At 36.5% G+C, this 144,179-nt stretch overlaps 11 protein-coding genes, 3 long non-coding RNA genes and 2 other non-coding genes across 25 annotated transcripts; 5 read left to right on the top strand and 11 right to left on the bottom strand.

The window, feature by feature from the left end:
• The first annotated feature begins 32,433 nt into the window (after positions 1–32,433).
• Positions 32,434–35,293, top strand: LOC110915867. Its single transcript, XM_022160609.2, has 5 exons — positions 32,434–32,607; positions 32,685–32,745; positions 33,528–33,893; positions 34,537–34,877; positions 34,962–35,293. Exons 1-5 carry the CDS (start codon positions 32,533–32,535, stop codon positions 35,178–35,180), a joined length of 1,062 nt encoding a protein of 353 aa, XP_022016301.1. The 5' UTR covers positions 32,434–32,532; the 3' UTR covers positions 35,181–35,293.
• A 2,822-nt stretch (positions 35,294–38,115) lies between these two features.
• On the bottom strand, positions 38,116–44,467 carry LOC110918662. 8 transcript variants are annotated; one of them, XR_004883779.1, is made up of 11 exons: positions 43,964–44,467; positions 43,565–43,825; positions 43,269–43,357; positions 42,456–42,565; positions 42,084–42,160; positions 41,948–41,992; positions 41,081–41,271; positions 40,853–40,974; positions 40,359–40,465; positions 38,209–39,632; positions 38,116–38,130 (listed from the first exon to the last, which is right to left on the bottom strand). It is a non-coding gene; the product is annotated as an uncharacterized LOC110918662 (transcript). The 8 variants fall into 8 exon arrangements; XR_002581487.2 differs by having other exon boundaries at positions 43,269–43,346; positions 43,964–44,462; XR_002581486.2 differs by having other exon boundaries at positions 38,209–39,377; positions 39,535–39,632; positions 42,456–43,346; positions 43,964–44,462.
• Positions 44,468–45,146: 679 nt separating this feature from the next.
• Positions 45,147–47,028, top strand: LOC110916634. The gene is made up of 5 exons (XM_022161341.2): positions 45,147–45,506; positions 46,169–46,246; positions 46,348–46,447; positions 46,538–46,671; positions 46,750–47,028. Exons 1-5 carry the CDS (start codon positions 45,201–45,203, stop codon positions 46,963–46,965), a joined length of 834 nt encoding a protein of 277 aa, XP_022017033.1. The 5' UTR covers positions 45,147–45,200; the 3' UTR covers positions 46,966–47,028.
• Positions 47,029–47,352: 324 nt separating this feature from the next.
• LOC110916038 (exocyst complex component SEC3A) lies at positions 47,353–54,552 on the bottom strand. 2 transcript variants are annotated; one of them, XM_022160788.2, is made up of 25 exons: positions 54,263–54,552; positions 53,672–53,742; positions 53,460–53,540; positions 53,285–53,352; positions 53,097–53,199; positions 52,818–52,963; positions 52,501–52,618; positions 52,268–52,372; positions 51,922–52,023; positions 51,716–51,847; positions 51,494–51,622; positions 51,337–51,417; positions 51,177–51,251; positions 50,883–51,044; positions 50,570–50,720; positions 50,064–50,122; positions 49,794–49,964; positions 49,631–49,710; positions 49,432–49,513; positions 48,847–48,944; positions 48,638–48,746; positions 48,392–48,526; positions 48,219–48,308; positions 47,665–47,810; positions 47,353–47,494 (listed from the first exon to the last, which is right to left on the bottom strand). In XM_022160788.2, exons 1-24 carry the CDS (start codon positions 54,438–54,440, stop codon positions 47,700–47,702), a joined length of 2,637 nt encoding a protein of 878 aa, XP_022016480.1. In that variant the 5' UTR covers positions 54,441–54,552; the 3' UTR covers positions 47,353–47,494; positions 47,665–47,699. The 2 variants fall into 2 exon arrangements, with proteins under 2 accessions (XP_022016480.1, XP_022016481.1); XM_022160789.2 differs by lacking the exons at positions 47,353–47,494; positions 47,665–47,810; positions 48,219–48,308; positions 48,392–48,526 and having other exon boundaries at positions 48,656–48,756.
• A 4,309-nt stretch (positions 54,553–58,861) lies between these two features.
• LOC110919256 lies at positions 58,862–59,839 on the bottom strand. Its single transcript, XM_022163529.1, has one exon. It carries the CDS (start codon positions 59,837–59,839, stop codon positions 58,862–58,864), a length of 978 nt encoding a protein of 325 aa, XP_022019221.1.
• Positions 59,840–69,133: 9,294 nt separating this feature from the next.
• LOC110919254 lies at positions 69,134–70,487 on the bottom strand. The gene is made up of 2 exons (XM_022163528.2): positions 70,463–70,487; positions 69,134–70,374 (listed from the first exon to the last, which is right to left on the bottom strand). Exons 1-2 carry the CDS (start codon positions 70,485–70,487, stop codon positions 69,134–69,136), a joined length of 1,266 nt encoding a protein of 421 aa, XP_022019220.2.
• Positions 70,488–70,539: 52 nt separating this feature from the next.
• LOC110919253 lies at positions 70,540–72,197 on the bottom strand. Its single transcript, XM_035985403.1, has 3 exons — positions 71,934–72,197; positions 71,784–71,892; positions 70,540–71,678 (listed from the first exon to the last, which is right to left on the bottom strand). Exons 1-3 carry the CDS (start codon positions 72,195–72,197, stop codon positions 70,540–70,542), a joined length of 1,512 nt encoding a protein of 503 aa, XP_035841296.1.
• A 3-nt stretch (positions 72,198–72,200) lies between these two features.
• Positions 72,201–74,920, bottom strand: LOC110919252. Its single transcript, XM_022163526.1, has 8 exons — positions 74,851–74,920; positions 74,622–74,714; positions 74,326–74,529; positions 74,060–74,212; positions 73,696–73,923; positions 73,367–73,615; positions 72,849–73,287; positions 72,201–72,741 (listed from the first exon to the last, which is right to left on the bottom strand). Exons 1-8 carry the CDS (start codon positions 74,918–74,920, stop codon positions 72,201–72,203), a joined length of 1,977 nt encoding a protein of 658 aa, XP_022019218.1.
• A 1,407-nt stretch (positions 74,921–76,327) lies between these two features.
• On the top strand, positions 76,328–77,167 carry LOC118488116. The gene is made up of 3 exons (XR_004883780.1): positions 76,328–76,441; positions 76,749–76,827; positions 76,998–77,167. It is a non-coding gene; the product is annotated as an uncharacterized LOC118488116 (long non-coding RNA).
• Positions 77,168–77,276: 109 nt separating this feature from the next.
• LOC118488117 lies at positions 77,277–79,100 on the top strand. The gene is made up of 3 exons (XR_004883781.1): positions 77,277–77,345; positions 77,778–78,218; positions 78,675–79,100. It is a non-coding gene; the product is annotated as an uncharacterized LOC118488117 (long non-coding RNA).
• A 3,379-nt stretch (positions 79,101–82,479) lies between these two features.
• LOC110919251 lies at positions 82,480–84,968 on the bottom strand. The gene is made up of 12 exons (XM_022163525.2): positions 84,912–84,968; positions 84,620–84,817; positions 84,552–84,576; positions 84,343–84,442; positions 84,109–84,236; positions 83,924–84,008; positions 83,684–83,816; positions 83,384–83,601; positions 83,160–83,280; positions 82,884–83,075; positions 82,723–82,791; positions 82,480–82,650 (listed from the first exon to the last, which is right to left on the bottom strand). Exons 1-12 carry the CDS (start codon positions 84,966–84,968, stop codon positions 82,480–82,482), a joined length of 1,497 nt encoding a protein of 498 aa, XP_022019217.2.
• A 1,063-nt stretch (positions 84,969–86,031) lies between these two features.
• LOC110916692 lies at positions 86,032–90,115 on the bottom strand. Of its 2 annotated transcripts, XM_022161381.2 has the most exons (8): positions 89,959–90,115; positions 88,128–88,314; positions 87,683–87,711; positions 87,496–87,550; positions 87,079–87,372; positions 86,708–86,983; positions 86,537–86,632; positions 86,032–86,415 (listed from the first exon to the last, which is right to left on the bottom strand). In XM_022161381.2, exons 1-8 carry the CDS (start codon positions 90,090–90,092, stop codon positions 86,233–86,235), a joined length of 1,254 nt encoding a protein of 417 aa, XP_022017073.1. In that variant the 5' UTR covers positions 90,093–90,115; the 3' UTR covers positions 86,032–86,232. The 2 variants fall into 2 exon arrangements, with proteins under 2 accessions (XP_022017073.1, XP_022017075.1); XM_022161383.2 differs by lacking the exons at positions 88,128–88,314; positions 89,959–90,115 and adding an exon at positions 89,372–89,824.
• Positions 90,116–92,198: 2,083 nt separating this feature from the next.
• LOC110919250 lies at positions 92,199–95,572 on the bottom strand. The gene is made up of 5 exons (XM_022163524.2): positions 95,149–95,572; positions 93,905–94,287; positions 93,679–93,834; positions 93,324–93,600; positions 92,199–92,658 (listed from the first exon to the last, which is right to left on the bottom strand). The coding sequence occupies exons 1-5, from the start codon at positions 95,564–95,566 to the stop codon at positions 92,429–92,431; spliced, it is 1,464 nt and encodes a 487-aa protein (XP_022019216.1). The 5' UTR covers positions 95,567–95,572; the 3' UTR covers positions 92,199–92,428.
• Positions 95,573–118,664: 23,092 nt separating this feature from the next.
• On the top strand, positions 118,665–119,941 carry LOC110917967 (elongation of fatty acids protein 3-like). Its single transcript, XM_022162387.2, has one exon. The coding sequence runs from the start codon at positions 118,717–118,719 to the stop codon at positions 119,590–119,592; it is 876 nt and encodes a 291-aa protein (XP_022018079.1). The 5' UTR covers positions 118,665–118,716; the 3' UTR covers positions 119,593–119,941.
• A 6,707-nt stretch (positions 119,942–126,648) lies between these two features.
• LOC110916019 lies at positions 126,649–127,821 on the bottom strand. Its single transcript, XR_002579420.2, has 2 exons — positions 127,706–127,821; positions 126,649–127,465 (listed from the first exon to the last, which is right to left on the bottom strand). It is a non-coding gene; the product is annotated as an uncharacterized LOC110916019 (long non-coding RNA).
• Positions 127,383–127,473, bottom strand: LOC118488742. Its single transcript, XR_004885277.1, has one exon. It is a non-coding gene; the product is annotated as a small nucleolar RNA R16 (small nucleolar RNA).
• Positions 127,822–144,179: the final 16,358 nt, after the last annotated feature.

Here is a 144,179-nt window from a genome sequence, read left to right on the forward strand (position 1 = left end):
GCTTTTAGTGTGTGAACTCACCTTGGGTTGCTCGGCAGATTAGGTTACTTGTCAAACACGCTGGTCACCACGTCCTAACATGGTCACCAGTATAGGTCAGGTTTGGTGTACAAGTAATCACGTATATCTTACAAGATTCTAACACAATACATGCAGTTTAACATATAAGTTATTGGGCCGGCCCTAAAGATTCACACAGTTGACAATTAGTCCAGCAAAGCACATAGTCCAAATAATCAGGTGGCCCAAACAAATTCAAGTTATGGCCCAATAACTAAGTGAGCAGCCCAGTCGAGACAAGGGGGTCTCGACTCGAGAACTTGCGGTCTCGAGTCGCAACCAAGAGGTCTCGAGTTGTACTGGCTGGTTTCGAGTGGTGCAGGCTTGACTCGCAACCTCAGAGGTTCCGAGTCTTGTCTCGAGTTGTCACGAGGAGGTCTCGAGTCGCAACCGTTGCGGTCTCGAGTTGTCACGCTGTGGTCTCGAGTCGCAACTGTTGCGGTCTCGAGTTGTAGCTTCAAGGTTTCGAGTCGCAATGCTGGTCTCGACTTGTTCATGTGCTGATTCTGATATATCAGGCCAATTTGTACTATGCATCAGGCCCATTTTAGGAAATAACCAATGAGGGTTAACTAACAAGTTTCCTAAACTAACAATTAGTTAATATGGATCAAACCTTGCCCTTTTTAAATCTTCAACTCATATTCAACATGTTCATCTTTAGGGTTTTCATATTCATTCAAAGCAAACATAAACCAAATAGTCAACATAATTTACACACAATCATCGGTTCACCATCATGTATATACATTTGTTATAACAATCTTGCATACCATCTTTAAACAACATTTTCATACAAGAATATGTTTTGCATAACAATCACTCATTCATCTCCAAATTACCTATCATACAATCTAGACATTTAACTAGTCATCAAAGTCATCTATACACATTTAACTATAGAGAACATGTATTCATTCATCAAACATACCTATGTCATGCATTATCATCTATAATGGAGGGGGTACTAACCGGTTGTGAAAAGGGCACCGAATCAAGGAAGAAACCGAGAAAGTAAAGTGTCCGAATGATGATGATGAGCTTGACCGAGTTTCTTGACCGAGATTTCTTGTTGATGCCGGTTAGATCCGAGCTTGAACCGAGAATTGGGAGAGAAGGTGGTGTTGTTGGGGGTTTTTAGTGAGAGAGAAAAGGAGTGTGTGTTTGTGTAAAAATGAAGGAAGTGGGGAAGGTTTGGGGGTTTTATACTTGGTTTCGAGTAGGCTAAGGGGGTTTCGGCCCAACCGGTTACGGCCCACTCGAGACCGAGTGGCCCACTCGAGGCCGAGTGGTCTCGAGTCATGGTCTCGACTCACTAGCACAAACACATAAATATATATATATATATATATATATATACATACATACATACAACACGTAGCATGTAAGAAGGTCACATTTTCATTTAGTAATATATATACAAAATGATATTACAAAATGTTTGTTCGGGAAAACCTAGAGTGTCACAAGAAGTTTGTCCAATTGTTTCTTCAGTTCTTGCATTTCTGCTGGTGCCAAACGGTAAGGTGCCTTGGCAATTGGTGCTGTCCCTGGTAGCAGGTGAATTCTGAATTCAACCACTCTATCCGGCGGTAGTCCTGGTAATTCTTCTGGGAAAACATCTGAGAATTGAGATACTACAGGAATATCTTTCAATTCTTTTCCTTTAGTGTTAATGATTATGGAAATCATATACACTAGTGATCATTTCCTTGCATAACTTGATGTTTTCATCACGGAGATGAATTTCGTGGATCTAGATGGCTTATCTCCTGTAATTGTGATCTTTTTACCCTTTGGTGAATTTACTTGTATTGACTTTTGATCACATAGAATATTGGCTTTATTGGCTACTAACCAATCCATTCCTAATACAATCTCAAATCCAGCCAGATTCATTGGGTAAAGATTAGCAATAAAATTATGGTTTAAAATTCCTATTCTTGCTCCCTGCAAGATTTCAGTAATCTTAATGGATTCTCCATTTGTCGTTTCTACCAGGCATTCTTGTTGAAGTTTAGTTAATGGTTGATTGAGAAGTTTGCAAAATGAAGTATTAATGAAACTTTAGTTCGCACCAGAGTCAAATAATACTTTAGCAAAAACATCATTAACTAAAAACGTATTGGCAATCACGTCCGGAATCATCTTGGATTCTTCTGCAGTCAGAAAAAATGCTCTAGCATTCTTAGTAGTCTTGTTGTTCATGGCTGGAGCTAGTTTCGGACAGTTCGGTTTGATAAGCCCTTTTTGTCCACAATTGAAGCATATTCCATTACTGGGGTTTTCCTACAATCTTCTTCCTTGTGCCCCGGTATTTTGCAGAAGTTGCAGTATGTGGAACATTTCCCTGAATGCTTCTTCTTGCAGGACTTACAGTAAGGTGCAGAAGTAGAACCTAGGTTTTTCCCACGGTTGGAATTACCGTAGCGAAATTCTTGGGTAAGCTTTTGAACTAGGTTCTTCCTCTGGTTTTCTTCTTGCGTACGTACTAATTCATCAGTCAAGGTATTTGCTAGTTCTACAGCTTCTTCTATGGTTTGTGATCTAGCTGCCTTGACTACATGTCTAATCTCACTGATTAATCCCCAGATGTAACGGGAGATTAATACTGGTTCTGGTGAAGCTAGGGTTGGCACTATTCTAGAATATTCAAAGAATACGGTAGTGTAACCCTTACAGTCAACTCCAATCATTCTAAGGTTTAAGAACTTATTAGCTATTTGTTCCTTTTCATTGGGAGGACAGAATTTCCTTTCAATCATATTCTTAAACTCAGTCCATTCCATATTACAGACTCTGTCACTCCCCCAAGACTGGAGAATAGTGTTCCACCATTCTAAAGCTTCATTCCTAAAAAGATTGGAAGCAAACATGATTTTATCTTCCTCTGCACACTTTGCTTATTTTTAAGACTGCCTCAATCTTTTCTATCCAACGTAGAGGTGCAATGGCTCCTTCATTGCCAGAGAATTCTATAGGTTTGCAAGACCAGAATTCTTTGTAAGAACAACCATATGACATGGTTCTTCTTCTTTTTGGAATACGCAATTGAATTAATGGTCCATTGTTTACACTGTGAACGAGTTCAGTAGGTGGTCGTTTACTCACACTGTTAGTTTTATTATTTTCCACTTCCTTAACCGTTTTGATAATATATGGCATAGCGTCTATAATCCCTTGTGCCACTATATGTTTGATTGCACTGTTATCTAATTGATTCCCGTTATTATTGTTATTTGGGTTTTCCTGATTCACTTCGTTGTCCATCTGGATTATAAACATTTACCAAGTACTAATATCACAGAACAAGATTTAATGCGAACAATCACACACACAAACACGTTGATCAAAATCGTCGTGCATTGCGACATTTACTCTATTTCATATATATATATATATATATATATATATATATATGTTACAAGCTGCAATTGGAATTTAAAATACACTACTAGTTATGCATGAGTAAGTATTTAGGTTATATATATATATATATTTCAAACCACACACATATATATTATTATTATTAGGGGTTCATCCAATCCTACATATTTCGCTCGTCGTATTTCCAAACGAGCTTCTCCCCTATTTGTCTTATTCTTTCTCCTTCATCTACCAACTCCTCACCAAATGTGCGGAGTTTCTGCACGTTTTCGGTACTCATGGGTGGTTGTGGTGGTGCGGGTATTGGGTCAGGGTACTGTGGTACGGGTTCTCCATATGGGTATGTGTCACAGCCCCTGACCCCACCCCGGGAGCGGGAGTCGCGAGACTCAGAGCAGATGGTATCGGTTTTTATTAATTTGGTAACAGAAATTTTCATCAGAACTGTAGTTAGGAAATATTGTTACCAGAGTTAAACACCAAATTGTTTAAAATATATAAATGGGATAAAACCCAAGTTTTTCTGATTTATAATTAACAAGTGGGATAAAACCCGATTCTCATTTGTAATATGTTTATAGGGATAAACCCTAAATATTAAAAACAATTCTCCTTTTTATTTTTATAGCCACTTTTCTAAGCCTTCAATGCTCTCCAGATGGCTTTTATGGGCTTCACACTAAGTTACCTAAAACACGTGTTTAAAACATTTTATCAGCAAGAAATACTGGTGAGTGAATCCCAGTTTAATCAAAACAAGTTTTATCATTTTACAGCATCGAGGGCAATCCAGCAATTACATTTGTTTACATCTACTTTAATTACCACCCACGGTACTGTCAATCCTGACTGGTGGTAATGTTACTACTCACAGTGTAGTAACAAATTTTGTATACAAAACCCCAACATACCGACGATAATTGTAGAATTACAAATACTCAATCACTGTTAATTATAGTGTAAAAACAATTGAGGTTTTGTAAAAACAGTATACAAAAAAGGTTTCACAAAAAGAGGATTACTCACATTGCTAATTTAGGTATTTCCTTGTGACTTCCTGGTTATAATCTATTAAATTAAACAATGCACATGCGTTAGTATAATAACCCAATTTATATTAGCTATACCCTCCCCGAGACAGAACTCCAATGACTGAGTGCAAGAAACAATAGATAAGATAATTCAAGTAAAAGTAAAATTATCAAAAGAGTTATGTAGATAATAGATGAAAACTTTTCAAGTGGGAGATAAGGTTTTGTTAAAAGTTCCTCTATGTAAAGGGGTAGTCAAATTCATTAAAAAGGGAAGTCAAGTTCCAAGTATGTTGGACCATTTATTAGAAAAATAGGACCCGTAGCTTATCAGCTACCACTGCCAGAGGAAATGACATGAATGATGTATGTATGAAATCTTTAAAAAGTGCTTAACAGACGAATCATTAGTGATATTTCTCTAAGGACATAGAAGAAAATGAGAACTTAAATGTTTCAATTAGTTTCCGGAATTGATGTTAACTGGACGTGATACAATTAAGTTACACAAAATCAATAGAGACATATGAATCGAATGTAAACGACTTTTAGGTATAATAGGATTTAATGCCAGAAGAGAACTTACTTTGATCGTAAATTAAGAAGAGCTCTGAATCAATAATCTTAATTGAAAATAGAAGTATGAAAAATGATTTGTCAATAATCAAACCAGAAATTAGTGACGTTTATTAAATGGCAGGGATACACTGGATAATACAATAGAACTTAGCGTATCATTGTCTTAATACATAATTGTATCAAGACGACTTGTATGATGAGTCAAGCGAATGACGTATGAATTGACACGATTAGGGTTTACTATTAGCACATGCTATAGATTTATACAGACACCGCAAGGTGTGAGAAGAATTCAATGATTATGGCGACCGAACGAATTCACCGTCCTTGAAATTAACTGAAAGTTTCAATGAAGTGAATCTGGATATTCAAATGGAGGAATAATTGAATATCGTAGGTTTTGATCAAGAAACGTTGGAGGTACATTGGAATAGGAATCTAGGTACCTTTACCTTGACACATAATTGTATTAAGACTGGGTTGGGATAATGAATCAATAAATAGATAAATTCGTACCTCAGGTGTGAAAATGAAATTAGTCCAAGTTTCAAAGAAATCGCCACCGCAAGGTGTCGGGTTTTAACAAGTGATTCATTGAAGTTGAAGACTTTAAACAAGTCTACTATGATTCAAACAAATGAAGAGTTAGTTGAGATTACCTCGAATATGATGATCTCAATTCATCATAGGGGATCTTGTATATTGTGAACAACTTCAAAAATTGAGCTTGGGGTGGACATATTCCAACAATGGATATATGTAGTTGGCAAGAAACGGTTATGATGGAAATCTGGTAAGAATCCTTGAAAAGAAAAGGAGTTCTTCCAGGAAAATTGACTTGATATCAAGAGTCAACGTTTTTGCAATAATAGGGATTGTCAAAATGAGTATAACGAAATATTTATTCGAACTTATAAATAAGAGATCTTTCGAAGTAACATCACATGCATAACAAGCGATGCACGTGCAACATATGAATTTATAAAGAGGTAAGACAAATGAGTGTTGGCTTTATGAAAGAAAAATAAGGACCTTTTATTCATAAACTTTGATTAGAATCAAAAGTCAACTAATACTTTAGCACAAAATGTATGGGTATTTATGTTAGAATTCGCTATTTCTTCCTGCGTCATAGATATTTTTTGTGTCTTTCTCAGCTTCATCTGGGTTTCTAGCCTTGTTGCCGGGTGCCTCCGATAGTTTTGGGCAGTAGGGACGGATGTAACCTGGTTCTCCGCATTTGTAACATACATTAGTTTTCCTTCTACATTTTTCCTCGGTATGTCCAATCTTCTTGCAGAAGTTACAGTGGAGTGTCTTCTTAGAATGGCGTTTTCTTGCGTGCTTCTTATTATAGTTGTTGCAAGTAGGCTGCGCGATTGCTGGTTCCATTCCTTTGTCCTTATATGATTTGTCGGTGTGGAATTCCTTATACGAGTAGCTGTAGCTTGTGGTTTTCTTTCATTGGGAAGATGGAGTTTTGATACGAATATCATGGTCTCCATTGATACTAGGGTTAGGTTTGAAGTGATGGGTATGCTTACAGCGTATAGTAGGACTTCCGTTTATAGGTACAGAAATTTTAATAGCTTCAATGATCGAAGGTATGGCATTTGATATTCCTTGAGCTATTATATTTTCTGTAGTGCTTTTATCCAAAGAATTTTCATTACTAGCCTGAATTTCCTGAGTACATGCTATTTCCTTTGACATCTGAATTACAAACATGTTCAGATATAATTACCATAGAACTTAAACAATTACACAGGCATATGTTGTTGCTCGTATTACGTTTAGCACAAATATAGTCACACCTATCAGTTGATATATATATATATATATACATACTATATTTTAACATTTTCTTACACCATATATTCTATCAGAATATAAGGAAAGTGTATATATTATGTTATATGTTGTTTCTTCCTTTGTTGTAATAACTTTTTCTTCTATATTGCTTAAATTCAACTATATTTTCAGAGCTCATGGCTGGATAGGAATTCAGATTATAAAGGTAAGGGTTATGAGATTCTCCGTTATCGACCCACTATTGTTCTTCAAGAAGTGATGCTAGTACAGATATTCTTAAGGTATCTTTTGGATTAAAGGTGGGTATCAAAATAGATCTTGAGTAAACATGTAGGTTTGTTGCTTCTGTTATCTAAAAGTTTGTTTTTCTACAGAATACATTTGATTATTATATTGTATATATTATCAAGAAATTTGTGTCTTGCATATATGTATAAAGTTTTAAAATTTCCGGTAATATATACATATAATACCAGTATATAACTAATTGTATTAATTATTCTGTTTATTTGCATAACTTTGTTTATTCCTTTATATTAATAAAATAATTTCTATTTAGTGAACATAATATTTTGGAATAAAAAGGGTAATTCATCAAAAGAAATAAATTTAATAAAAATATAAATTTTCTGGATTCTTTTAGAATAATTTAGTCTTTAATTGACGAGTTGACTTATTTTGGGTTATAACACATTTCGGACTTGATTCTTAATTTGCCAAAAGAATCATAATAGACAATACAAAGTCTAGCGTTACTAAATTTGATCCTTAATGAAGTATTATTCTCATATCAGAATATATATACATATGATTCAAATTTATCAAATGGTAAAAATTGTTTTCTCTTGAGATATATGTACATATATTTTAAACCATATAGTTATACCGTACTAAATGTTTTTGTACATATTTTTATTTTATGGATGAAATATCATTTATAATATTGATACAAGTTATATCAAATATACATACATCTGACTTACATATAATTTAAGAAATAAGTTTAGGCTATTTCCTGTTGATATATAGGTACTATGTATTAAAATCATTTAATTACACAATACCAATTTGTTGTACATATTCCTATTTCATAGATACAGTTTTATAAAACATAAAATATTTTATATTTTCCATGGTGTATGTACATGTGCTTATGTGGATATAATATAACATAATCATATGGAATAATATTTTCATATAGTTATCATGAAAATCATGTTTTTAATTATTGTATCTAAACAATAAACTTGTTTTAAGTATGCTAAAATATTATATTTTAACAAAATAAAAACAATTATATGTTTTATCAAAACTTTGACAAATACATATCCTTAAGTTGAGTAAAACTTTGGGTTATATCATAAATCATAAAATATACTACTTGAATCGAATAATATTTTATATTATGACATTTTAGTGACATCATGCCTAAGGGTGTTATTTTATACCTTTGATTAAGATATTAATATCAATATCATAATATTATTATAACTGATATTGAATTATATTCACATAAATATGTGGGTATGATATATATATATATATATATATATATATATCACAAAAATTAATATCAATATATTATGAAGATTTCCTCTTTTTATATTTATAGTATAACATACGGTAAGATACAAATAGGGCTTACACATCCTAACATAAAATCATTTAGGTATAATACATATTATCTTAATATTTAAATTATGACATTTTTGAAGTATCATACCTGAATTGTGTTACCTTATATTAATATTAAGGTATAAATGTTAACATCGTAATATTATTATAATGCTGTAAAATTCATATTGAATTATTTTCATACAAGTATATGATATGTATAGTATATCATAAAATTTTAATAAGACATAATATTATTAATACCTTAATTAATATATAAGTAATATTAAGCATATCATAACTGTAAGATACAGATATGGGTGGCACATATTGGGGATTTAAAATTCGTTAAATAAATAAAAATCATAATAAATACATTAAGATTTTATGTTCACAGGATAACGCATTAGATATTGATTTCCTAACATAAAGGTTTAAGGTTTAGGTATTGGAAGAACACCTAAAGGGCTTAAATCAGTGGCATAGCTCTGATACCACCTTCTGTCACAGCCCCCGACCCCACCCCGGGAGCGGGAGCCGCGAGACTAAGAGCAGATGGTATCGGTGTTTATTAATTTGGCAGCGGAAATTTTCATCAGGACCGTAGTTAGGAAATATTGTTATCAGAGTTAAACACCAAAATGTTTAAAATAGATAAATGGGATAAAACCTAAGTTTTTCTGATTTATAATTAACAAGTGGGACAAAACCCGATTCTCATTTGTAATATGTTTATAGGGATAAACCCTAATTATTGAAAACAATTCTCCTTTTTATTTAGGTAACTTTTATAGCCACTTTTCTAAGCCTTCAATGCTCTCCAGGCTCCAGTTGGCTTTTATGGGATTCACACTAAGTTACCTGAAACACGTGTTTAAAACATTTTATCAGCAAGAAATACTGGCGAGTGAATCCCAGTTTAATCGAAACAAGTTTTATCATTTTACAGCATTGAGGGCAATCCAGCAATTACATTTGTTTACATCTACTTTAATTACCACCAACGGTACTGTCAATCCTGACTGGTGGTAAAGTTACTACTCACAGTGTAGTAACAAATTTTGTATACAAAACCCCAACATACCGACGATAATTGTAGAATTACAAATACTCAATCACTGTTAAGTATAATGTAAAAACAATTGAGGTTTTGTAAAAACAGTTTACAAAAAAGGTTTCACAAAAAGAGGATTACTCACATTGCTAATTTAGGTATTTCCTTGTGACTTCCTAGTTATAATCTATTAAATTAAACAATGCATACGCGTTAGTATAATAACCCAAATTATATTAGCTATACCCTCCCCGAGACAAAACTCCAACGACTGAGTCAAGTAGAACCTTGACATGCGTTACGGAGCACTAGATCAATCGGGAAGCGTAACTAATACGTAACCGGGGGTTATAATACTTACAACGAGTAGGGCTGGCATATCGTGTATACCTGTACTCGATAAGACACGACACGATAAAGCATGATACACGAAATCCCATACACGAACACGACACGATAACTTATCGTGTCCTTTTTTTCAAACACGAACACGAACACGACACGATATACACGAAAATTACCTGTTAATACCTGTTAACACGACTGTTCGACTGTTATACACAAAAATTACCTGTTAGTACCTGTTAACACGAACAAAAACACAATAACGACATGCTATCTGAGAGTTAAAGAGGGAGTTTACGGTTTTATTTTTTTTTTTCAATTGAATGAGGAATGAAAATAGAAAGGAATTAAGGAACCCACACGCACATGGTTGATGAGTTTTATTTAATTTAATTTCTTATCGTGTACTAACAGGTATTAACAGGTAAACAGGTATTTTACCTGTTTATACACGAAAATTAACAGGTAATCTCGTGTCTACCTGTTTGGTACAAGATGCCTGTTAAGGTCATACACGATACCTGTTAACTTCGTGTAGGTTCGTGTCGTGTATTCGTGTAAAATTGCCAGCCCTAACAACGAGGCAGAGCTTCGCTAATTAGGGGGGGGGGGGGTATTTAGCTATAGTTTCTACTTACAGAGATTGAGAGAAAATAAAGAAAAGTGAACTATTGAAATGGCTGCTTTCTGTCCCTTTTATAGCTGATCCGGGAGTCTGTCGCGCCCCGCGACAGCCATCATTAATTCCCTCGCGGGCCACGAGGGACTGTTTGGCGGTGTGAGGGTTGCTGAGTCATCGGTGTAGTCTCGACACGTGTCAACACGTGTCACTCATTGTGTGTCCGGCAAGGCAAGGGCCTCGCGCCCCGCGAGAACCAGGCTTGTAACGCCCTGCGTCCCTAAACTTTAGGCTTTTGACAAATTTAGTCCCTGGACTTTGTCTATTTAAAGTTTTAGTCCCTAATCTATGTAATAATGATACTTTTAATACTTTGAGTCTTAATTACTATGATACTTGATCCTTGATACTTGAACCTTGATTCTTGATACTAAATACTATGAGACTTGACACTTAAATCTAGATACTTGATACTTGGGAAACTAGACTCTTGACTCTTGATACTTACTTGGTGCATGACCCTTGAGACTCGTGCAACTTGATTCTTGGTTGAACGAGAGACTGGAGTCTTGTCACTGGCAGAATCTATGAAACTTTGAAACTTTTGGAGTTTATGATGTAATATAGTTATGAGATACTTTTACCAAATAATACGCAACGCTAAATCTAACTCGCAAAACGAATCAAAGACATGAGCGTGGAAGGGATGGGATTGACCAAGTGGCAATCCGATCGGATGACCATCCGATCGGATAGCCATCCGATCGGATGACCACCCGATCAGATGGCCACTCGATCGACCGACCATCCGATCCGTGCACACCGCCTTACTTACCCTCTTCCACACTATAAAAAGGCATGTCTCATCAGTCCTTCACTGATGTGACAACCTCACTCGACCCAGACGCACGCACACCGCATTTCTTCGATTTCTTGGCGATTTCGATACGTTTTTCACTAGATTCTTGTACTTTCTTGATCTACACTTCATTATCTACGTGATTCTCCTTTGGAATCACACTTTTCACCGTGAAATCTCTTAGATCTGAGTTCTTGAGGATGATGTCATCATGGTGGTTGGTACAAACTACCATATGATGTCATTCCTGGTAAGATCTAGCTCAAATCTGAGGAATTCCATGTGTTTTTCACCAAAACCAAGCTAGATCTAGGAGTTTTCATAATAAAACTTAAGTTATCTTCATCTTTTCTTCAATCTTTCACTTAAAACGGTGGAATCCGGGTACAAGTGGACTGTAGACTGGAGGGATAGTCTGAAGTTGGTTTGGAAACGGGTTGTTGCCGGAAAAGATGGTCGGAATACGGATTCCGACATAGACTCGTTATGAACAGACGATTGGTCGGATAGGGGTGATTCCTATCCGATCCGAACGGCTGAATATTGATGAGTTTACCATTGTCACAATACGTATCGTGCCGTCATCGTTAAACCAGAAACTTAGAAACTTTACAAAACTATAAACAAGACAAGGACTAGCTATCTGATCGAACAGCCACCCGATCAGGTGACCCTTGTCCCATAACCTTAGAAAATTTTTCAGAAACTTGAAACCTTGGAACCTTTGATCGAGTGGTCTTAACTATTAAGCAACCTTGGAATCTTCGATAGCCATCCGATCAAGGCAACCAAGACACCTAACAACAACTACACTTGAATTGAGTGGCAATCCGATCGGATAGCCATCCGATCAGACAGCCATCCGTTCCCTCACACATTGTTACCCCTATCGACTGGCAACCCGATCGGATAGCCATCCGATCGGACAGCCATCCGATCCAGTGACTAATCCGACACTTCGCGTAATCTCATTATTCTGCCCGACTCTTATCTGTTGTAATCCAATCAGGCTAATTCTAAGAGAGCTCCCTTTGATCCAATAACGGTCTTAACCATTAAGCAATCACTTTGAGTATACTCGATCCCTTTTTACCTTAAACTTTGGGATGTAACATGTATTCTATAAAACTTGATTCTTTTGAATCTAAACTCTATCCTATGTGATGTGCACAAAATGCAACATATAAATTAAATCAATTGTGGCATAAAACTAACCTTTTTTTAGTACTAATGTTAGAAAAAGTGTGCTTTTGTCTTCCTTTTATATTTTCAGGATTAAATGAGCTTAAATAAACAAAAGAAGCAAAAAGGCAGCTAAATCTAACATAAATACAAGAAAAGGAGCAAACGTGGCATGCCCGACATCCCGACAGCATCTTCCCAAGCAAAACAAGAAGACAGAAGACTGAACACGCACCGTGCTCAGTGAGCAGGGGGCGTGCCCAAGTGTCAGCAGAAAAGACAAAGTGGTAGACGCTTCCATCGCCCACCACGGGGCCGTGCTCAGCGGACACAGGGCCGTGGTCAACTATAAGATTCGCGGAATCCAGGCAAATCTTGATAGTACAGATATGTTTCTGCACACGGGGTCGTGCTCAGCGGACACGGAGGCGTGGTCAACTAATGCAGACAAACTGCATTTAATGAAGAAAGAGAGGAGGATGGACACGGGGCCGTGCCCAGTGGACACGGGGCCGTGCCCGAGTTTCTGTTCAGCCTATAAATAGGAGTGCTTGGAGCTCTTGCAACTCATCCCTTGGCACACCACCTCTCTCACACTTCACTCACCACCCACCACCATCACAACACCATCATCCACCACCATCATCCACTGTCCATCATAGAGTGTGTGAGTCGTCTCGGGATCCAAGATTGATCGTAAGAGTTCTTGACAATCAAAGGCCATGTTTGCCTAAGTCTCTTACATCACTTGGTGAAGACAAGTGTTTAGTGTAATAGTTTTTATTTTTAATCTTTTGCACTTTTTAATTGGTTTTGTATTAATGACTTTAATTACTAGTTTCTTATGTTGAAGGTGATTCTTCCTTATCGTTTGTCCGTGGTGTCTTGGCATTATTTTACTGTCTATATAAAATAAAAGATTTCCACCATTCATATCTCCACGGTCTATATGGAGGTATGTTGGCTACCTGGTCGGGGGTTAAGGGAACGGTTTGGTAAGAGTCTTGCCATTGTTCAGTGTATAGATCCTGTAAAAGGACCTGGGTTAAATTTAGTAGGACCTCCTTCAATACCCAACGGTATTGGATGGCGGTGGTCCAAACTCTTTGATCCCCTCATAAATTAAACTACTATTAAAACTTTAACCCGACTACTTAGGACTGTATCCCTGCTGACTCAGACTACTTAGCCGAGGGTAACGTCGCCTTCAAAAGAGGGGCCTACCACATTATGAATTAATAACTTAATTAATTATCTTTCAATAATCCGAACCTTTAGGATTGTATCCTTGCTGACTCAAACTACTAGGTTGAGGGTAACGTCGCCTTCAAAAGAGAGGCCTACTACAATAACTAAGATAATCTCTTAAACAAGTGCAAAAGTGCGAAAATAATCAAAGGTTACACTACACATGAGTCGGATCCAAGTGATTCATCTTGTCTATCTGTTTTTACTTATATTTTACTTTTCAGCATTTTAGTTAGTTTTATTTTTCTAGTTTAAAAAAAAAACCTTTTTCTAACATTTTGATTTGATTAGACGTTGAGGATAAACCGATACAAAAAGCTCTTGTGTCCTTGGACGACCTCGGTATCTTACCAACACTATACTACGTCCACGATGGGTGCACTTGCCCATATGTGTGTTTAGTGTTAGTGAATATCGTGTTTTTAAATTTAAAACTTGGCTAAAAAGTGTAAAAAGGGCTTAAAATATACACCTAAAACATATACACACTGACACACATCACTATGTGTACGTGAAACTTGTGATTCTTGATTCTTGATTCTTTGTGCTATGTGACGTTTAATCCAGAAGTGTGTAGTTCCGCCTTAACAATAGTAGCGCTATAGGAGATGCACCTCCCCATTATTCTCGGGGGTATTGTTAGGAGGATTCTAGTTTACCTTGAGTCTTGGGTAAACACTAAAGCATCGGGATACTTGGGCTATCACTGGTTGGACTGTGACACTAGCACGGCTGAAACTATTTTCATTACTTACATTGTGGATATGAGTTGTTTTAACCTACTATTCTATATACTCAAACTTGTATACTCATCGGTACATTTTTGTACTGACTCTATTTTAATACATGTTGTAGGCTGATAGGATGCTGTGAATCAAGAACTTGCTAGGATGCTGCTTAGAAACACCTCTTAGTTAAATTTAGAAACTTTGAGACTATTTTGAATGATTGTATTTGATAATATGGATGTTTGACACTTTTAGACAATTTATTATGAAATCTTGATTAATATCTATCCAAACTTTTAGTGTTATGGAATCTCATGAGCAATCTGAAGCTTAGTGCTCGCACCCTGATGTTTGCAATTTGTGCAACCAGATGTACATACAATATGCATGGGATCAGCCGCTTCAATGGGATCTTTTATCCTGGTCGGAGGATTCCATTTTGAGAGAGTTGAATAAGCACTATCTCGTTGAAGGGTGTGACAGATTGGTATCAGAGCCATAACTATAGGGAATTAGGATAAGTAGGAATACACTAGTCTAGAGTTCTAGGAATCTTGACTCTTATTTGTTGTTTAAGACTTATGCATTCTACCGTACCTGCTTCCTAGCAGCACAGATTCTCTGTTAAACTTACATGCCTTTCCTAAGGCTGACACAATATACACTTGACACTTTGAAAACGATGTTAATCAATGTTTGCATTTTGCACGAGGTTTTCCCTCAAGTCAGGAGTGACATCCAAACCTTGGTGGGAAAATCTCCATATTATTCTAGTAGGTCTTGTCTACGGATAAGTACCAACGCTATTAGGGTATGATGTTGTCAAGTTAGAGGTGAAACTCAAACCTTGATAACTAGTCCCACTCTTTGATGTTTTTTTAGGTCTCGCCAAAGTCTCGAAACTTCCAATCAATTAGGAACGTGAAATGACCAAAAGGATGAATATCGTAGGCCTAACATCGATGACGTATTTGTCTAAGTAAGTCAAGACACGTTACCTTAATTCGAAAGGAGTTCGAATCACTTTGGTTAGTCACTGTTCCTCTACCCGGAACACTCTATGTTTTATGAGCCTATCTTTTATGCTATCTCGATTTTACGTTTGGTTTTAAACTTGATTCTTCGTTTATCTCGATTATTCATTTACTTTGAGGTTTTTTTATACAAATTGCACGTATGTCCGCAATCTAACACGTTAACTCTAACCTTAGGGTCGAACTAAATTTATGAAGCTTTATTCAATCTATGTGGGAATCATGATGCTATATGAATCTATCTAATGTAACATGGCATGGAATACGAGACAGAAGTGACGTGTCTGAAACATGGTGGATACGCCGCTGGTACTTCCTATATATAAGTGTTTCCGGCATGTTACCAAATTTTGTACCAAGTGCCATGCGAAACCTAGTGTTTTACAGACTGGTGATGAGGTAGTTGAAATCTAAACTATGGAAACTGCTCTTGTCAACTATGTGAAATCTATGTGTAATCTATATATGTGTTGTTTCGAGTAACAAAATATAAAACGCAGCCTAGCGCCGAAGACGAGGCGGAAGTGGCATGTCCGAAGCGTGGTAGATACGCCGCTGGTACTTCCTATATATAAGCACTTCTGGCACGCTACCGAACCTTCGTATCACGCGCTAAGTGAAGTTCATAGTTTGTAGACTCGGGTTGAAGTTGTGATGAAATCTAATGTTGTGGTTAATGAAGCATGACACCGATGACGAGGGGGACGTGGCATGATCGAAGCATGGTGGATACGCCGTTGGTACTTCCTATATATAAGTGCTTCCGTCATGTTGCCGAACTTTCGTAGCACGTGCCATGTGGGATTTTGTTGTTTTAGACTATGATGAGGTTGTTAACTCTGAACTATGCGAGTCTATTCGTTAACCCATGTGAATTAGTTGGGATAATCTATGTTGTTGAATATATTTGGTTAATCTAATGTTGTGGTTAGCAAATCATGACACCGACGACGAGGGGGAAGTGGCATGATCGAAGCGTGGTGGATACGCCGTTGGTACTTCCTATATATAAGTGCTTCCGTCATGTTGCCGAACTTTCGTAGCACGTGCCATGTGGGATTGCGTTGACGTTAACACTAATCTAAGTGAAACTATTGAATCTATTAAATCTATTGAGTCAATGGGAATCTATTGAATCTATTGAGTCTATAGGAATCTATTAAATCTATTGAGTCTATGGGAATCTATTGAATATATTGAAATCTATGTGAATCTATGATGATGAGTGTGTTTTGCGACACGTAACATAACACCGAGTACGAGGCAGAAACGATGTGTCCGAAGCGTGGTGGATACGCCCCTGGTACTTCCTATATATAAGCGCTTCTGACATGTTGCCAACCTTCGTACAACGTGCCATGCGAGGTCGTGGGTTGTGGAGTTGGATCTATTGAAATCTATCGGGTCAAACTATGTGTGCGTTGTTATGATTGGCAATTGCGACATGTAACATGACACAGAGTATGGGGCAAAAGCTATGTGCCCGAAACGTGGTGGATACGCCGCTGGTACTTCTTATATATAAGCGCTTCTGACATGTTGCCAAACTTCGTACAACATGCCATGCGAAGGTCGTAGGTTTGCGGTATCTATGTGAATCTTGTGAATCTTGCTGAGCCTTTAGTATATCGTGTGTGAATCTTTATTATGAGACTTCGTGAATTTAGACTTATGCGATCCTCTTGTTGGATCTTTAGGATGTCTTCTTGAAAGCTATCCGACACTCTCAAGAGATCCAGGGAGAAGATTCAGAAAAAGATGATGTCTTTCATGGCCGACCAGATCGCTCGAGTCGTGCCAAAGATCGTCTCTAAGATCCAAGGATCAAACACTCCTCCATCCTCTGTGGACTCAAAGGCCGAGAAGCAAAAGCCTACTAAGTTCAGCTACAAACATTTCATCTCTTGCAACCCTAAGCCTTTCACGGGAAGTGATGGGGTGACTGCTATGCTCGAATGGTTCGACAGCATTGAAGCTACCTTCATTAACAGCGAGTGCCCATATCATCTAAAGACTAGGAGTGCGACGGGAATGTTCCAAGGCAGAGCGTTGGAGTGGTGGTCGAATGAGAGAAACATCCGCTCAAATGAAGAAGCCTATGCTCTTCCATGGGCCGAGGTGCGTGAACTAATGATGCTTGAGTTTTGTCCTCCCCATGAACAGTTGAAGCTTGAAGAAGAGTTCCGGCACTTGAAGCAGATTGGTGATGATAATCTGACTTATATTACTCGTTTTAAGCAGCTTAGTGTGATCGTTCCTCGCTTTGTTTCTACTCCTAAGCGAATGATAACCAAGTACATCAATGGTCTACCTCCTGCTATGCGTGATTCTATTGAAGCGGCTCAGCTCGAAACTATTGAGGAAGTCTACCATCTTGCAGCTTGTAACACCCCAAAATCTAATATTAGACTATTTGAATGTTTAAAGGTTTTAAATAAAATTTATTAGGTTATAATAAACAAGGAAGTTTAGAATGTTAGTAAAATTGTACTAGAATTATAACATGATTAATCCCAAGGGGCTGAATGTGTAAAATTAGCAAATAAATAAGAAATTAAAAGAGTTTATGTGGGGGAAGTGTGGGGGCGACGCAGGGAACGACCAGGAAGGGAAAAACCCTTCTTCTTGCCCTAGCTCCTCAAATCACAAGCAATTGAATGAGTTTTTGGCCTTAATTCGAATGCATGTGAGCGAATTCTCAACTATCTAAGAGTTCCCTACATAGGGTAAGTCAAATTTTGTGAATTGATGCTATTTAGTGATTATGGGTTTTGATCAATCTGTGAATTCGTATGAAATTAAGCTTGTATATGCTTTAGAAATTATCATTTAGAAGATATTCTATACCTGAATTCGTTTATATTGAAAGTTTGAAGTAAAACCCATTTAACCTAGTGATGTGGTGATCTTGCAATTCTATAAATTGAGTAGTTGTGATAGATGAAAGTTTGAGTATAAAGATAATTGATGAATTACCATGTTATAGGATGATTTTATGATGTGATTTTGATTGATAAAAAGAGTTGTGAAGGCTACTAGGGAAAATATGAATAAAACACTTGTATCTTATGCTTTGTTAATGATACGCACACCAAGTGTTCGATGAAATGTCTAAAAGACAATAATAAGTGAAATTCCTGCAAGTAATGAGTAAAGAAATATAGTTCATGTGAAGGTTATGTAGGAATAATGTTGAGTATGCTTTATGCTTGGTTGAATGGATTAACAAAGGTTATATATGAGATGTGAATTTGATAAGATTGTTCATATGTATAAGTAAATATGCTAATAAGAATGCAAATGTAATGACATGAATGTGTAGGAATCATGTCAAAATGGTTGAGAGCATGGAAGGCTAACGGGCTAAGAAGACTCAAGTAAAACAAACGCAAATACGGACACGCAAGGTAAGTAAATCCCGAACTTACACTTTGGATGTAAAATGTATTGTAGTATAATGAATATTATGAATCATGTGAGAAAGTATGATACAATGGAAGTAATAAGGTAAGTTTACGGTAAATGTGTCGAAAATGGTTAAGAAATAGTTTCTATTAAGTATAAGTAAGAAAGAAGCTTACATGATGGTACTATGCATAAAGATGAAATAAGTAGTTTTACGCGTAGGTATGGGTTAGTTTGTAAGTAAGTAATTGGGAATCATAGGAGAGTATGACTATAAACTCATAAGTATGGAGAATTATTTGTATGCAAATTACATGTATAGACGTGTGTGTTTAGGATTGTAAGTAATATTGTGTAAAATGTAAGTTGTAAGTACATGTACAAATAGAAAGGGTGTGTATGCATGAATTGGAATTTAGTTATATGTACAAATGAATGAGACTTGTTATGCGTATACATGGATATGTTCGTATGAATGAAATCTAATGATGCTAACCGTTTTCCTATTTAGAATGAAATAGGGAATGCAGGTATACTAGTGATGGAAGTTGAAGGTAGGCGCCGAAATTCAATGCGGGTGGTTTGAATGGATGAATGAATGGATTAACATAAGCGAAAGCATGATATGTTGACGCCTAATTATGCATGTTTATATTTTATTTATGATGACACCGGTTACTAATAATGTGATTGTACGTGGTGTCTGCAGGTTGTACAGAACTGCGAATTCTCATCACGAAGCCTAAGCGGTCGAAGATCGAGTCAAGTCGTGGATTGTACGTGTGGGTGCGTGGTCACGTAATTTAATATAAGTATGTCAGATTGTATAAATTTATAGAAAGCATTAATGTATTTGATGTAAAAGAGTGATTTAATGTAGTTCTAAGTATGTTAGAATGAATATAATGAAAGAAAATTTTAAGTTCGTATTTTCGCTGCGTCTTTTGGTTAAAACGTGTTAGGGCGTTACACAGCTAGTCTCAATAACAACCATGTGCGTGATAAGCAGTTTGCTAACTCTACCTATTCCAAGTCTGCACATCATGTAACCCAGCAGCCAAGTGGCAGCAAGAACAAGAGGCGAAAGTCTCAAGGTTCAGGATGCAATGCTATTGTTCCTGCTGTAAACCCTGCTACTGCTACTGCTGCTCCAATCACTGTTGCACCCGAAGTCAAGAAGCAGTACACTGGGTCTCACCCCAAGTGTGCGACTTGCAACTTTCATCATCCTGCTAATTCTGCATGTCGCCTGTGCACCAACTGTAATCGCTATGGTCACACGACTCCTTATTGCCGTCAAACTAACCCGGCCTAGCAAGCTCAACAAGCCCTAGCTCAGGCAGCTTTACCAGCACCTCCAACTCCTCTGCAGAATCCAAGGCCAATCAATGTTGTTCGTGCATGCTACAAGTGTGGGGATACTACTCACCTCCGTAACCAGTGTCCTCAGCTGAACCAGGACCAGCAGCCAGCCGCTCGTGGACGAGCGTTCAATCTCAATGCTAACCAGGCTCGAAATGACAATGATGTTGTCAATAGCACGTTTCTTGTGAATAACCTTTATGCTTCGATTCTATTTGATACTGGTGCCGATAGAAGTTTTGTGTCCGTGGAATTTGAGTCTTTGATAAACTGTACACGCTCCAAGTTACCCGAGTCGTTCTCTGTTGAGGTCGCCAACGGTAAGTCGATTCTTGTTGATTCTATCTTGCGTGGTTGTTCCCTGACTCTTAACGATCACGTCTTTCCTATTGATCTAATACCCATGCAATTGGGTAGTTTTGATGTCATTATCGGTATGGATTGGTTGCGTAAGAGTTATGCCGAGATTGCTTGTCATGAGAAGTTTGTTCGTTTACCTCTTCCATCCGATGATATTTTGCACGTCTATGGAGACCGACCTTCGAAAGGACTAAGGCTGATGTCATGCACTCAAGCGAATAGATGCTTAGGTAAACGGAACTTTGCCTTCTTGGCCAACATAGTGGAACAAAAGGGCAAAGGGAAGAACATAAGCGATGTTCCAATAGTATGTGATTTCCCTGATGTCTTTCCTGAAGATCTACCTGGTCTTCCTCCTCCTAGATCCGTCGATTTTCGCATTGATCTTGTACCTAGTGCGACTCCTATCGCCAGGCTCCTTATCGTCTTGCACCTTTCAAGATGCAAGAATTATCCAGTCAACTATAGGAATTGCTCGACAAGGGATTCATTCGTCCAAGTACCTCTCCGTGGGGTGCTCCCATGCTGTTCGTCAAGAAGAAAGATGGTTCTTTTCATATGTGTATCCACTACCGTGAACTTAATAAGCTTACCATATGAATCGTTACCCTCTACCTCGTATTTGATGATTTATTTGACCAACTACAAGGCGCGTCCTGTTTCTCTAAAATTGATCTTCGTTCTGGTTATCATCAGCTTCGTGTACTCGAAGATGATGTACCCAAAACCGCATTTCGTACCCGATATGGGCACTACGAGTTCGTGGTTATGCCTTTTAGATTGACTAACGCACCCGCTGTGTTGATGGACCTTATGAATCGTGTGTGTAAACCCTATTTGGATCGTTTTGTGATAGTCTTTATTGACGATATTCTCATTTATTCTAAGTCTAAGGCTGATCATGCTCGTCATTTACGCTTGATGCTTGAACTCTTACGTGGTGAACGTTTGTATGCTAAATTTTCTAAGTGTGAGTTTTGGATCGATGAAGTACAATTTCTTGGTCATGTCGTTAGTCAGCAAGGTATCCATGTTGGCTCGTCTAAAATCGAAGCTGTGAAGAATTGGAGTACGCCTAAATCCGCATCTGAGATTCGTTTGTTTTAGGATTGGCTGGTTATTACCACCGATTCATCTCGGACTTTTCCAAGATTGTTGTACCTCTCACCTCGCTGACCCAAAAAGAGAGACCTTTTGCTTGGGGTCCCAAGCAAGAGGAATCTTTTAAGACTCTTAAGACCCTTTTATGTAACGCTCCGGTACTTACTCTACACGATGGGAATGCCGATTTCATGGTATATTGTGATGCCTCGAACCGTGGATTGGGTTGTGTGCTCATGCAGCGGGACAAGGTCATCGCTTATGCCTCTCGTCAACTTAAGGTACATGAGAAAAACTATACTACTCACGATCTGGAGCTTGTTGCAGTTGTATTTGCGTTAAAGATTTGGCGACACTACTTGTGTGGCACAAAATGTGTGATTTTCATCGACCATAAGAGCCTCCAACATATCTTCGACCAAAAGGAACTGAACATGAGACAGAGGCGTTGGGTAGAACTACTTAACGACTACGACTGCGAAATTCGCTATCATCCTTGCAAGGAGAATGTAGTGGCCGAAGCCTTTAGTCGTAAAACTCATTTTAAGGCTATTCGCATATCTAGTGATCTGCATGCTTATATTCGTGAAGCTCAGTACTCGTCAGCTAATGAAGGAAGCCTATCTGTCGAAGTTCTTGGCGCTAATGTGAATCAACTTGAAACTAAATTTGATGGTCTTCAGTACAATCTCAATCACATCTGGGTGCCAGATCGCGATAACCTCCGTGAGCTCATTATGAATGAGGCCCACAAATCTCGTTACTCTATTCATCCAGGTGCCGATAAGATTTACCAGGATCTGCGTACGACTTATTGGTGGCCTGGCATGAAGAAGGATATTGTTGTATATGTTTCTAAGTGCCTTACTTGCTTGAAGGTTAAGGCTGAACATCAGCGTCCTTCTGGACTCTTAGAACAACCTGAAATCCCAGTTTGGAAATGGGATAGCATTGCTATGGATTTTATTACCAAACTACCCCGTACACCTAATGGTCACGATAGTATCTGGGTGATTGTTAATCGTTTGACCAAATCAGCCCACTTTCTTCCCATTCGTGAGGATTATAAAGTGGAGAAACTTGCTAGAATCTATACCGATAAGATTATATCCTGTCATGGCATACCTCTTGACATAATCTCCGACCATGATGGTCGTTTCACTTCGCGTCTTTGGCAAACGTTTCAGTCCGCTATGGGTTCGCACTTGAATCTTAGCACGGCCTTTCATCCTCAGACGGATGGACAGACCGAGCGTACTATTCAAACCCTAGAGGATATGCTCTGTTCTTGTGTCATCGACTTTGGTGGTAACTGGGACGTACATATACCATTTATTGAGTTCTCGCACAACAACAGCTATCATTCCATGTCACGACCCCCGACCCCACCCTAGACGGGAGCGGGAGCCGTGAAGCAGCCAAGTGGTACCGGTGGTTTATTTTGAAAAGTATTGCAGCGGAAAATTTCATCAGGACCGTGAGTTAGGAAAAATATCAAAGTTTTGAAACACCGGATTTTATTTATTAAACAGATGGGATAAACCCATGTTTTGCAAAGGTAGCTTTAATATGGGATAAGCTCGAATACCTAAAACAGCTTTTCTTAATTTAATTAAATTGATAAAATGAGCCACTTCTGTAAGCCTTTTGGTGCCATATCCAACTCTTATTCCAATTTACTGTAATCACCTGAAACGCGTTTTAAAAATGTTTTGTCAGCAGGAAATACTGGTGAGTACATTCAATTTGTACAAAACACACATTGTTATAAATTACAGTATTAAGGGCGATTACAATGTTTATGTCAGCCAATTATCCAACGGTATTTGTCACTCGACCCGATTATGTGACTATGGTTATATCACCCATTGGCTAACCCGTTGTCCAATGGTGACGATTATCAAGTAATGTATACAAAACCCCACATACCAGCTGTAATTGAAGACTACAAAGACTTAATCCCTGTAATTATAACTTTTGAAAATAAATAGGGTTTTGGAAACAATTTGGTAAAAAGAGAATGACTCACATTATAAGCATGCAGTCTTGATTTAACAAGCTTCTTGATTCTATGCCTTCCGATAACTAAGCATTTACTTTATAGTACTGAATCTTCTGATGATTAAACATCTTGTTTGATAGTATGGTATGGATCGGAGTTTTCTGATAGTTAAACATGTAGTTTAACAGAGTGAAATAAGTATTAGTGTAAAACCATATCAAACCTAACGATGGTCATGAGATCAGAGCCTTAACGAAATGCATAAAGTATAGTCTTATTTAGACAGCACTTTGGCATTCATTAGTTGGTTCCCGAATCGATCGGAAAGAATATCGTATCGGTGATTATTGGTTAGAACACCAACGTATAAAGAGAAGAATAGAAGAAATGAGCAAAGAAAAATGAATCCTAAGCTTCATATTTATAGGTAAGGCAGATTCCTTCCTTAGCTAGGAAGTTTCCTTAAACATTAAGTTTACTTAACCATTAAGTTTCCTTAACCATTAAGTTTACTTAACCATTTAACTAAATAACTTACTTAGCTATTTAATTAATCTTGCTTAGCTTAATTAATCTTGCTTAGCTTAATTAATCTTACTTAGCTTAATTAATTAATCTTAACTGGTTAATTACATCATTTACTCAGTTGATTAATTTACTTAATTAGCTACTTAACTGCTAAGTTTTACTAAACCATTAAGTTTACTTAAACACTAAGTTTACTTAATCGCTAAGTATTCTAGTTTAGCAGCCTCCTGGTTATGAGTTCTAATTTCTAGATACAATGGAACTTGTATTAGCGTATTAACCCAAATTCAACTTTAACGATAATCACGAGATCAAAACTCACAATCAATGACAAAGTATAGCCGTATACAGGAAGCACTTAAACATCTGTTGGATCAGTTTCAATCAATCGGATATAGTATCGTGTCGTTGCTTAGAGTTATTACTCTGATAACGAGCGGAGTTTTGGGTTTTTAGGGGTTTAATTGAAAGAAACAGAGATACGAGAAGTAGGACGTCGTTTTAAACGAGCGAACTGAGCAAATTGAACTAGTCCCAAACCCCTGGCTTTATAGCCAATTTTTGTTTCCTTCTGCGTGTCGCGCCAGGTTCGGCCTTCCCTGGCGCGTGTCGCGGGGATGGTTGACCTGGCTTCGACTGCCACGTGTCCCACGTAGCCTTGACACGTGGCGCAGTGTCGTGACGCGTGTCCTTGGCCGCCCTTCTCGTCCAATCGTGCGTTTTTCCTCGATTTTCATGCCGATACTTATCACGTATGCTCGGTCTTGATTCCAATTAATTTGGTTTTTAATTGTGAATCTAATAAGACTATTTTTATGCGAGTTGGTTCGTCGGACGCCAAGATTCTTTAACCGCTAATTTTTTCCAGATTGAGTATACAAGTTTCATCCCGTGCAGTTCTGGTCTTGATTATGGTTTGTTATCGAGATTATTTTTGAGGGTTGTTACATTCCAGTATTCAGATGGCTCCCTTCGAAGCTTTGTATGGCCGCAAGTGCCGATCTTCTCTCAGCTGGCATGAGATTGGTGACAAGCAGTTTACTGGCCCTGAAATCATTCAAGAGACAATAGATAAGATTCTTCAGATCCGTGATAACTTGATCAAAGCTAGGAGCAGACAAAAGAGCTATGCTGATGTTAGGCGCAAGCCCCTGGAATTTGATGTTGGTGACCGAGTCCTTTTCAAGGTATCTCCCTGGAAGGGAGTAGTTCGTTTTGGCAAAAAGGGAAAGCTCGCTCCTCGCTATGGGGGTCTTTTCAAAATACTCGAAAGGATTGGCAAGATGGCGTACAGACTCGACCTGCCACAGGAACTAAACAACGTACATCCAGTGTTCCACATATCCAATCTACGTAAATGCCTGGCCGACGAGGAACTGCAGGTTCCCCTCGAAGATTTGCAAATAAACGAAGCTGTACATTTCGTGGAGAAACCGGTCGAAATCATGGATCAAGGTGTCAAGCGATTGAGGCGCAGCAAAATTCCCATTGTCAAGGTTCGACGGCAAGGAAAGCGTGGCGCCGAATTCACTTGGGAATTGAAAAGTGAGATGAAGGCCAAGTATCCGCAGCTCTTCGAGCAGTCTTCCTCTAAGCTTTCGAGGACGAAATCTCCTAAAGGAGGGGAGACTGTAACGCCTTGCTTTCCTAAACTTTAGGCTTTTGACAAATTTAGTCCCTGGACTTTGTTTATTTGCAGTTTTAGTCCCTAATCTATGTAATAATGATACTTTTGATACTTTGAGTCTTAATTACTATGATACTTGATTCTTGATACTTGAACCTTGATTCTTGATACTTAATACTATGAGACTTGACACTTAAATCTAGATACTTGATACTTGGGAAACTAGACTCTTGACTCTTGATACTTACTTGGTGCTTGACCCTTGAGACTCGTGCAACTTGATTCTTGGTTGAACGAGAGATTGGAGTCTTGTCACTGGCGGAATCTATGAAACTTGGAAACTTTTGGTGTTTATGATGTAATCTAGTTATGAGATACTTTTACCAAATAATACGCAACGCTTAATCTAACTCCCAAAACGAATCAAAAACGGGAGCGCGGAAGGGATGGGATTGACCAAGTGGCAATCCGATCGGATGACCACCCGATCGGATGGCCACTCGATCGACCGACCATCCGATCCGTGCACACCGCCTTACTTACCCTCTTCCACATTACTCGACCCAGACGCACGCACACCGCATTTCTTCAATTTCTCGGCGATTTCGGTACGTTTTTCACTAGATTCTTGTACTTTCTTGATCTACACTTCATTCTCTACTTGATTCTCCTTTGAAATCACACTTTTCACCGTGAAATCTCTTAGATTTGAGTTCTTGAGGATTATGTCATCATGGTGGTTGGTACAAACTACCATATAATGTCATTCCTGGTAAGATCTAGCTCAAATATGAGGAATTCCATGTGTTTTTCACCAAAACCAAGCTAGATCTAGGATTTTTCATAATAAAACTTAAGTTATCTTCATCTTTTCTTCAATCTTTCACTTAAAACGGTGGAATCCGGGTCCAAGTGGACTGTATACTGGAGGGATAGTCTGAAGTTGGTTTGGAAACGGGTTGTTGCCGGAAAAGATGGCCGGAATACGGATTCTGACATAGACTCGCTATGAACAGACGACTGGTCGGATAGGGGTGATTCCCATCCGATCGGAACGGCCGAATATTGATGAGTTTACCATTGTCACAATACGTATCGTGCCGTCATCATTAAACCAGAAACTTAGAAACTTTACAAAACTATAAACGATACAAGGACCACTCGATCGAGTGGCAATCCGATCGGATAGCCATCCGATCGAACAGCCACCCGATCAGGTGGCCCTTGTCCCATAACCTTAGAAACTTTTTCAGAAACTTGAAACCTTGGAACCTTTGATCGAATGGTCTTAACTGTTAAGCAACCTTGGAACCTTCGATAGCCATCCGATCGAACGGCCATCCGATCAAGGCAACCAAGACACCTAACAACAACTACACTTGAATCGAGTGGCAATCTGATCAGATAGCCATCCGATCGGACAACCATCCGTTCCCTCACACATTGTCACCCCTATCGACTGGCAACCCGATCGGATGGCCATCCAATCGGACAACCATCCGATCCAGTGACTAATCCGACACTTCGCGTAATCTCGTTATTCTGCCCGACTCTTATCTGTTGTAATCCAATCAGGCTAATTCTAAGAGAGCTCCCTTTGATCCAATAACGGTCTTAACCGTTAAGCAATCACTTTGAGTATACTCGATCCCTTTTTACTTTAAACTTTGGGATGTAACATGTATTCTATAAAACTTGATTCTTTTGAATCTAAACTCTATCCTATGTGTACGTGAAACTTGTGATTCTTGATTCTTGATTCTTTGTGCTATGTGACGTTTAATCCAGAAGTGTGTAGTTCCGCCTTAACAATAGTAGCGCTATAGGAGATGCACCTCCCCATTATTCTCGGGGGTATTGTTAGGAGGATTCCAGTTTACCTTGAGTCTTGGTAAACACTAAAGCATCAAGATACTTGGGCTATCACTGGTTGGACTGCGACACTAGCACGGCTGAAACTATTTTCATTACTTACATTGTGGATATGAGTTGTTTTAGCCTACTATTCTATATACTCAAACTTGTATACTCGCCGGTACATTTTTGTACTGACTCTATTTTAATACATGTCGCAGGCTGATAGGATGCTGTGAATCAAGAACTTGCTAGGATGCTGCTTAGAAACACATCTTAGTTAAATTTAGAAACTTTGAGACTATTTTGAATGATTGTATTTGATAATTTGGATGTTTGACACTTTTAAACAATTTATTATGAAATCTTGATTAATATCTATCCAAACTTTTAATGTTATTGAATCTCATGAGCAATCTAAACGCTTAGTGCTCGCACCCCGATGTTTCCGCCATCGGTTGGGGTGTGACAAGGCTAAGGGGCATCGCGCCCCACGAGCGACCTCTAAATTTTGTTTTATTTGATTTTTGTTAAATTAAAGGTATCCCGGGGCCTTTTTTTGTATACGGGGTGTATTTAGGAGCGTTTAGGGGTGTTTCTTGAGGGTTGTTATAGTATGTGTTTTCTAGTATTTTCCAAACATACTGATTGGCATCCCAATATGGATCTAGAGGGTCAAGGTTGGGGTATGGTGCTACAGGGTTTGGTATGGGTTCCTCTTGTGGGTAGAGTTCTCGATAATCCCTATGTTCATCCTCCCATGGGTCATAGGCTAGAGGATTTGGTGCTAGGACTCTAGGGATTTCGTTTGGGTCGAAGGCGGGTATGGGAACCTGGTCTCCTGGGTTAGGTTCTATTTCCATGGGTTGGGAACAGTGGTAGTGGCTATGGTGCAATGATTTCGTCTAGGTTTGGGTCGGCTGCCGTGGTAGCTAGTATGTGAAAGTTGGCCAATCGCCTATTGACTATGTCTTGGGTCTGGGCATTCATCTCCCTATTTGCTGCTACTAAAGCCCGTTGTTGCTGTAATTTCCTCATTCGCTTCCTACGCTCATGTGCTCCCCGACTGAACCATCCTCTCTTTTTGGTAGGGAATGGTTCTTCGGATTGCGCCTTAAATATGAAGATCCCCTCTTCTGTGTCAGCTGAATACCCCGAAGGAGTAGGCTGGGAGGAAGTTCCTTCATTTCTAGGAGAACTAGACAGATGTCGATAGGCGTCCGATGGACCTTGATCACTCATACTGTAAACTAACAAATTAAATAACACAAAACAATAATATACAGATATGCACGTAATCACGTAGATTATGTCCTAACATAATGGATAAAATTTTGGTGTCAGGAGAACACTTCTGTGGCTGAAATCAGTGGCTGTAGCTCTGATACCACCTTCTGCCGCAACCCCCGACCCCTGCCCCAGGAGGCGGGTGGCCGCTAGCACGCAGAGCTGATGGTATCGGAGTAAAACACCACATTTTTTATTAATTTGGCAGCGGAATTTACATCAGGACCGTAGTTAGGAAATAGTTTATCAGAGTAAAACACCATATTTTTATAATGATAAATACATGGGAAAAACCCAAGTTTCCATTACAAACATGCTTTTAGGGATAAACCCTAATTTATTGAAATAAAACTTCTTCTTTATTTAGGTAACTTTTATAGCCACTTTTCCAAGCCTTCAGTGCTCTCCAGCTGGCTTCTAATTGGCTTTCACATTTTGTTACCTGAAACGCGTTTGAAAACATTTTATCAGCAAGAAATACTGGCAAGTGAATCCCAGTTTAATCGAAACAAGTTTTATCATTTTACAGCATTGAGGGCAACCCGCAATTACATTTGTTTCCATCTACTTTAATTACCACCTACGGTACTGTCAATCCTGACTTGTGGTAATGTTACTACTCACAGTGTAGTAACAAGTTATGTATACAAAACCCCAACATACCGACGATAATTGTAAATTTACAGATACTCAATCACTGTGAATTGTAGTTTAAAACATTTGAGGTTTTGTAAAAACAGTTCACAAAGGTTTCACAAAAAGAGGATTACTCATATTGCTAATTTAGGTATTTCCTTGTGACTTCCTGGTTATATATAATCTATTAATTTAAACAATGCACACGCGTTGGTATAATAACCCAATTTACATTAGCTATACCCTCCCCGAGACAGAACTCCAACGACTGAGTCAAGCAGAGCCTTGACATGCGTTACGGAGCACTAGATCAATCGGGCAGCGTAACTAATACGTAACCGGGGGTTATGATACTTACATCGAGGCAGAGCTTCGTTATTTAGTGGGTAAAATACCTGAGAATTACTTCTATTAATTCAGAATTTGAGAGAGATTGCGAGAAAATGAACAATTTGAAATGAGAGCCGAAGCCCTCTATTTATAGATCTGATCCGCCACCCTCTCGCGCCCCGCGAGAGTTATAGTGAGGGCCTTCGCGGCCCGCGAGACCTGCTAGGGTAGGGCCTAGTTTGGCTGACTCAAGGGGTAGCTTCGACACGAGTGGGACACGTGGCTGTCTAGGAGCTTGCCTGATGGCCACCTGGTCGCGGCCCGCGACGGATGTAGTCAAGGGGTTCGCGCCCCGCGAGCGCCCCTTATTTCTTGTTTTTATTTATTGTGTTAAATTAAAGGTATTTCGGGCCTATTTTCGTATACGGGGTGTATTTTGAGGACATATAGGGGTGTTTTAAGGATTTTAGGAGAATTGTTATATGGCCCCGTAACGTGTTCATTTGTGTTCGATAGTTCACTAGTGTTTTTAGTTTTTATATTTATTTAAATACTTCAAAATTCCGACAAATTAAATATCTAATAACTGTCGCATTATATATTTTGTTCATGAACGATTGTTTGTGTTCGGTTGTTTCCATTTGTGTTCACGAACATCAGTTTGTGCTCATTTGTGTTCATCAACGTTCGTTTTTGTTCGTTGTCTAAAATTAACAAACAAACATAAATGAACACGAACAAGTTCATTTCCTTAACAAACGAACACGAACATAAAATCTCGTTTGATAAGTGTTCGTGAACAGTTCGCAAACACATATATTTCTGAACAAATGAACATAAACAAGGTCTTGTTCGTGTTCGTTCAGTTCGTTTGCAGCCCTAGATTGAACAAGCTTGAATCAAATGGCGTTTCATATTCCAAGAACCAAAATAAGACAATAAATGGTGTAGATTAGAATGATTAAATCCATGAATTTTATTGGTTATCAATGGTCAAAACTAATTAATGTGTAATTAATTCTATAAGTTATGGTGTAAATAGAAAATATAGTATGGTGTATTTAGAATAAGCCTTTATGTTAAGGGAGAGACTTGGTGTTCTAAGGGACCCAAGTTCGATTCATGCCCTCTCTATTATTTTCTGCGTCACCTGGTGATGATGAGAGACTAGTCGAATAGGTGGAGATCACTAGCTCGATCTTTGAACTGAGCAGGTTTTACCTCACCTCGCTGTCGTGCCTTCGGGCGAGTGTTCACGGGCTTCAGCTCTAGGTGAGGGTTTTCCTCGGTTCGGAGGCGAGTGTATTTCAATATGGTGAATTTCCCCAGTAGGCCATTTAGAGGATTCGTTGGATGGTAAAAAAAGAATAAGCCTTTGTGTAATTTACCTATATATTAAAAACATAATGAAATGAACAGTAATAAAAATAGAATTGAATGAATGGTCTCCGGTACCGGTACCGGTATTAAATTTACCAAACCTGATGTATTTTCGGTACCGGTTCGGCATCGGTATTCATCGGTTTTTACCCTAAAATATCGGTGCCGTACCAGTACCGATCGGTACCGTACCAGGTATATTCGGTACCGGTACCCACTTTTGGGGATTTTGGTAACGGTATATTCAGTACCGGTTAGTATCGAGCTCATCAAATCATGTAGCAACGTAGCAATGCAAATAATTGCACCGTTTAGATTACTTTTCATACACACTGTAATTAAACTGTATTTCGTTTGAATGATGTTTTATATACACAACAACTTATCTTGCTTTATTTTTTTGTCTTTTTCTGTAATGAATGAATTGTAGCATATAAGATTAACTTGGATATTTAGATTATTGATGAGCAAATCGTATCAAATCCTGTAATCAAACCGGTATAGTATCGGTACCAAATTTACTATACCAAATCATTTTCGGTACCAATTTGGTACCCACCTTTTGGCGTTTTCAAATCCTGTATTTATTGATTTTTACCTTCAAATACCATACCGTATTGTACCGAGCATTTTCGGTGCCGATACCTAATTTCGATGATTTCTGGATCGGTACTTTCGTTGCCGTTATCGGTACCGAGCTCATCCTTATTTTAACGTATTAGCACCGTAATAACTGAACTGAAAACAACCGAATTTCCAACATGTAGGACGTGTGGGTCATATTATTATATATTAGGTTATTTAAAATCGTTTTTTAGGACGGAGTGACTATCCTTTTCACGACATTTTTATTTATGTTTTGATATTTAGTATCTGTTTGACGTTACTGCCACGCGTTTTGCAGTTATTGCGTCCCCGCCTCAACGCGCGGACAGAAAATCAACTACTTAGTTTAAAATAAATATGTATAATATTTATTTTATAATTTTCTAGTCATAAAAATTGTTTATCCTTTTAACCCTATCGACACAGCTAGAACAAACAAGGGTTTTGGGGGTCAATCAAATTCACCCCATTTGATGCTAAAACCCTTCATTCCACCATAGCTATGGCCGCCTTTTCCACAAATCTTCCTTCCACCCTACCTCCGCCTCATAATCGACGCCTCTTCTCCCTTCACACTGTAATTTTCTTTTTCCAAAATTTAAATTATTCATATAATCTTTCATTTTTGACTTATGTAAACTGCTGTTTCCGTAGATATCCCCTTCATCTGCAATATGCAACAGAGCTTCCCTTCGATTTCAGAGACCGTCAAACGGTATCGATTCTCTGTTTTTATTTAATTTTTTATTTTGAATTTGTTTATATTGGAAGCAATGGCGAAGTTTGAGATTTCCGATTGGGGTCGGAAGTCAGCGGACCTAAAATTATACCTAAAAAATCATAAACCAAGGGTTGAAAATGTATATACCTAAAAAAAATTTATACGAAAACTACATACCGGACACTGCAGAGCGAAAAGTTTGGGAGTCGGGCGCCCCTCCCGGCACCCACTATTCTACGCCCATGATTGGAAGAACTTTGGTAAATGTATGAACTTGTATAAATAAAATAATGTTGATGTTAATGTCACACGGAACTTATATCAAGGTGTGGTTTTGGAAAAATGTTATTTTTGGCTCATGGTTGTAAAAATCACTAGGCGCTAGTGATTAATCGGATTGGAATTTTGTATGTAATTTTTCGGACTTATATGTATGCATATACAAACCTTTTCAAAATTTTATGTATAATTCTTATCAATTGGATTGGAATAATAGGTATAATTTTTCACATAGTTCAAAGATTTTGACCAGTTTTGACCGATTTTGACCGCCTTTGACTGGTTACCGATTTTTGGTCTGACTAGGTGAAATTTAATCTATGAACTACGACCAATTACTGATTAATCCCGATTTTTACAAACACTGATTTGGCACCAAAAGTTAGTAATTTTTGCTGTCACAGAGCAAAAGATTATGAGAAAGACTTAAACTTATTTAAATATCTGCATTCTTGAAAAATTAAAATATTAAATTATCTAATCTGAATTCTATTTAGTCTTTCCTAATAATGGGTTAAAGAGGAGGAAGACGAAGACCGAAGAGTCTATGTTTTCGTGGTCGAGCAGAGGGCGTGTCGTGTGTGCTATATTTGATGCCAACTCTAAGGGTGACTTGAGTGTCAAGGATCAAAAGGTTACTAATGTTGATGGGGTTGAACCATTTGGAGGTAAATCGGGCTCGGTTTCATTCGTTGGATTGACTCACCAGATGGTTGAAGAAGGGAAATTGGTGTCTGCTCCTTTTCAAGAAAGTCGGTCTTTGCTTTGGGTTGTTGCTCCAATAGCGTTGATCTCGTCGGTTTTGATTCCACAGTTTTTTGGGATTTTAAGTACTGACCTTATTCAGGATGTGGTTCTCACAGGTATGGGTCATGCTTTTCTAGTGCTTCTCATTTTTGCTTCTAGATTAGCAGTTTTACAACGAACCAATTGATGAAAAGAGTTTTAGTATCACCTTAATGGTGAATAGCGACAAATAGCGATAAGCCGATAAGGTACCTATATGCTACATAGCGAATAGCAATAAACATCGAGCGCTATTTTATAAATAGCGATACACTAGAAAAAAGATTATATGTATGTTATATCAAAATATCCTAATTTATACGCTATTTTACATGTATATCTAACAAAAAACTAAAATCCAGTTATTTTATAGCTATATATAATTGCTATTTATATTAAAAAAAAACCAAAAAAAAAATAAAAAAATTTAAGGTCGCTACCATCGCATCTATTGCTACAGAGGCTATAGCGAGACTAGACCTATACGCTATTCGCTATAGCGAGTGTAGCAATCGCTATTAACAACTATGCACCATATTTGTCTTACTTTGATAAAGTTACAATCTTTGTTGAGTGAACTGTAAATATTAGTTTCTAAGAACATGCGATGCTTAAGAGTTGCAGTTTCTTTTTTGGATTTGTACAAGAAAGGTGTTTTCTAACAATGAACAACTCATATTTATGTGCAAGATTCATCTCAATGGCAATGATTTTGTGCAGAGATTGTATACACGGTTTCCTCTGAAGTCATGTTTTACATAGGCTTAGCAACGTTTCTTCTCGTAACCGACCGCGTGCAAAGACCTTATTTGCAATACAGTGCAAAACGATGGAGCTTAATAACCGGCCTTCGGGGATACTTATCATCTGCCTTTTTCGTAATGGGGTTCAAAGTTTTAGCACCACTCTTAGCTGCATTTGTTATGTGGCCACTGCTAGGTGTAGCAAGCGTGGTTTCCGTCGGGCCTTACTTAACGGGCTGTTTGGTTCAGTTTATATTCGAAAAAGTTCTTGAAAAACGTCAGTCATCTTGTTGGCCTCTTGTTCCTATTCTTTTCGAGGTTTGTAGGTTCAGTTGTGCCGTATATGGATTTTGAATCGTTTCGTGATGGTGGATTTCGGTAATCTTGAATGTTACTTTGCAGGTTTATAGGTTGTATCAGTTGAGTAAAGCGATGCATTTTATGGAGAAGTTGATGTTTCAAATGAGGGGTCTGCCAAAGTCGCCGGACCTTATGGAGAAGAGCGGTGCACTGGCGGCGATGATTGTTACGTTTGAAGTTCTTGCTTTGGTTTGCATATGGTCGTTTTTGACGTTTATACAAAGGCTTTTTCCTTCTAGACCGGTTGCTGAGAATTACTGAGTGATTTTTGTAGAGGTTATTGAAACTCTAGGTGCATATTTCATGAGACTCAACTTGGAACTCTTTTTAGTTTTTGAATATTTTAAATTAATATATAGTATTTGTTTGTATTATTTGGTATTTTCATATGTTAATGTGATTTCATTATTAATTTTTTTAATATCACAGTTTAAACTGTGCATATTAACATCTTAAAGATTAATATTCTACAGTAAAAACTCATTTAGGTATACACATATAAAAAACATAATCAATGAATATTAGATGTTTATTATTATTAAACAGGTTAAACAAATTAGTTGAAAATTTAAATTTAAAGTAGAATTTATATGTGCCTCAGTTCATATTGACTACCAAAAGGATGGTTGGCTGAGACACAGCTAACAACTTTTGTCAATATTACAATTTTACAAACAATGGAAGATGTGCTTTACAGGTTTATAAAGATTAAAGAATGAATTTAAGTTTTCCTAGTATGGTTTTAGAATTTTTTTTTTAAAATATACGTTACTATGATTTTAGAAAAAAAAATTATGATAATAAATTATACCCATGAATTATAAATCAAATAACATAATAATTCATTTATAGCAATTATCAATAAAATGATTTAAAACCATTAATTAAATGAAATACTAAAGTCACATCATCTTTTTACTAATAAACTAACAACTAATACAACTATTAATATAAGTAAAAAATAATAATATAAGACAATAAAACATTAGGAATTTTCAATGGGCTTAGTATTAAAAAAACTCATGTCAAACTAGATATTAGGTCTTTTAAGTTTTTATGAGTTATGACGCGGTTATCTTGATCTTCTCATCATGCGTTCTCTAATTTTTGTTTCTATATCAGAGTTCCCGGCAAAAAAATCCTTCCATCTTATATTATTTCATCAACTTCACGTAATATAGCTTAATTCAGAGGTATCCGATACATAAAATGGATAAGAAAAGAAATTTTGCACTTCGCCAAGAAAATTTGAGGGGGGGAATCCCAAGCAATCCCTGTGATGCCCATAGATCGGCCCATGCTCGTTCTCATTCGTGTGCGCGTTGCTTATTATCCATGTGGTTTATGGGCAGCGGATATATGCATTCATTGTCTTATGTGATTAAAAAGTATCCGTTGAGATGCCCATAACCCAAACCCGAGCTTAAACTAACCTCGAAACCATCTTCAAATATCAAATTAATCTTCCAAAACTTCTATGTTTTAATTACAAGTAACTAACTTCAACATCCAAAACTTCTATGTTCTAATCACAAGTTACTAACTTCAACATATCATTTACCATAACTTTTAATATATATATATATATATATATATAGAGAAGATCATGCGAGAACCACCTCTTATTGTGAGAACAGCGAGAACCAATGTGAACACACTAAAAATGCCTAAAAATAGCTAAAAATCACACAAAAATTTTTCTTTTGAATTTTTTAATATTTTTTATAAAAAAATCGCTACTTTTCGAAACCAAAAAAAAAAATTTTTTTTTGGCTTCTAAAAGTAGCGGTTTTAACATGAAAAATATTAAAAAATTCAAAAAAAATTTTTTAAATTTTCTTTTTTTGTTTTTTTTAGGTTTTTTGGGGGTTTAATTTTTAGCATTTTAGCTTGGGGGGTGGGGGGGGGGGTGGGGGTTAGGTTTTTTTAGGTTTTTTTTAGGTTGTGTTCACATTGGTTCTCAAGGTTCTCACAATAAAGGTGGTTCTCGCATGAGCCCCTCCCTATATATATATATATATATATATATATATATATATATATATATATATATATATATATATATAGGGAGCCGCTAGAATGAAAACCACCTCGAGTTGTAAGAACCGCGAGAACTACACCCCACGGAGCGCCGTTCGCCATGATTTTTTTTTTTACAAGTAGATGTGTATATTATAAACACAGCCGTAAAAAATCATGGCGAACGGCGCTCCGTGGGGTGTAGTTTTTTACACCACAAGTTTGGTGAAAAAAAAAAAGAAAAAAGAAAAAAAATTAAAAAACACCAAACTTGTGGTGTAAAAAACTACACCCCACGGAGCGCCGTTCGCCATGATTTTTTACGGCTGTGTTTATAATACACACATCTACTTGTAAAAAAAAAATCATGGCGAACGGCGCTCCGTGGGGTGTAGTTCTCGCGGTTCTTACAACTCGGGGTGGTTCTCATTCTAGCAGCCCCCTATATATATATATATATATACTAGTCGTTTACCCGCGCGATGCGGCGGGAAACATATCAATTAGGTTGGTGAGTTTAGGGCTATGTACGCGGGGGGGGGGGGGGGGGGGGGTTTGGATCATAACTAAAATCTAAATTTTCGGTTAAGGTACTCTCAAAATCCAATATGTTACACTATAAAATAAAACTTACAACACGTATTCGTTTTCTATTAGTTTATTAATAATATCTTGATATATTGTATAGCACTTAAGTTAGTTTCCTTGTTCGTATAATATTTTATAAAAGTTTATATATGATATGTTATGTGTGAATTTAGACAAACTCTACCTAGATGGTTTACAACTCAAATAAAAATATATAAAGCAATATGCCTTTTTGTTGTTCGGGAATTTCAAAGTAAGATGTAATGTTTAAAAATATACAAGTTAATGGTTATAAAATAACTTTTCATCAACAAACAAAATTGCTGCAGTGCGTTTAGAAACCAAGAGATGCACCTGAGTTAACGCTATTTGTGATTTGTGATGGGAAAATGTCACAATTCTTCAAAGTCATTGTGACATCAAACCAGCCATGAACGGGAAAAAGTTAAAATAAATACTTAAAAATCAACCATCACATATAGACACATATAGTGCAGTTCCAGACTTTCAATTAAAATTTGTTCCCCCTACAAAGATACAATGTACTTCATGAAGTGATCTTATATGGGTGGCCACATTAAGATATACGCGTGCAGTGTTCAACCTGAAATGATACAATGAAGATGTCTTAAACCGGTAAGAGAGCTCAAGTATAGAAAACAATCCGATAAGTCTTTATTACCTTCTTTCCACGGATAACAGCTCCAGGCTCTCTTTGGAGTACCATATATTTTGCAACCGTGATAAACATACCTGTTGGAGCAAGAGTACCAGCCTAGTCGAATTCCATAATGATGCCTTTCATCTCCTCGGGTTTAAACTGAAAAAAAAAGAAGCAGAAGAAAGAAACAGTGACAAAAGTGAATTAACCTTGAGCAAACTATCATAACCTGATGAGATTCATGAATCGTTCATCCAATAAGGTCGTAGATGGATCTACTAATCATGTAACATAGATCTTGTAATCATTCAGATCATGTAACTTAACATATTTGGGTTCTTATGTTGAAGCTATCATTACACTATCAAATACAGGTAAACCGCTATTCAGCAGACAAAAATGGTGACATCAATCTCGATTTTAGATCTTGTGATTTGTAGTAGGGGTGGCAATCGTGTCGGGTTGATGGGTTGGCGGGTTGACGGGTTGAAATGTTCAACCCTAAACCGACCCATATTCGGGTTAACCCGAAGCCAACCCGTTTAACCCATATTTTTAAATGGGTGATTTAAGTTGACGATTTATGAACGAGTTGTTCGGTTTTAATCGGGTTATCGATAACATGTTTAATGATGAGTATGAGTGTGATAAACACATAATACAATGTGTCAAAATTAACATTATTATAACTAAATGCAGCCTTGGTTTCAAAATCCCCAAACGTTATTTTTTTTTGTTATCAATGGGATTTGAACCCTCGTCATATGAAAAGGCAAAGTCCCTATGAGCAAATTGCACATTTAGTTCTGCCGTTCTTGCCTCAATGCACTGGGCCTTCGTAATCTGTGTACCTCTAAATCTCTGAACTCTATAATTACATGGATTAGGATTAAAAGCCCAATAAAACCCACCCGAACCTATCACATAATAACCACCTAGTACAGGATCTGGAGCCCGATTTTAGCAAACAAAAAAAGTATATGAATACTGGTGCCTGATTAAGCTTGATAGCAGAAAGAATTAAAAGTCACTCATAAATTAGTCTGAATTTAGCAAAGCTTCTAATTGTTACTACACCATAATTAAATCTCTCGCATATAAATACAAGACTTGCGGTAAAACATGTCATCTTGAGATTCTTTGAAACCAACTTCAATAGGTTTGGATCTTCAGAAGTGAGCTCGCCAAACCTGCAACAGAAAATTAGCCTTCCAACAGATGGATTTTGTCTTCAGTAATCTCAGGGACAAGAAAACTGAAAAAACACTCAACAAAAGATGCAAGAAAAGACCATTTGGTGCAGTATAAAAGTTAAGATGATTTGTCAAAATATGAAACTGTAGTTACCTCGGCGAAGCTATTGGTCGTGGCTGTTGTGGACGGTTGCGTGGCTGCAACAGAAACAAGTTTACAACTCGTCGTTTCCAAAAAGAGTCAAATATAGTCTGATAGTCATAAAAAAGATCAAGTCACTTCAAAGTTCTATTCCATAAATCAATAAAATGAATTGAGAACATATGGTAGAGAAAATACACTTTAACTAAACCGACTGGTTTGTGTGGACAGGCCAAAATGGTTTAGTTAGCGCAAGTGAAACTTCACTAACGCCTAGGTCCAACGAGCACCTTGGTCCATCCAGGCACAAAAAAACAATCTGAACCACCAAAACCAGTTTCAAATGGCCTGGACCAGCCAAAAACCGCCTGGACAAGACTAAATCAAAGCTGAACCAGCGATTTCCTTTGCCAAATTTATTTACATCATTAGAAAATAAATAAATTTTTTAAAATTCGCTATTTTTAACCAAAACCTAAAATCCAGCTATTTTTAATCGCTATGTATATTTAAGAAAAAACTGAAATCCCGTTATTTATCGCTACATTCCGTGTAGCGACCTTCGACCTAAACACACTACGCTATTCACTATAGCAACCATAGCGACCGCTATTAACAACTATGGTAAAGATAAAAAAAATATCAATTTTTTTAGTGTTTGAAACATAAAATCTTCAAAGAGAATCTCATTACTGAAAAATAAATCATCTGTCTCATGATAACTTCAAATTTTGACCAGATGGAGGTGTTTGACTATTTCTGTACAAGTCAAATACCAGAAATATCTATCATTAATTAAAAAAAAATTAGAACTTTTCAAAATTAGAAAACATTACCTCACGGTACATATCCCTCTATTGGTGGCAAAGATTACATTTGGGGATAATGAGCTTTCCAAAGCACGGTTTAGGTACGAAAAACACTCCATATCCAGCATATGTACCTGCAAAACAAGTTAGATTAGTAAAATAACTAATTAATTATAAGAGTTAATTACTATTTTCGTCCCTGTGGTTTGTCAAAAATCACTATTTCAGTCCATTAGTTTAAAAATTGCGATTTCAGTCCCTGTGGTTTCACTTTCGTAACCATTTCAGTCCTTGTGGTTTCACTTTCGTAACCATTTCAATCCATTATTTTGTTAAGTACGGGGACTGAAATGGTTACGAGGTGGACTGAAACGGTTACGAAAGTGAAACCATAGGGACTGAAATAGCAATTTTTAAACTAATGGACTGAAATAGTGATTTTTGACAAACCACAGGGACGAAAACAGTAATTAACTCTTAATTATAATAACCCATGTTAAAAAAGATATAAAAAGGAATACCTCGTCAGTAAATAAGACACCGGTGACAAGCTCTGCCACCCTTTGAAATTCTCCATCAAAACCTCGGTTTTCTTTACTTCCGATGAGTAGACTTCTGATCCAACCATGGGACAAAATGGGACCTGCATATAATTATTTATAACAAGTATACTTTATCCCTCACATATATAATGATTGTGATTTCGGATAAACGCGAATAGGGTGTGTATGTTGTATAATATGACATACCTTAGTGCCAAGTTCTAGAGAGATACCAAGGGCAAGGGCAGTTTTACCCGTACCCGGTGGTCCAGCATGTAGAAGTGCCCTTCCAGCCATCTTTTTTTCTGGCGGATCATATCGACTACAAGACCACCAGCCTCTCTTGCAGCCACCAGTATGACAAATCCAACAGTTAAAGGTATTGCTTTTCCAGTAGCCTACACAAAATTATAGGTACCCGTATCATTATATGTCCATCATGAAGTAAAGGCTGACATTATTAGAACACCAGTTACCCACACTATCCAGACATCATTGACATGCCATACACTCATACGGGCCATATCATGTCCTACGGGTCATAAACTCTATCCAGACATCATTGACATGCAAGTTCGCCAAATTTATAGGGCTTGTATGAATTGTTTGATTGTCACATTAATTATTGATGTTTATCTTATCATAATACAAACCCTTGTGTTTATTCATACATACAGATTAAAGCATCCAGAGTTTACAACAGATGAATATTGTATAACCATTACAAATATTTTTTTTTACTTTTTAGTTATACACCACAAAAAAAAAAAAGCAGTTTCACATTCACATTCAAGAACCTCTTGTCAACAATCAACACACAGGTTCAATTTCCACACCTCAAGCTGATTAGCGAATTTTCTCAAGCTCTGCATCAATCTTCATTTTATTTGTCAAACAACAATAGTTCAACGATATAAGCTTATGTTGGCCCTTTTGTCTGTATATCTAACAGATTAACAGAATCTATGTTGTCCAGTTTGATACGCTTATCATAGTTTCAGATTTTGACTTGACCTGTTACCCAAGCCGTATAATTTCCAGTGGTAAAGAGATACTGAAAAATTTGTGACTCACCTGGTGTCCGCCCACTCGCCAACCCAACCAAATCCATGATGAGCCCTATTGAAAAAACAAGATACACAAAGAAAAGCTAAAACTGATTAGTTTGCCAGCTGAAATGGAAAGGGTAAAGCGGGTCAACTTTGCTTACTTTGCTGTGGTTACGGCTATTGGGAAAACCAACATAGCGCTTCTTTCAATTTTGGCTTTAATAGCAGGAACATCGAGCTGCAGAAACAAATAATATAAATTTCTATAACATAATCAAGGGTTTGGGTCGAAATGGTACATTTTAATATCACTTTGGGCCCATTTTCAAGACTTTTTTTTTGTAAATATACAATGCAATTTAGGAGGTTGTACGTCTTTGAATACACTTTGACCTGTTAACCATTTCGACCAATTTCACTTGTTTCCTAATTAGTTATATTTTCTAGTTTTGGCCTGTTAAAAATATAACCTAAATCGACCCGTTCGTAAGCAAATAAGGTTCAGCTAAAGACAAGGTTAACATTTAGCGTACCTCTTTATCTACATGAAATAAAGCTAGTCTGGACCGATAATATAATTCTATATCAGGAGGTAGGCTCTGGTATAATGTGCTTCTTGCAATGGAAGTCTCCAAGTTGTTAACTGAATGCTTGCATATTTCTCCAATTTAGTTGAAAAAAGTAAGCAAATAACTTATGTGTACTCTTCCTACTAAATACCTAGTATTAAATCATAAGAAAAGGGGATTTCATACCCCTGTCATGGCATATCAATGAGGCAGTAAGCCCTTGTCTTTTAGGGGATTAGGGCCATATGACCAGGCGAAAATGGTTATACAGGCATAATCACTTTGTCAGTGGTCACGTCAATGTACCCATCATACGGTCCGTGTATTTTGGTGAATTCCAACTCATATGCGTGTATAAGACATTAAGGTCCATACGATGTGCCAGTCTAACACACTATACAACCCCTCCTGATCATTTTCGCCATGTCATACAGCCTCTATGACAGTTAGGGGTGGCAAAATGAGTGGGCTGGGCATGTTTGGGTAATGGGTTAGGATGGGTATGGGTTAAGATGGGTTTGGGTTAGGATGGGTTTATTAAGAAATGGGTTAGGATAGGTTTAGGTCAAGATGGATTTGGGCATGACAGGCTAAAACTATAAATAAATAAAAAACAAAAAAAATCCAAAAAAAATCCAAAAAAAAATCAAATAATCAAAAAATTTAAAAAAAATCAAAAAACAAAAGGCCATCCTGTGACAATCAAATGTTACACCACATTAACGCGGTATTTTTTTCAAGATTTCTCACAAAGAACTTGATTATCCAGATTGTTACCATCTTCGCGCATTCTTCAGCAAGACCAGGCACAGCTGCATCATGCAAACCAGGGCTGCAGTGTGCTTTATCCATGTTCTGTAATAAGACTTTGACAACATAAGCCAAACCCGTAGGCATAACCACTTCCTAAATCAATCTTATTTCGAATACAAATCAATAAAACTGCAACTTCTTTTATTATAATTACTTTAAACAAATACAAAATGACTTCTAAACATAAATCACATGGTGTTACTATCTTGAACACTCTTATCATCCTATATGTACGTAAGAATTAACCAATAACTGCTCACCTCATTTGTAGAGTTGACAACAGCATCAACTTCCAGATTCCAGGGGTTACCTCTCCACAAAAAAATCTTGGAGTTTATTTCAACATCAACTGGAAATCTAGAAACCATACCATTCCCACTGCTCTCAGTCTCAAAATATACAGTTAACGGGTCCGGAAAGTGTAATCTTCAGTCTTCTTCGGATTCATATGAACATCTTAAATCTACATGACTCCATCGAGGAACTTGGTCCAGAGTCACAACAACATCCATGGTAGGTAGCTTTCAAAACAAATGGAAACATAATTATATTCTGATTGATTAAACTACTGGAAGTGAAATTGAAAAGATATGATTATCTTGGTAAGGTTGCATCATAAGTATATACAAAATAACATAATAGATTAAAAGGTTACTCACATCGCCATAACCTCCTCCGACAAGAGATCTGTACTATCTGTCACATGGGGTGCGGCAATTGACCCTAGTGAACCATAACAGTCGTTCATCCGCACTTCAGCTCATCACCTCAGCCTCCTTAGGTCGCTACCGGAGAAGCAACCTTAACCGCCGTCATCGGGATTAGACGTGAAACCCTAGCCGTCATCTGTTCTGCTTCGGTGACATAAACCCGGCTCTCCTTCTCCATCGCCTCTCTCTCTATTTCTCGTTCTCTCTTTGTCTCCCTCTCTTCTCTTTTCATTTGGGAATTCAAAATTTGAAAATGCAGAGAGAGGAATTTGACAATCTGGGGGAAATGTTTTGGAAGCTTTTGAAAATGAGATCTGCGAGTAAGGGATCATGATCCGTGTGAAGAGTAATGGACGGTAGGATCATGATTCATGTGAAGATGGATGGTAGGATCAGGATTTGTTTGTTTTCATAAGGGTATTATTGGAAAGTGAGGATATAATTGTGTTAGTTGTGCTTAAAAGACTTGTACAACATGTTTGAAAGGTGTTTTAAGAAAATTTAAAGGACCTTAAGAAGTCCTTCTGATATGCTTATTAATATAGTATATATATATATATATATATATATATATATATATATAATTATATATAATTATATATAAAATGTATTAATATATTCGGTCTTTATTCATGTATGAGTAAACGAGCATCACCTAACACTACACCAGATACTCGTCCTACTACCCGTATTTAGATTCTTTTACCGGTTACCATCGTAACCTTGCAACCACAAACCTTATTCATGAACCAAATTTGTAATAATTTACTCAAAATACTAGTCTTGAAATCCTTAAATGAAAAGTATTTATTTATAATATGTCACGTTTTCTAGACTGCCTCATTATTCATCCCCAAACCAAAGTTCCATTTGCTTACCAGCAAAATAATGTTCCACACTGCCACGTGTACGGCTCTGATTCCCTCTTGGTCACCAAATCTACAGTCCTATTCTCTTTTGACTTTTCAAAATTCTTGTCCAAAAAGCAAACATGAAACTCTCCCCAAATTTCAACCGTCAAAAGGTAGTGAAAATGACCAAAATGACCCCACCACCCCATGCATGTACACAACTACACAAGACATATTCCCACATAACATATTTCGATACTCATGTTTATTCTCGTATATAAACCTTCAAGTAACTTGATTATTTTTGAACAAGTATATTGACCAATCTAACCAATATGGCAGCCATTAGATTGATACGCGTGTCAAGACTAAGACCATTATCGGTTCTTGGCGCACCTACCATGCGAAATGTACCTGTAACGGTGAGGTTAAGCGTTACATGCATATCGGCTGGTTTTAGTTCGGAAAGTGGTCAAGTGAATGGAGAAGTGGAGAAGAAACCGTTGATGGCCGCCGCATTAGTTAATGGTGTGGGCCCTTTGCGAACACAAACAAGTGAAAGAATAGGCTTGGCCACTCTACGTAAGATCGTTACAAGGCCTAGACCGTGGAGTTTAATCATCCAATCGCTGGTCGAGAAGGTATCTAATTTTGCACTTTCCGTAACTACTAAATTATAGTAACTAGCATGTGCATGGTTCGGTTTTGGTTCTAACCAAACCAAAAACCAAAAATTTAGTTTTGCTTCTTGGGCTTGAAATTTTTGGGCTGAAAGAAAGGCCCACAAATAATGAACTTGGGCCTAAAAGTTCTTATTAGTTAATGATTAACTTAATTATAATATATTTGGCTCTAATATTTTTTGCTACACTATTGTTAATTTCTTTAACTAGTTAAGATTCCAAAATACAAGTTATAATCCATTATCAATAACAAACATTGAAACATAAACGTATTTTTTGGTTATTCGGTTGAGTTCAGTTTTTAGAAAATTTAAAACCAAAACCGAACCACATATTTTGGTTTTCAGAAAATTTGTAACTTAATGGTCAGTTTGTTGTATTGTTTGGTTATTTCAGTTCGGTTATGCCGTTTAATTGGTTTCAGTTCAATTTTTTTCGGTTTTCGGCTTGCCCCTAATTATAACCTAGTTTCTTTCGAAACCTGGTCCTATTTGGAAGGACATCTATTGTGTAGTAGAGATTAAAGTTTACATGATTCATTCAAGATATAACATATTTTTGTAGTTAAGCTTTGTACATTTCATTTTTTGTATAAAATTATGATGAGATGAGACTTTCAGATTATAATGGACTCTCGATTCTTTACAATGTTGGGCGTAGTAGGAACGTTGCTTGGTTCAGTATTATGCTTCCTGGAGGTATGATCATTCAATATGATTTTTGTTGCAACACTTTATAGTCATTTAGAATCCACAACATGGATCTATCGATCTTAACGCTAACTTTAATCGATTTTTAGGGTGTTTTTCTGGTTGTGGAATCATACCTCCACTATTTTCAAGCCATCTACCACCACTCGGATCATGCACACATCATGCATCTACTCATCGAAGCCTTAGGTACATCTCTTGCCCCCATTATCCGCAACAAGATCATATCAAAAGACGTAAAACTTATCCAAGTATATATGTTCTTTTGTGTATATATAGATATGTTCTTAGTAGGAACCGCAATGCTTACATTTGGGATGGCATTACATGTTATGTTCATTGGATCGAGAGCTGCGAAAGGCAATGGGTCACTTATTCCACCATCAAACTTTTTCGGGCTTTTCTATCTCAAGGTAGATCATCAAACAACATTACATACATTCATGAACTTTTCTGAGTTTTATATCAATAGTTGTTCTTGGGCATTACAGGAGATGCCATCATGGGCTGGAATGAAATCTATAGCTCAAGCAAAGTCGAAAATAGGGCATGCGTTAATGTTGTTGCTTCAAGTTGGAGTGTTGGAGAAGTTCAAGAGTATTCCTTTGGTTACTGGGCTAGATCTTGCTTGTTTTGCTGCTGCCATATTTGTGTCTTCAGCTGGTTTATTCATTCTTTCACAAATTTCTGCTGGTATGAAACCGTAAACTGTTTAGGTAACCCGATGATTCTTTGATCGTCTTATAGTGTATTACTATTAAGGTTAATCTGTTGGTTTTAGAGTATTGTCAATTTTTTTAATGTGTATTGTATATAATCACAGATGATTATCAGTATATAGTTTATAAGAGATGAAGGGTTTTTTTTATATATTTTGAGCAGATATTTATTTTTAATTGTGCGATTATAAATTGATTATACATGACAAGTACATGAAAAAAATATCAAAAAAGAAAAAATTAAAGAGTATTCTCTTTTATCTTTTATGCTTCCATTCTACACTAAAGATGAAAAATTATCCACTCCTAATTATAAGAATACTATTCTTGTCAAAAAAAAAAAAAAAAAAAGAAAAGGAAAAAAGGAAAGGCGGTAATACTAAAGTTAAGACATTATGAAAATGAAGAGAAAAAATTTAAAATGATATACAAGTTTGGACCCCATCTATATATAAGAATCATAGCAGTGCAGATTGGAATATCAAACATCATCTATGAGATCTTGAACCCGTTCAATCTGCGAACCATTAATAAGATAAATGAACTTCTGGGTAGTGATAACAACCTCTAAACAACCATTATCAAATTTAGCTATGATCAAGAAAACGAGAGAATATTGTTATCACTGAAAACATGAACATATAGTTAAACTGGCTATGAGAAGCGGATTCTAGTCGACGAACATACCTTTGACTTTCCGTATGTGGATTATGTGAATAACTCTAGATTGATGCTAAAATGTCGCGAATTTCTATAACGGATGGAATGTTTTCATTTGGGTAGACCTTTGCAGCAAGCTGAGCAAAGCTTTCATACTTGTCCAAAAATTCTTTCTGCATGGTAACTTTATCTGCTTAGTATCACCAAATTTATACATCTTTCATCCAAATTGAGCGAGCGAATTCCACACAAAACTATATAACGTGTATGACGACGTTCACTACAGAACCAAGAATACGTAGAGTAGTGCGAGAAACTTGTACTTTTTTTGCGTTAACTTTAATACATAAGGCGGTTATGCAACAGTATTATGCACGTAGTGACGAATCATCTTAAAGATGGATGAGAAGTAAAAAAAAACAAGGTGATTTTAACATGCTTAAGATCAAGAAAAAAGAAATTATTGTTGTAAGTAAATCACCATGCTCCATTATAACATATCTTTTATAACTATATATATTTATTATATCACAAAATATAGATTTATTAGTTTTTTTATTTTATTTTTAAACCCAAAATACCTTGCATTTGTCCCATAGTATTGGAAACAGTTCTTCAGAGTTCAAGTTCTTCATCAGTTTCTTATGCATTGAAGTGATGTGTTTGTCAATCTGCGTACAAAAAAAAGTCTCATTAAAGCGTCTCCAATACTAACAGGATGCGGTTTATTTGAGCTTTTAGTTTTCTATCTCACCCCCGTTAAACTGGATTTAACCACCTTTCTAAGATCTGATTTCGACATTCCAACTTGGAATTGAACCTCTTCTGGTGAATTAGTTAACATCGAATCTTCAAGTTTACGAGCAAACTGGAAAAGACGCTCAAATTGCTGCAAATATTGAAAGAAAGCAAGAGAAATTCTCATTAGCATACATCATTGATTAACCGGACACAAAGTAACAAAACAGTCAACAAGAAACATGAAGAGTGATTAACTTACATAGTATATGATAACACTCATATGGCGTGTACAAGACTGTTCATACGCATCACTTGCTTGATGATAAAACTTAGCTAAAGTCGGCACGTAATTGGCCAAGTCATACAGACTGCATAGAACTGCTTCTCATCAGCATCTAACGTAATCATAGTTAAAAAAAACTGGTATATTGCACTAACGTAAATAACATCGGTATACTATATCAATACCCGTTCTGAAATGCAGCATAGTTTTCTAAAAGAAAAATATCTGAGTGTTTTAGGTCGGCCTGGGCGATATTGTCCAGAGTCACAAACATAATTCCGATCTGTCAAATAATAATCACCCAACTGAGCTTCAATGGTGAGCATACAACATAGTCCAATTTATTACATTTTAGAGTAAAATGACATTTTCGTGCCTGAGGTTTGGCCAGTTTTGCGACTTTCGTCCAAAGTTTTGAAATCTTGCCATTTGCATCCGGCTCATTAACTCCATCATTTTTCTCCGTTAAGTCAGTTAAGTCAGGGGTATTTGCGGTTTTTTTGTTAACTTAAAGGGCCATTCGGTCTTTTCACATAAAATGAAAAGATCGAATTGCCCTTTAAGTTAACAAAAAAGACGGAAATACCCCTGGAGAAAAATGGATGGAGTTAACGAGGCAGATGAAAATGGCAAAACGTCAAACCTTTGGATGAAAGTCGCAAAACTGGCCAAACCTCAGGGACGAAAATGGCATTTTATTCGACATTTGTATTTAACTGAACATATTAGTATGTACTTGTTTCAGACAATCAATTAACTAAAGAACTCACAATTTTAATATATGCCTGATCAACCAAATCCCTAGATTGCCCCTGGATATACTGCTCCATGCGGGCGGCAAGCAATGCAAATCTAAAAAGCAATACAACACAATTGGAAATAGAGTAAAAAATCATTGGCTTATGGCTAAACATACTAATGATTAACATCATATTGCAGCATCAAGAATAAAGAACAAGTGCACTTTACCTATGTATAAATGACATGATCCCCGTTTGTTTAACACCTTTGTCATTCTTTTCTATTTGGTGACGAGCTTCGTCTACGAACTGCAATATATATTACAAACTGTTTGACGAATAATTGTATGATTTTAAATTATAAACTGATTATCATAATAGGTGCAACCTACATGGACAAACAATTGACGGATTCTATCTTGCACGGCATCAAGTAAGAGGCGCACATATGCGGATGTTTCTGCTTTCTGATCAGAAATATATCGCTCGGTTATAGCATGCATCGATATGCATAGCAAAGGATCAATCTTGTGGGCCCACTCCACTGTTTCATGGAAGTCATCCTAAAAGTCAACAAGGAACACTTATAATTATAAAATTCAAAAGAGAAAGTCTTGTCTCTTGTACAATTACAGTATCAACCATAGACATCTTGTAGTTACTTGTATCCCATCTAGTAAATCGCAGAGTGACTCGTTTAATGCCCCCAAGTCCACTGCACCTGCATGATTCCAGATACAAAGCTCAAACTCGTATACATTACATGAGCAAAAAAGAACTGCACGTATCTGTAACATATCTTATTATTATAATATTATTAATAGTAAAATGCCAAAATCGTCCTTGAGGTTTGGGCTGCTTTGCCAGTTACATCCAAAATAACTTTTTTTTTTTAGCTAGACACCTGACGTTTAGATTTTGTTGCCATTTCCGTCCAAATCATAAATGGGTAAATTGCCAAAATCGTCCCTGAGTTAACGATACATTTTAACTGGGTTTGTGATTTGGATGGAGATGGCAACAAAATCAAAACACCAGGTGCCCAGATACAAAAAAAAAAAGTTATTTTGGATGTAAAAGGCAAATCAGCCCAAACCTCAGGGACGATTTTGGCATTTTACTCTAGTACTAATATTATTGTTGTTACTATTATTGATATTATGATTACCCCTGATGGTGCCATTTTCATCCACTTCGTCATCATCATCGTCATCGTCATAGTCGTCGTCATCATCATCATCATCATCATCATCATCATGAATACTTGGTGGATCAGGTGTAGAAGCTTCGAAGCGCATAAAAGATGATAAAAATGAACTCTGCAGTTCAAGAAACAAAGATGTAAAAAACCGACTAAAGAAGAAAAAAACCTTGAACCATTATCCAAAAAGTAATAATTAATAATGACGCGTGCGTGTGTGTATATATATATATATATATATAGAGAGAGAGAGAGAGAGTTGGAGAGTTCACAACTTCACCTCATCAACAAGGAGCGGGATAAAAACCGCTAGCAATTTGGAATAAGCTTCGGAGACCATGGAAGTGTTTACATTTTGGTTGGGGGTGGGACCTTCAAACCATACACTTTGAACTTTTGGTGCTTTAGTACCAGCCCGAAGCTCGTTAGCAAATTCACGAGCCTAAAATAAGATCGTAATAAAAAATTAAATCCCAAAAGAGGAAATCTATTTGGATTCTGAATGCACTTAGATTTCTACTAATTCATCAAACTTGAATGCAAAATAAAACTTTCACAGGTTTACAACGCTTACCTCACGCCTTAGAAGCTGATTAAGGGAGTTACAATAAGTTTTCCTCAAAGGAGGCAAGCAACTTTTATCAAGAATCTGAAAGTACATCATATGTCATTCATAGTTATAAATAAATATAAACCAATATATTATCGATTATTGAAGCTTATATGTAATTAACCTTTAGGTGATGCAACAGACGAGCGTAAGTCCTGCATTTGTTGTGAAGATCAACATGATTAGGCGCCTTTAGTTGCCCACGCTGCCCAATGTGGGATACTCGTTAGATTTCTAGGTGCATTCTTAAAGTCTTTAAGTGCAGAAATTAAGAAACAAACCTGAGAGAAATTTCTTTTATCACTCATTAGAGAATCCACCACGTTAACGAAAAAGTCTCTCAAAAACTCACAGGCTTTTCGTACGAAAGTCAACTTTATAATTTCAAGTTCTGCCCTCTTTTCCTTAACCTGTGACAGAAATGAATAGAGCATTACATTACCATTTTCCATATTAAAATAAACATTACTAACAGAAATTTTATAGAATAGAAATGAACATACAGCTCTAACTTTTGCATAGCTGGGATCCAATGCATCAAAACCTTGCAACGCACTTCTGAGCCATTCACATGCTTCAATATATTTACGCAGGGATGACTCCTCAAAGGAGCCTCCAGCTAGACAATCTGAAACCTGTAACGAATACAGTTGTGCGTCATGATCAAACATATGATCGAATAAGTTACTAGTGGCTGAAAATAATGTACCTCCGAAGGGATATGCAGTTTTTCAAGAAGCTTATCTAGTTCCACACCTAAACCTTTATAATTTATAGACTGCAGTTCCAGCTTGTTGTTGCGTGTTTCTATCTGTGTCCACAAATTAAAATTTGTCGGATGTAACAGTATAAACCAAAGTTAGCAGAAACTGTAAGTATAAAACTTAGATTATTTTAAAGTTTATTGTCAGCAAACAACTGATAAGGGAAAAGAGGGCATGCATGAGCCTGAAACAATGGCTAAACTTTTTCTATTCTACATTGAAAAAATTAAAATTAGAAAGTAATACATCGGTACTATAAAATATTGTAAAGTAATGCCAAGATATCCATACCGCCTCAATATCCTCGCGCATATGCCTGAGCTTTACATTAAAAAGTGCCAACCATTCATCCATATCTTCGACACAAATTGCGGCTGACTCAATCCCCTTCAACACCTTCAGAAGCATAATATTTTAAGATATTGAGAATGCTTCACCAAATATAACCATGTGGCTTTGAATCGGATGAATCTATGTTATATGGCGACTGTGCTACATGAATCATAACAAGTTCCAAAATTTACCTCATGTACCATATGCTCACTTTCCAAAATTGCATGCACATTTGCCGCTTCCAAAGCATGAAGTTCCCGTTTTAGCCTTTCAGAAAAGACTTCTGCTTCCCCGATGCCCATCACATATCTGTGCACATTGCCATTACCACAATCATCATATCAATATACATATATATATAAGTATCTGGATACACATATTATGTTTTTATATTTATATATATACATGCCAACTATATTGAAATGCTGAGGCAGTTCGCACGACGATTGTCATGCGTTGTTCGATAAACAAGTAAACTTTTAATATAAACAAAAAAATATATACGTACGTGCCTAGAAGAGCTTCCAAGTCCTCTTCTTCTGCTTGTGAAACAAGTTCATTTTCAACTTCAAGTGCGGCGTCACCTTCTGAAAACACATCTCCTGAAGGTCCATCTACAAAATTCTGTTGCTTAGAAACTGTCGATGTATGTTCCTACAAAATTAGTAAAAGCACAATGTTGCAAAACAAATGTAATAAACAAAAGATACATTAATATGCTAAACTTTTCTTCTAGTGACATAAATGTTTCTACAAAAACAAGATGACTAGTAAACCGCATACGCACCTTAGCCCAAAGAGCTAACTCCACAATATCGATACCAACAACTTTCGGTAGATGACCCATTGCATCTTTGCAGATATGAAGAATACAGACCAATAGATGATTCCTAGACATAAGAAAATGCAAGAAAACTATAGACTAACATGTTGATAATATTGACGGTTAAAGTAAATGTTATTGGGATAAATTACCGGTCATCAAGATTGCGCATGGTCCACTGAACAGGAACAACTCTCTGGTTTCTAAGATTATCAAAACCCTATTGGCAGATTAGTTCATATAGCAAGTTATAGAGCAATTAACCTCTCTAACGGAATCGAAAAATTAGCTTCTTAAAAGTATGATAACTTGAAAAAGAACCATTACCAACATGAATGTGCATCCACTGGGGTCATTAGTTACCACCTCCACCTTCCCGAGACGCTTCAGCTTGTATATTTTTGCTTGCTACACATGTATGGATTTGAAGAAATAATTAAAAGATCATGACTCTTAATCAGCGAAGCAATACACATATAAGAGATGATTAAACAGATGTATTTAAAAGAAAAAAACCTCAAAGAAAGTTGTGTACATACCTCAAGAACATTACCATTCGTATACTTAAAGACACGGAGAAACGCTTTAGTTTTTGCACCTTTATCTTTTGCTGCATAAGGCATAGATATCCAAAAACAAGGTTACAAAGAATAAAAAGGTTTCATAGTTTCTACATCAGTGTTAACATGTATATCTTCATCAATTCCTCCCCTATTTTACAGGTTAAATACTTCAATTACCGAAATTATATTAAACAAATCTAGTAGACCACTTCACATATAAAACTTTCAATTACATCTAGTTATCTACAATTTGTTAGAATCGTTACCGCACTTAAACAAACAATAAATTCAAAAACTCGCTTCTTATTGATTAATCGGTACAATTAGGTTTACAAATAAATCCTCTTTTTAGAAGCCTAACAACTTTTAAAAAAAAAAAAAAAAAAACTAGGTTTGTAATTCGGTCACTTTTTACCTGAACTTGCGCAAGATTAGTATAACACAACCAAGTTCTGAATATTACTAGAAGTGAGTAATGGTACCACTTGCTACACACTCAATATATAGAGTAGTATAATCATTAGAACATAGACAGTTTATAATTTAAATAATAATAATATAACTTACTGGAGACTGCAAGAACCCTAGGTTTAGCCATTTGAGCCCCTTTGCCAAATTTTCCTTTACCCCATGCACCTTTACTTTTCGCAACGCGGACCGACAATACAATCTTTTGTTTCGTGTCCTCCATCGCGGCTTCGCAGGCTCGCCGTAGCTCCTTATCGTCCACGCTCGATCTCGCCATTTCTTAATTGTTGTTCTAGCTTCCTCTCTGAAAATTAACCATAAATTTTGTGAGAAATTTCACTCAGATAGACATAGATGCAGATCTATTCTATTCAATTCAAGAGTGTATTTCTGATCGAGAATCGTTATGACAAATGTACGGATGCAAGTTGATCTTCATCAACTGTTTGTGACTCCATGCACGTAACGGTTAAGTACTTAAGTGAATTTCAAAATCAATCCATGAAATAGTTTCAATCTTCACTTTTGGTCCTTGTAAACAATGTTAAATATTACATAGTACTTGATAGTAGTTATTGAAATGAAAAATGAGAACTGTATGAGAAGTGTGTACTCTTTCATTTATCAATCATATATATATACAATGATGTAGTCAAATGTAACTGAGAATTTATGTAGTCAAATGTAACTGAAACATTATGTAGTCAAATGTAACTGAAACCATGATAATTTAGGAGGAGAATTAGGAGGGAATATATCTGTATTTATAACACTCCCCCTCAGATATATATTATTATTTATTATACACAGTTAATAACATACTTCAGGATGATATTAAATAGATACTTCAGGACCTATATAATAAACTGATACTACTGGATCAGTTGTACTGCCTCATTAAAAACCTTACTAAGAAAACCCATTGGGACAAAACTTAGTTAAGGGAAAAAGAGTATAGTGTGTATAATTCTCCCCCCCAAATTCAACAAACATCTTTCAATCTACGGAGACCGATCTTGTGTGATAGTTGCTCGAAACTGTTTCTTGGTAAAGATTTTGTGAATAGGTCAGCTAAATTTTCACTTGACTTGATTTGACAAACATCAATTTCCCCTTCTTTCTGCAAGTCATATGTTGAGAAGAATTTTGGTGAAATGTGCTTTGTTCGATCACCCTTGATGTAACCTTCTTTGATCTGAGCTATGCAAGCAGCATTGTCTTCATAAATAATCGTTGGCTCCTTCTTGATCTGTTCTAATCCACATGCTTCTTGTATGCGAGTAATCATTGATCTCAACCACACACATTCTCGACCAGCTTCATATAGTGCAATTAGGTCAGCATGATTTGATGACGTTGCTGTAAGTGTTTGCTTAGTTGACTTCCAAGAAATTGTTGTGCCACCATATGTGAATACATAACCTGTTTGAGATTTTGCTTTATGTGGATCTGATAGATATCCAGCATCAGCATACCCAACAAGCTGGGACTTTTGATCTTTCTGGTAGAAAAGACCTAAGTCTTGTGTCCCGCAAGTATATCGGAATATGTGTTTTATTCCATTCCAGTGTCTACGTGTTGGGTTTGAACTATATCTTGCTAGTACATGTACCGAGAATGCAATATCGGGTCTCGTGTTATTTGCAAGATACATAAGGGCACCAATCGCACTTAAGTACGGTACTTCTGGACCAAGTACTTCTTCGCCTTCTTCTTGAGGGCGGTAAGGATCCTTTTGAGGATCTAGCGGTCGGACAACCATGGGTATGCTAAACGGATGAGCTTTGTCCATATTAAAACGTACTAACATCTTTTGGATGTAGTTTGACTGATGGACGAATGTACCGTTTCGTAAATGCTCAAACTGCAGGCCGAGACATAATTTTGTTGTGCCAAGGTCTTTCATCTCAAATTCTCTCTTTAATATATTAGCAGTTTTTTCTATCTCTTCAGGAGCTCCGATGATGTTTATATCATCAACGTAGACTGCTACAATAGTGAATTTTGAGAGTGATCTTTTTATAAAAACACATGGACTGATTATATCAGACTTGTATCCTTCTTTTTCAAGATATTCACTGAGCCGATTGTACCACATGCGGCCAGATTGTTTAAGACCATATAAAGATCTTTTTAGCTTTATAGCACACATGTCTCGAGGTATTGATTTTAATGCTTCGGGCATTTTTAACCTTTAGGTATTTTCATGTAGATGTCATTTTCAAGTGTCCCGTACAAGTATGTAGTGTCGACATCCATAAGTCTCATTTGAAGTCCTTCTGAGATTGCAAGGCCAATTAGAAATCTAAGGGTTATCGCATCCACTACAGGGGAATACGTTTCCTCATAATCAACTCCTGGGATTTGGGAAAACCCTTGTGCTACAAGACGTGCCTTGTATCGTACAATCTCATTCCTTTCATTTCTTTTATAGCAAACACCCATTTATAATCTACTGGTTTGACGTCTATGGGTGTTCGGACTACAGGTCCGAAAACATTTCACTTTTCAAGCGAACCTAACTCAGCCTTTATGGCCTCTTGCCATTTTGGCCAATCAACTCTGTGCATGCACTCTTCTAGAGTTTTAGGTACATAATCATTTTCATTGATTACATCCGTTGCTATAGCATATGCAAATATACCATTAACACGTGTTTCATTTCGGTTCCATATTGTACTATTTTGTACATAATTGATAGAGATCTCGTTTTCGTTTGGTACCAGTGTGTCTTCTGGATTTTCATTTTTCTCTGGAGTTATATTTGTCTCTTCTGGGACATTTAACTCTTCTAGGGTTTCAGTTATTAAATTTTCACCAACTGATTTATTCTTCTCTTTTCGCTTACGTGGGTTTTTATCTTTGGAACCTATTGGTCTCCCACGTTTTCTTTGTATGGTAATCGCTTCTGGGATTACTTCAATTCGAGCAGGTGCATTTGATGCTGGTATATGTGACTTTGTCACCCTATTTGTGTCTGTGAATGCATCTGGTAATTCATTTGCGATTCTTTGCAAATGTATAATCTTTTGGACTTCAGATTCACATTGACCACTTCAGGGGTCGAGATTTGATAATGATGATGCATTCCATGTTAACTCTTGTGTTACCAGTCTTTCTTTTGTCTTATCTCCCCCTAAGACCGGGAATACTGTCTCATTAAACTGACAGTCAGCAAAGCGTGCTGTAAACATGTCACCCGTTAATGGTTCTAAATATTTAATAATAGACGGGGAGTTAAAACCGATGTAAATGCCCAGTCTTCTTTGTGGTCCCATAATGGTACGTTGTGGTGGCGATATTGGTACATATACCGCACAACCAAATATTTTGAGGTGGGACAGAGTTGGTTCTCTTCTGGAAACCAGTTGTAATGGGGAGTATTCATGATCGGAAGTTGGTCTTAATCGGATTAGTGCAGCAGCGTGTAAAATAGCATGTCCCCATGCAGAAGATGGCAATTTGCATCTCATCAGGAGAGGTCTAGCGATTATTTGTAATCGTTTAATTAATGATTCAGCTAAACCATTTTGTGTATGAACATGAGCTAATGGATGTTAAACCTTTATCCCAATCGACATACAATAATCGTTAAAAGCTTGGGATGTGAATTCTCCTGCATTATCCACTCGTATGGTTTTAATTGGATTTTCAGGGAAATGAGCTCTCAACTGTATGATTTGCGCTAATAGTCGGGCAAACGCTACATTTCGAGTAGCTAAAAGACTCACGTGTGACCATCGCGATGAGGCGTCAATTAAGACTAAGAAATAGCGGAATGGACCACAAGGAGGATGTATTGGCCCACAGATATCCCCCTGGATTCTTTCCAAAAATGAGGGGTTTTCTTGTGTCAACTTAGTTTGTGAGGGCCGAGTTATGAGTTTGCCTAGAGAGCATGCTGCACATAATAAATCTTTTGATTGTAAGACTTTTAAATTTTTAAGAGGGTGCCCATTTGCGTTCTTAATTATTCGCCTCATCATTATGTTACTTGGGTGACCTAGTCGGTCATGCCATATTGTAAATGTGTCTTTATCTAGTAACATATGGTTACTCACCACCATGTATGCTTCAATAGGAGTAATATTTGTATAATATAATCTAGAGGATAAAGCTTTTAGCTTTTCTACAATGGTATCTTTGCCATTTTCATTTGAAGTAATTTGTAAGTATTCAATATTATTTTCGGATGTTGTTTTGAGGTGGTAACCATTTTGTCGAATACTTTTAAAACTAAGTAAATTTCGTCTTGATTTACTAGAGTATAATGCATCATTTATAATTAGTTTAGTACCCGATGGTAATATGATGCTTGCTCTTCCAGAGCCTTCTATAAGATCACACACACCGGAAATAGTACCCACAAGTGTCTCAGCAGGAGACAACTCAGAGAAAAATTTCTTATGTTTGAGAATAGTGTTAGTGGTACCACTATCTACGAGACATTCATCACCAATGATAGCTTTATTTGAGCTTGTAAACATATTTTCTCTGGTAATAATAATATAAATTAATATAACGAACTAATTGCTTGAGTATGATAAATAAAAAAAATTAATATCACAAAGATTTTAAATGAAACCATAACAATAGTTCAAACATAAAATACCATAAGAGTTTAAACAAGATCCAAACAAAGAAAAGAAACCATAGTCTTAAAAAAAACATCACATAAAGTTCAACCATAGGATGTCACTAATTTTCAATGAAGTCAGATGCGTCTAGATGAGTGTCTGATAGTGGTGTAGGAGATGGCAGATTAAGTGCATTCTCAATTAGATTTGTCTCAACATTTTTTCCTGTTTCTTTCATCATCTGTTGATAAGCTTCAACGAGATGTTTAGGGGTGCGACATGTGCGGGACCAATGATTTGACATTCCACATTTATAACATATATTGTTTTGGCTCCCGCCAGTTCTCCCTCTAGGAGGTCGTCCCGGGTTTTGTCGGCTCGATTCGCCACCACTAGATTTAGAATTTTGAGACTCTCGTCGCCATGTATTGCTCCGTCCACGACCACGACCACGGCCGCGACCGCCACCTCTCCCACGTCCGCTTTGATAATTTGCCGCATTGGCTTCTGGCAATGGGCTTGCACCGACGGGTCGCGCTTGATGATTTTGTAGTAGGAGCTTGTTGTTTTGCTCCGCGACCAACAAACATGATATTAATTTAGAATATTTTGTAAATTTACGTTCCCTGTACTGCTGCGACAGGAGCATGTTTGATGCATGGAACGTTGAGAAAGTTTTCTCAAGCATGTCTTTGTCGGTTATTTTTTCACCACATAATTTAAGCTCAGAGGTGATGCGGAAAAGGGCAGAGTTGTACTCGCTAACACTTTTATAGTCTTGTAGCCTCAAATGAAGCCATTCATAGCGAGCTTTAGGGAGCAAGACCAGCTTCTGGTGGTCAAATCTTTCTTTGATATTTTTCCACAACTCGAGAGGGTCCTCAACAGTAAGATACTCCCTCTTCAAGTCTTCGTGGAGATGGTGACGGAGGAATATCATGGCCTTAGCCTTATCTTGAGCGGATGTTTGATTCTCATCATCGATTGTCGCCCCTAGATTATTTGCTGTCAGATGAATTTTCGCATCAAGGGTCCATGGGAGGTAGTTATTTCCCGAGATGTCAAGTGTGACAAATTCGAGTTTTGATAAGTTCGACATTGTATCTACGAAATGAAACTTATATGTGAATTTTGTGAAATGATAAGTAATAAAAGAAATTACTAAGTGAAGAGATGGATACATTTGATTAAAATTTATTTAATTAATTTTAACTATATATAAATCACACATCTAGTTAAATTCAAGTGTAAACTTAGGCATTTGATTAAAATAATACAACTTTAGGATATTAAGATATAGAAAAAAAAAACAATTTGAACATACATATGCACGTATGATGTAAAATGACTGGGAATAAAAAATAGTATATATAGATATATTAATGTTTATATGAATATGCATTAATGTGAGTTAATATTCAGTAAATGAAAAAAAAAAATTATATTGTAACGCACAACAATAACAACTTTCTATATTGATGTAATATATTATTGGTGGTGTTATTATTATTAATATAATATAGAGAAGTCCAGTATTCTTTTTACTGTGACAGAAAAGGCAACACCCCTCATCATGGATGTGAAATACTAACATTTAATAATTAATTATAATAAAATATTATTAATAGTGTTAATATGGTCCAGCTGTATACCATTATCTTGAATAGAGTGATGAGAGTAAATATAAACCTTTTCTTTTTCACACCCATTCATTTTCTATTTCAATATAAAGCTTCAAAACCTTCATAATATCATTTATTATCATAACTTCAAAGAGCAGAGAAAAAAAACGTTCGGCGCTAAAATAGCAAAAGAGGAACAGAAGATTATAAACCACCAGTAAACCTTTCCAACCCACCGGATCTCTAAAAAACAACCGTCATTGATTCGCCGGAAACGGTTACAGAAAACGGAGCAGTTTGTTAAGTTTTGTGTTCTCCGGAAACGGTTACAGAAAACCGCTGCCGGTTAAGCAACCGGAGCGTCGTCGCTGCCGGTATATCGCCGGAAAAAAATTTCGGGTATGAAATTTTATGTATTTTGGGTTGTTTTGATGTGTTTGGTTCGATTGTTAGTGCCGGCAGTGACCGCCGTTGGTTGAAGAAAAACAACAATTTCGGATTGTTTCTATATGATAATAACTATCAACCCTACTTGTGTTCTAAAAGGCATAAAAATAAACCGGTGTTGGGTATTCGCAAAACCAGATCTAAAGGCATATGTCATGTGTTCCAAAAGATGAGACCAATAATCTGATTTGAAAAAAAATTAGTTGAACATTGTTGGTAAAAAATCACTGTAGAAAAACAGAGGGGATGAAAATCCCTTTTTAATAACCAGTGTGTAGAAATTTTAATTTGTGGTCCATCCTTTGGAGACGCATTTATAATAGGGAAACATAACACTGAGTAGAAATTATGAATATGTGTACCAGGATATGATGAACAAAAATGCTGATTGAATCTGTCTGGTTGAAGATTTGCAGAAATCCCAGTGGAGAGTCAAAGTGCTGATAACGTGAAATGAAAAATGAGAACTGTATGAGAAGTGTGTACTCTTTCATTTATCAATCATATATATATATATATATACAACTAGGTTATCACCCGTGAATACTCACGGGTTGTTAATCTATCTTTCTTAACAAAAAACATATATACAAATATATATATATATATATAAACAAAAAATTGTATAATGAATAAGGTGTATAAATTAATGAAATGTGTTTACTTCTGATATAAATGATTTATGTTAGGTATGAAAAATGGACTGTCGGGATAAAATTATAATGGCAATCTGAATTTAAAATACTAAAAAAACAAACGCATTGTACCACAAACCTAAATAAAGGGGGATCGAAAAGTAAATGTAAGATATATGTTTTTTCGGGTTTTAAATAAAAACTGAAAGTCTATTACTGTAGCGCTTCTGCTTGCTGGAGTTTCGTAACCAAAAACTTTGAATTCGTTTTTGACCAGTTGAAAAAACAATCGTCACCTAAGGAAATATGTTCAGCTTCAAGTATATCATGCCATCCAACAACACCGTATCTATGGTTTATAAAATATGAAAAAAAATTGTTAGCAATAAATATATAAATAGGGTAAAAGATACATAATAAATAAGATAATAAATTGATTCACAAACCTTGTTTGACCATCAATATTGTGTGTACGAAGATTCTTAACCCAAGTATTTCCTTTAATAACTTTGATCTTTACTTCGGAAAACTCATTTAAACCACTTAAGTCAGTAATCAATTTCGGAAGAATCTACATTTTTGTAAGAACATTTAAAATATGTAAATGTTATTAAATGAAAAAAACAAAAAATTAACAAAAAATAAACATAAAAGAGCATAGTATAATACCAATTCATTAGTTACTGTCATTGCAAAAAAAGGATAGTTACGATCGTTACTAACTTGTCGATAACCTTCCACATTGCTAATATGTTCATATTCTTGCTCAATCAAAAGAGTGTTTTTTAACAAAATTTGACGACCGTGTTTATTGAATATGGTAATATTAAAATGTTTTACGTCGTTTATTTTAAAACACAAAATATCCCCAGGATTTAACCTTAGATCTTCAATAAATTTAAACCAACCATCAGCAAAACAATACTTTGGACCAATCTTTCTAATACGCACTTCCCATTTATGATTCTCGGATACGTTAAGTATAAACGGGTTATCCGGTAAAGGATAATCATAATGTTTAGAAAGAAAAGTATCTGGTAGAACCTGTAAAAAATCACTTATTAGAAATTGATGACTATTATGTTTTTAATAAACCGAGATAAAAAAATAAAAATATATAAGAAAATTACGTACCATTGGACTTTGTAAAGGATTTTGAATAATTTTACAAAACTGTTTCCCCCACTCTTGATTTGGATCATGACAGAAAAGCTTGAACTTGAAAGTACGATGACCAAGATATTTGAAAATAATAAAGAAATATATGTGGCCAAAGTAGTTTAACAATTCAGACCATCCATCCGTAAAGTAGAATACATCTTCTATTAATTTGATAACAACACGCCATGAATGCGTTTCATCAAATTTAAGAGTAACTGTTGAGGATTCTAACTTATTCATCCATATAAATCTACTCATACATATAGGTATTGCCTGAAAACCAAACAAAGAAACGAAAAATTTATTTTGAACAAAAGATATAACAATACGAATGATTAGTTTAAAAAAAATTGAAAGTTATGTACCTGTTGAATGGAAAGCGGATCAAGTATAGTTATGATAAAATACGGACCATGACGATACATGTTAACCCAAACACGAAAATTCAGAAAGAAGACTAACAATAAAATAGCACTGCAGCACATAGAATGAAAGAAAAAATTATGAGTATGTATTTATAACATAAAATTGTAAAATTATAATTAAAAATACAACAGAATCAGAAGTTTTTTTAACTATTTATGTAAATTTTAATTCAAGAGAATATTGGGACAAAAATATACAAATTAATGTAAATGGGTAATAAAAATTTAACTTATTCATAAAATTTTGGTAGTAATTAAAAATTTAAGAGATTTGTAAAATCTGGGTACTAAGGATTGAATATCTATTTATGTATAATATGGAAATAAATAATGGCCAAAAAATACGTTAATGTAATATGATATAACAAACCGATATATACAAAATAAAAATATCATTAGTTAAATATTAAAATTAAAATACCTAATACCATCATCACCTATCAACTGACATCTGCTTCAACACGCATAACATCTTCAATCAAAAGTCACAAGGCTCAAGAAACTTGCAAACGGCGGTTGAAGAAGAAATTGGTAAAGTTACTTTACCGACTTATTTTCCGATCATTTTACCGGCAATCTTGGGTTTGATTCACACACTAATTATCCACTCAGTTGAACGCGAATTTTCGGTTTCAGTTACTTTACCGACTTGTTTCCGGCGATTATTGAAAACTTACACGTGAAATCAGGTTCTAGTTTTTTAATGAAAATTAATGTTGTGTATCTTATGTGTATGAAAAAGAAATTAAATTGTATTGCATGTGTTTCAAAGTATAGAATTTCGGTTAATTAGATTATTTGGTTGATATATTATGTAGATCTTGTTGTGAAATTTAAAATTTCTTGATTAACATTGTTATTTGGATGATAAAATAGGTTATAACATAAAAATTAAGATTTAAAACTTTTTTTTCTTGAATGAAAAGGTGTTTGTATGCGGCTACTTAAAATTTAGACCTGAAATCTGATTTATGTTTTTATAAAACTGAATGTTGTGTATGTTATGTGTATCTAAGAGGGATTAGATTGTATTGTATATCTTTCAAATTATACAATTTGGGTGAATAAAGTTATTTGGTTGATATATTTTGTCTATCTTTTTGTAAATTATATTATTGAAAATCTACATAGACAGATTTTCTGTAGAATATGAATTAGGAATAGGAATATTGATAATATTGGTTAAATAATATCAGTATACAGTTTAGAAATATAAAGATAATACAGGAATATTAATAAAAACGTATATACAGTATTGCTTAAGATGTAATTTTGTTATTCATATCAACTTATACGTATGAACTCAAGTTGAATACTAAATGTTTATAATAGTTGTTGCTATGTTACAGGTATATAAAAATGTTTTCATCATGCGTAGCTGTGTTAGAAGAGGATTCATCGTTAAAACTGGTATGCTACAAAATCTTAGAAAAACGTATGTATAAATTGTGTTACATAGGATCTGAGACATAAATTTAAACACAGGTGCTACCAACCGACTTTGTTAAGACTGTATATGGTGATTATTGGCAAAGAACAAAATTAATGATACATCATGAAAGTCAAAGAAGTTGGCCAGTTTATTTGAGAAGTGTAAGCGGGGAATCTGTAATCACTGACGGATGGCGTAATGTGGTAAGGGATTTTCAGTTGACAAAGCAGACATTATTGCGCTTAAGGATTATGGATGATAAAAATATGAAAATGGATTGTTTCGTCGAGAACATATGTGGTGAATCTTTTGTAACAGTTAACCGTTACGGCATTTTGAAGATAATAGTAAGTATATTAATATGTATGAATCACTTTTTTTATACCTGTAAAATGAATAGTATACATATATGTTTAACAATAAAATGCTAAATAACATTTCAGGTGATTCCAGAAGCGTATGTCACAAAATGTTACACTTACAGGCCAGTCAACGATTGTTATAACATATACGCAGCAGGTCAGATTTGGAAAGTAGAGACGGAAAAAATAAATGACATTTATGTTTTTACAAAAGGTTGTCCGAAGTTATTTCATGATCTTAGGATAGAAGATGATGATATACTGTTGTTGATGAAGACGGACAACAACACATTTGAGTTACAAATTTATCGTCGAGGAGTTGAGGTTGTTTTGACCAACAAAGAAGAAAGTGAAGATGATTCTGTGATGGAAATACCTAAAGACACATACTACAAAAACGTTCAGTTTGTAAGTATTTTCAACTAAACAATAACTGTTTACTAATATATACTACTTATTTACGTATGTTGTTATATAACAGACATTCTGTGATGATGATGACTCGATAGATCAGTTGATTTCTGAGGTACTAACTTCACATACATTATAGAATAAAATACATTACAATAAGATTTTGTAATATTATTAACTATACTAAACAGATTCATGAAGGTACTAACAAAGAGGAAGTGAATAAAAGCATTGCTGTAAAAGAAAAGTCCAAGGAAGAAGGAAAGATTTCGATGACAGAAGAGACAAAACAACCAACAAAGGATGATGTAATTATTTCAAACATAATAACAGATGTTTTGTTTCATTAATATATGTAGATATATTTGGTTAAAAATCGTTGCTTATTGTTATCTAAAGTTAGTTTTTCTCTTAACAGCTTAAGAAGAAAGGAAAACAGGTTGATGCATATTGTGATGGGGAGGACAGTAAGGAGCTACTATGCGGGACAGAAGTTGAAATGCCAAACGTCTCAACAGTTGGACAGATAACTAAGAATCAGTTGGTAAGTATATGATAAGTTAACAACATTGATTGATGAATAATTTTAATAACTTAAGATATTAGTCTAAATATAATGTATGTCTTCAAAAATAAGGTAAAAGAAAAAGGAAAGAGAAATGATAATGCTTTGAAGATATTGGATGCTGAACGACAGGTTGTTGCAATGAACAATACAGTTGAGGGAAGTGGTAAATATGAATTCACAACAAAAGTAGAAAACCGCATGGTATGTCTTCTTCAACATAGTCAATAATAAAAAGAAATACTATAACATGCATAAGCATAATTTAATTGTTAATTATGGCATTCATGCAGAGAATGCCTGCTAATGTTGTAAGATTTGCCGGATTCAAAAATAAAGTACATGAGCTAAAAGTGACAAACATGAATGGAAAAACAATCGATATGAATCTTAGGCGACAGAAGAATGGAGATCGTGTAAGGTATGCAATTGAAGGTTGGCCGATGTTTGTGAGGGAGGGCCTACGTTTGGGTGACACAATGCATTTGACATTTGTAACTTCAGGAAATCTCTTAATCTTATCCCACGTGGATGGGGTTAATGCCGGTTAACAACTACGCTAATGATGAAGGTGTTTGGGTAGAACAATCATGACTCGTTTATGCTACTTATTTTATGTTTATTTTCTTTTGGACACGTAATCAGTGGTTAAGATGTTTTATTTTGTTACTTGGTAGTTTAAGTTTACAGACAATTAGTTTTATATCATCAACCCACGAACCATATTTTTGTATGTAAAAAACTTTGGTATCGTGTATAAACGGTTGTTGCTTATGAAAGCTTAAGTAAATATATTTACATAATAACTTGTTGATGTTTATATGTGAATCAGATTGTTTATAAAAGTTAAAGTAAGATGTTAGGATTAATAAAACCTGATAACAAAAGTTTAGTAAAAAATGAGGTAAAACATTAATTTTAGGATTATTTATATTTCATTTTATAAATTGAACATTGTGAATAAATAGTGTTATCAATTATGTAAATTATTAGAATAAATATTGAAAATATAAAACAAAATAAAGGGTCAATGTTGATTAAGAAATAACTTAATTAAAAAAAAGAATAATTAAGTATTGCAATATCTATGACAATAATACAATCATATCATCTACCATATACTGCAAGTTCACCTAACATTTATGTATTAACTATTTATATAAATTATTATAGTACATATTGGAAATATATAACAAAATAAAGATAAATGTTATTTATGAAATAACCGAATAAAAAATAAAACATATATCTACCTTTTACAATATCTATGACAATCATTATATATTATAACCTAATATCTAAAGAAGGTTCACTTCATCTTCTTCACATACATCAAGAAAACCCAAAAGGAGCTTTAAGAAATTAGTAAAGGTAAGTTTACGATTTTCATCTATGATCACTTTCACACCGATTGTTATTTTCATTACAAAAGTGAAGTTATCTTTATCATTCCAAATAATTAACCGGATGTAACCCTAAAACAGATTACAAAGTAATTAGATGTGAACTCTGAGTGTAAGTATTTGTGAAGAAAATCAATAATTAGTATGTTATGTAAATTAAAAATGGATTATATGTATTGCATGTGTTTGGAACTTTAGTTTTTTGAGTTTATAGTGTGATTTGGATAAAATATTCTGTTGATAATCTTATGGAAAATTTGATTTTCTTGGTTTATAGTTATATTGACATAGGATTTTTTTCAGCTTATGTATATATATTTTCTTTCATGAATTACAATATGTGTATAGCCTAATATTCAACAATGAATCTCATGACAAATGGGTTTGAGTAATTCAGATTGAATAAAAAGTGTTAATAATATTGGATATGTTTAAGTAATAAATCAAAGTAAGTCAAGTAGAATATAATGTAACACCAAAAGGAATTACTGTATTTAACGTATGTATATTTGTGATTACTTTACAGACCAAAATAAGATTGCATTATATGTTATGACTTGATCTTTTTTTTAAATGGTTAAACGTTTTAAATGTTTGTTAGAATGGCTGGAGTTGAAAACGATGTTGTCGTCATATCAGATTCTGAAGACTCTTCGGCTGAATCAGAGGAGTTTGATGATGATGATATCGGTCCGCTTATATTTGTTGTGCCATACACGAAACGCTTTGTAAGTTCCGACATAAAGTAAATGTTAATACATGTCAAATATGTTTTTATAAGTTGGTTAACTATGGTATTTTTAAAATATCTCAACATCATTAATGGAAATTATTGTTATATTTTCTAACTTATAGCTCATACCAGTTGAAGTAGCACGGATCACAGGAATTGATGAAACATTGAAAGTTAAGATCGCCAACAGGCAAAATGTGGAGACAAAACATGATGTTAGGCCGGAGCCAAATAAAAACAGTATGAAGTACGTTGTGAAAGGCTGGGCGAAATGGCTAAAAGATAACAACATACAAGAAGGTGATCATTGCAAGTTCCAGTACTTTCCGGATATATGTGTTTTGTTCCTTGCTGGTGTTTTCCGCTAACGGTGATGTTTCAAACTATGAAACAGGTTTGACCCATCATATATGGTAATTTTGGCTAATAAAGGAAGCTACAGTAAGTTATGTAGTGTTAAAAGTTGTTTTGTAGTAGGTTAACATGTTTCTAGTTAACATCTTTATGTATTATGGACTTCTAGTATGTAACCGTGATTATAAATATCAACTTGTTCTAGTTTTTGTTTATATGTTATATTTAATTCATAGAAATATCGTCTTATATTGATATAACAATGAGGTTAAGTATATTCAAATAACAAAATTATATATTATTAACGTGAAAATTAGGAAATAGAAAAATGACAACATCTATATATATGAAAAAATAACTATTAAAAACAATTACTATAACATTGATGTTAGGATAAATCAACTACATAACATAAGTTTAATCTACAATTTCCCAAAAATTTCTTTGTAAACAACGTTTGCAGTTTTATTTGTTGGTCTCCCATCTTTGTCGAATATTAGAACCTTAACGCCATCTTTAGTCTTTACTCTCGACAAAGCAACATAAAGCTGACCATGTGAGAACACGGGGTCTCTAAGGTATAGACCAACTCTGGATAGAGATCGTCCTTGACTTTTGTTAATAGTCATCGCAAAACATACGGTTATTGGAAACTGCCTTCGTTAAAACTTGAAGGGTATTTTTTGTCAGACGGTATCATGCTAATTCTTGGGATGTAAGTTCTTGAACCAACATTACTTCCCGATAATATCTCAGCCTCGATAACACGTTTACCAAGACGTGTGATTTGAAGACGCGTACCATTACACAAACCGTTTTGCTGATCAATATTCCTCAAAAGCATTACCGGAACACCCAATTCAATACCAATCTATGATTTGGTAATCCAGATACTTTCACACTGTTTAACACATCTGGATTATATAAATCTTGATGTAACGGATCATTAATTTCCTCAGTAGGACATAAACTATCAGAGCTAAGATACTCTACCTCTTCACCCGGAAACAAAGCAAGCAAACGATCATTTATCTCATGAACAACTTCATTCTTAGGAGCGAGTATAGCTCTTTCAGAAAAGTAGTCACGGTCTTTAAAACGATCCAAAACTGAAGGATATACAAAGTCAATCAAAGCTTGAATTGGATCATTTTCATCAGTTATCAAAAGATGATCAGGTATTTCAATATTTCCATCACCATCGATAGAATCACCAACATTACCTTCGCCGATGTCAAGAAGCCATTTACCAAATTCGTTTATCTCCTCAACGTTTGAGCTACTGGATCCAACCGACAAACGCATGTTGGTTGTCAATTTCAACACCTTGCAACTGGACCAGATGTGGGATGAACATAAAGAGGCGTTTACGATATCTTGCCTGCTTCCATTTTGTACAACAGGTAGGATTTGTCTAAAGTCACCACCAAAGACGATAGCTTTCCCACCAAATGGAAGTTCTAAATTTCGTGAATCAAAAACACTCAAAACATCCTTCATTGTACGATCAAGAGCCTCGAAAGCATGTTTGTGTATCATCGGTGCCTCGTCCCAGATAATCAACTTGGCTTCATATAGAAGATTCGCGATTTCAGTATTAGGCTTTATATGGCATACCGAATCTTCATTGACATTAATTGGAATATGAAATCGAGAGTGAGCAGTACGACCTCGTGATAACAACAAAGATGCAATACCGCTTGAAGCGACATTAATAACAATCTGTCCATTGCATCTAATGGAAGCACCTAAAGTTTTCCACAGAAAAGTCTTGCCCGTACCACCATAACCGTACACAAAAAACACACCACCCTTACCAATCCGAACAGCATCCATAATTTCATTATACACTGCTCTTTGATCGCCGTTTAGACACCTGTGAAGATTATTGAACTCAACCGTAACTTCATCCGTGTCAAAAGAAAGCTCCTCGTTTATCAAACGGTTGGTCTCGGACATTAGGTAGTCATCATCAGGATAAGGCATTGGTGAGAACCTGTGCAAGCTGGATCCATTACGAAGAAGGAATTTTTCGATTTTCGACAACGTTATATTCTTTAAACGTTCGTCAGAAACAACGAAATCTACAATGATAAGAAAAATTATTTAATATAACGAAACAACTTGAAAATATAACATCACAAAATATAACAAAAGGATAAAAAAACATACCGCTCATGCCAGAATCTTTCCGCATATTGTATAAAATGTCCTCGGACAATAGCTCCCACGTTTTCTCCCAAACAACTTCAGGTCTCTAGCGTATTAGACAATAGAAGTGTTGCAAACAAAGAACGAAGATAATGACCGTTTCCAGTGAAACTGGATTCTTTAATACACTCGATATATTCATTGTCATCATCTAACAGGCCACGTGCATAACACGCATCCCTAAACGTAGGATAAACAACACCATCATATGTTCTTATTTCTTCAAATGATCGTGGTCCTTTAACCTTAGTAAGAAGAATTCTTAGGTAATAAGCCTCACCAAGAGAAGGAGACGCAGAATAAATTCTCCCAATAACAACATAATTTTGGCGTTCCTGCCAGCAACGATCTTTTAACTTCCACACATATTTTGTAGGAAACTCAACATAAGTAAGTTCTCTTGCTTCAGGCTTAGAATTGTTCATATTCATCCATTCTAAGAAAATAGAGGAATTTACTTGAGGTTTGTTTAGGACATCCTCAATATCATCGTCACAACTAAATACAACATTTTGTTGTCCTGGAAGATGAAAGGGTAATCTCATAACAGAAGGATACCGATAATGAACATCATTGGCAAATATTCTCCAGCTGGCTTCACATGCGGAAACATATCTAGCTTCGTAATATTCTTTAATTTCATCTTTTGGAATCTCCTCATCGGGGCCTCTGTCTGAATCAAAAACAGCAACAGTGGCTCGATCAGGTCCTTTATTAATGTATTTAAACAAATACTTTATCGAGCCAGCCTGATTGCACCATTCCACGTTGATGTGCGCCTGATATCTTTTAAGTAGCTTTTTGTTGTATGGAACTACACTCCTATTGTCTAAAGTAACGCCCTTCTTCACAACTGTGTGACCAGAATCTCTTCTCCTATAAACGGGAAATCCATCAGAATCAATGGAAGTGGATTCCAAAAACCTTTTTGGAAAATTCTTAGAACAACGGTTCCCAACCATGCACGGACATTTCATGTTGGCATGTCCACAAGGACCATGAATCATAAAGTCACCCACAAGAGAATACAATTCAGGATCATCGTTTTTATCAGGAATTTCAGCTGAGATAAAGGGATCGATGTGTTCAACCGTAGGAAGCTTATGATCAGCTTTCATAAATAAGTAAATATGCGCATGTGGCAAACCACGCTTCTGAAACTCAACTGTATAAACAACTACACAACAAAAAATATATTAACGATAAGTAAAAAATATTAAATAAAATGTATGGAAAAACCAAAAAATTGTATAAATTGAAGGTGGGTTAAGCATTGGCATACCTGCATTAATATCGCCAAATTTTTTTTTTTTTTTTTGCTTCATATCTTTTATCAATTCATCAAGTTTCATCTTAAACAATCGGCAAAGTATGTCAGGTCTGTCTTCTGGCTTAATTGAAGAGTCACCAATAAATCTTAAATAAATCTTACAATCTCAGGCCATTTCGGATTACATGTGATTGTGATAAAGAAATCAGGATACCCATACTTCCGACATAACGCCATAGCATCTAAGTAATTTTGCATCATGTAGCGAGAACCACCAGTAAAAGATGAAGGTAATATAACAGGTTGTCCTGTATGACTCAAATCACTCTGACCGACGTCTTGAACATTTTTAAGATTGTTAAGCGAATCAGACCTCAGTTTGATTTGCTGAAAACGTATGTAGTTTAGCCTCTCGCTTTCAATCATTGTTTACGCATCGACTAAAAACTGCTGAAACAACCTTCTTGCATTAAGAATTAGAGAAAACTTGTTATGCCTATCCTGAATTCTAAAAGCAAAAAACTCCCTCATAGTACAAGTTGGTCTTGTCTTCTTTGTATTAGGACCAAAATCCCTATGAGGAATGTTAATCCTATATCCATCGTCTCCATACGGAAAAAGAATTGGATACTGTAGAGCAAGATAAGAAGGATGTAACTCGCTAATGCGCTTAAGATCTCCGGAACGCTTTTCGACAATAATATCTCGGCTTTCTATCTTGAGATCAGGTTCATCAACTATCAAAGCAGCAACTTCAGAACACGTAGGTAAATTGTAAGTCCTACCGTCTCGATCTCTCTGTGAGATTATACGAAGTTTAAGGGTAACATTAGGATTCTCATGGAGATGGTCTCGTACCATCCTGTAAGTTTTAACCAACATATTTGTAGAATCTAACATGTTCGTTATAAACTTTATAAATTTAACATCAAGTTCCTTTGCCCTTAAAGATGCTTTGCTTGAAGAATCACTGTAAGAAAATGATGCGTTTTAAATTACAGTTTCAAACATTGAAATGGAAAACATAGAAATCTAATTAGTAAGTTAATATTAAGATACTTAAAATTAAAAAAATACCTGAATAACAACTCCCTATTAGCAAGCTCATTCTCAGTATCATAGATATAAAGCTGTGAAAATTTTGGCTGGGCTCCATGCTTAGGAAGAAGACTACCCATACTATGTGCATTCTGACCAATGATTCTATAAACAAATGGAGCATTACCTTTGTTTATTTTAGTATCTACTTTTCCTCCCATTGAAGTAAAGGAAAACATAGAATGGTAACGCCTTATGTTCTTTAAGAAAAACTTGCTTTCGTGATCTAAACAGCGAAAAAGCATCTGATAAGATGGATCAGAATCTTTATATTCAGGCAAGTCAACTTTACCATATCCACAACATAAGCTATATGTTTGCTTTTGAAGTGTAATGCGACCCTTTCCACCTTCGGTTGGCCATAACTTTGCAAAGCATAAACCACACGTAAGAGATTGGTCACCATGGTCAACGTAATCTGAAGATTTAACATAAATTGAATAATAAATTAGGTTAAATAAAATATGAAACAACAATGAATAACATTAATCAGTTACCTTTAGATACGCCTTTGGTGGCGTCTAACACAACCTCGTTAACATGATTTTCATCATCAGAATCAAGAACACCCATTGGTATGGGTTCTATTTCAATTGGTTTATGAATAAGTCTACGCTTTCCAGAAGACATCTTTTTTATCGAGCTAGATTCAGAGGTCAAAGATGTTATGTTACGTTTATTGGTTATTCTGGGATTCAGAGAATAGCAGTCATTCAATGGTAAAGTTGATGAGCTTGCTATATTATCTGAAAAAAAAATTATTTTTCGTAAACTATATGAATTAAACAATTAAAAATGTATGTAAAAATATAAATATAAAATTTACCAGGTGATATACGATTCAAAGAAGACATAGCATTAGAAAAATGCGGTACAATTTGAACTTGAGAACGTATGTTTGTAATACACGAATTTGGTGTTATGTTTTCTTTGTTTGACCTCGTCATTGGTCCTGTTGAGGTAGAAGAATCTTGCAAAACATTTGTGTTTCTATTCTGGTTTGAAAATGCTCCAGATGAATAAGCTACATTACTCAAATAATTAGAATTATTTGCTGAACAAAATAAAAAATAAATAAGATAATACAAATAAGTATTTTAAAAATAATATAATAAAATATTATATGTAGTAAAAACAAACAAAATGTGAAACTTCACCAAGTAGAAATTCTTTCATTTTGATTTACAAACCTGGGATTATGTTTGCTATGTTTGCAAATGGTGTACGGTTGAGTGTTGTAAACTGATCTTGTAGTACATTTCCTTTGTTCTTCAAAGTAGATTGTGTAATTGATTGTGTAATTATGGAAGATCTTACATTAACGGACGAATTTAAATGATTACCTAATAAGATATAAACAATCATTATATAATATGTAATATAACCGAACTGGAGTTGAAGAACTAAATTTTTAATGTGAAATTTGTAACATTATATAACATAAATCTAAACTTACTTGTCCCAATAACAGTTGAAGATTCGGTAGGAAAGGTTGTGATTGAAATATTGGGAGTTAAATTCTCTTTGTTATTTAAAAGGATTCGTGTTGATGATGACGACGTCGAAGCACCACCTCTAGAAATGAATTTTTTAGTAATCTTTGATCTCTTACTATCAAGGTATAGTTTGCTTAACTTGCGCCTATGTTTAGCCTCTACAGCTATAATATAAAAATAGAATAATGAACAAAATTTGACATATGTAACAGTAAACATTAAAAATAATACATTATAAAAATGATAGAAAATTTACCTCTAACAACATAATCCGGAAATGCATCTGCACTTGATTTTTTATTATCAAGATATAGTGTTCTTAACGAACGTTTACATTTAGCTTGCTCAGCTAAAATGCAAAAAAAAATATAAATAAATAAATAAATGAAAAGAAACAAATCTAGAATTTATAGCATAAAACCTTTTCAAAAAAAGAAATTGAATACTATTAAAAATTTGTAAGATAAAAGAAAAAAAACACTTACATTTATTATCCAGGCCAATATGTGGACTTTCAGAAGAATTGGACGTAAATTTTTCAAACCTATTATGCATTTTTTAACCAACACAAATAACTACAAAAAAAAACTAATACCTTTACAATGAAAACCAAGGCATGAATTAAAAAAATTATAACAAACTACATAAAAATTGGACTGGAAATGTAAACAATGATGAACTTAGTTATTCCACCGTAGAAGGAAGCTAAGAATGCAAATTCAGATAAGCATCAATGATGTTTCAAAAGTGTGTGAAGTATCTGAATTTATAGACCTAAGGTAAAAGTTATTTATGGAATTCATAATATACATTACCAAAATCAATTGTATCCAAAATAATGATCATCATAAATATAAAAGAAATCTATATTTATTAGTTTCGAATTTTGAAGATACTGTGTAATTTCATAAAAATAGAATTGCTAAAATTACGAAATTCTTTAAAAATAAGTTAGAAATGTAACTGAATAATAAAAATTGACATGATTAGCATATTTCTTAAAATAACTTTAGAATTGTAACTGGATAGTAAATAGAAATATTAAATATTAATTAAATCTATCTATTATACTAAAGCAAAATAAAGGTTGACTATTTGACTATGAGGTGGCTATTCTCTTTGGCCAGAGAATTGTGATTTTGGGCGGCATTTTCCTTTCTCTCCTTTCTTATTCACTTTCACGAGCGCCTTATTTATTCACCTGTTTCTCAATCAATAGCTGTTTTCTCTCATTCTCTCTTCTTTCCAAAATCACTTCAAAGAAACCCTAAAACCATTTGTCTGCGGTTCTGTCTTTTGGTTTACATTATTTGGAGTTCAATCGATTGTATGTTTTTTCTTCTCAGATATCTTCGATCTTCGTATCGCATGTATGAGTTTCGATTTTAATTTTATGCAGTTGTTCTGTGTAGTTGATAGGAGTAATTTAATGGTGACGAGCGAAACGAGATCCATAGTTTTTGAAGGGGTTTGCTTTGTGAGTGATCGAATCCTATGAAATTAGAGGTATGATTGAATGTTCCGGTTGATTTTTTTAGCTTTAAAGTCTATTTTTTAGCATATGAAATTTGAAAACGATGGTGTTGAGATAAACATTTTGTAATTTATATGAGATAATTGTTTCTTTATGTGTCTCTTGGAACATGTGGTGCTTAGAGGGACATGAAGACAACCAAGGAGAATTACCACCTATCTCAGATAATGGGATTAGGGTTTTTGTTGTTGCAGATTGTTAGGGCTCAAATTGGACATGAGAGGTGGAGATGGTTCTTTTGTTGATAGATCTGTAAGTTGATTGAAATTGTTAATTTCTAACATCCATCTTCTTTCTCTCTGTACTGAGTTATCAATTTTATCTTCTACCAATTCAAGTTCAGGTTCTACATCTCTATAGATTATCATTGATTATATTGTTTTATCTATTTTATCTACAATGGTTCTACATCTTTACATGTGTTGATGTATTTTTTTTCTTTGTTTGCCCTAATTTGTCATGTTGATGTTTGTTAATCTATATCTTTATTTTACAACAAGAGAAGAAGTTGGAATCTGCAAAAATGAAGTGAAGTGATTTAGGTATGATTATAACCTCAAGAATATTAAGCATTTTTATGATTTGGGTATGCTCACTCATTTCGCTCACAAAATTAGTTTTGTGCTCATTTTTGGACCAAAGTATATAGTCCAGCAATTGAGGTTTGATTATTCTTTTTATCGTGTTTTTAACATCATAATTGACCCGTTCATAAGTGGGTCAAACTTGCCACTTATAATCTTTTTTTTGTTTTTTTCTTTGGGTGCGGGTGCTTCTTTAAAAATGTCTATTTTTTGTTTGTTTCATTTCAATGCTCTTTTTCATAATACAATTGACATTTGTAATCAGATCTTGTGGATGAAAATGAATCTTTATGCGAGGTTGGACCTGAAGCAAGTCACATACTTGTGGAGCATTATGCTATTACGTAAGTTGTTTGTTGAGTTGCAAGAAGCTTGTGGTTTTTAACATAACTATTATAAGTTGTTTGTTGATTTGCATGAAAATAGTGGTTTTTAACATAACTTTAAGGTTGTTTATTTTTATTATTATTTTTTTCTCATTCTTTGGCCAAGTCTCTGCCTTTACTTCTTCCAGATCTAGAAGACGGTATATTCAATAACTGTAACCGGATGCATCTGTTTGATGTCGTTAACCAATATTGTGCCATATTTGCTGATAATACATCAGAAAGTAAAGAGAATTATGATGGTGGACTTTCTTTCTGCTGGGCCATGCATCAGATTGCCTCTCACCTTAAGATACTGAAGGCGGATCATTATCCAATATATTGGATTAGTTCATGGTATGTCTTACACTTGGATTTTAATTTAAACATCATAATATTTATTTTAACTTGATATTGATTGCTTCACAGTATTGTGCTATGGGGCTTCGTTGGGTTGAATTGGATTTTTATGGCTTGCTTCCGCCTCTATTTTAAGAGTAAGTTACTTCTAATTTTTTTCAGTTCATGGATCAGCTAACCATTTTTCATTTACGTGTTTGATCTGGATTATGCCAATGTAGTTGATGGTGGTTGTATGTTTTATTGTTATTGTAATGTTGTTTCCCCATCGTAGATGTGGTCTGCATATACTAGAAGTAATTTAATTCTGGCTATATATCATATGGTTGATTAACGGGTCAGACTACGAGTCCAGGTTGTATTTTTTTGGTAACGGGTCAAATTGCAACTTGGGTTTGGTTGGTAACCTGCAGATTGCATTTTATAGAAGATAAATAATAAATACAAATGGCTTTGTTACTTGGTTCAGGTTACATATGGTAGATTACGTGTCATTTGGTTGGTAACCTGCAGATTGCATTTTATAGTTAAAAAGTAATAAAGACAAATGGCTTTGTTACTTGGTTCAGGTTGCATATGGTAGAGTGCGTATCAAAAGTCTGGCACGTTGTGAGGCTTACACACATAATCCACGACTTAAAAAATGTTCCTCATTGTATATATGGTCTTAGCTCTTCTCAAATGGACATGTCATGACAGAAGATAACCCAATAAGTTAGCAAGCATAAAAAGTGCCACATAGTTCTTCTTGATTTGCAGCTTCTTTTAATCAAAGTACTGGAATTGTGGTTCTTAGTTGGTTAATGTTTATTATTTACTTGTGTTAATATACTCTTTTTTGTAGGAAACGGTCACGTAATTACTTGAATCATGCAGAAATTTGGGGTTTACCTGAATGAATGATATGGGTCCTGTAAAATACTATTTTAATTGTGAGCATGTATCGTGGTGGACGTAGAGCAACTAGAAGACCTAGAAGTGCTCCACCCGATTTGCTACTGTTGAGTGAGGTACTATTCACAAAATTGCTTTTTGAGTGAAGAATTGTCTGTTTGCTTCAAAAGTCATATAATATTTTATTTTATCAAAGTTATTTAAATAATATACATTAATAACCTATTTGTTAGACCCTCGAGATGTTTCTAATAAAACAAATCTGGGTATAACTTTGTTTTTAATAGGCATCGAAATAATATACTTTCCGGTTGTAAAGAAAAGGTAACCGAAAACAGGATGGTTTAACCGGGTTGCCAAACTGTTGCTTATGATTTTCTAAATTGCTTCATTTAAAAAAATAGATTGATCTTGTAATAATATAGTTTTTGTTGTCATATTTACACATCACTTATAAAAAATAGCTTATATGTTCTAATCCAACCCGTACTAAAAAAATACCTGTTCAACTCAAAGTTGTTTCATCTGTTATCCAAACTTTCTATCCCTTACAAGTAAATGTGGTGTTGTAGATATCACTATGATGTGCCAGATCGGAGACTTGCTCAACATATTGACAAATGAAACGAAAACGTGTGGTTAAAAATCAAATAAGCTCCAGAAAAGGTGAAAGATACCATTTGCCTATGAATTAGCAAAATGGTTAGGTGTCAGAACTCCACAAGTTACTATACCTTCAACTTTCTTTTCACCAGATTTATGGTCCCCGCAAACATCATACATTCTTATTGTTTTGTAACTTTTGCAGGCTAGAGTCATTCACAATTGTAGTCCTGAGTGGTTAAAACACAAATTGTCATTATTTGTGAAATAAAATAAAAACCAAACTGAGAGACCATGCTACTTTTATTAGTCAAATTGTCATTATTTGTGTGAACGAGGCACCATGGTATTATTATTTTTAGGGCTAGCGAGCTGCTTATTTGTTGGATCGGTAGAATTAGAAAGTGGTTATTATTCTTGGGTAAATTGATAATTCTTATTGTGGATATGGGTAAGATCATCAATTCCAATTACAGGTACAGTTATATTTATTTTTTTGTTTTTTTATTTAGTTATTCATTTGACATTGTTTCATGTTATGCAACATAAGATGTGATATAGTAAGAGCAATGTGCCTTTTTTCCTATAGTCCAGCTGATACAAGGACCTTGGTTCAACAAGCAAGGAATGAAGCTGGGTTAAAAGCACCCTTCCTGGAACTTGGCTAGGAATTGCCAAGATTAGTGACAGTTTCAACAAGTTTGGTGTTCAGATTCGGGATCTCTTTAGCAGGAAGCTGGGAGAATGTTTTTTTGGAAAGACAACTGGTTTGGTAACCCCTATTTTAAGGATCGTTTCCTCAACTTGTATACCATTAAAGCCAGTAAAAATATTGTTCGGTGTCACAAAGGAGAAGCACTGATGTATCAGGGAACATTAGTCTCTCTTGGAACCGGCCTTGGAAACATCTCAGTTTGGATACCCCCTCGGATATAAATGACTTGTCTGAAATGGTGAAAAGTTGTGGTTCTTCCGAAGTTGATGAATGGCTATGGTGTCTTGACCCAAATAACCTGTTCTCGGTGAAATCGGTTCATGCGATTCTTCATAGTCATGATTCAGTTATTCCTTAAACTTCAGACTTCTATTGGTTAAAATGGATGCCTGTGAAAGCTCTTTGCTTCAACTGGAGGCTGCTCCTGAATAGGATTCCTGTCAGTCTTAATTTGAGCAGGAGGGGTGTGTCGAAGGTCTCAAATGTAAGCGACACTTTTATTTTTATTTTTTTGGGAATTTGTCTAACCCACTTTCATTATTTAATTACATTTTATGACCGTATTAACTGTGTTACTTATTTAGGTTGTTCTAGCTTTTATGGCCAGTTTAGAAGTGGCATCTTCATTGAAAGGGTTCCGGTATGTTCTAGCTTCTACCGGCTGCTGATGTAATAAATTTGTGCTTTCTACTGAAAGGGGCCAGGTCCTTTATGAGCTGTCTCTTTTTTTTTTTTTTTTTGAAAATCACTCTTGTGAAAGCCACTCTTGTGAAAGAATAGGAGTCGAAAGCTGTGGTTGACGCTGACGTTAGCAAAATTGACCAAATGCTCATTGATGGCCATACAAAAGTGGATAGTTAGCCTATGTTGTTTTTTTATTATGATGTAAAATATGAACTAGGGCTAACTGCAAGAAACATAAACTATGTACTTTCTCTTTATTTTACATGAAAATTAATCTTTCAAACCTTAGAACAGTGAATACATTTTTTTCTATATTATTGAGGTAATTGTCATTTAAGCTTTCTATCGGTTGCTAATTCATTTGATAACAGGTCACCCATGCAACTTATAATAATTAGCTAAAAATGAAATAGGTCAGGAGACTTCTAATAATCAGTGGTGGTGTAAGTACAAAGATTAGGAGTCTTAAGGAAATAGCGACGCGGTTCTTTGATTATAGGTATGTGTTTACTTTAAAGTATGTATCTATGGTTTCAGTTACTTTACTTTACTGGTCCATCTACACATAAACGGGTCAAAGTAGCCACCGCGAATTGAAATACTTGTAACAGAAAAAAGTGTTTACTGGTCCGCAACATTCACATCCCTTAGATGTACCGACAAGACTAGCTTTGACCAACAAGGCTAAAGTATACATGTTTTTTAATTGATTTATATCATCACTCAAACTAATCAGGGGCGGATCCAGCCCACATTTGTGGGTTCGTAGGAACCCAGTGCGTTTGGAAAAAATGGAAAAAAATAGTGAGAACCTTATAGAATTTAGAAAAAAAAATGTTGAGAATTAAAGATAATTTACCAAAAGGAACCCATTAGAATAAACTCCTGGATACGCCACTGAAACTAATTAGTGATAGGATCACAACACGTTTTCTATCATACTCATATTTAGAGAAATGGAAAAAAATACATCTAGGTTGTGCTCACGTATTCTTGTACATGAACGGGAGGTTACTACTTTTGGTTTATTACTCATGAACCCTTTTTATTTTTTACTATAGCTGATGTTATGGGAGTGTTGGTGTTTGTTTTGAAAGGGATAAATAGATTATTTGGATTTCAGTGATAGACATCAGTTTTAGTGTTGGGTTGTTGATTATCTCCATTGATGAAACTACCAAACAAGTTTCTAAGCTGTAACCATTACATGTTAAAAGCAATTAATTATATATTTTCTGCACTTGGATATGACATTACAGGTCAAAAAGATTAAAGTAGGTTATAAAAGCGATCTTTATGAATGTGATGTGCTGAATATGGCTCTGTCGGATTGAGAGGATATTCAGTGGTAAAGCTTCTTCAATGCAGCTGGTAGTGGAAAGATTAACGCTGGATCTTACTGGTGGGCTGTCAAAAGAGCCAAAATTATTTGGCTTGTGTTGGAGAAATGGAGCAATTTTGAAAACCTAGACATTGTATAGGGGGCGGTGGCTGTGTCTTTTGGCTAGCAATTTGTTGAACACTTGCGATGAATTATTTCGAGTTAAAAACTTCTCAATTTCCTAGACTACTTCCATGTGCGAAATAATTCATCTGTCATATAATATAATATTTGGTAAACACAGTGAAACAAAATAACTTAAAAGATACCTTTCGCATTTCAAAAGATGCAATTTCCAAAAGCTATATGTTTTGTGATGACGATCAACAAAAGCCAGGGCCAGTCGCTATCTAAGGTTGGTTTGTACTTGAGACAACCAGTTTTCACACATGGTCAATTGTACGTAGCTTTATCGAGGGTTACAAGACTAGATGGAATCAAGTTACTAATACTTGACAAAGAAGGCAAATCTACAATAAAACAATGAGTGTTGTATATAAAGAGATATTCAATGACTTGTGAATTTTTTTATGTTTATCATGTATTTTTCTTATTTCACGTAGTTTCTATCATTTATGTTAATATTCGAACGAACCTGTAATAAAGTATATACGCCTTAAAGTATAAATTGTTTGTTGTTTAGCAACCCGTGTATTACACGGGTACTTAGACTAGTCTATATATATATAACTAAAGGTGAAAACTAATACAGGAAATTTTTTTATTTTTTCATTATTTATATTATCGAACTATTACATTACAAAAATAAAATAAGTAATCAATGTAGTATCATACATCATACAATAAACAATATAACCAAACATAATTCTCAACCAAAAATATTATAGGATAACTGAAAAGGTGACAATATATAGGCAAAACATAAAATGTCTTGAAACATAAAAATGTCATACGAACAAAACAACAATCCAATATTCAAATACCAAATAAATTGTTTTTTATATTAAAACCAACATTTGTCATATCTCCTTTATCAATTCTTCTCAACACACATGCGAGGCTTACTGGCTGAGGACGCCAATCCCACTTCATTCAAATAAACATCATCAAGGTTACGCTTCATATCAGAAGATGATTGTTTCAACTCACACACAATATCCTTTGAAACAGGTGTGGTGTTATCCCCAGTGTAAGAATCAGAATCCTTAAAGAAATAAACAAATTATAAGTAGGACAACTATTAAACTTATACATAAGTTTATTTTTTAAGTTATACCTTCAAACATTCAGCACCAGAAGTTTGGAACTCAGACTGACTCATACCAAAAGATTCAGAAACATTAAGCTGTGAAAACATGAAAAGCAAACAACAAATAGTTCAACTTATTTTAAACGGTTATGAAAGTGCAACTATATATTAAAAAAACAATCACTTACTTGGTCAATTTTAAATTTTTTGTTGAGCTTATCCAAGATCTCATCATCAGTCGTAACAACTGATATTCCATAATTCTCAACAGCATTGACAATGTTAAAGTCAGTTACTTTAATCACGAAAGCACACTTTAGGTTAACCAACTCTTCAAATTCAACGGGATATTCTCTTGGAAAATCATTTGTCTTCAATAACTATATTAAAAAAATATAATGTGTCATTACAATAAATGTACAAAACTTTAATTTGAATAAATATAAATTATAACTAAATATAACCTCATCCTGAATTTGTATAAGTTCCTTTGCAGTTTTCCCAACAAACTTCAACGCCTCGTGGTCAAATAATGTAAGCGTCACAGTACCGGTTGAATCTTGAACGCGAATCGGTATTTTAAACCTTAAAAATTGTTTTTAATTAATAAACAAACATTTGTGAATATATAATATAGACGACCTACGTCGTTGTTGTTGTATGACAAATAACTAAAAGTATTACTAACAAACACTTTACCTGGGCAGCGGGAAAACTTTCTTTTCCATTACAATCCTTGTTAGAACATTGATACAACTTCTGATCTCTGACATCACTTGTTCCATCATCCTTATCATAGGTTTCAAACTTTTGCTCAACTTTTGACTTGCAATAGTTACACCCATCATAATACCACATCTTATCTGAAACGATTGCTACAATAGTTCCAACAACAACTTTCTTTGGCTGTTTAATATAATAAAAGAAAAAAAATTCATTAAAATTCTGTTAAAATAAAAAATCTAAAACATTAAATGTTAAGGAAAACCTCTAAGATTGATGCAAGATAAGCAATTGGTGAAAAAACATCATTCTTTAAAAATTCATCTTCGATAGAACACATCATATATGACCCAGCATGGCTACTTGACTCAGTTGAAGCAGAAAGTTTTGCAAGAAACCTATAAGACATTTTAAATAAATAAAAATGTTTAATTAAAATAAATAATAAATAAAATTACGTAAAGTTGATAAAATTTAAAAAATATGTTTAACTAATAACACTTACTTTTGCTTGAACAATAGCATGTCATCAAAATTGTCGTTAATGAAAAGTCGTGAACCATCAAAGTTATTAGAAAATCCCCATTTGCCTATTGTTAGGTAACAATAATTTAAGCAATAAAAAAATAGATAAAAAGTAACAATTCTATTGATATTTGTTTTATACAAAATGCAGTATGAATTAAATACCTTTGTATGTTTTAACTGAACCAAAATGGACAACAACGACAACATGTGCTTTACGCTTTTCACTAACCATGTAAGAATACATGTCCTTAGCGTAATCATCCCAAAGAGTTAAATCGATCTGAACATCTCTACAATAGTTTTTATAGAAAAAAATATAAGTTTAAAAACATTTTGTATATTAGAAAGCATAAAATGGAAAATAAAAAATTAAACACAATTTATAAAATGTATTACTCAAGATCTTGAAGCTTAAGCTTAAGGCGTTTCCCTTTACTACCATCCTTTTTGTTAGTCTCCTCGATGTTATAACAAACACCAACATAACCAATGAAATCTACCAAAAAAAATAGATGACATCATATATACGGAAGTAAAAAAAAATATACAAAATCAACAACCAAAAATTATGCTATATAAAGTTTCAAAATAAAAACTAAACATACCTACTGTCGTACCCTCTTTTATTTTCTTGGAAAGAACATCATTAAAGTCAACAAAATTGAAAACGTACTGCGGACCTTCCCATATCTTGCACTTCCACGAACGTATGATAATAAAAAGATAGTTTCTGATTGTTAGGAACAATCTGGAAAGATGCAGTGTTCGCAGTAAGAGATGGTCGTTTAATGATAAGGCATTCATCAACATTAAGATGCCTCTCAAACTTTGAAAATAGCCTATGCAAGCAAGAAACTTGAATCTTGGTACCCTGTGTGTAAATAAAGAATAACATGCAAAGGGTATGTTAAACGGCTATAAAAATCAGTATAATTTAAACAAAAAAGATTAAATCATTACTTTACCTTTTCATCCATCAGTATCATATCTATACGATATGTCTCCCTTTCATTATCCCTCATCTTCTTCCTCCACAAACTAACAATTTTAACCTTGATAGTGTAGTTTGTGGTAAGAGCATCGATATCGTTGAGCAAGGTGATCTAATCATCGTTTTCCATTATAGCTAAGAACAAATGGATTGTTGCAAAAATATTACTTTAGCACCACCAAGAAAAGGAATGATCTATTTATATCAAATTAATAACGTTAATAATTTTAGTAATATATTATCAGTATTTCTAATCAAAATAAAACTCGTTTTTAAAATAAAATAAATAAGGAAACGATATAATTTGTAATTTGATAAGACCAATTAACATAAATTCAAATTTGTAAAAACCATGGTTGTAAAAGTCCCGCCTAGGCTCCGAGTACTCCCCTAGTACTCGCTACAAGGTAGGTTGCCGAGGCACGAGTACTCTTCTCCCAGGCCAATTACTCCCCGAGTACTCCCGAATACTCCCGAGTACTCCCGAATCCGACTAGGGAGCGCCTAGCGACTTTTGCAACCATGGTAAAAACAGAAACTGTACATATTAAGTATATTACTTCGGGTTCACATTAAGAATTTAAAAGTTATTTACAATTATTAACGTAAAATTTTATATTTGAAACATATTTTATATGATTGACAACATTTACTAAAATATTAAAAATATATTTTATTACGTTTTTATGAATAAAAAGTTTCCTTAATTATAATGTTAAATTTGTAAATTAAATACAAAATTTTATGATTATTCACTTGCAAATTAAGAACGAAATTTTGAATTTGCAACATACTAAGTGACAGTTGACTTTATATAATTAAAGTGAATATAAACTTTTTTGTTTATGTAAAATCTTATATAAAAACCTTAGAATGAAACATCTCAAAACTATAATCCAAATTATTTTAAATAATGTTAAATGGTTAATTGATTAACATAAAACTGTGTTTGATAAAATTTTTTGCTAAATTTGTAACATCATTAGCATCAAACAAAGATTTATAAAATTTAAATTATTACTATTTAACAAATAGACTAAACTTTGAAGACATAACAAATGAGTGGATAAAAGCAAAGTTATTATATGGAAAAATTAAATAACTTGATATTAAAAACCATAACAAATGTCAAAAAAACATATATAAAGTTCCAATCTAACATATGAAAGGCAACAAACATGCCCTAAATGTCATATAACTAATGAGTACGCCTATCGTAAGGTTCAACTCGTTCAACCCTCAACACCTGGTCATTTTCATCAAAAGAATAGTGAACCGTGTCACAGGGCTTAATTCTAGCAGCTTTCATGAACTTCTTGCAACTGGTTAACGCGTATCGCCAACCTCCGCCGGTTTTTTTTTTCACGTCTTGTACCGTTGGTAAATTGCTTTGGTGGATCAAAATGCATAAGCTTAACGGTGATATCTCTTAAACCTTCATGAAGTCTAGCCATCCGTGAAACAGGATCAGGAATCCTCTGTATAGTTGTAAAAATAAAATTAATAATAAATATGAAACTAAAAGAACAATGTTTATTAAGTAACAAAAAATTGCAACACTTGTTTTTTAGAGGTTGGTAAAATTATATTATAACTTACAAAATAACGTTCTCCAGCCATACGACTAAAACGACGAACAGAACCATCTATTTGATCATCAGCTTCATTTTCAGTATCGATAGGTGCAGCTTCAGCCTGCAAATATGAGATATAACTTGTATTACATTAACATATTTAAAATATATAATTAAGTAACAAAATTTAACTTACCTGATCAACATCTACATCAGGAAAATTCATTTCAACACCATTTTTTCCAAAAACTTTTAAATAGAAAAAATGAACAAAACCTTTTGTAAATAACAAAATACAATCAGCCTTCAACTGTAACAGACTCACAATTACGTCAAAACCAACGGTAAAACCAACTTTACCGTTAGATGTTTCAATGGCAACTTTAAAAATTTTGTTATCTATCATTACAGTAGATATTACATCATTTGAGGAATAATCATAAACTTTTGGCAAGATAGATTCAGGAATGACCTGTGGGAATTAAAAAAAATAAAAAAAATATAGTCAGATATTGGTCAAGTAAAATAATACATCAATACAATTAACAAAAATAGAATATATCTTACATAAAAATTCGATGATGGAGGGAGCAGATACGTCCAAAAAGAGCCACGACTAACCCGATCAACGTAAGATGTTAATTTAAAAGTAGTAGAAGATACAAGATTAAATACTACCAAACAGCCATTCGTTAGTCGCAAATGTTCTACAACATTGGACCAACCATGGAAGAGGAATAACTTTCCTTTACCAGGGCTTAAAAAAACATTAAATAATCGGCCATCTTCAGTGTGTATCATAACATTGGTAGGGCCTTTATCAACACCCCATAGTTTGCACGCATCATCATCTGGAATGGACTAATAAAACAAACAAACACAAAAATGAATTATAATTCTAGTGAAAATATAGAAAGAACACAATAATAATAAACTGTATTTAATAAGAAGTAAACAAAAATTATGTAATAATTTATCATTTACCAGAATAAGTTCGTCTGCTACATTCATTAGCCTTAAGAACCAGGGTGCTCTGAAACTGATTTAAAATTGACAATGTTAATAAACTGTAACATGTTAAGGTTAGTGTGAGCGAAAATAATAAAGAAATAAAAAAAACCATATTGTACAAATAAAATGTTAAATAAAGTAACAAAATGAAAAAAAATACCTTGATGAACTTTCAGCCATATCAAAAACCTACAAAAACAGGTTAAATAAACAAACAACGTCATATGAATTATTATAAAAATTATGAAGGCAAACGATGACATAAAAATTATGATACTAAATATAAAAATAAGAAATAAACATCACATAAAACAATACATCAGATTGAAAAAATCATATAAACAATATTGTTTACTTTCAAATCAATAAAATCCTAAAAAAACAATATTCAAATACAATCGGATTGGGGTTTACTATAAACATCACATACTGCATTAAAATAGGTTATAATGTTTTGCATAAACATCATATTACATAACAAAAGGATATTCTTAAAACCCCTAAATAAACATATTAAATAAACATAAACATAGTGTGAAAAAATTAAATAAAAGGAATAACACATGAATAATGATTAATGAATGAGTTAAACAAAAACAACTTACAGGTTTATAGAGCGATATGTCAAATTCAGATATGGATTCAAGAAAATGTAGATGTAGATGCAGACGGTGAAGACTATAAAACCATCTATATATGTAGATCCACTGAAGAAATAAGTTGTAATATGGAAACCGTTGGTATTCTTGGAAGAAGATTGGAGGGAAGTTGAAGAGTTGATTTGAACCATAACTGCAAAGGAAATTAAATTTAAAAAAAAAACGGCAACCTAATTATAGAAACAATGTCTAATTACACAAAAAAAATTATAACTTTAAATTCATAAATTAAGTTTAAAAACATTACTATGTTTATAAAAAAAAATTAACAATAATAAATAATAAATAATAAATAATAAATCTATATATATATATATTAAAAAAAGCATAAGGCATAAGGCAGAGTATATCAATAAAAATAAAATAATCATAATGAAATTAAAAAAATATAATTAAGCTTAAAACACTGTTAATTTAATAATAATAAGGCATAAGGCAGAGTATATCAATAAAATTAAATATATTCTTAATTAAAAAAAGAAAATACCAAAAAACATTCATATTATACTGTAATTTAAAAAAAGATTAACATAAAACATAAAACAAAAAAATCAAAATTAACTAACCGGGTAAATTACACTTTTCGTCCTTTATGTTTGTATCGGATTGCAATAGATGCCCTTTAACTTTAATAATTACAGTCACAATCCTTTATTTAAAAAATTCGTTACACCTTTCGTCCTTTAGCATTAACCATGTTAAAATTTTATGTTAAATCAGATCATATGCACCTCATCTGAGGACATTTATGTCATTTTACCCCTAGCTCTCTCCAACCAACCTTCAAATCCATCCAACACCCCCTGTCACTCCCCCCCCCCCCCCCAAAAAAAAAAAAAAAAAAAATTAGAAGCCATGGAAATTAAAACAACAAACTAAATCAAGACCCCACCACAACAAAATTTACAATTAAAAATTAGATCACAATTTTATGTGACAGAATATACATGCGTACAACCAAAATAGCCAAACCACCAAAGCAAAAACAGAGTTGAAGATTTGAAGTTTATTATCTAAATCATCAAAAGTAATATCTAGATTTTCACTGCAGATAAGCACAAAAAAACATTAACATAATCGATTAATAAATAGACAACTTTTTAGCTAAATTAATAATGAATACAGTGAAAACAAAGAGAAAATAAATTAAGTACGGTAAGGGATTCAGTGGGTGAAATTATGGTGCTTACATGAAAGTCTCTAGTAAGGATGGAGGCAGAAGTAGCAGAGGAAATAACACGAGGGGCAGCGGTGGCAGAATGCTTCATCGCCATTGACATCGTTGTCGCCGGAGTTTATTGGAAGATGATCGAAATGAATGTTTTCGAGAGGTAGACAAGTGGTGGTGGCAGAATGCTTCATCGCCATGGAGGTGGTTGTAGATCCGGTGGAGGTAGACAAGTGGTGGTGGCGGTAGATCCGGCGTGGTGGTCACCGACGGTGGTTGTAGATCTGGCGGATTAGGTGGTGGTGGGTGTTGGTTGGAGAGAGGGATAAGAGGGGAGAGAAAGAACTGAGATTAGATTAGAAGATTGGTGGTGGTGGTGATTACAGTGAAAGAAGAAAGGGAAAGGGAGTAGGAAAGGGAATGATGACTAAATTACCCTTAAGTCATTAGAGTTAACTAAATTTTTTAACTTGGTTAGTGACAAAGGACCAAAGATGTAACGAGTTTTTCAAATAAAGGATTATGACTGTAATTATTGAAGTTAAAGGTTATCCATTGCAATCCCATACAAACATAAAGGACGAAAAATGTAATTTATCCTTAACTAACCTTTGTTGCTTGAAGAAAGATAGGATTCCGATTGTAATGCCGGATTTCGGGATTGACATGAAAAGTAAACATGTTGAATCGGTTAAATAAAAATTGAAGATGAATACTACATAAACAGCAAAGTGAAAGAACATACCTTCAAGATTTATGTTGAGATCTATAGAAATCAGACCAAAACAAAAGTTAATAGAAGTACAAAGAATGTTTATAAATTTAAGTATACATATAAAGGAATAACATAAAATCAAACTCTGATCTTGATTCAGAACATATAATAACAAATATTTAGATTCAATTTAGTGTATTTACCTTTGATGTTGACCTAATTTTTGTAGAATTGGTGAGAAGATAACCGATTGTAGAAGAAATGGAAGAGATAAGAGAGTAAATGGAGGTAGGTATGAATGAGATAAAAGAAAATGATTTACATTATAAATGATCCGAATATGAATGGAAAGTTGTATTCGGAATAACCATACCTGACCCAACTCAATTCGGATCCCGCCTTTTTTCCTTGGAATCGTGATTGTACAAAGAAAATTGGGATTTCCCTCCTAAACCAAATTGCCACATCAGCCTATATGGCCAAAGACAAAGGACACATAGCCCAAATCCATCTTATTTATATATATATATAGATATAGATGATGTAGTCAAATGTAACTGAGAATTTATGTAGTCAAATGTAACTGAAACATTATGTAGTCAAATGTAACTGAAACCATGATAATTTAGGAGGAGAATTAGGAGGGAATATATCCGTATTTATAACAGTTATAACATTTAAAAATCATGCTATCACAACAATATCACCCTTAATTTTAAAAACCATACTTTCAATAAAGGTGTTGACTTTTGATATGATTTATAAAATTACTGTAAGTTTTAGTTTTAAAAGATTGATCCCAATAAAATACATTGTTCCTTTCCTTTTCTCTATTTTGTTTTCTTTTATCATTTAAGAGACTTAATGATTAGTGTTACCATTGTTATTTACACATATACGATATAAGGTTACACAAATGTTCACAGTGGCGAAGCTTGAGATTTCCAACGGGGGGTCGAAAACGTATATACCCAAAAATTTCTATAGAACCAGGGGTCGAACCCGTATATACCCAGAAATTTCTATACAAAAACCACATATATTACACTACTGACCAAAAGTTCGGGAGCCCCCCCCCCCCCCCCCCCCCCTAATAGATGCGTCCCTAAATGTTCATGTACCATCCATACCGGGGATTGTGTCCTTACTTCTGAATAATTATGAATCCGGTCTTAAATTTTATCAAACAGTAACGTGTTTGGTCCATAACACTTAAGTTGACGTGAATTGATCACACCATCTTTTTTTTATTAAAATATAAAATAACATTAAACGACCCCAAAAAGAAATTAAATTTTGCAGTATTTGGTACAGTTTTTTTCCAACTTTTTATAATGATCTTTCAGTAACAGAAATTATAATACACAGTTACACACTAACAATGCAATAGTCATTCATGTCACATAATCATAGCAAATACCAAGTGCAGGTCAAAGAAAGGGCTTAAACCCAAAATTACTTCAGTTAAAAGAATTTCGAACAAAAATCAAGTGAATCAGTTTTTGATACCAAATGGGACTCGAAGCCCTTGCGCAATTTCCTAAACGTCAAGAAAGTATATGGAATGTGTTACCTCTTTGACTCAGACCCGCATTTCTTATTCGAGTGTTTGTTTTTTCATTGCAAGCAAACCACTGTTTCTTAAGTGTAAAGTAAAAGATGGTCGTTCTGACCAGATTAGATCCAGCAGGGGCTCTTTGGCTTCTGACGACAGCACATAGCAGAAGCGGAAAAAGATGATGCAATTGACACAATGTCAGTAAAAAGAACATATCTGGTCACAATGCCATCACCACAATCATAAAAAAAAAAAACAAACATGTATGATAACCTTATAACTTTTAGACATTTATCTTTTGGTGACCATGGAACCCATTACGGAAAACTCATGGGCCCCACCACTACCCTGCTTACTAGCAGGACCAGGTAAAACTTAGCTTACGCCAGACAGATGGCCTTCGTTGGGTTAAGGCAGAAACCAGTGGAGCCTAAACTTTTGGACATTTGAGTGTTTAAAAGAAAGGAATTTTTCTTTTGATGTCGGCAATATTATATACAAGGTACAAATAATATGTTCTAGAGATGCAAATACCAGCTATATGTAAACGTAGAAGCATGTTACATGACGTTTATCGTATGTTGTTAGATAAACACGGTACACTTTTAGTATAAACAAAAAGAATATACTAATACACATGTGTACAAGCCTTCAAGCCTGTACCAACTATACAGTATACATTACAATTACATAAATAATAAATACTAAAAGTAGCTTTTTCACAGGTGTGTTCCACAAAAAAAAAAAATACTGAAACACACAGTAACAAGATCAATAAAATAACAAGTCAGCTACTGAAATTTGCATCAACCTAAAGGCTTGGCCTTGCGTATATGACCCATGCTATTGACCAAATCTCTCCGCGTGCAAACTGGAAACATATTTATGTTTCTTAACACCTTCAACCGCCACAGAACGTATGGAAAACTAAGCTGATCGCGAGAGGTAAACCTAACAACCTCATTGAACCAAAGACACATAAATAAATTAGTCACTGGCGTATGCTCTCTCACAATCACAGAAGCCTCATTTAAAGCTGCACAAAAATGAACCTAGAGTTATACATTTATAATATACCATTATGCAACCTAAATCTCATAACAACATTTTAGGCTGCTCATGTACCAATTTGGTTTAGTTTTTTTGTCATTTCTGACCACAAACATGCCAAAAAATGGTAAATGACAAAATTGCCACCAACTTATAAAAATTAAAATTATACAAATAATATACAAAGTTAATTACGTTTTTCGTCCTTGTGTTTTGTTGAAAATAACCATTACACTCCATTAGTTTAAAAATTGCCAAAACAATACCAGTAATTTTACTATTGTAACAATTACAGTCCACCTCCGTTAACCCCATCCAAATTACTGTTAAGTTTTTAGTGAAAAACAAGTTTTTGGTATTTTAGTCTTTTCACCAAAAACTTAATGGTAAATTGGATGGGGTTAACGGAGGTGGATTGTAATGGTTACAAAAGTGAAAGTACCAGTACTGTTTTGACAATTTTTAAACTAATAGACTGTAATGGTTATTTTCAACAAACCACAGGGATGAAAAACGTAATTAACTCTAATATACAAAACCAAATAGATACTTTGGTGGCTTTATTGTAACCTTTTGAAAACTCGGGTGACCTATGTAAATATTATCCCGAAAAAAGCATCAGGGTATCACATAATGTATCCTTGATTATACCTTTCTTGCCATCAATTCTTTTGTCTGCGGGGAGGCCATCACGGTGGTATTGAGTAATTTGTACTTCTACTTCTTCTGGGGTGGCTTTGTTTTTCTCGACAATAGCCTTTGCCTCATCATACACGCTACTACGAGCCCCGTGTTCAGAAATCGCAAACACGGATTTTGAACGCCATAAAAGTGCCTCAAACACTCCCAACGGGTCTCTCCTGAATTGGGACTTTGAATCTACCCATATTGAATATCTTGCATTAGGGAAAAGACGATGCGCCAGCATCTGATGACATCACCCTCAGTCAGTACCAAATTTACTACTTCAATAATCTGCTAAAAAGAATAAAACTCAGACCAATACCTTTGGGATTTTTCCATTCAGCCTTTGATCTTTAAAGGGAAGATTTTTAACAATAACAACGCGCCACTTTCCAATAAAACGATCCTTGTTAATTATATGCCCGTGTTGTTCCTGAGTTGCAAGAGTAATTTCATCCCAAAATGCTACATAGCATACCTGCATGAACCTGTTATGTAAGATCATTAAAAACAAGAACATCTATATTAATTCGAATTAGCATGCAGACCTTCTGAAGTGATGTATTTGACATCCCAATAGGCTGATAAAGATTGTCTCCACCACCAAACGCACAAGTAGAAACTACGCTTTTGCACGTTTGCAAGTAGCTTTTATCTTCATTCGATATCGTAAAACCTCCACTATTGCTGTAGAAACCACAGTGTACAGACAAAGTTTCATTCACCTCAAAACTTTGCTCTCTCTGCTTAAGAGTTTGGTAACCGGTAAATAGATTAAACCTTGTGGTCCCCGACTCCTGTTGAGAATTTGTATCGTAAGGCATATCCTTATCTGACACATATATTACTTTCTTAATAGGAACAGATGAATATTCATTCAGCTGGAGATCGAGACGTTGAAGTTCTTCAGGAGGTAGAAGCTTCAAACAACCTGATGTGATATATGGAACTGTGTCACTTAGTTCCAACATGAGATACAATCAAACATAGATTTTTCACCTTTCAAGAAGAAAATGAGTGTTCTTCCAATACTAAATAAAACGAAAAAATCGAAGAAAGTCGAAAGCTTCACTGCAATTTCTTTCCTTAAATCCAAGCTCTATTCCTTAATTTCCAATTAACCAGATATATATAGCACACACTCACATCATAATGAGTTGTCTAGCTTGTCAATACCATTACTTTGTTTGTATTTTAAATTCATATTCACATGAATAGGGATGCATACGAACCAAACATTCAGCGAACAATTCGTGAACCGTTCGGTGGGAAGTTTGTTTGTGTTCATTCGTTTATTAAACAAACGAACACAAACAAGAAATTTCGTTCGTTTAGTTATATGAACGAACATAAACAGAGGCCGCATTCGTTCATTTATGTTCGTGAACATTCGGTAACGTGTTCGTTTATGTTCGATTATGTTTGATAGCTCATTAGTGTTTATATTTAAATAATTTAATTAAATACTTCAAATTCCGACAAATAAAATATTTAATAAGTATTAGTATATTATATGTTCTTTTCATAAACGCTTGTTTGGGCTCGTTTGTTTCCATTTGTGTTCATCAACTTGTGTTGTCTAAAGTTAACAAACGAACACCAACACATTCATTTCCTTATCAAACGAACACGAACGTAAAATTTCGTTTGATAACTGTTTATGAACTGTTCGTGAACACATATGTTCCTTAAAACGAACACGAACGCGTTTATTTCCTTAACAACCAAACACAAACATAAAAACTCGTTCGATAAGTGTTCATGAATAGATATATTCCTTAAAACATCTTACGTGGAGCATCTAGACGATTCAAGTTGGTTTCATGAAGATGAAACCCTAATTTGGTGGAACTTGATCTCCATCGAATTTTTGAAGCATGAAGAATGAATAATACCACCGCAGTATTAAAGAGAAATATAGGCCACCATCTCGTTATCTGTTTGCATGTTCGATCGCTTCCCCCTCTCAACTCCGATTTCCTGCGTTTCCGTCGTGTTCGGGACCCTATTTTGGCGTAAAAATCATCCAGATGGTTGTCCGTTACCGGAATTGATATACTGTTATTGAACATAATTGTGATATAAAAAGAGAACGCCGGAGATCTATTAATGGCAGCCGCCGGCGACGTGACGTCACAACCCCGTCGAATCTCCGGTCGATTAAGTTTTGGTGAACCCTCTTTGGATTCTCTAAAAGATATATGTTGCATTATAAGCCCTTGAGTTATTGGAAATAGCAATATGTTCCCCGTAGAATGGATTTGTGTACATTGTAAAGCTTTCTATAGAGTAAAATGTTGGCCTATGCTTTGGTCACATGGGTGGAGATACAATAGAAAGTTTATTTGGCTAAGAAGGTTAGGAAGTGATCTTGACCATCCATTTAGTTAATCAAGGGCTAAGATTAAATCAGGGAAATTGAAGGGAAGAAAAGAGGCGCGTGAGTTTGTTTAGGGGCATTCTAGTCAATCAAAGCCAATAGTTTCTCTCTCCTCCAATTTCCCTCTATTTTTTAAACGTTAATAACTCTTTCATACGACATTATTTTTTATAAAAATTGCACCAAAAAAACATGCGTTTTTTTATCTTTAAAACGAGTATACTATTGTTATATTTTCAAAAAAAAAAAAAAAAAAAAACCTAGTTGTGTAAAACGCAATAGAAAAACCCCAGTTACGTAAAATGCAATGAAAAAAAAAACCTAAAAAATGACATTTTTCTAAAACGCAATGCACAAAAAACACAAAAAAATGTCTTATTTGTAAAACGCAATGGCCAGAAAACACAAAGAAATGTCTTATTTCTAAAACGCAATAGCCTAAAAACTCAAAAGAAAATGTACTTTCTAAAATGCAATGGACTAAAAACACATAAAAATATGTTTTACCTAAAACGCAATGCACCAAAAACACAAACAAATGTCTTATTTCTAAAACGCAATGGCCAGAAAACACTTAAAATGTATGTTTTCTAAAACGCAATGGACTGAAAACACATAAAAAAGTGTTTTACCTAAAATGCAATGCACCAAAACACAAAGAAATATCTTATTTGTAAAACGCAATGGCCAAAAAACACTTAAAAATGACTCATTCTAAAACGCAATTGCCTAAAAAACAAAAGAAAGTGTTCTCTGTAAAACGCAATGGACTAAAAAACCTAAAAAAGTGTTTTACCTAAAACGATGGACTGAAAAACCTAAAAAAGTGTTTTACCTAAAAAGCAATGCACCAAAAACACTTCAAGAATGTGTTTTTCTAAAACGCAATGCCCAGAAAACACATAAAAATGTTTTAGTTCTAAAACGCAATTGCCTAAAAACACCAAAGAAAGTGTTCTCCCTAAAATGCATTGAACCATGACAATAGTTTTGTCTGTGCTGTGAATTATCTGTGTTGTGAACTGTCTAAACCAATGTAGTTTCCAGAGGCAATTTACAGAAAATTAAAGAATTTCTTACATGGATCGAAGTGATTTCTTCAACAATTGACGAATTTTGAACGATTGAAACACTTATCAGCGCTTGAATCGAACGGATCGAGTGATTATCTTCAAAATCACCAGAAAAAACGAGATTTTGTATGAAATTAAACTGGGTTTTCTTCAAAAAAGCTGAAGAACACGTTGATCGGGTGTTTGAATCATTGATTGGTGATGAGAATCGCACTATAATGTAGTGATTATTGAGATAGAAAGTGAATAAATGGTTGAAGATGGTGGGTTTTGAAAATGGTGGGTTTTGAAGTTACTAGGTTTTGAAAAGGAAGAAGAAAGTGTTGGATTGACTAAAATACTTTTTTTCTTTATTTTAAATGTTGTCACATGTCCTAATCCTATTACTTTCTACACTTCCTAGCCAAAATAAACTTCCTATTTGATCATTTCCCTTGGTTATATTTGTTTGTTCTATCTAAAATAATTTTTTTTTTGTGCATTTGCGTTTTATTGTCATTTTAATTCAAATCATTAACTCAGATTATTTTTTCTGTTAAAGTAAAGCACATTTTTGTATAGACAATGAATATCTTTTTTCTATGCAATGAATATCAGTTTTTTAAATGTTTAACTATTTGAACATGTATTTTATTTATTTATATTGATATTCCTGAACTTTTTGCCTTTGTTATAAATATTAGTAAAATTATGATATTTGACATATAATATAGGGGAGGGTTATCTTGAGAACGCTAAATATTGCGAGAACCGTGAGAACGAATAAAAAACCCAATCAAAACCATTTTTTTAATACAAACCTTATTGTAATTAAAATACAATATCAAAAAAAAAAAACAATTTACAACATCAAATAATTCATTTCTCCTCTCAAAATCCCTTTTATTAGATTCTTTACACATGTGTAAATATAACAAATTTACACATGTGTAAATGGCAAACTTACATATGTGTAAATTTTCTTTATTTACGAATTCACGTAAATTTAAATATTTAAATTTAATTTCTAACATTGTATTCGAATAATAATGATAAGTGTAAAAAAAAATTGAATTTAAATTGTTTTTGACCAAGTTCTCGTGGTTTTTTTCATTTGTTCTCACGGTTCTCGCAATATTTAGCGTTCTCATTTAAACTCTTCCTTATAGGGGATAGATCATAAGAAAACTAGTTTAAATGAGAAAATCAAAAAACTAACTAAAAAAGCTTAAAAAAACATACCAATTTTTTTTTACAATTTTTAAAAAAAAATCGCTATCTTTATGTATGGAAAAAAAATTAAAAAAAAAATTGTTGTAATGCACATGTGCACTAATACGGAATGCTTAAACCACTTAACTCACCCCCCACCGACACCCCCCAAAAACCTAAACCCCCTACCCCCACCCCCCAAAAACCTAAATTCACCCTCCCACCAAAAGCCTAACCCCCCACCCCCCAAATACCTAACCCCCCCCCTCCCGAAAACCAAAAATTAAACCCTAAACATAAACCCGAAAAAAACCTAAACCACCCCCCCCACCCCCACCCCCACCCCCCAAAAACCTAAACCCCCTCCTCCCACACCAAAAAACTTAATCCTAATCCTAAACCTCCAAAAAAACTAACCATAAAAGCTAAACTAGACTCAAAAGCTAATTTTAAGCATATAATGCATATTGTAGTACACATATAATGCACATGTGCAGTATAAGTTTTTTTTAATTTTTTTATATATAAAAATAGCGATTTTTTTTATAAAAAATTGTAAAAAAAAAATTGGTATGTTTTTTAGCTTTTTTTAGGCTTTTTTAGTTAGTTTTCTAGTTTTCTCATTTAAATGTAGTTTTCTCATGATTCTCTCCCTATATATATATATATATATATATATATATATATATATATATATATATATATATATATATATATGGGTGGGAGTTGGCTACAAAGTCTATTTTTCCTACAAAGTGTAAAAAGTCATAAAACACCACAATTTCAGCCATAAAACACACTCAAAACTCACAAATAACAAAGTGAAGATTACTAAAACACCATATTTGTGGGTTTTTGTAGGATCGTTTGCGGACCCGAACTGAGTCGATCAAAGGCGTTCAATACACTATGAAAGGCGGAAACAGACATAATGTATGTAATTCAACAAGATATTCACTAATTACTGTCTTTTGATTAATTCTGAAACGTTGACAGGTCAGTAGACAAACCGGCAGCACTTCGGTATCACCTCCTAATTTCGTATGGAATGACACGATCTTACCATTATTTATAGACGGACGAATTCCGCACGAACCACACTCACGCGATATTACATTACACGCGGACCCGAACTGAGTCGATCAGAGGCGTTCTATACACTATGAAAGGCGGAAACAGACATAATGTATGTAATTCAGCAAGATATTCACTAATTACTGTCTTTTGATTGATTCTGAAATGTTTACAGGTCAGTAGACAAACCGGTAGCACTTCGGTATCACCTCCTAATTCCGTATGGAATGACACGATCTTACCACTATTTATAGACGGACTAATTCCGCACGAACCACACTCACACGATATTACGTTACACACTGAATTAGTTCACTCACACGAGATTACAAGCTTCACACGGAATTAAGTAATTCCGTATGGAATTACTTGAGTTGTCTTCATACGAAATTAACTCTTGATCATGATTCCTCGATCTTCGTGCCACGAGCAATGCAAGACTCGATACAAGACAAAGTCGACAGATGTATGCACCAACAGACTCCTCCTCAGATGTTGACGAGTCTATTGTATGCCGAGTCTTTGCATCTTCAGTCTTTATCAGTCTGCCTGCTTTCTCTTTTCATCAGCACCAAACAAACTCCCTCTCTCAACATGTCCTTTTCAGGATCAGGATTGTGATCTTGCTCTTAATCTTTCTATCTAATTCTCTTGATCAAATCTCTTGATTCCTTAAGTTCATCAGCATCCTCAGCTTTTAGTTCCGGAATCGTAACCTGGCTCACTGGATCAGAATCTGGCTCTTTGCATTTACTGGCTCCCCCTCGAGTTATGCTCAACATCAGGATCCATCACCTGGCTTCCAGAATCTTCAGGTATCGGAACCTGGCTTTCTCTAATCCACAGACTCCTCAGGTATCGGAACCTGGCTCTTCTCATATTTCAAACCTGCAATGTCTCTACCACAAACATAAGTTTATGATTTTAAGAATTTGACAATTACAGACACCACCTGTAGAACTCTTTTCTGATGAACCACTTGAATGAATTATGTACTCATTTTAAAACCTTTTTTTAAACACAAAACCCCCCTCAAAATAATCATCATGTTCAGCACTTGGAATTTTGAAAATCAGCTTTCCAACAACAGTTGTCGAAAATCTTTTTGGATTTTTCAAAAATTTTGCTAAAACACACTTTAAATCTTTTTGGGATTTTTCATATAAAAGAAATTAAATGCAATAAAGAAATAGTTACAGACAATATTTTTTTGTGAGTTTGTGTAAGAGGATCATATCAGTTTATGAGACAGATCACCAACGCCGTTAAGCTTCATTTCATTTTAAGTTTTAAACAATTCACCTAGATTGTCAGTATATTGATCCACTTAAATTTTCACACAAAGTTCAACTGTTTCGAGATATGAGATTAATGTCTTAAGAACTTAAACTTATTCGCGTGTTCCACCACTTGAATATACTCCCATATCCAGATCCCAATATTCAGTCTTACAGGTGAGTATACCTAGATGATATCTGTTAAAGGGTTAAATACGAAACCGTGAGAGCTCAGGTCAGAACTTCCGTTCAGCAGAGAGATGACGGCTCGACTTTTGGTGTGTTCCCTTTAGAGAATCTTTTCTTCAACAGCACATGATTAGCATTTTTCAATGTTTTATCATTTTTTGTATTGAGGGCGATGCTATATTTCAAGCAGATTGCAAAGTATTATACGGGGACTAGGCCATTGCTTCCGCAAAATCAGAAGTCCCGGGATAATACCCCAGATATCACCGAGTATAAAGACCTAGTATCTCAGAAAGAGGGACCTTTCAAACAAGATTTCGGAGGTTACCCATATATCCAAGAAATGTTCCCCACGATATAAGTAAGTTTGAAATTTAGGTTTATATCTCATCACAATTTACTAAAGGTGCAAAAACCTACTGTCACATCCGTAGTGAGATTGTTTATCACATTTATACTTTTCATTTCTTTAGCATGTTGTGATAGTCCACTGATTTACTATCATTTCCTCTTTTCACAACAAAACTCGATTTTCATTTTTTAACATGTTTTTGGGTTTTCTAAAAATTTTACTCCCCCTAAAATGCAAACACATTTAAAGAAATTTGAAAACAAACTATTCACGTAAAATGATAACTGTTGTGAATCGCTTCAATTCGCCATCCACTTGATATAAACAATCAGAAATCCCCCTTACAACAAACTATTTTCCTATTTAGATTTCAAAACACTTAAGTTTGTTTAAATCAAAATGGTTTTTCTAGAAAATAAGTTTTGTTAGAACCATTTGTAGGTTTGGGGTTCATCATCACCTTGTTTTCACCCACTTGTATGACGATTACATCAAGTTCAAATTAATGACCTTGATAAATCACTTTGTAAGAATAAACCTCTTTACCAGTTGTCGATAACTAGGTGTAGGAATAAAACATCTACACAAGTTCATTTTTACCAATAAAGATGCCGATTCCTGCTTCACACTTACCAACCTGGAAGCTCCGGCAAGTCACAACCTGTAATATTTATTAACTTTAAAATTCATTCATAAAATCAATTTTTATCAAGAATGATACCGATTCCTGCTCCACGATTACAAACTTGGGAGCTCCGGCAAGTCATATTTTTACGGAAAAAGAATTTCCACCCAAGTCTTACCAACCTTGGGTGTTTTTAACTCTTGTTCAGTAGGGTTATAGGTTGCTTTCTTTGTCGCATAAAAATCTTTAACCCCTTGAACTTTACCCTCAACCATTTTGCCAAAAATCTTGTTCACATTGCCATTAAATGCTTTCTTGACATCAAATTCTTTCTTTTCAGAATAGAATTGATTCGAGATTTCAACCTTACCAACCTTTTGTTTAACATTTTCATCCTTCAATGATGGAAGATTAACATCATTCACTGAAGGCACTGAGTTCCCTTCTTTAGACTCGAACTGTGGCTCTTCTGGCTTTGTGGAACCAGAATCATCACCCCTTTTTACCTCAAACTTCTTAACAACCCACATTTGGTTGTCTTTGGCTTTCTTTTTGTAAAAATTTTTCTTTGAACACTCACCAACTTCATATGTTGAATTTTCAAAAAATTTGAATTTTTCAGTTGGTGGTTCAACATCGACAACTTTTTCTTTAAGTTTTTCAGAAACTCCCTGTTTTTTCTTTGTATCTTGTAAACAGTTCCATGCAATGTGACCAGCTTCATTGCATTTAAAACAGGTTCTAGTATCCTTTCTGTGAAAAACTCCAGTTCCTATTCTCTTCTTCTCAGCAAGAAACTCCTGATTTGATTGTCTCCAGAAAGGTTTCTTCTGTTCTTCCTCAGTACTTCCTCCTGAAACAAATTTTGTGTTTGTTTTAGAAATGTTATCATTTTTATAATTTTCAGGTGGAATAAAACCTAGTCCTTTCTTTTTGAAATTACCGTTATGGTTTGGTTTCTTTTGAAAACCAGAACCAGAACTGTAACCTTTTTCTTGTTTAACGGTTGTTGAACTCTTGAAGTGTATTTTTTAGGTTTCCAGTAAGATTTAAATCTTTTATTTCAGAAATATTAATTTCTGTCATTTTGAAAACCTTTTTGATCATTTCAAATTTAACACTTCTTATTGGAAATTCTTTTTCAGAATATAATTTGTCAGAATCATTCAAAGTATATGCAACTTCAAATGTTTCATCATCCAAATTCGATTTTGATAATAAAAACTCTTTACTGTAAGCCCGTTTAACCGATGTCTTTGGACTGTTGATTGACGAACTTGAACCTCCAGACTCAGACTCCTCATCTGTATCCAACACCTGATCAACCACCTTTTTTATTAACTCAAACTCATGATCAGTGTCAGACGATGTGAAAGTGACGTCAATGTTTTCTGGTAATTCATCAGTTATATCAGACTTTAGTTTTATATTGACTACTTTTTGAACTTGCTCCTCATTTGGTTTTCTGGGAGAATAACATTCCCAGATCGAAGGCGGACACTTGTTATAGCTAACACTCTGTTTCTTACCAGTATCCTTTTTCTTCGGCTTGTCATCTTGAAAAGCTTCCATACCTGCAACAGTTGGATAAATTCAATCAATAAGATAACCAGAACTAGAGTAACTCTGTAATAAGCGTCTGATTCTCTCATTCTCAATTTTCTCAGTCTCCAACTCTTGCTTCCACTTTGCACTTTCTTCAATGTAGAAATTTATAGCTTTCTGTTTCGACATCATCACATCATTCAGCATGGTCAATGCATCTTCTCTTTCAAAATTTGTCATTTGAAGACCAGTTACTGTTCTGTTCAATACATCATAAGATTCCTTCACGTAATTGAGATTGAACAGTAATTGTTCCTTCATCTTCTCAAGCTCAGCCAACATTTCATCTTTAGCTTCACATTCCTTGCAAGGTTCTAGACACTTTAAGCAAGGCTTGATGACTTCCACAATCTTTTCTGTTTCAATGATGTTCTTGGCTTCAACTTTTTCAGCTTCAGTCACCTTCTCGGTTTCAACAATCTTCTCAGCAACTTTAACTTCTTCAACTTTCTCCTTTTTCAACTCTTTTGCTGCTCGTTTCTTCTTCAACTTTTCCAAGCGATCTGCAAAATAAAATTGAAAACTTTCAGGAGATAGATGAGTTTTTGCAACATTAATATGTCTTTCTTCCTCATCATCATCACTGTCATCAGTTGGTGATTGATCAAACTCTATTGACTTATCAGAACTATCATCTGAAGAACAAGTATCAGATGGCATTTGATCAAAAACAGTTGCTCCTACTGAACTTTCATCTGAACTTTGTGAGCTTTCATCTGATGAAACAGACTTTTCATCTTGATCCTTCACATTAACACCAATCACTTTCATCCACTCTGTAAACATATCTGGTTCTTTTACAATCTTAGCAATGAAAGCTTTAAACTCTCCTTTCTCATCCGCAAACATATCCCAGCTAAATCCTTCTGGTAACCTTTCATCTTCTTGATTGATTAGGCATGCTTTGTTGTCGGATGAAATGTATTTTTCCCAGCTAAAATTTTCTTGATTCACTAAACATGCTCTCTTTGAAGAATCCTCTATTACTTTTCTACCATGAGCCACTTGAGGTTCTTGTTGTTGACCAACTTGTTGATATATGGCTTTCCGGTAGTAATCATCTTTTCCGAATGGATTCTTTGCATCACTTGCTTCTCGATTTTTGCATTCCCTCTTGAAATGACCTTTCTCCCTGCATCGAAAACAAGTAACTTTAGATTTATCAAAACCTAAAGTAGAAACATGTGCATCCAGAAAATCATTTCTTCCTGTTATCATTTTGAATTTTTCAGCTCTTCTTAGCACACTAGCTAGACACCATTTGACGTCCATTAGTTCCATTTCTTCAGCGTCTATCTGATCGTAATCCTCTTTTGTCAGCATAGGATTCCCGATCCTCCCTGCAACCAAACCTTCATAGGATTGTAGCATAGTTGCAAGTAATGACATGTGATCTTTTGCAATTTCTTCTGAAAAGCTTTGACCCTCTGGAAGATTCAATGCAATGTTGCACTGTATCACACAACCATTTCCACTTTTTGTGCTTTGAGAATGGAAACTCGAAGTTGAACTCTTTGGATTAACACTTGGATATGATGAAAACCCACTGCTGTTGTTTGAACCTTGATCAACATTTCCAGATGAGTTTCCAGCACTAAAAGCAGTTTGGATTTTTGGACTCATTTCAGTTTCTTGAACACTGCCTTTGTAGTACATTTTCACATCTTGTTGACCACTCGGATTATTCATCCTTGCAATCTTTTGCTATTCTAGATCTTGACCTTCTATCTTCTCGATGAACTGAGAAATCGTCAAACCATCATATTCTCCCGTGTTCTTCAAGATCATCAAATATGTACCCCACTCTTTTTGAGGTAAAGCGTCAGCCAACTTGTCGACCCATTCCTCTCGATCTTTGGTTATGCTTAACATTGACATAGATCGCACTAAGTGGCAATATCTTTCAATTAGTTTCTTTGTAACTTCCCCTGGCAAACTTGTGAAAAGATCAAATTCTTTCTTAAGCAGTGCCTTTTTGCTTTTAATCATCTTCTCACTTCCCTCAAATTTGGTTTTAAGAGCTTCCCAAATTGATTTTGAAGTTTTGTCATGTTGAAGCAATACAAAGATGTCTTCTTTAATGGCCTGCTGAAGTAGACTAATCATCATCTTTTCAGCTTTGTACATGTCACGTTCTTTGTCATTGAATTCAGAGATTGTTTTTTCAACTTGCAGATCAGTACGCGGTAGAAAATACTTCTTCAAAATACATTCCCAAGATCTCAAATGGTTAGCTTGAACCCAATTTTCAAATCTATCTTTCCATCTGTAATACTCCTCAATGCTCATTAGCTTCGGGGGTTTTTGCATTGTTCCAGTTTCATTTTCTAAGTTCATGCTTTGAGCAATAGCAGCCGGAGTAGTCGGAGATGTCGCAAACGCGTTGTAGAACTCTTCACTCATGATTCGGTAACACGTTTATCAAAAACAGACAATTTCAAGCGGAATTAATGCTTCAAACGAAATTACCTACACAAACAAACTTCAAACGGGAATAAAGTTTCAAACGAAATTAAGTTGTTCAAACGGAAATACCTAAATTCGTTTGAACTAAACAACGTTTAAAACGGAATAACTAATTCCGTGCGGAATTAGTTTTGTTTCAAATGAAATTAAACTTCACTGTCACACCCCGACCATGTTAAAACAACAAACCGTGGCGGAAAAATCGGGGAGTGTTGCAACAGAATTATTGTTCCACAACCATGGTAACCAAATGTTTCGTTTTATTGAATTATTAAGTAATGTACATTGTCTTTAAATCAAAACAAACAAACTACATATTGTTTATAACTGTTTTTAAGTCACTAAGGCCTCGTCCAGGTCCTATGTGACACAAGCTTCCTAGCAGGCAACATCAAGCAATACCACCTGAAACATATGTAAAAATAGAGTCAGCAAAGAAATGCTGGCGAGTACATAGGTTTTATGGGAGTATCGGATTCATGGCTCGTTTATATGTTGCAGTACCTCGTTAGACTACAAGAGTCAAAATACAAACCTCGTTTTGAGAAGTGTATTGCAACATAGTTAACCAACTCAAATCAAGATGGTTATAGTTTATAAAATCTCGTAGCCATGACTCTTAACCCAAAAACATTTGTATTAGTATAACAACTTGTAAACATCTCGTAAAAACTCGTTAATAAAACTCGTATGGTTTATATCGTTTCAAAAACCTCGTTGTGTGACATTGTTTCAAATCGTTTCCCAAGTGAACTAAATAATGACACGCAATGTAATATGATAGAAGCACTTATATATAAGATGTACCAGCGGCGTATCTACCATGCTTTTATCATGCTACACCCGTCCCATTATCTAATCACTACCCAAAACCAATCGTTTAATTTGTTTAACTCGTTTCAAATCGTGTATCTCGTTTCAAATCGTTTAACTCGTCCCAAAATCGTATTCGTTTTAATAGTGAAACTACTTTTGGTCGTCTCGCTAATAACATTCAAACCTTCGTGACTCGACTACCTCGTTTCTCGTATTAACAAACCACCAAAGGGTAAGTTAATAATCACAGATTCGGTCGTTACCTACACAACCCCTACACATAACCATGGGTGTAGTCTGATAACGGGATTTGTCAGATCCTATGTACCATAACCTAATACTGGTCGACTTGATCAGAGCTAATGAATGTCATTCGTTATGTAATTACAACCAACAAGTCTTTGTTCACCTTATTGAAATTGTTATTAGTCACTAAGGACTATAACCAACGTGATTACGCTCATGTTGCGAAGTTCAAACGAACTTCTCGTTGACCATCTCGTGGTCAAAGCTGAAAGTCAAAACAATGTTTGACTTTCAAGCTAGGAAAGCAATAAAAGAATGAAAGAGGACTTACAAAGGGTCCAAATAGATTTGGTTCCAAATATTCTCAGGTAGGTAGTGAAATATCACAACCACTTAGAGAAATCTCAGACCAAATGCAAGGAAAATGGAATGAAAGCATGGCCTTTATATAGTTTTCGCAAAACCGTTAGGATCATTTCTTGGAGAAGAGGGAATGATCTAGGCCATACAAGTGTTAGAGAATGATTGGGGGACTTGTTCTCCACACAAACCAGTCCATAGCATCGAAAACCATTGTTCAAAACCATCAAAATCGAGCTAAATGACCAGATTCAAAGTTTCTGTCTGATGGGCTCTCGCGGGCTGCGTAAGAAATGGGCTTAGGCTTACGCGGGCCACCTAAGAAGTTTGACAGAATTACAGTTTTAGCCCCTGCAAGCCTAAAACTTGGTTTTCGATGCATATTTGACACGTTTAAGCCCCGTTAACCTCATTTCAAGGCTCTAAAATGAAGTTAAAGTATTGGGAACTCAAAACATGCTCAAAATTATCTCGGATGTCGGTTCGTTTGGTCGTACGATCGCGTTGTTTGGTTAATTATGACGGAAGTCGTAACGAACGTGTGTACGATCCAAAATAAGCGACGAATGGAAATTTTATCATGCCAATCACTAAAATAAAATATTTTAATGATTACATAAATTTTTGGATGTCCGGATATATTCAGAACGTAAGATATGCGCGAAAATGCAAACTTGTGCACTTTTTGACGCTTTTAGTCCCTGAATGACCAATAAGTTTATTTTTGCACACCAAACACCTCAAAGCCTATTTCTAAGCTATGTAAAGGATATTTAGGGCATATTTAACTTATGATCAAGTTCTGGAATGTTCGTTACTATATAAATCGGTATAGTTTCGCAGTTTGACACAAACAGTCCCTGCGATCGAATAGATTGGCTTACAACACACCAAACCTTCCAAAACTTATTTCTAAGTTATGTTTAGGTTATTTAAGGTATGTTAAGCCTATTTCACTATCCCGGAGTGTTTGTCGCGTTTAACTGATTACGTTTACGCACCAGTTTGCGTATAACCTTCCAGAAAGCGATTTAAAACTTGAAATCGAATCGAATCGAATTGTAAAATCACCAAACACATAAAACACATATAATAACACTAAAGCACATTGTTTTATTGATAATTAACATTGTTTTGCATTGTTCATCGATTAAAGAGCACAGTTATCACAGTCTCCCCTACTTTAGGAAATTTCGTCCCGAAATTTTAACTAGAGGAAACTTGTGAGAACAATTGCGGATATTTCTCCTTCATTTGGTCCTCACGTTCCCAAGTGAACTCTGGGCCACGTTTGGACTCCCAACGAACTTTGACTAATTTAATCCGTTTGTTCTTCAACTGTTTAAATGTACGGTCCACTATCTCCACAGGTTTCTCGACAAAGTGCATCGTTTCACCGATTTGGATCTCGTCGAGAGGAATGTGAAGATCAGCGTCAGCTAAACACTTTCGCAAATTGGACACGTGAAAAGTCGGATGAATATTTCCAAGCTCTGGAGGTAGCTCTAGTCGATAGGCAACCTTTCCAACTCTTTCAACAATCTTAAATGGTCCAACATATCGTGGTGCAAGTTTTCCTTTCCTTCCAAATCTCACCACTCCCTTCCAAGGTGACACCTTGAGTAGGACATGGTCTCCGACTTGAAATTCTAGGGGCTTGCGTCGTAAATCCGCATAACTCTTTTGACGGCTTCTAGCTGTCACAAGATTATCGCGAATTTTCTTGATTTTGTCTGTTGTTTCCAGAACAAGTTCAGGTCCAGTAAGCTGAGCCTCCCCGACCTCATTCCAACAGACAGGTGAACGACATTTTCGACCATAAAGAGCTTCGAATGGTGCCATATTGATGCTAGCATGATAACTATTGTTGTAAGAGAACTCGATCATTGGTAGATGAGAATCCCAATTACCACCAAAGTCTATCACGCATGCTCTAAGCATATCCTCCAAAGTTTGAATCGTCCTCTCAGATTGTCCATCTGTTTGGGGATGATAAGCAGTGCTTAGATTTAGTTGGGTTCCCATAGCAGATTGCATGGTTCTCCAAAAATGAGATGAAAATCGAGCATCACGATCGGAAATGATATCCAAAGGAACACCATGTCGTGATACAATCTCATCAACATAAATCTTTGCAAGTTTATCAGCAGATAGATCCTCTCGAATCGCAATAAAATGAGCTGACTTCGTTAATCGATCGATGACAACCCAAATAGCATCGTGACCTTTAGATGTATGCGGTAATTTAGTGATGAGATCCATAGCAATGTTCTCCCACTTCCAAACCGGTATCTCTGGTTGTACAAGCAAACCAGAAGGTCGTTGATGTTCAGCCTTGACTTTGAGACAAGTTAGGCATTTCGATACATACAAGGCAACATCTTTCTTCATACCAGGCCACCAAAACTTAGTACGAAGATCCTTGTACATTTTATCAGCACCAGGATGGATGGAATATCGAGACTTATGAGATTTGTCCATCACTAAAGTGCGAAGATCGTCTTGTTTCGAAACCCACAAACGATCCTTGAAATAAAGCAAACCATCGTCTTTTGCTTCGAGTTTAAGCTCAAGCTGACGTGGCAATTCCTCACTTATCAAATTTTGTGAAACACAAAATTGCTGAGCTTGAAGAATACGAGTTTGAAGATCAGATAGAGTTTGAACTGAATGAAGCTTAACTCACTCTTTTCGACTTAGCACATCGGCTACGACATTCGCCTTACCAGGATGGTAGCGAATCTCGCAATCGTAGTCACTCAAGAGTTCAACCCAACGTCGTTACCTCATGTTCAACTCCTTCTAATTAAGAATATGCTGGAGACTTTTGTGGTCTGTGAAAACCACACACTTCGTGCCATAAAGATAGTGTCTCCAGATTTTGAGAGCAAAGACTACAGCGCCTAACTTAAGATCATGAGTCGTGTAGTTCTTCTCGTGGACTTTCAATTGTCTAGACGCGTATGCTATAACTTTGCCTCGTTGCATGAGAACACAACCAAGGCCTAAGTTGGATACATCGCAGTAGACAACGAAATCATCGCTTCCTTCGGGCAAAGATAGAACAGGAGCATCACAAAGTCTATGTTTCAGTGTTTGGAACGCTTCTTCTGCTTGGGTCCCCACTCAAAAGGCTTATTCTTCTGAGTCAAAGTAGTGAGTGGAACCGCAATCTTTGAGAAATTTGCAATAAAACGACGGTAATACCCAGCAAATCCAAGAAAAGAACGAACTTCTGTGGGTGTCGTAGGTGTATTCCAATCCTTAATAGCAGCTATTTTGCAAGGATCCACATGAATACCCTGCTCGTTGACTATATGTCCCAAGAACTGAACTTCTTTAAGCCAGAATTCACACTTGGAGAATTTAGCAAAAAGTTGTTCCTTCTTTAGGAGTTCGAGAGTCAAACGAAGGTGTTGCTCGTGGTCGGCTCGAGACTTTGAATAAATGAGAATATCGTCGATAAACACAATGATGAACTTGTCTAAATAAGGTTTACAGACCCTATTCATCAAGTCCATGAAAATGGCTGGAGCATTCGTCAGACCAAAAGGCATGACAGTGAACTCATAGTGTCCATATCTCGTATGGAAGGCAGTTTTGGGAATATCTTCTTCGAATACACGAAGCTGATGATACCCAGAATGCAGATCGATCTTGGAAAAACAGGTAGCACCTTGCAGCTGATCAAAGAGATCATCAATTCGAGGTAGGGGATATCGATTCTTGATGGTAAGCTTGTTAAGCTCACGATAATCGATACGCATTCGAAAAGATCCATCTTTCTTTTTCACAAAGAGGACAGGAGCTCCCCAAGGTGAATAACTTGGTCGGATGAATCCTTTATCAGACAACTCTTGAAGTTGTTTCGATAACTCTTGCATCTCGGAAGGTGCAAGACGATAAGGTGCTTTCGCAATCGGGTTAGCATTGGGTATAAGATCAATATGAAACTTGACTTGACGAACTGGAGGCAAACCAGGCAGTTCATCAGGAAATACCTCTGGATGATCCCGAACAACCAGAATATCCTGAATACTTTTGCTCTTGCATTTCTCCTCGGTGACATGTGCCAGGAAAGCAACATATCCTTTTCGTAGATAGCTTTGAGCTTTCATACATGACATGAGTTTCAAACCAACAGATGGTTTCTCGCCATGAACCTCAAGAACATTACTAGAGGAAAGAGGAATACGAACGATCTTGTCGAAACAAACAACCTCGGCATGATGTTTGGTTAACCAATCCATCCCCACGATAATGTCGAAACTCCCAAGTTGCATTGGTACGAGGTCGATAGGGAAAAGATGGTTATCGAGGTTCAATTGACAACCACGAAGAACAGAATCGAGTGCGAGTGGTTTACCAGTAGCAACTTCGACAGACAAGGGCTTCCTCAGTTTAGTTCTAGGTATCGCAAGTAAAGGCTCAAAGGATAATGAAACAAAACTCCTATCGGCACCAGAATCGAAAAGAACAGACGCAAGTTGATTGTTAACAAGGAACGTACCGTTAACAACTTCGTTGTCCGCCCTCGCCTCATTTGCGTTCAAATGGAATGCTCGTCCATGAGCGGGATTCACATTCGCTATAGCGTTACCATTTGGATTGACATTCGCATTCGCATTCGCGTTTACCAATCTCGGGCAATTGTTGCGGAAATGACCCATTTCTCCGCAATTAAAACATAAACCGGGTGGGAATCTTGCAGCATTCCCTTGAGCTTGTGCTGGAACCTGAGCGGCCTGATTTTGACCAAATCGACAAATGTTGGCCAAATGCCCAAGTCTACCACACGTAGCACACTGTTTACAGGCCTGTTGGGCAACATGGTGACCATTACATCGAGCACAGTGAGGTGCAGTACTAGCATATGCTTTCTTTGCAGGAGGTTGAGTCAGTGGGTTCTGAGCAGTTTGATTGGTGACAGCAAAGTTTTGGGAAGCCTTGTGCTTCCTTGACTTTTTCGAAGACTCACCCTGCTTCTTACCCTTACCCTTTTCCTTATCAGAATCAGTTGACTTCTTTTTATCACCCTTGCGGGTGAGTTTACCCTTCCTGACTTGAAACTCAGTTAGGGTAGCAGACAACTCGATTACTTGACGAAGGGTAGTAGGATTAACACCGGTCATAATGTCCTGCATGGAATCGGGTAAACCATCGATATACCTCTCAATTGCCTTATCCAACGGGGTAACCATCGTGGGACACAACAAACTGAGCTCCTCAAATCGATCCGTATAAGCACGGTGTTCTCCCCCGACTTGTTTCAAATCATCGAATTCCCGTTCTAAAGCTCGAATCTCGTGACGGGGACAGAACTCTCTCGTCATGAGAGCTCGGAGCTCTTCCCAAGTTTGCGCTAGTGCCACTTCAGCACCCCTATCACGCATCACTCTGTTCCACCATGTAAGAGCTCGCTTCTCGAACACACTAGATACAAACTCAACCTTACGCTCATTCGGACACTGCACGTGTCGGAATGTGCTCTCGATACTTTCAAACCATTGCCGGAGCGCGGTTGCTCCTTGCGACCCAGAAAACTTAAGCGGCTTCGCAGAATTGAAATTCTTGAAATTACACGGTGCGTTATTGTTGTTGTTATTATTGTTGTTGTTGTATAGTTCGTGAATTTGGGTCACAATGCCTGGAAGCACAGCAGCCATTTGCTGAGAGACAAGGGCTGCGACTTCCTCAGCAGTATAAGTTCAAGCATCGGTCCGAGCATCGCGTCGAGGAGGCATTGTCTAACAAGGAAACATGAGAAACGAGTGAGGTCGATAATTGGAAAAACAAAAGAGGCATTGAAAACATTCGACAAAACAAAGGAAGGCGATCATTCGTTTGTTACCTCGAACAAACAAACGACACGCGGTGACTAATCAAAGTAAATGGGTCAATATAATGTATCGCGAAGACATGCTCGCCTATAAGTGAACACTCACCCCAAGAGTTCCCAGGTAAGAGTGACTGGTCCGATACTGCGGATTTGTATGAACACTCTAGCCTTAGACAGAAAACTCATGGTACAAGCATTCACTTTTCCAGTTTGCACGTGTTCACATTATTTAAACCCAAACTTTGACGAGAGTTTGAAAACTTAGAGGGTTCAAAACCTTATAACATAGGGTTCAAAACCTAGTAATCAATCATCCAAGGATAGATGATTAATTTTCGAAGCGGATTCGTTATTGTGTTCTCGTTGTGGTTATCACCTAAGGATAGGTGACGGTATTGTTTTAAAATTCTAAACACAAGTAAATTGTGTTAGGGTCCTAAAGTTATAGTCTAGGTCAAAGCATTGCTAATAACCTAATTCCCTATAACCATTGGCTCTGATACCAACTCTTCTGTCACGCCCCGACCACGTTAAAACAACAAACCGTGGCGGAAAGTCGGGGAGTGTTGCAACAGAATTATTGTTCCACAACCATGGTAACCAAATGTTTCGTTTTATTGAATTATTAAGTAATGTACATTGTCTTTAAATCAAAACAAACAAACTACATATTGTTTATAACTGTTTTTAAGTCACTAAGGCCTCGTCCAGGTCCTATGTGACACAAGCTTCCTAGCAGGCAACATCAAGGAATACCACCTGAAACATATGTAAAAATAGAGTCAGCAAAGAAATGCTGGCGAGTACATAGGTTTTATGGGAGTATCGGATTCATGGCTCGTTTATATGTTGCAGTACCTCGTTAGACTACAAGAGTCAAAATACAAACCTCGTTTTGAGAAGTGTATTGCAACATAGTTAACCAACTCAAATCAAGATGGTTATAGTTTATAAAATCTCGTAGCCATGACTCTTAACCCAAAAACATTTGTATTAGTATAACAACTTGTAAACATCTCGTAAAAACTCGTTAATAAAACTCGTATGGTTTATATCGTTTCAAAAACCTCGTTGTGTGACATTGTTTCAAATCGTTTCCCAAGTGAACTAAATAATAAAACGCAATGTAATATGATAGAAGCACTTATATATAAGATGTACCAGCGGCGTATCTACCATGCTTTTATCATGCTACACCCGTCCCATTATCTAATCACTACCCAAAACCAATCGTTTAATTTGTTTAACTCGTTTCAAATCGTGTATCTCGTTTCAAATCGTTTAACTCGTCCCAAAATCGTATTCGTTTTTATAGTGAAACTACTTTTGGTCGTCTCGCTAATAACATTCAAACCTTCGTGACTCGACTACCTCGTTTCTCGTATTAACAAACCACCAAAGGGTAAGTTAATAATCACAGATTCGGTCGTTACCTATACAACCCCCACACATAACCATGGGTGTAGTCTGATAACGGGATTTGTCAGATCCTATGGTACCATAACCTAATACTGGTCGGCTTGATCAGAGCTAATGAATGTCATTCGTTATGTAATTACAACCAACAAGTCTTTGTTCACCTTATTGAAATCGTTATTAGTCACTAAGGACTATAACCAACGTGATTACGCTCACGTTGCGAAGTTCAAACGAACTTCTCGTTGACCATCTCGTGGTCAAAGCTGAAAGTCAAACAATGTTTGACTTTCAAGCTAGGAAAGCAATAAAAGAATGAAAGAGGACTTACAAAGGGTCCAAATAGATTTGGTTCCAAATATTCTCAGGTAGGTAGTGAAATATCACAACCACTTAGAGAAATCTCAGACCAAATGCAAGGAAAATGGAATGAAAGCATGGCCTTTATATAGTTTTCGCAAAACCGTTAGGATCATTTCTTGGAGAAGAGGGAATGATCTAGGCCATACAAGTGTTAGAGAATGATTGGGGGACTTGTTCTCCACACAAACCAGTCCATAGCATTGAAAACCATTGTTCAAAACCATCAAAATCGAGCTAAATGACCAGATTCAAAGTTTCTGTCTGATGGGCTCTCGTGGGCCGCATAAGAAATGGGCTTAGGCTTACGCGGGCCGCCTAAGAAGTTTGACAGAATTATAGTTTTAGCCCCTACAAGCCTAAAACTTGGTTTTCGATGCATATTTGACACGTTTAAGCCCCGTTAACCTCATTTCAAGGCTCTAAAATGAAGTTAAAGTATTGGGAACTCAAAACATGCTCAAAAATATCTCGGATGTCGGTTCGTTTGGTCGTACGATCGCGTTGTTTGGTTAATTACGACGGAAGTCGTAACGAACGTGTGTACGATCCAAAATAAGCGAAAAATGGAAATTTTATCATGCCAATCACTAAAATAAAATATTTTAATGATTACATAAATTTTTTGGATGTCCGGATATATTCAGAACGTAAGATATGCGCGAAAATGCAAACTTGTGCACTTTTTGACGCTTTTAGTCCCTGAATGACCAATAAGTTTATTTTTGCACACCAAACACCTCAAAGCCTATTTCTAAGCTATGTAAAGGATATTTAGGGAATATTTAACTTATGATCAAGTTCCGGAATGTTCGTTACTATATAAATCGGTATAGTTTCGCAGTATGACACAAACAGTCCCTGCGATCGAATAGATTGGCTTACAACACACCAAACCTTCCAAAACTTATTTCTAAGTTATGTTTAGGTTATTTAAGGTATGTTAAGCCTATTTCACTATCCCGGAGTGTTTGTCGCGTTTAACTGATTACGTTTACGCACCAGTTTGCGTATAACCTTCCAGAAAGCGATTTAAAACTTGAAATCGAATCGAATCGAATTGTAAAATCACCAAACACATAAAACACATATAATAACACCAAAGCATATTGTTTTATTGATAATTAACATTGTTTTGCATTGTTCATCGATTAAAGAGCACAGTTGTCACATTCACACTTAATTCCGTGCGGAATTAACGATAAACTCAAGCGGAATTAGTTCATAACAGTAATTCTGTGCGGAATTATAGAACAACTTCACACGAAATTAATGATGATGTAAGCATTTTTCAAATGAAATTACTTGTTTTAGCAGATTTTGATAGAATTTAGGTCCAATTTTCTCAAGGATTTGTTAAAACATGATTCCGATTAAGATGTGTGAAATTCAGAACTTTTTATCCGTTAAAACTTGTTCAATTGATAAAAAAAGGTGTAGAGGTAAGAAAACAAGATGAAATCCAGCTGAAAATGGTAGAACTCCTCCTCCTGAGCTTTGATACCAATTGTAGGATCGTTTGCGGACCCGAACTAAGTCGATCAGAGGCGTTCTATACACTATGAAAGGCGGAAACAGACATAATGTATGTAATTCAGCAAGATATTTACTAATTACTGTCTTTTGATTGATTCTGAAACGTTTATAGGTCAGTAGACAAACCGGCAGCACTTCGGTATCACCTCCTAATTCCGTATGGAATGACACGATCTTACCACTATTTATAGACGGACTAATTCCGCATGAACCACACTCACACGATATTACATTACACGCAGAATTAGTTCACTCACACGAGATTACAAGCTTCACACGGAATTAAGTAATTCCGTACGGAATTACTTGAGTTGTCTTCATGCGAAATTAACTCTTGATCATGATTCCTCGATCTTCGTGCCACGAGCAATGCAAGACTCGATACAAGACGAAGTCGACAGATGTATGCACCAACAGTTTTGTGTTGTGTTTTAGATGATAAGACTTTGATTACCGAATAACTAACATTAGTGTGTTTTATATTGATTATCATGTTGTGTTTTATATTCTTAGTTCTACAATGTGTTTGAAGTTTTTATGGAATGTTAGGGTTTGGATATTGTGTTTTAGTGATATTCACTCTCTTATTTGTGGGTTTTGAATGTGTTTTCTGGCTGAAATTGTGGTGTTTTATGACTTTGTACACTTTGTAGGAAAAATAGACTTTGTAGGAAATATATATATATATATATATACATAGAGAGAGAGAGAGAGAAAGTATAATGTACAAAAGGGCTTAACATACGTTAACGTACGCGACAGAAAAACAACTTGCGTGATTAATATATAATGTGCGTGATTTGTAGGATAAGGGCTCCCATGCGTGATTATTAGGGCTCCCATGCGTGATTTTTGACTCTCATGCGTGATTATTAGGCTCCCATGCATGATTATAGCCCAGATCTGATGGTTATCAGTGTCGCGTACGTGAAGTACGATAAGGCCTTTTGTATGTTAACCGCTCCCTATATATATATATATATATATAATTCTCGAAAACTATTTTTTTAATAATTTAACATGTTCGGGTACTCTTCACCTAGGCCGAGCACTCGCAACCAATGTTTTAAATACCGGTATGAACCGGCCGGTTATACCGTTTAAAACGGATACCAGACACGGGTCCAGTACGATAAAGGCCAGTAAAACCCGAATACAGTATGTGTTAAAACTTGACGACAAATCTGGTTCTACCGATTCAAACCGTTAAATCGGTTTTCATTATTTTAAATTTTGATTTAAAACTTCTACAACCATCACAATTCAAGCCAACCGATTCAGATATGAACCACATATACCCCACCGGCCCACTAACTGAATGTCACATGACAACTTGGAATTTAGCTTTTACATCTTAAGACATAAATTATCTTATTCATTAATAAATTATTATTCATTTGAAAAATCAACCTTTGTATTTTATAATTAAAAATGTAAATATCCAACTATTAACAAAGGAAACTTCCATTACTTTTAGGTTTCAAGTCATACACGTTAAGATCATTACTTTTAGGTTTCAGGTCTTACACGTTAACATCAATATTTTAAAAACCGATTTTTAAATCATGTCAGGTTGAGCTTTGAAATAGTTCAACCAATTAAACCGGGTTGTACCGAGTGGTTCAACCGGGTTATAGTTAACCCTATAATTCCATAAAATACAAATTTATCTCAAAAATTGATCCAATTTCAGTTAGGATTTATGTAATTGATTATGGGTTTATCTAAAAACAATTATTTTCTTGTAATATATTTAACATTTAAAGAGCATTTTTATTACTCATAAACAATATTACATTGAACGAGATAGGTAATAGCATCAACATCGATATAAGAACATTTTTATTACTCATAAACAATATTACATTGGACGAGATAGGTAATAGCTTCAGCATCGATAAAATGTTAGAATGGAAGACATTAGGTTATTACCGGAAATATGGAAGGTTGCAGTGGCGGATCTAGGATTCGCGCCAAGCGGTAACGTTTTATAAATAAGCGGTAACGAAATCGAAAAAACGTCAAATTTTTCCAAAATTTACACTAATTTTACACTACCGTCGGAGCGCCAAGCCGTAGCGGACGCCACCCCTTACATACATGTACATCCGCCCCTGGAAGGTTGGTATAACCCTAATATTGTATTGTATTTTATTATAATTAGAAAATCAAATTTTAAGATAATGCAAGCCGATTTAACGGTTTGAACCGGTAGAACCGGATTTACCGCCTGTGCATAAGGCATACCATATTCGAGTTTTACCGGCCTTTATCATAACAGGCACGTGTCCGCCCCGGTATCCGATTTAACCGGTTTAACCGTCCGGTTCATACCTATATTTAAAACATTGGTTAAGAATAACATCACTAGTTCAGTCGCTAAAGACAACGAAAATGGTGAAATAAATGAGGTAAACGAAAATGGTGAAGAACATTCCATAAATGAGGTAAGCTTCAACATCATCAATAATTCAAAAGTCAAAACATGTGTATATAAAATTTTCGTTTCTCAATCACCCCATTTTCATCTTCCCCAATTTCTCCCTTCAAAAATTATGCAATCTCAACAATCATCTTTCATTTTACACCATCTAAAATACATCCTATCCGAGCATCGGACCGTCATCGGATTCCGTTGGAGCCACGCCCAATCATGGGGCGCCACGTGGGTGTTCCTCTTCTCCTCAATTTCCTTATACTTCGCGCTCTCGGCCACCCTCCACATCCTCCTCCTCATCTTCCGCCACCCCACCCGTCCAGTCCCCTGCGGCCCCATCCCAGCACTCCACAGTCTTGCCATGTCCCTGATCTCCGCCACCATACTGGCCGGATCCCTGACCTCAGCCAGTGCCGAGATCAGGGACACACGCTGGCTATGGGGCCGCAGTAAAACCCCACTACAATGGCTCCTATGTTTCCCACTAGGCACGCGCTCCTCGGGGCGCGTGTTCTTCTGGTCATACATTTTCTACCTATCACGTTACCTCCACGTGATCCGAACCTTCTTCACCATCTTACGACGTCGTAGGCTCTCCTTACCCCAACTCTTCACCAATTCCATTCCAATTGTCATGTCATTTCTCTGGCTTGAATTCTCGCAGTCGTTTCAAGTACTCGAAATCATCTTCACTACATTCACAAATTCTGTGGTTTACGGATACCGATTCTGGACCGAACTAGGATTGCCAACGGCTTCGTATCCGTTGGTAGCCAACGTTGAGATCATCTTGTTGGCTTTGAATTCGATTTGCCATTTTGGGGTGTTGTTTTTGCATATTTGGGGTGGTGGGTGTAATGGAATTGGGGCTTGGGTTTTCAATTCCATCCTCAATGGTGCTTTCTTGATCATGTTCTTCAAATCTTTCATTAAAAGGCGTCGAATTCGTCGAAAAGCAATGGAATCTACAGCCACAAATGTTAAGAGTGATTAAGTCTTTGAGGATCATCTCTGAAAATTGTAGTTGATCCCAATTATAATTCTATTCTAGTATGTATAATTTATCAAATGTACATATTATATGAAAATAGTTAAACACAGGAAGAGGATTAGAGGCAGATTAAATCAATCTTTTGTATAGTTATTGGCTATGAGCTTTTGAATTCTTTTGACTGATGAAGGGTTTAAGCATAAAACTCATATTACTTCATCATCTGTAAACAAATCAAACTATTTAGGACGAGTGGACGACTAGTCGGCTAGTTTGATGGTTTAAACTGATATGTTTTTCACATTCGTTATTTTTATTTAAAGTTGTATAAGGATAAACATGGTTCATACCCGCTTGTTACAAAAATGGAAACAAAAATGTTAAACGTTCAGTTTAGTTCACACGACTGCCCATGGCTTTATAGCCTAGTGGCATCTTGGTGGTGGGATAAGGCTTTGGACCAATAGGTCCTGGGTTCGATTCCTACAAGGGGGGTTTTCCCATGTTTATTGGGTTTCCTCCTGAATTGGTGTGGCATTATGCCTAGTAGAGATGGATATGATCGGGTGGTTCCTCTGGTGGCACGATGATACTCCAGTGGTCCGTCAGTGATCCAAATTTGCCGTTCAAAAAAAAAAAAAAAAAAAAAAAAGTTCACACGACTGGTTTCAAAGCAAGGTCGGGACGTTTGACCTTCAAATCCGATTCATATGAATCTTAAATCAGCCTAACTGGTTGACTTACTATTAAACCTGAACACAACATGTTGAACTAATGTGTCCTTTTTCTAAGCACCAATGCAAAAATTTAAATAATTGAGTTACATGACGACATGACACATTTAACATGATTAAATGTGTTTAGTTTGTTACACATAAATAGCATGACACAATTCAATTTAACACAAATATAATCGGTTCAATATCACAAATAACACGATATAACCAAAAAAAAAAAAAAAATGTTACCAAAATTCCTAACAAGGTCAAAGGCTCTGATTTAAATTTCTCATTTTAGTCTTTCACGTTATGTATATACATGGAGAGGTATATGTTATCAAATTTTATGTTTTTATTCTTAAATAAATAGATAAACTAAATATACGATGAAGCAAGTTATTAAGTGTGGCTCACAACATTATATAGTTTTTTCAATGTTATTTATCACTAGATAGATATCTATGCCATTATAATAAATTTCAAACCTAACCAAATGAACTAAATAGTTAATACTTTAGACCATGTGTAGTGGAGCGTTTTTTTTTTTAAAAAAAAATTCAAAAAAAACGCCCAAAAATGCCTCCCCCACCATTACATAGGGCGTTATTTTGCAAAATTTTTGAAAAAAAAGTGGTCCGGCGTTTCATTAAAAACGCTCAAGCAACAACTTGGATGAGTATGAGGAGTTTGACTGACCAATGGGAAGGGGCATTAGTGGTCCAAGTGGGATGACACATACTGACCAAACAGCTTTTTAAATAAGTTTCTTTTTTTTATCCTTTTTAATGATTGGAAGGGACATTATTTGGGCATTATTCCCACTACGTCACTTTTACAATAACGCCCCATGCTGACTGGGATGACACATGTCGGATAATACCCCATGGTGGGGGCATTATTTTTCTTAACCACTACGGGTGGTCTTAGTTAAGAGTTTTTGTTGGATTTAGTGGTGAAAATTTGACCAACCAAATCGCCTTTTTGAGTGCCTAGTAAAGTTAACTGAATGTTTAGTTAAGTTCTCAACTTTTGACTTGAATATGTGACGCAACGTGTTGTTTTTATTAAATGACAAGCGTAAACTTAAATTTCGCAAGCTAGAGTTGAATTTGTTGAGCCCAATGACCTATTTTGATAGCACTTGAATCTTCCTTAAGGCCGGCTTACATTGACTTGAGTTATATACGGGTTAAGGGGCTGTTTGTTTACCTCTTAATGAGGCTTTTCATGGTTCAAACCTCTTACTGGTTCAACACTTAGTGGTTTAGATTGTTTGTTTCACGAGCAGATGTCTGGATGGTTTAGACATTTGCCTCTGAAAGGTTCAGATTTATACAGAGTCTGAATGGTTAAGACCTCTAATCTGAATTGGTCAGACATTTGCCTCTGAAAGGTTAAGCATTATACAGGCTCTTAATGGTTCAGGTCTCTTACTGGTTCAACACTTACCATTCAGATGTTGCCAAACAGCCCCTTAATATTTTGACATCATCTTTGATAGAGTTGTAAACAATTCGAGTTGCCCATAAGCTATTTGGGATTAACTTGCTAAAAGTTCTAATCAATCCGATCTTGAGGCTGAGCTAAGCTTAAAAATAAGATCCTTTAGTAAACAAGCCTAGATTCGAACTTCACTTATCGAGTTCAAGGAGGATCACACTGCTAATTATTTGTATAATTGTATTTAGTGTATCTCAACATACGTGTAATCTTATAAAATATATATACATTTAAAACTACGATAATATGAATCAACAAATAATTTGTCGGTGATGGTTTCAGACTTTCATACACATAGTTTCACCAGGAGTGACACATTTTACCGGTGTTCTTAAAAATGTCGAGTTCAAGAATAATCAAGAAATACAATTTCAACCAACAATGTTCATAAGTAGTTGAAAAACAACTCAACCGCCTAAGGGACTCTTTGTTTAACTCTAAATGTTTCAAACTTCTTACTGGTTCAGCACTTAAAGGTTCAGATTGTTTGTTTCGCGAGCACATGTCTGAATGGTTCATACATTTGCCTCTTAGTGGTTACACATTAGGCCACCCGTAGTGGGGCAGTATACCGCGGTGGAGGGTGCCATAACGCCCGGCCACACCGCTACGGCCGGCGCTTTAGGTTGATTATTTTGTGTTCGCGCAAAGGTGATAACGCCATGCATCTTCCTTCTCCACTCACACACACATATATACATACATATGTATGGATATACATACATATGTATGGATATAACCCTCTTACCACTACACCCTCTTGTGATATAAAACCCCATAAAGTCCCTCTCTTACGCGTTTCGCCACTTGTCGCATAACGCCCCTAAGGGGCTTTACGACAACATATGGTCTTATACTGAGTCTAAATGGTTAAGACCTCTAATCTGAATTGGTTAGACATTTGCCTCTGAACGGTTAAGCATTAGTCTGGCTCTTAGTAGTTCAGACCTCTTACTAGTTCAGCACTTAACCATTCAGAAGTTGCTATCAAGTAATCAATCGTACCCGGTAAATCCCACAAATAACAAAGCTATTGACAGGGTTTGTGGAGAATGAGATGTAGGCGAACTTTACCTCTATCTGTAGGATAGAGAGGCTGCTTCCAGAGAGACCCTCGACTCAACTCCAACAACACCCAAGACAAACAAACGAACAAACAAACAATAAAGCATGAAAATAGTTAAACTAGCAAGAACACAAATGCAAGCAAAAGTGATGCAAGTAACATAGAAAAATGCATGACCTTATGGGACCATACATAGGCATAAAAACAAGAATACAATGACATGCAACGTCTGTCCTATAAGAACATCAAGTCCCTACAACAAACGTAAGACACCTCTTTTACCCACCCCTACAAATAGGGCTGAGCAGTATACGGTTCAGAATCGTCAGAACCAGGGAACCGAACCGGAACCGCTAGATCCAAACCGTATTTTTGTATATAGGGTCTGGTTCCGGCTCTTAAATTTGTGTAAAAACGGTTCCCGGTTCGGTTCCGGTTAAAACCACGATTCCAATTAAAGAACCGCTAGAACCAGTTGGGATTATAAATATTTAAAACCCTATTTTATTAATGGGTTTTTCAACATCATACGATCATCTTAATTCTTATTCTCTCCTCTTATATTCATCCACAATCTCATCTTTCATCTTCTAATTCTTATCCATCTCTCAACCCTAACCCTAATTGCTATCATACAAGTTCATCTCCATCAACACCCTGCAAATACAGGTACGCTATTCTACATGACCTTTTTTAATGATTGCATATATTTTCTTCTAGATGTTTGCTTTCTAATACATATAGTTTTCTGTATGTCAAAATAAAAATTGAACAAAAATAATCAAATCAATGTTGATCAAATTGTAAATGTGTATATAAATAGTGTATCGCTTGGTAAATAAAGTAGATGCATTACTGATCAAACTATTCACGTGAACCAAATACAGTAGATGCATTATTCGTTTATTTTTTTAATTGTTGACACTTGGTTTTATTTAGATGTTTATGAGAAGATTGAGAGGATCAAGATCGAATGAAGTTTGAAGATGTTTGTTTTAATTGTTAACACGATGGTTGTAATAGTTTTATTTGAGTTTGTTTTATGGCTTGAAATTTTTTATTGTTGGTTTGCTACTTTTATTTTGGTTGGTTTGAACTTTGAATGTTGCCACTCTTAGTTAATGTTTTAAATGGTTTGATTTGTTTTTATTGAATTGTTAACTAGCTTATAACCCCGTGTATTACACAGGTTGAGTGACGAAAAAGGTAAATTATAAACTTATATATAATCCTTATTAATGAAATGATTTATTTAGATAAATTAGTAAAAATAAAGAACAGATATATTTTCGTTACTTGTACATGTGATTTGATACTTTATTAGTAATTATAGTTTATATCCAAATAATATATTTTATCTTAACAAATATATATGGTTAGATTAAAATGAAAACTTCTACAAGTTGTGAGAACTTAGAGAACTCAACCTTACAAAAGGTTTTTTGAATTTTTTTACAGAGGGTGTGAATGAGCGGTTAGAGACTCAAAGTGTTAAACTTTTTTTTTTTTTTGGATTCAAGTGGTTAAAACCATTAAAACATATGGACTCAAAAAGTAATTTACTATTAATTAAATTTGAAATTATAAGTTTGATCTCTAACTATATTAAATAATATTATTATTATACTTGTTATATTATTTGATAAATTTATATTTGTTATAGACAATTATTATTTAAATTTGAATTTAGACGTTTATCTCTAACTATATTAACTAATATTATATTATATTTTGTGTATAAAATTAATATGTAATACTATTATTCAAAGGGAGGAGGCACCAGAGAGTGACACGTGTACAAAAAGATTTTCGTTTATTAGTATAGGAAGATTTTAAGATTTAATTGTCAACCGGTTCCCGCGAGAACCGTTTACACGAGAACAATTTAACCGGTTCGGAACCGAACCGGAACCATTATAATACGGTTCGGTTCCGTTTCTAAAATTTAGCGATTAACGGTTCCGGTTCGGTTCCGGTTTAATTCGGTTCGGTCCGGTTCTGAACCGTTGCACAGCCCTACCTACAAATCCAGAACGTTAATCGTAAGACACTTTTTTTTTTAAATTGTTAGTTTCTATTGGAATATTAATGCTTTGCTAAACAGCCCCAAAACAAAAGTAAATCAACCAACTTCACGTTTGGTTCACGATTTAAAACTTGCACCATCCGTTCACTTAAATGTTTTAAGACTGTTTAATTTTTGTATGTGCAATCATATCTTTATAAATAAAAGTAATAAACCATTTTTTGTCAAAACGTTAAAATTCCAATAGAAACTAACAATTTAAAAATGTTGGCCGTCTCCGAGAATGTTAAATTGGCCCTCATGTGAAAGAAAAAAAAATGGGCCCCCTCCCTATAATTGGTATTGATCGAATCTTGGTTTTATTTAGTGTGATACAATACGAGTACTCAATATATACTCAATATAAATAATAAACATTATGCCGAACAGATTATAAGCACAAGTAATAAAATGTAATGAACTAAAGTAGTAATAAATATTATGCCTCTTTATGATTTTATTTTATTGTCAGGACTCAGGTTCACTTATAGATATTGATATTGCATCATTTCTTCAAGCTAAAAACGACAAAAAAAAAAAAAAAATTGTTGCAAAGGGAATGCAGGATCGAACCTACACCAATCCTGTATTTGTCTAAATGATAAACCAGTAGAGTATAGACCAACAACCAATCTTTTAATTATTTCAGAAATAAAACATTTTAGCATTTAAATTCTGGAAAGCTGAAAACAAATAAAAAACTAGGGCTGGCAATTTTACACGAATACACGACACGAACCTACACGGAGTTAACAAGTATCGTGTATGGCCTTAACAGGTATCGTGTACCAAACAGGTAGACACGAGATTACCTGTTAATTTTCGTGTATAAACAGGTTAAATACCTGTTTACCTGTTAATACCCTTTAGTACACGATAAGAAATTAAATTAAATAAAACTCATCAGCCATGTGCGTGTGGGTTCCTTAATTCCTTTCTATTTTCATTCCTCATTCAATTAAAAAAAATAAAACCCTAAACTCCCTCTATAACTCTTAGATAGAATGTCGTGTTCGTGTTTTTGTTCGTGTTAACAGGTATTAACAGGTAATTTTCATGTATAACAGTCGAACAGTCGTGTTAACAGGTATTAACAGGTAATTTTCGTGTATATCGTGTCGTGTTCGTGTTTGAAAAAAAGGACACGATAAGTTATCGTGTCGTGTTCATGTATCGTGTCTTATCGTGTACGGGCATACACGATATACCCGCCCTAAAAAAACGCAAGATGATGGTGTCGAACAAGAGACCTCAACTATAAAACTAGATACACTTACCAACTGAGCTACAGCAGATGATGAAAAAGATAATTTATATTATGTATAATATATAACACTTAATAAAAACTTTTCATGCCCTTTGTAAGTTTGGGCCTTGTGCCGCCACCCGGCTTCGCCAGCCCAATAACCGGCTCTGTATGAAAAATTACAATTTAAACTGCCTAAACCGAATGAATTAGCAAGTCTCACTAACCCAACTGATCTAGCCAGTTCGGTTTGCCTATTTTTAAAAATACAATAGTTAACAATGTGTCAAGATATTTAAAAAAAACAGTAACACCGAACCTTAAGAACCACCAACAAACAAGGAGAATCATAATCAATCCTATTCTATTCAATTAAACCACTTGCCGCGGTGTTCTAATCTAACAAGGAGAATCATAATCAAGCAATAAGAATTTGTAAACATTAAAATTGAGCAGACACATAAACTCCTAAGTGAAATTTTATGATAATAGATGATTCTAACGATAATACACGTATACAAATACAATAAGAATTCTAACTGAATCAGAAATAACTAGTCCAGAAGTATGCTCATCATTTATAGACAATGTCTCATAAGTCCACACATACATATATATATATATTTGCATACTCATCATAGCACTGCCACAAACCCTTAACCTGAAATGTCCCAAAATGTTCCAAATAATAATAGTAAAAAAACTTATGATAAAACTGACAAAAACAATGAAAGAAATAAATTTTGAAAATCTCAGAGTTGAATCCATCATAAGAATGGATAATATGCAGACAATCAACACGGCATCATTTCAGACCGCCCGTCTGCCTCAATCTCATCATCAAAAATTTAAATTTAAAACGTTCTGGAGTAAATTACTTTTTGAGTCCTTGTGTTTTAGTGTTTTAGTGGTTTTAACCGGTTGAGTTCAAAATAAAAAAGTTTAACAACCTGAGTCCCTAACCGCTCATTTATAACGTTTTGAGTCCCTGCATATTAGTGCTTTTAACCACTTGAGCCCAAAATAAAAAGTAAGTGTTATAAATTGGACTCAAAACGTTATAAAGTAAGTGTTATAAATTGGACTCAAAACGTTATAAAATAAGTGGTTAGAGACTCAGGCGTTAAACTTTTTGATTTTAGACTCAAGTGGTCAAAACCGCTAAAACACAGGACTCTCAATAAGTAATTTACTCATTCTGGCATCAGATAATAAGCGGAGTTCGTAGTCACCACAGTATAATCAGAGTGTTAAGCATAAAACTCATATTACTTCATCATCTGCCAATTCAATTCAACCAATCAAAATAAGAAAAAAAAAGGAATATAGGAAGGACCATTTGACGCTAAAGCAATAATTTTAAATGCTGTGCGTTGGTAAGACATCCTATAATTAACTATATGCATCTCTTATTATATCTCCTTGTGTAATCATTATCTCATAACAAGAAGACAGAGATTAAACCAGATGCAAAATTGTATATTCAAATGCATATGTTACTGTAATTTGTACGAATTTACCTGGATTCTTTGATCACGTCCACAATGAATTTCATCAGCGAAAACAATGAATCGAGATTTAAATAGGGATTGTCGTAGCTAGGGTTTCATTACTGACCCGCTAATGATTCGGCCTCGTTACCGTTACATACATTTTACGGGCCCAAATGAATTAAAAGTAAAGCCCAATTAAGATAGATCTTTCCTCAGCCTAAAGGTGGTCCATTATTGGATACCAAAGTTGATTTGGTTAGTTTAGCTTCGTATATCAAAGTCGAGCCGGATCATGAGCTTATAAAAGTTTTTTGAGTAAATCACAAGTTTTGTCCTTTATGTATGTATCAAATTGCAGGCGGTGTCCTTTAACTTCAAAATTAGCTGGTTTTGTTCTTAACGTTTCAAAATCCTGCAAATTATGCCCTTTAGGCCAAACCCAATTAGATTTTTTGGTTAAAATTGGTCATGTGCCTTGCACATGAGGGCACTTTTGTCATTTTGTCTCCCTATGAACTATAAAGTAAATAACTTATAAACAAGGGGTAAAAGAAAATAAAGATATTAAATACCTGCAATCTTTTTCTCTCCCTAACTCTCTCGCTCTCTCTTCTCTCTCTCTACAAAATGCTCTTTGTTATCTCCCCCTCTCTCTCTCTCTCTACGAACTGTGGAGAAATCTCATTAACCAAACGCAACAACAGAAGAAGAGCAGCAACAACTAGCAATGTCAATCGTAACCACCACTGTCACAGTCGGAGATCCGTCGGAGGTTCAGTACAATCGCATCTTCAATTGTCCATCTCACTCCAGTTCCGCCGGTGCACTTCATCCCTCACTGGTTCCGCTTTCTCAAAAGTCCAAAGGCTCCTGGATCTCTTCCTTCATTCACGTCTCTCGTTTGCCTCAGATTGCTCACGACCGCCACCAGTCACTCCGTCATCATCACAGTTACTCTCGTCGATCACGTCATCGTGAGTTATCGTTGTTTACTTCAGATCTATCGGTTTTTGCTCTCGAACGGATTTAGCATCGCTATTTGACTTGTTTCTATTGTTTATTGTTGACTTGTGGTGGGTTAGAGGCGGCGTTGGGTGAAGGGGTGGGTGCGGCGGTGGGTGGTGGTGGCCGGAAACTGTACCCACAAGTAAATGGGTCAACTGACCTTTAATATTATGCTCGGATCTCACCAGAAAATTCAAGCTTTGCCGGAATTCTCTGCGTGTTAGCCGGAGTTCAAATGTCGCCGGAGTTAACCTTTCTCATCGATACTCGGAACTGGTAAGATCTTTATACATAGGTCCTTCGTTTTGAATCCGAGAACAATAACTTAAAAGGATGATGATGTGTTGCAGAATGCTTGATTTGCTAATTACACAAAATTGGATTGGGGGTTTTGGAAAGATTCTTTCTTCTACTTCAGTAAACACATCATGATAAAGATAAAGCTAGAATAATGGGTATACTGGATTTTGATAGATTGGATTTGTTGATCATGTTAGTAGTGCATGATGTGGTTACTGAGGTACTTGAAATTGATGAAGCTCTGTGTATGTTTTTATGTCATTAAAGAACTCCCAACTGTATTTGTGCAGGTATAAATTTGAATGTATTTGTGAATAAGAGAGATGATGATGGTGGTGGGTTGAGAGAGATGGTGGTGGTGGTGGGTTCAGTAGTTTAGAGAGAGAGATATATATATAAAAGTGAGAAAAAAGAGTTTATATTTATATTTATTTTTTAGTTTTACATAATTAGTCCCTTGTTAAAAGTTATTTCCTTAAGGGAGGCAAAATGACAAAAGTGCCCTCATGTGCAACGCACATTACCAACTTTAACCAAAAAATCTAACTGGGTTTGGCCTAAAGGACATAACATGCAGGATTTTGAAACGTTAAGGACAAAACAAGTCAATTTTAAAGTTAAAGGACACCGCCTGCAATTTGGTACATACATAAAGGACAAAACTTGTAATTTACTCAAGTTTTTTATTTATATTATTTTTAGTTATATAGTAGTTATTACTATATAAAAGTATGATAAAAAATTAAACAATTATTTTTAAGTTTGATGAAACAATGGTTAACCGGGCAGGGTTAACTCACCGGTCTCGTCAAGAAGGGTTTAATCCCTTCCTCTCGAGGATCGCTGGCTGGACCGTCCGCCGGTTGATCTACTGCACAAGGAAACAAGCCGTGACTCGTAACAAGGAGGATGGGGTGGGGGGGGGTGCTCCTTTTTACCACTCTCCGGCGTGAGAATCAGTAATTTGCTTGGGAAGCAAAGTGTGATAGTAGTAGTAGTGAGAGAGTTGTAAAAAGATACCTCAAACCTGGTTTGGGGTTGGTATTTATAGCCGAGGAGTGAAGGAGGAGTTGAATGGACGGACTGACGACGTGCCGCCCTTATGCAGGTGTGTCAGGCTTGTCGGTTTTGGAGGTGAAGCCACGTCCTACTGCAGTGTCAGTCTGTCGCTTACGTATGGCCTGACAGGCAACTGTCATTGGTGCCACTTGCTCTGTGGTGTCAGTCCCACTTGCCTTGTGGGCAGGATGTGGTGCCGCGCCGCATCGCTGCCTGCGGTAACTACCGTTGTTTCCGCGTTCTCACTCTGGCTAAGTTTGTGGGATGTGGTACTAGGCCGCACCACCACTTGTGGTGACTGTTGTTGTTGTTGTCCTGATCCCTTGTATTGATGAAAACGTTCACTAGATGCGGTGTGAGGCCGCATCGTTCTGCACCCATTTTCATACACCAGATAAGAACACTCATAGGATGCGGTCCTAGGCCGCATCGCTTATGCCTCTTATCTTCCTATCTCTTGACCGATTGGATTCGACCGCTGTGTTCGCGCGTGCCCGCACGGACACAGATAAGTTCTTGCTGGTGGGGGTTTTTGATAAGGGTAATGGTCACTCGCGGTCATGTTGACGCGAGATCTGGGACCATACCCCTTCAAGTCCCCCCAGTCTAGTGTTGCTGCCTCGTGCAAGTTGCATGTGGGAGGAGCACTGGACTATGGTGTCTAGAAGGTAGCTCGTAGTTTGGAGAAGATTCTAGGCCATGTAATGGCTCCTGCTTCTAGAAAATCAAGCCGGGGATCCGGTAGAGTCATGTGACGTCTCTTCCGTACCAGTGAGCAAGTTTCGTCTGATGCGAAATTCTCAGCCTAGGGTTTTGATCTGGTAGTATGGTCTACCATTTCTTGATATCATCAGGGTTGGGTGCCACCTGTTGGTGTGTCGAACCAACCTCTGAGATGGTGAATGAAGAAGAGAGGACTTCGAACCAACCTTTGAGATCGTGGCTCAAGACGTCGGTAGGCTTCGAACCAACCTTTATGACGGTGACGGAAGATGTCCGTACTCGCAAATTTAGTTGTAACCTCTGCGGTAGCTGATGCAATGCTGTGAGTGGCTTTGCTCAAGCTCTATGTTCAGCAATTGGACATGTAATGATGATCCCTACTATGTGGGGTGTTCATGTTCTTCCAATTAGCTCTCAAGTAACCGCACGTCCTTTGCGGTTACCTCGTTCCTTTGCATTTTTGGCCATGTTTGGTCGAACAACGTGAGGTACTTGCGTCATTGTTGGCCGTGTTTGGTCGAACAATGTGAATCTGGATAATGGTCAAATAAACATGGTCATAGATATGGCGAGGCCCACCATTGTTTATTCTATCCAGCTCATAAGCGGGTAAACAAAGTCATAAACAGACTTGTTACCACTATTCGTTCGCTTGTTGCTCAACGAGATCTCTCTAGATGATTAGAAATCTCCTCCGCACTTGTTCTGTAGCCACTTTCCTTCACGCTTCAATGGGAATCCGTTTTCCTTGAAGTAGCTTCGTTCATCTGTGTGATGACTTAGTCATGGCTCTTCCGTAGCTACCATTCGCGTAGCTGGATATATGACCGCAGTGACTTATGAGTGTCTGCGGTTTTGTAACAAAAGACTCGCATTAAAAGAGTGTTTTGCTCGTATACGGCTCTTGAAGGATCAGGAGTCAGGGTTGCTGATGTGCGGACACGCATCATACTTATCCTTTTCCCTAAGGAGAAGCTGTTTGTGCACCCTCTGTGGTTGTGAACCGCACACGAGGGATTTGAAGCTTGAAGATGCCTGAAGGAGTGCGGTTTGCTTCGTCCTGGGAAGCGGTTTTCGCAGTCCAAAGAGCGACACTGGTTCTGAGCATCTGACACACCTGTGCGGGCTAGTGTGTCATCTTCGCATATTCCACGTGTGCTCGTGGGTATATGAGGATATTAGTTACACCCCTTTACATAATGTAGAGATTTATATATTTTTTGCCTTTTTTGAGGGGTATGTAAAAAACGACATGCGGTATGGGTTATGGTGCGGTATACCAGAGAAACCGCATGCCGCTTATATTTGGATAATGTTGTCGCTTTTTTGTTGCATACGTGGCTGAACGCACGTGTGAGTTGGTGAAAGTTGGTGAGATTTTCTGGCATGTGCTGAAATGAAAGGACGTTTGCACTGCCCAAGGTCATAAATGCACTGTAGCCCGGAGTGTAAACGTCTCCTTTGTCAGGCGCGTGGGCGGCCACGCGCGCGTGGTAACCGTCAGCGAAACTGTCGCTGAACACGTGGCGTCGCACGATTCGCCCTTTTTGAACGTGATGCTTCGGTTACTGCATCGCCTTAATTGCAATGGGTATATAAGGGGAAACCGTTTGTGGTTTCCCCTCACTTGTTTGAATTTTCAAAAAATTTCCGGTGAGAGTTACGAGTTTGCTTCGTCTTCTCCGATAAATTTGTTTGCTTTTCCGGTGAGGTTGTTTGAGTTTTTGTACTCATTTTCTTCTCTGTCTTCTTTATTTCCATGGCTGAACCATCGAATCCACATAATGTGGAGGGTGAAAACCCAGTTCATTCGTCGCCGGCGGCGGCGGAGGAAGAAGAAGGAGGTGGTGCACCAGGTGGTGGCTTGCCGGTGCTGATGTGGCCAAAACCCACTTTCGATCGTTTGATGATTGATATTCAAATGTCCCCAGAATATGGGGCAATGTACCCACAGGAGGGTGATACCGGTGCCGATGCTCCGGCCGGTTATGTCACTATGTGGGCAGATTTTTCGGTGACTGTAACCTCCTACCATTGACTGTTTTTGTCGTCGAGGTTTTAGAATGGTACAAGATCCACATTTCCTAACCGAGTCCGTTTGGTATGATCCGGATTCGGAATTTTGAATACACCTTCCGTGCTCTCGGTATAGAGCCCACTGTCGGAGATTTCCGACGGTTCTATCAACTGACGGTGTCGCTGGGGTTATTCTCTTTCCGTCAACGGGATGGTAGCACCAAGTTGATGACCCCTCCCAAGGGTATCACAAAGTGGAAAATGAAATTTTTCTACATCAAGGTTGCCGCTATTACTGCCCTTTTAACCTTTCGGAATGTGATGGAGACGATCATAACGGAGACCATTGCTGTACCCCAGGCTGACACGGTGGACTGGTTTCCGCGGCTGCGGACGATTGAGTGGAGGAGGCTGACCAACACGCAACTGTGGGTGTTGCGGATGATGTTGACTAGGATGAATAAGAAATCAAAGCCCGTTGTGCGGGAGAAAAGTGGTGGTAAGTACTTTTTTCTTTTTGTGCGGTTTTTCTTATTCCCTTATGCATTACTGATCTGTAAGTGTATGATCAGAGAATGCTGCCCTGTGGAGGATATTTGATCCGAACTTCGAGGGCAAGGTTGTGACAGTTGCTTGTGCGGATGATGAGGATGGGTTTAATATCATCATTCGTGACAACTTTCGGGTGCCTACGGAGGTCGCATTGGCAGCTGAGTTGCCGCAAGGCAAAGGTATAGTGCATGTTTTCTCTTTACTGTTCATAAATATGGTTTTTCTGATTTGCCGCTTGTATTGTCTACATGCAGGTGATCTTGGTGCCTTGGGAGATGCTGATGCCAAGGGTGTCCCCAAGAAACAGGTGGTGAAAGGTATGCGCTTTCGCCAGAAGAAAAAGCCAGAGGCTCCTGTTGTTCCTCCTTTGGTGTCGCAGGGGGCAGGTATCTCTTGTTCTCGTTTCCGCATATACACCGATTACGTGGTTGTCTCTGACACCCTTGAGGGTTTAGGTGTTCTAAGTGGTGGTGCGGCTGCAGTTGGGACCTCTGCGAGTTCCAAGCCTGCTGGTGAGAAGAAGAGAAAACCAGAGGAGAAGGCTGCTGAAGCTGGTGGGAAGAAGCGTTCGAGGATACAGATAAAACGGACAACCGTTGTCTCTCAGGCGATACCTGCGATTGCAGCTGGTAAGTGCCTTATAACCTTGCGAGTTTTTTCCATTGTAACTTGTAATTGATGTTTGTTATTACTTTGTTCGCAGAACCGCAAGACTTATCCTTTTTATTTGATGCTCCTCGTTCCCCCACGCATGACGCGGCTGCGGATGCTGGGGTAAATAAAGAATTTTCCATTCCTTTTGTCAAGGTGGTGTCTGAGCCCTCTGTGCAGGTAGAGGATACTGGGAAGAAGACTGCGGCTCAGATTTTTGACACAGTTGATTCCTCTGATAATCTGATCTCTCCGCAAGATACTGATGATCTGAACTTAAAGTTTCCTGATGCTGAAAAGCAAAAATCTGATGCAGAAAAGCACAAGACTCCTGCTGCCGAGAAGGCTTCTGGTTCTGCTTCTGCTTCTGGGGGTACGGGTTTTGAAGGGCCCCCTATTCAGCCTGACGAGTCTGAATTGGGGTTCTACTACCGTACTTATACGGAAGACCGGGCTGTGTCTTACCATCGCCCCCTTGGAATATCATGCAAGGGGATGATGTGTCAACCGATCCCTCTGCTTGCAGGGAAATTTTGGGTGGCTTGGGCACCCCTTTTGAAGTAAATCGGGCTCGCACTCTGCCCCGCGAGCGCCGGATCAACCAACTTTCTTCCATGCTTGTGGGGAGTTCCATAATGGCGAATGCCATTATGGAAGACTACAAGGTGCCGGGACGCAAGGAGGAGGAAACTGCTCGCTTGCGGGCTGAGGCTGAAGAGTTGGTGAAGGCTGCCCGTGAGGGTGCAGAGCAGCTGAAGAGGGAGAAGGCTGCCTTTGAGCAGTATAAGTAAACTGAGGAGTGGGCTGCAACTGCTGGCCTTAAACAGGTTCGTACTCTCACCAAACTGCTTTCTGATGAGCGTAATAGTTGGAAAGAATCTTGGGCCAAACAGAATGAAACACTGTTTCGTGTTCGTCAGGAGCTCACCAATGTCAAGGCAGCGAATGTGCTTCGGTTAAGGAGAAAGCCGCGATCGAGGCGGCTGCTGGTAAGGCCAAGGAGGCGGAGGCCCGGGCTGCAGAGGCTCTTGAAGAGGCCAAGGAGGCGGGGGCCCGTGCTATCAAGGTCCTTGAAGAAGCGAATGCTGATCGCGCCCATTTAAACAAGACTGTTGGGGGCCTCCAGGTATGAGTTGCCTTTGCTGTTGTAGTTGTAGATTTCTTTCACAAGTATGCTTATCTTTATTTGCTTGTGTGCTTTGTTTTCGAAAGGCTGAAGTGCAGAATCGCGAGACCATGCTTGCTGAGGTCACTGCCCGCGCAACTGAAGCTGAAGCGCGGTCAAGGGAGGCTGCTGAGGCTAGAGATAACCTTGTTTCTTTATTCAATCAGCTTAAAGCCGACCGTGAGTGGATGCATGACCACGGTATTGGGCATGTAAGTATCCGGTGCCTTTGCTTTTGTTTAGATTTGCCTGTGATAACCTTATTGCTTGTGTTTTGCAGATTGTTAAGGCTATTCTCGACGCACCTGAGAACGCAGCTGGAGTAGATCTGATTAGGCTGCGCGCTCGGGATGCTGGTTTTAAAGCTGGCTACAACCGCTGCATTGGTCATATGAATATTCTAGCCCAAGGCAAATACACTGATGAAAGGTCTGGTTTCCATGGCGTGGATACCGAAGCGCGTCTTGATGCGGCCCTTGCAGCATACAATGACATGTCCATTTCCGCGCTTGAGCAACTTGACAAATGTTTGGACGCGGAAGACTATGTTGACCGCTTGCGGCTGTTGTACGGTGATGATGATGAAGAAGAGGAGGAAGAGGCCGGTGGTGATGGCACGGGTGGTCTGGTACCAGCGGTACAAAGAAGGACTAGGTTGGCCTGCGTGCCCTTTTTTGTTTTCCTCGATGTAAATGTTAGAACTTTATGTAAATCCCTTGTACACCGCGTAGGTGTAAGAATTTTTTGAATATAAAGTTTAACTGTTTTTGTTCAATTTGTACAAGTGTTTTTACTACTTGCATGTTTGAACTTGCATGAGTTAATGTTATTGTGAATAGCACTAAGTCTGAATTTGCCTTTTGCATATCTAGGTGATATGCAAGTATGTACGACTCAAAGTAAAAAAACTTTTACTTTCTTTGTGTGAGCGCGTATATGGATGGCTCTATTGGCTTGTGAAGCGCAGTTGAATATACTCTATACTTTTGTTGTATGAGTATTAGTCAATACCCGTTTTTGTCCCGTTAAGGTTTAGGAATTATGTAGGTTTTGTAAAAACCGTATGGGTGTATCCGGCCGGATAGACACTTAACGTTTTGCCTTTGCTGGCCTATTACAATATTTGTGTGTGGTCACCACTTTGTGTGGGTATCGCGAATGAAGATTTTTCCAATCTGTTTTTGCAAATACCGCAAAGTGGAACACACATTTGTAATAGTAGTAACAAACAATATTGCATTGAATCGTTCATTTATTTATCTGCAAATGGCCTGAGGCCCGATAGGTTACATGGAAAATGTAAAAAAATATGGCTTACATGTAACAGCGTCGAAGCTGTTGTGCATTTCATGTGCGTGCGATAGTTTCGCCCTCTAACGTTTGTAGTTTATACGCGCCTTTGCCCAAGACCTCCTGGATGAGGTAGGGTCCTTCCCACTTGGGGGCAAGTTTTCCTGGGCGTTCAGCGTTAGATGCTTCGTTATCGCGAAGGACGTAGTCTCCCGGGTTAAAAGTACAAACGCGCACGCGTGAATTGTAGTACTTTTCAAGCTTGGTTTTGTACTTGGCCTCGTTGATGGCAGCGTTTTCACGCCTTTCTTCTAGGAGGTCCAAGTCAAGCCTGCGTTCCTCATTATTGTCTATCTTGTTGATAGCCAACATCCGGGGTGAGGGAAGACCTAATTCCGCGGGGATCACCGCTTCCGAGCCATAGACCAGGCTGAAGGGTGTCTCACTGTGACTTGTTTTTAGGTTTGTCCTGTGGGCCCATAAGATACTTGGGAGTTCATCGACCCAGCCGCGTCTGGCTGTTCCCAACCGTGCTTTGATGCCTTCGACTAGACTTTTATTGATACTCTCGACTTGGCCATTCCCTTGCGGATGCGCCACTGAGGAGAATATGTGTTCAATGTGTAGTTTCTTTAGCCATTTTTGAAAGTCGTCGGTGGCGAAGTTGGTGCCGTTGTCGGTAACGATGCACATTGGTAGACCGAAACGGCAGATGATATGTTCCCAGATGAATTTCCTTGTTATCATAGCGGTGGTTGAGGTGAGTGGTTTTGCCTCTACCCATTTTGTGAAGTAATCGACAGCCACTATGATAAATTTCACCGCACCTGGTGCGTCCGGAAATGGTCCCACTACATCGATTGCCCGTTTTTGGAAAAGCCATGCGGTGGTGACCGGGATCAAGTTGTTTTTGGGGCGCAAGGTCTTGGGAGCGTGCCGCTGACAATTAAAGCACTTGCGCAAGACTTTGACCGCATCCAGGTGCATGCCGGGCCAGTAATACCCAGCGTTCATAATTTTGGCCACTACCATGCGTGGACCCGCGTGTATGCCACATATTCCCTCATGTATCTCTCTGATAAGGTATGTAGCATCTTGGGGATCGATGCAGCGTAGGAGTGGCCCCAGGTATGATTTACGGCATAGGATACCGTCTCCCATTTGATAATGGCACGCTTTGTACTGCAACTTACGTACCTCAGATTTGCTTTCGGGAGTAACACTTGATTGCAAGTATACAATGATTGGTGTCTTCTAGGATGTTGTACCGTACTGGATGACATTGACTTGGCGCAGGGGTACTGAGGGATTTTGCAGAATCTCAATGCGTATCTCCTTTGCCAGGTGTTGGAAGCTAGTGGATGCGAGTTTTAATAGTGCATCCGTGGGTTTGTTTTCACTTCTGTTGATATGGCGGATATTGAAGGAAGTGAATTTTGATTTCAGTTGCAAGGCTTGCTCGAGGTAGAGGATCATGATATCCCCTTTTGCGGCATAGTCACCGCGCACTTGCCCTGCAACTAACAATGAGTCGACGTGTGCTTCCAGATGTTGTACGCCAAGCTTGACTGCCAGACGTAGCCCTGCCAATAGAGCCTCATACCCTGCCTCGTTATTTGTGCTTTTGAAATCGAGGCGGATTGCATAGGTAAGCTCTTGGCCATCGGGGCTGACGAGTCGCAGACCCGCACCTACACCATCCTCGTTGGATGTACCATCGGTATATAGTGCCCAGGTTTCTAAAGAGGATGGTGGTGGTGTAGGGTTTTGTTCTTCTTCGCATTCTTGAATGCGATTTGCCGGTACTTCGGCAACGAAATCAGCCAGAACTTGGCCTTTGATTGCGGGGCGCGGCTTATAGTTCAGCGTGTGTGCGCCCAGTTCAATTGCCCATTTTGCTAATCTCCCAGAGATGTCGGGTTTTGATAGGATCGGGCCGATCCTATAGTTGGTTAGCACCGTGATGACGTGGTTTGCGAAGTAACGTCGCAACCGTCTTGACGCGTGCACTAGTGCGAGCACCAAAATCTCCATGATGGAGTATCTTGTCTCTGGGTCGTTAAGCATTTTGCTGATATAGTAGATGGGTGTTTGAACTCCCTCTCACTCCATTATGAGTACCGTGCCTACCGCGTTGTCTGTGGCAGATAGGTACAAGATAAGTGGTTCTTTCTTGCGTGGTGCGGTTAGAGTTGGGAGTTGTATCAAACACTCCTTCATCTCCCGGAAAGCGTTTTCGGCCTCTGCGGTCCATTGGAATTGTTCCTTTTTTAAACAATTCCGCAGGGTTTTGATGAAAGGATAAGACTTAGCTGCATGATTGGCTAAGAATCTGTTTAGTGCGGCTAGCCTGCCGGCTAGTCGTTGCATTTCTTTCATCGTGGAAGGCGATGGCATGCGCTCTATCGCCTGAACTTTTCCGGGTTTACTCTGAATCCATCTTTTGTTACGATGAATCCAAGGAACTTGCCTTCCTCTATCCCAAACGAGCATTTCCCTGGATTGAGCTTCATATTTGCTACTTCGGGTCTTTTAAATGAAATACACAAACCCACAATATTAGTACCTGCTCTACAATCGGAGTGGTTAATAATGCACGTAAGTATGATGATATTGACGCTTCGTAGAGTTTGGAATGTTCTTTCAATATCGGTGAGCATGGTATCCTCTTCCATGCTCATGACGACCAGGTCGTCCATATAGATTTTGACACTTTTGCTAATTTGGCCACGAAAGTGTCGTTCATCAGCTTTTGATAGGTTGCGCTTGTATTGCGCAATCCGAACGGCATCTTTGTGTAGCAGTAATTTCCGGTGGGCGTACGGAATGCCGTTTTGTCTTCGTCCTTGATCGCCATTTGTACCTGGTGGTAGCCCTTGTAACAATCGAGGAAGCAATTCCATCGAAATGGTGCGAGGTTATCGGCTTTTTCGTCGATCTCCGGAAGTGCGTAACAATCCTTGGGAAAGCTTTGTTGAGATCTTTATGATCGACGCACATACGCCAGCCCCCGGATGGTTTTTCTACCATGACTGGGTTGGACAACCAAGTCTGGTACTGTTTTGGTCAAAAATTACCTAAGTAATTAAGTAATCAAATTATTTTAGTGAGGTAGTGTGCTAAGAGAATGTGTTCAAAAATGTGTTAATCAAGTTCTTTGCAAAAAACAGTTTCAGGATACGGCTCAGGATATCGAGCTGTATCTATGATCAAACAATGAGCTAAAAGTAAAGGGATGACATGAGATGTACGAGGAAAGCCCTTGATCAATCTAGATCTCCGGCATAAAACCTCGGGAGCTGACAATCGCAGCTACCTTGTTCTTGTTATTACTTCAAACTTCAGGATACAGTGCAGGATGTGGTGCGGATCAACTAAGTGTTACAATATGATTTGGATACAAGTGTGGTGATTGCAGTAAGCTAGAGAGTGAAGGTGTACGAGAGTGTTCGTGAAAGATTATATGCCTTAAACTGATCCGCCCCCATCTATTTATAGTAAAGATAAAATAACAAACTATCCTAAACTCCCGGGATCCAGCGAATATTCCCACTCGAACGTTGAGGACCAAGTCTTTCGGGTTCAACGACTTCCTCACAACAAATTCACCCGAGTCTTAAGGAGAAGAAGTCCTGATGACCGTTAGTAGCTTGCAGCCATTAACCTGCACGTGTTTAATTCACTCAACCTCAGGATATCGCCCAGGATGTTAGCAATATCCTCGTCCAGCATCCTGGTCACAAATAAACAATTAAAAACGGGATATTAGTCAAGATATGTATACTCAGAAAATGACCCATAACAATTGTCCCCAAAATATATCGGTTGGTATACCAATCCAACGGATATATTTTAAAGCATATCTCGTGAATCGAGGCAATTAATACGATCGGACATTTGAAGTGACAGTGTGCAACTTCCCACGCGTTTTTTACTCGATGGCTATCCATTTAGCCCCTATATCTTCTCTCTTTTTGTTTGATAAACCATCATCTTCACCGGAATCTTCAGGTAAATTCCCTTTCTTTCCTTCTTCTCTGTTTTTTCTCCACGGAAATCCCTCATGGCTAGCAGAACCAGATCCCACACAGGCGATTCAATCCCAACTTTCGAAGCCCAAAACCTTCTTAAAGAGCCCGAGAAAGAGGTCTGTTCCTTCGACAATGCTGACATTGCTGCCCTGCAGGCTTCCGGTGCTTTCCTTGTCGGTACGATCATCCGCCCTTTCGACAGAGAAGTCCGATCGGACTTTTCTTCCAACGAATGGGTGTGCTTCTTGGCCTACCCTTTCTCTATTGGACTCCGATACCCCTTTCCGGCTTTTATATCCCGTTTCTTCGAACTCACCTGTCTCAGTTATGCCCAAACCATGCCCATGGTTTGGCGCGTGCTGGTGACTTTGGACCAGATCAGATCTCGATTCATCCCCAACCTTTGCATTGAAGACCTCCCGATGGCCTACCGCCTTCGTTCTCATGGCAACAGTCGTTTTCTCCTTTTCTCAACCTCCAAAAACCCTCTTGTTCTTAAAGCCACAAAGAATGAGGAAAAATGGCAACGAAAGTTCTTTTTTGTAAAAAGGGATTCTATCACTGGAGGTTTTGATCTTCCAGTGAAGTGGTTAACTTCTGGTAGGATTTAGGGTTTTAGGAATATCCCCAACCTTATCCTGAAGTTATATCCTGAACTGACATCTTTATTTCTCGTGCAGCAAATTTCAAAGATCTAGCACCCCCAAGCGCTGAATCAGATTCGAGAATCAAAAGCATTTACCAACTCCCAGAAAGCGAGAGAACTTTTTCTCTGTCATTTGCATGTTCAAGCCAAAGATCCAGCTCCGACATGTCTGGTAAGCACATTAATACATATGAAACAAATATAATAACTTATGAATATTCAAGAGTTAAATGTTTTTCCCTTTTATGCAGCACCAGTCAAAGCTCCAGAGGTCTTCGATCTTGATGAATTGGATAGCTATTCTGCTCCCATCCCGGTGAAGAAAGAACCAAGCCCCAAAGCTCCCACGTCTTCCAGGCCCAGCAGCTCGAGAGCCGTTACCACTCCCAAGCCTCCTCCAGCCACCAGGACTCGTGCTCTCAGTGCTCGGAAGAGGAAAGAAACAGATTCTCCGGCTATCTCCGAGGCTTTCCCATACGAAAACTATGGATTCAATGAAGCCAGTGGGTTCATGACTTCATTTTTTAATCAGGTAAAAATCCTCATCTGATATCCTGCACATGTATGTTAACTGTTATCCTGGACAACATTTTATACATATGTCGATACCTGTGCCTTTGGTTGTAGGGCTTGGAACGTCTCATGTTCCTTTATGAGGATGCATGTGGGCTTAACAAGATACTGGAGGCCAAGCTCAAGAAAGCTGAAGTCACCATTGCTGACCAAGAGATGATTGCCGCCGCAAAGTCTCAGCATTATGAAGATAAATTCAAGGCAATGACCCAGGAGCACCAAGCCGCTATTCACAAGGCCAACGAGGACGCCCAAGCTAAGCTGGATGCTGCCCATCTCCAATACCAGCAGGACATGAGTTCCTACCGGGACGACCTTAAAGGATCCGTTGTTGTTTCTCTTCTTCAAGCCAGGCTAAGGATGGCCTATGAAGCCAAGGCCTTGGGCTTTGAATGCCCTTCCTGGAATGTCAAGGCCTGGGAAACGAAACTAACGGATCTTAAAGGCACTCCTTTGGAACATCCTGCGAAGCATGCTGGTGAGGATCCTCCCAAGACGACAGAGGCGGCGGCCGATGCTGGTGGCGATGCTGAGAAGAATCCCGAAGAGGATGCTGGTGCAGGTGCTGATGAAGCGATGGTTGAAGAGGGTGCTGCCCCTTGAAAGCAGCGAAGTGGGCAATGATGGATATATGTGCCGAGGCCGGAGCCCACTTTTTTTAAATTTGATGGTTGTGATCGTCTGAACAATTTACTTTTCCTGCTTTTGAACAATTTACATTTCCTGCACTTTTAAAAATATGATGACCAAAGGTGGATGGGTCCTGGGTTTCAGGATGAAGCCCTTGGTCATCAATTAGTATCGTTTATTTTGAACAATATAACAGTTGAAGGCGGATGGGTCTCGGTTTGAGACGAAACCTTGAATCTGTTAAGTAAATTTAATTAGGAACCTATTTTGCTTTTGGTGGATGGGCCTTAGTTTAAGGTGAAACCAAAAGCACAACTTTTGACATGTTAATAATATGACCTGCCTTTGACTTATTTGCCTTTGTCAATGCTTTAGTCTTTCATTATATACTGTTTAGTTTTGATATCAATAATCATTCAAATACCCCGATCCATATTTTTAGCAATATCCTGTAAAGAACTTTGGCAAATAGATCTTCTCAAAGTCCCTATGATCCGGACAGAGTTTCAAAAATAGTTTATTCTTTTTTAAGACCTCAAATAGTTTAAAGTGTTCAAAGGAATAAGATGGTTTATTTAGCACTTACAAACAAATTCCATTCTGATTTTTAAACTTGAGTACCGTACCCTAAATATTCCAAATAAATATCCTGCGCTATATCCTGAGAATATATTCTGAGAATATATCCTGAAGATATATCCTAGTCAGGATAATTAAACTTCAGACATGGTTTCAAAAGTTCAATCAAGTTGCGTAGGATTCTCAAAGGAAAGATCATACCAGAGATAGAGTGTAAGCCTAGTTTCAAACTTCAATCCTTTTTGCAATTCCTTGTACCAAGATGTCCCCAGTCCTTACATGCTTGGTCCAAACTTAACTCTTAGTGCCTTACATAATTGCCTTAGGAGAAATATCCCCTGTGTACAAAATCTTTCAATACTTAGAAAAACTTACTTAGAGTGCATAGACAGTTTTTGTGTTATCGGGGTAAAATCCGAAAACATCCTGGAAATAAATCCTTAGTATCCTGGGCATAATCCCAAATTTTCATGCGCTACAGGCGGGAGTGTACAAACTCCAACACTTAGAAAGGTGAAAACCTTTAAACCTTAGAGAGTATGAAAATACCCTTTCGTGAGAGAGGGTGATCAATCCTCATATACCTTTAGGATTCAGGATATAGCCAACAGTAATGAAATTGTCAGCCACTTTTACATGGACTGGTCCCGCCACCTTGAACTATTCCCGAATAACTTGCGCTCCAAGCGGGGTGTCTAAACCCAATTCGGATGAAAGGTGAATACCTTTAAACCTATGAAGGGATCAGGATCCCTTATACGTGAGAGAGGGGGCCAATCCTCTAGTCTTCCGAAGCATCCTGAGTGTGCATCCTGGAGCTATATCCCGAAGCATATACTGCAAAACATTTCAAAACTAAGGTGGGTGTTAGCTTGGCTAACACCCCTCCAATGCTTAAGTTAGTATTGGGTTCAAATAAAATAAAGTATATTTAAAAGAGACAGAATTTATACCATCTTGAGTTAGAAATTAAATTCTAAACTCACTTGAAATAGGCTTTGAGATGTATAGCATTCCAGGATCTTGGTAGTATATCCCCCTCCATATTCTTAAGCTGGTATGCTCCTTTTCCGGATTCCGATTCAATCTCATAGGGTCCTTCCCACTTTGGAGCCAACTTTCCATCAGCAGGATTCGTAGTATTCTGAAAAGCTTTCCTTAACACCCAATCTCCGACTTGGAACCTTCTAGTCCTTATATTCTTGTTATATGCTCTGGATATCCTCTGTTGATATGCCGCCATCCTTAGCTTTGCTGCATCTCTTGTCTCATCAATAGTAT

The sequence above is a fragment of the Helianthus annuus genome, chromosome 16, assembly GCF_002127325.2.
Source record: "Helianthus annuus cultivar XRQ/B chromosome 16, HanXRQr2.0-SUNRISE, whole genome shotgun sequence".
Classification (NCBI taxonomy): Eukaryota; Viridiplantae; Streptophyta; class Magnoliopsida; order Asterales; family Asteraceae; genus Helianthus; species Helianthus annuus.

What these genes read in the sequence shown, in the direction of transcription:
- LOC110915867 (XM_022160609.2), top strand. Translation starts at nt 32,533, where the DNA reads ATGGCCGCCTTTTCCACAAATCTTCCTTCCACCCTACCTCCGCCTCAT. An exon ending in GCCTCTTCTCCCTTCACACT is followed by an intron (nt 32,608 to 32,684) that starts GTAATTTTCTTT and finishes CTGTTTCCGTAG; the next exon opens with ATATCCCCTTCATCTGCAAT. An exon ending in TCAGGATGTGGTTCTCACAG is followed by an intron (nt 33,894 to 34,536) that starts GTATGGGTCATG and finishes GATTTTGTGCAG; the next exon opens with AGATTGTATACACGGTTTCC.
- LOC110916634 (XM_022161341.2), top strand. Translation starts at nt 45,201, where the DNA reads ATGGCAGCCATTAGATTGATACGCGTGTCAAGACTAAGACCATTATCG. An exon ending in TCTACTCATCGAAGCCTTAG is followed by an intron (nt 46,448 to 46,537) that starts GTACATCTCTTG and finishes GTGTATATATAG; the next exon opens with ATATGTTCTTAGTAGGAACC. An exon ending in TCGGGCTTTTCTATCTCAAG is followed by an intron (nt 46,672 to 46,749) that starts GTAGATCATCAA and finishes TGGGCATTACAG; the next exon opens with GAGATGCCATCATGGGCTGG.
- LOC110916038 (XM_022160788.2), bottom strand. Translation starts at nt 54,440, where the DNA reads ATGGCGAGATCGAGCGTGGACGATAAGGAGCTACGGCGAGCCTGCGAA. An exon ending in TTGGAAGCTCTTCTAGGCAC is followed by an intron (nt 52,619 to 52,817) that starts GTACGTATATAT and finishes CAATGTGCACAG; the next exon opens with ATATGTGATGGGCATCGGGG. An exon ending in ATTTACTAGATGGGATACAA is followed by an intron (nt 49,965 to 50,063) that starts GTAACTACAAGA and finishes GTTGACTTTTAG; the next exon opens with GATGACTTCCATGAAACAGT.
- LOC110919256 (XM_022163529.1), bottom strand. Translation starts at nt 59,839, where the DNA reads ATGTCGAACTTATCAAAACTCGAATTTGTCACACTTGACATCTCGGGA.
- LOC110919254 (XM_022163528.2), bottom strand. Translation starts at nt 70,487, where the DNA reads ATGCGGAAAGATTCTGGCATGAGCG. An exon ending in GAAAGATTCTGGCATGAGCG is followed by an intron (nt 70,375 to 70,462) that starts GTATGTTTTTTT and finishes TTATCATTGTAG; the next exon opens with ATTTCGTTGTTTCTGACGAA.
- LOC110919253 (XM_035985403.1), bottom strand. Translation starts at nt 72,197, where the DNA reads ATGATTGAAAGCGAGAGGCTAAACTACATACGTTTTCAGCAAATCAAA. An exon ending in ATCCGAAATGGCCTGAGATT is followed by an intron (nt 71,893 to 71,933) that starts GTAAGATTTATT and finishes TCTTCAATTAAG; the next exon opens with CCAGAAGACAGACCTGACAT. An exon ending in ATTTGGCGATATTAATGCAG is followed by an intron (nt 71,679 to 71,783) that starts GTATGCCAATGC and finishes TTTGTTGTGTAG; the next exon opens with TTGTTTATACAGTTGAGTTT.
- LOC110919252 (XM_022163526.1), bottom strand. Translation starts at nt 74,920, where the DNA reads ATGCATAATAGGTTTGAAAAATTTACGTCCAATTCTTCTGAAAGTCCA. An exon ending in CATAGCAAACATAATCCCAG is followed by an intron (nt 73,924 to 74,059) that starts GTTTGTAAATCA and finishes TATTTTGTTCAG; the next exon opens with CAAATAATTCTAATTATTTG. An exon ending in CACCAAAGGCGTATCTAAAG is followed by an intron (nt 73,288 to 73,366) that starts GTAACTGATTAA and finishes TTAAATCTTCAG; the next exon opens with ATTACGTTGACCATGGTGAC.
- LOC110919251 (XM_022163525.2), bottom strand. Translation starts at nt 84,968, where the DNA reads ATGAGGGATAATGAAAGGGAGACATATCGTATAGATATGATACTGATG. An exon ending in GCTGCCCAGGTAAAGTGTTT is followed by an intron (nt 83,281 to 83,383) that starts GTTAGTAATACT and finishes ACAATTTTTAAG; the next exon opens with GTTTAAAATACCGATTCGCG. An exon ending in CTGGTGCTGAATGTTTGAAG is followed by an intron (nt 82,651 to 82,722) that starts GTATAACTTAAA and finishes TATTTCTTTAAG; the next exon opens with GATTCTGATTCTTACACTGG.
- LOC110916692 (XM_022161381.2), bottom strand. Translation starts at nt 90,092, where the DNA reads ATGTTCTTTCACTTTGCTGTTTATGTAGTATTCATCTTCAATTTTTAT. An exon ending in ACATATCGCTCTATAAACCT is followed by an intron (nt 87,712 to 88,127) that starts GTAAGTTGTTTT and finishes CTGTTTTTGTAG; the next exon opens with GTTTTTGATATGGCTGAAAG. An exon ending in ATGGCTGAAAGTTCATCAAG is followed by an intron (nt 87,551 to 87,682) that starts GTATTTTTTTTC and finishes ATTTTAAATCAG; the next exon opens with TTTCAGAGCACCCTGGTTCT.
- LOC110919250 (XM_022163524.2), bottom strand. Translation starts at nt 95,566, where the DNA reads ATGCAACATATATCTTTTAGAGAATCCAAAGAGGGTTCACCAAAACTT. An exon ending in GAATCGTCTAGATGCTCCAC is followed by an intron (nt 94,288 to 95,148) that starts GTAAGATGTTTT and finishes ATATCACATCAG; the next exon opens with GTTGTTTGAAGCTTCTACCT. An exon ending in TGAATGGAAAAATCCCAAAG is followed by an intron (nt 93,601 to 93,678) that starts GTATTGGTCTGA and finishes TGATGTCATCAG; the next exon opens with ATGCTGGCGCATCGTCTTTT.
- LOC110917967 (XM_022162387.2), top strand. Translation starts at nt 118,717, where the DNA reads ATGCAATCTCAACAATCATCTTTCATTTTACACCATCTAAAATACATC.